Source organism: Dasypus novemcinctus, chromosome 27 (genome assembly GCF_030445035.2).
Source record: "Dasypus novemcinctus isolate mDasNov1 chromosome 27, mDasNov1.1.hap2, whole genome shotgun sequence".
NCBI lineage: Eukaryota > Metazoa > Chordata > Mammalia > Cingulata > Dasypodidae > Dasypus > Dasypus novemcinctus.
In genome coordinates this window covers 44755917-44897961 of record NC_080699.1, presented here as the reverse complement: position 1 = coordinate 44897961, position 142045 = coordinate 44755917, and the positions used below count along the sequence as shown (strand labels likewise).

The 142045-nt window shown below is 53.0% G+C and overlaps 2 protein-coding genes across 6 annotated transcripts; one reads left to right on the top strand and one right to left on the bottom strand.

Annotated features, from left to right (window-relative positions):
* The first annotated feature begins 51899 nt into the window (after positions 1–51899).
* B3GAT1 (beta-1,3-glucuronyltransferase 1) lies at positions 51900–82267 on the top strand. Of its 5 annotated transcripts, XM_071212440.1 has the most exons (8): positions 51900–52329; positions 52734–52828; positions 73159–73253; positions 73402–73548; positions 76675–77177; positions 77656–77952; positions 78783–78881; positions 79924–82267. In XM_071212440.1, the coding sequence occupies exons 3-7, from the start codon at positions 73250–73252 to the stop codon at positions 78867–78869; spliced, it is 1038 nt and encodes a 345-aa protein (XP_071068541.1). In that variant the 5' UTR covers positions 51900–52329; positions 52734–52828; positions 73159–73249; the 3' UTR covers positions 78870–78881; positions 79924–82267. The 5 variants fall into 5 exon arrangements, with proteins under 5 accessions (XP_071068541.1, XP_058145042.1, XP_071068542.1 ...); XM_058289059.2 differs by lacking the exon at positions 51900–52329 and having other exon boundaries at positions 52710–52828; XM_071212441.1 differs by lacking the exon at positions 51900–52329 and having other exon boundaries at positions 52741–52828; positions 73159–73270.
* A 1783-nt stretch (positions 82268–84050) lies between these two features.
* On the bottom strand, positions 84051–138002 carry LOC101422785 (beta-galactosidase-1-like protein 2). Its single transcript, XM_023591485.3, has 19 exons — positions 137870–138002; positions 125989–126186; positions 123958–124026; positions 122873–122968; positions 117864–117972; positions 116598–116690; positions 111423–111504; positions 95896–95966; positions 92898–92982; positions 91676–91813; positions 91124–91204; positions 90613–90719; positions 89730–89870; positions 89407–89478; positions 89070–89148; positions 86379–86466; positions 85966–86077; positions 85592–85708; positions 84051–85094 (listed from the first exon to the last, which is right to left on the bottom strand). Exons 1-19 carry the CDS (start codon positions 137953–137955, stop codon positions 85008–85010), a joined length of 1911 nt encoding a protein of 636 aa, XP_023447253.2. The 5' UTR covers positions 137956–138002; the 3' UTR covers positions 84051–85007.
* Between the last annotated feature and the right edge of the window lie 4043 nt (positions 138003–142045).

Sequence of the window (142045 nt, the reverse complement as noted above, 5' to 3'; positions counted from 1 at the left end):
AATGGGTTGGATTAAACAATGGGAATTTATTCACCATGGTTTGAGGCTGGGAAAAAGTCCAAATCAAGGCGTCATCAAGGAGATGCTTACTTCTAGTGTTCTGGGTTGGCTGCTGGCTCTCCGTCACAAGGCAAGGCACATGGCAGCGCCTCGTGGTCTCTCCCTTCTCTTCCAAGTCCCATTGATGTCCAGCCTCTTGCTCTCTGAACTTCACTCCACTTACAAAGGCCTCCAGTAGTAGGATGCAGAGCCATCCTGACTGAGGTAGGGCACACGTTCTTAACTGAAGTAGCCTCATCCAAAGGTCTGACACACAACGGGTTCACACCCACGGGAATGGATTGAATTTTAAGAACATGTTTATCTGGGGCACATAAAGCGGCAAACCACCACAGGGTTCTAATTAAGAAGGAAGCGTTCTAGAAATATATCCCCATTCCCTTGCCAAGGCACGAAGAGAAGGTGCTGTCTCTCCCAGGTTTACAGCTTCCCACAGTGTTGGGGGAAACAAGAATCAATGTAAGCAATCACAAATGTGACCTAACCCTGTGTCTTTCTGCCCCTCTACCTTCCTGTTCTCTATTTCTCTCTCCCTCCCTCCCTCCCTCTCTCCCTCACTCTTACCTCTCTCCCTCTCCCTTCCCAGCTCCCCCTCTCCCTCTTTTTCACACACACAGAACTAACATTTATTGAGTACTTACCATGTGTCAAGCATGATGCTAAATACTTTACATGACCTTATTTATCCCTTTTAGCAATCTAAGAAATCGACCCTGTTTTCATCCTCATTTTATGAAGAAGCTGAATTTCAGAGAGCTCAAGTATTTGAGCTGGTTCCATAGCTGGTAAGAGCAGGATCATCCAATCTGTGCAGGCAGGTCCAGACCTCTGAGCAGTGACCAGGCATCACCATGGGCATATCCAAAAAGGACCTGAGGCCTCATCAGTGTATAGAAAGTCACCAGAAACACAAGCTTTCAAGAACACCCCTCCAAATACACACACACACTATTCTCTTTGCATCTAAGATGTCCTCACAAGGGGACAAAAGAAGGAAAGAAGCAGAGCCACCAGGTCAGAGCCAAGTGCTTCGGGTGACCTGGCACGGTCAGCCACTGCCTTCCAGGGCCCAGCAGTGCTGGACAAACTCCCCTGCCCCGGCAGCTGGCTACCCTCCTGTGAGGACACAGATATTTCCCTGCAGCCAGAGAAGTAATCAGAGCATTTTCTTGTTCCCAGTGGAACAAGGAGCAATGGACCCTACCTCTGGTCCAGCAACCACAGACTCCCAAGGGCTTTGATCCGTGGGGAGACCGAGTGAGGAAGGGATTGATCTGGATGTCTCAGAGATCCATTCTATGTCAGACTTTGTGCCCAGATTCCTACTCCCACACCCTGTAGTTCAGGCTTCTGGGGGGGGGGGGGGGGGCCTCTGTCCATGGAACCAACACTAGCTCTGCCGCCTTAGGTAGTGTCCCTTCTCCAAGCTGTGAGCTCCACCCTCCTCCTCTTGCCTCTGCCTATGGACAGGTAGAGGCCCCATGCCTTGGTGAGCTGGGTCATTTGAAATCATTCACAGAATTATTGGCTAAAGAGGGCTAAACTGGCATGGGGAGCTGGACACTCAAGGCCTCCAGGTCACTGGGGGAGACTGCCCGATCTGTTGTATAGCACTAGATTGTAATTCTAAACACGATGTTCATTATTCCACTGGGTGGATTCTAATTAACTGTCAGAAATGCATTGTTGAGGGGATGATGGATTGTACTGGGGAACCTATTAATACAAATCATTCAGTCCTGCCCATGGGCAGCCCAAGCCCAGAGAAACTGGCTCTGGAAATGCTGAGCTGCAAGCGAGGAGGCCCTTGGTGGCCGTCCCTGGTCAGTGATTAGGAGATGATTAGTGCCACCCCTGCACCTGCAGTGGGCTTGGACATTGGTATTCCAGATCCCACAACTGCAGGACGAGGCGAACGGCTTTGGACAATGTCCACTAAGCAGTGGAAGATGCCCTGCAGCCTGAGGGAGAGGCCCCAGTGAGCAAAACAGAAATGATTCAGGGCAAACACAGAACCTACCTGTGGTTTTGAGGAAACCAGTCACACGAGTACAGGGAAGATGTGGGGTTCACAATGATGGCTGCTCTGTGGGGGTGGACCAGTCACCTGATACACTGTGCAAAAATAGTCCACATTCAGAAAAGTGAGCTATCTCTGCACGTAGCTCTGGAAGGGTGCCTGCTTTGTTTGACACCTGCAGGACTGTGTCCAACTCCAGCCAGTGATTATAAGAGGCATTGGCAAGCCAACCTGAACTCATGCAGGCAGAGACTGCAGTCATGTGACCATGTCATAGACGAATCCCTTAAAGGAACCAAAGGTACTGGGACTCACCTGAGAACGTATTGCCCCAAAGCTAAGACATTAATGATTATTTTGTATCTGTTATTTTATGTACCATTTTTTAAGAAAGAAAAATCTCTGTGAAGTCAGGATAGAGTCATTTATCTGATTTATAGTCTTTATTTTATACTTATTCAGTAAAATTTTTTACTTAATTTGACAATGCTTTCTATCAAGTAAATGTTTTACATGCTATAGAAAGAAAAATATTTGGAAAAATACAGGATTAAGTTAGTCTTCAGTCTTCTGCGCATTCTGAATCTCAGACCCCTGTCTGACTCTGGATTCCAATCTGCTGTGTTTAGGTTTTTCCACCTGACCTTGAGTTGGGGGTGGAGCATCTTTAAAAGAAACTATATTAGAACTAAGCACCCTGGGAGCTCTTAAAATGGTTTTGCCCCATGTGGAGCTGGCCCATGCGCAGTGCTGATGCGCACTCAAGGACTGCCGTGCCATGAAGGGGTGACGAAGGGGTGTCCCCCACATAGGGGAGCCCCACGCGCAAGGAGTATGCCCCACATGCAAGGAGTGCGCCCCCTAAGGAGAGCCACTCAGCGCGAAAGAAAGTGCAGCCTGCCCAGGAATGGTGCTGCACACACAGAGAGCTGACACAACAAGATGATGCAACAAAAAGAAATACAGATTCCCATGCTGCTGACAACAACAGAAGCAGACAAAGAAGATGCAGCAAATAGACACAGAGAACAGACAACTGGGGTGGGGGGGAAGGGGAGAGAAATAAATAAATCTTTTTTAAAAAATAAAATAAAATAAAATGGTTTTGCAACCACACATATCCAGCCTACTTTGGTTTTGTTTTGTTTTATTGTTGAGGTACCAGGAGCCGGGGAATGAACCCAGGACCTCACATGTAGGAAGCTGGCACTCAAACTCTAAGCCACATGGGCTCCCCCTTTTTTCACTTGCTGTTTGTTCCCATCTTCCTTAGGAGGCACCAGGAACTGAACCCGGGGCCTCCCATGTGGGAAGCAGGTGCTCAGCCGCTTGAGCCACATCCGCTCCCCAGTCTATTTTTGACTCCGGTTTTGGGCAACTTGCTAAATGCACCTTATTCTTCCCCACAACAGTATGATTCCTCTAGGATATAGAAAAGTGCTCATGCTGTCTTCTTAGCAGGTCTCTCTCTGCCGTAGACCTCACCTGCAGGTCCTGGTGCTGGTCTTTGGCTGTGTAGGCACTGAGCCCCTCTGAGAAGCTGTGACCTGATCTATTGCAGAGGCACTAAAGTTTCAGGTAGGGCTGCTTTTTAGAATCCACACAAAATAATAAGTAATTACTGAACCTAGGAGCTTGACAGGCATCACTACATTTAATCCTCATGAAAGTTGCAATGGGCTGCAACTGCAGCATTGCCAACTCACAGCTGAGAAAAGTAAGAATCAGAGAAGTTGAGCAACCAGGTCAGGTTATAGTAAGTTAAGGAATAGAGGTAGGACATAACCCCAGATTGTCTGATGGAAGGGGATCTTCACAAGCCACTCGGTGGCCTCTCATCTACAAGCACTTCACAGGCTCATGGCAGAAAAATTCCTAGATTCTGCTACAGGGTATGTTATAAGACAGGGATGCTATAAAATGGGGAGTGCTGGAAGGTATTGGATATTATAGGAGGGGGAAACTGAGAAGGGGAAGGTATGGAATGGGATGGGGACACTGAGATGTGGAATAGTATGAGACAGGGATGTTGTAAGATGGGAGACTTTATAAGATGGGGGATGCTATGAGATGGGGATGCTATGAGATGGGGATGCTATGAGATGGGGATGCTATGGGAAGGGGATGCTATGAGATGGGGATGCTATGAGATGGGGATGCTATGGGAAGGGTATCCTAGGAAATGGCAGATGCCATGTGATGAGGACACTATGAGATGGGAAATGTTATAAAATAGGGGGAAAGATTAGATGGAGGATGCAATGAAAAGGGGAAATCTATGAGATGGGGACATTATGAGATGGGAGAAGCTATGTAATGTGGGACCCTATGAGAGGGCAATGCTATGAGTTGGGAAAGCTATGAGACGGAGATGCTATGAAATGGGGGATTCTATGAAATAAGGAACTTTATGAGATAGGAATGTTATGAGATGGGGAATGCTATGAAATGTGGACACTATGAAATGGAGGACCCTTCAAAATGGGCAAGTTATAAAATGGGAGATGCTATGAGATGGGAAAGCTATGAGGTGGAGATGCTATGAAATGGTGGATGCTATGAGATGGGGAACCCTATGAGATGGGGATGTTATGAGATGGGAGATGTTATAAGATGGGGGATTTTATAAGATGGGGAATGCTATGAAATGTGGACTCTATGAAATGGAGGACCCTTCAAAATGGGCAAGTTATAAGATGGGAGATACTATGAGATGGGAAAGCTATGAGGTGGGGACACTATGAGATAGAGGATGCTCTGAGATGAGGATGCTGTGACATGGTATTTTAGTTTCCTAAATCTGCTGGGAGCAAAATACCAGAAATGGGTTGGCTTTTATAAAAGGGATTTATTAGGGTAAAAACTAATGGTTCCAAGGCTGCAAAAATGTCCAAATCAAAGCATCATCAGAGATGCTTTCTCACCAATGGCCTCCTGCTGGCAGATCCTGGACTCCTGCCATGTGGCAAAGCAAAATGGCAGCCTATCTCTGCTAAGGTCCCTGCCTTTCCCCATAGGCTCATTTTGTCCCTAGACTCAGACTCAGTTGTAGATTATCAGGCACATGATTCGTCTCTTCCTGGGTCTCCTCTCTTCAGGATCAGCTGCTCTACTGATTCTAGCCTCCAGCCTCTCCCTCAGTTTCTCAGGGTTTCTCTTTTTTATTTTTTAAGATTTATTTTATTTACTTCTCTCCCTTTCCCTTCCCCTCTCCCCCCATTGTCCATTCTCTGTGTTATTTGCTGTGTGTTCTTCTGCGTTTGCTTGCATTATCCAGCAGCACTGGGAAACTGTGTCTCTTTTTTGTTATATCATCTTGTGTGTCAGCTCTCCATGTGTGGGGCACCACTCCTGGGTGGACTGTACTTTTTTCACACAGGGCGGTGCTCCTTGCAGGGCACACTCCTTGCGCATTGGGCCCACCCACACAGGGGCACCCCTGCATGGCACAGCACTCCTTCCACGCAGCAGTACTCACATGGGCCAGTTCACCACATGGGTCAGGAGGCCCTGGGGATCAAACCCTGGACCCTCCATATGGTAGACAGACACTCTAGCAGTTAAGGCACGTCTGCTTCCCAGGGTTTCTCTTGGCCTCTCTCCTAACTATTGCATATCCTGAGTCCTCTTTCACATAGCAGCATAAAAAAATGACATCTGCCTTTCTTTCTGTGTGTTTCTGCTTTCAGTTCTCTGCTTTTATAAGCTTCCAGCAAGACAGCAGAGACCAAACATGGTTCATACCTCACTGACATAGTCCAATGAAAGACCCTAATGTGATCTAGTCAAAAGGTGATCTAATCAGAAGTCCCTTAACTGAATCTAATGCAATCAAAATGTCCCAAACACACAGGAATTAATCAATTAGTTCAAAGAACATGATCTTTTCTGGGACTTACAAAACTTCAAACTGTCACACATAGGTACACTGAGATGTGAGACCCTATAGGATTGAGACCTTATGAGATGGGAGATGCTATGAGATAGGTACACAGTGAGATGGGGACAGTATAATAAGGGAGACACTATGATATGGGAACAGTATAAGATGGGGGAGTTATGACATTGAAGATGCTAAGAGATGCAGGTGCTATGAGATGGGGACATATGAGCTGAGGATCCTATAAGATGGGGACCCTAAGAGTTGGGGCACTATAAGAATGGGGGACACTATGTTATGGGGACACTATGAAATGGAGACCTTATGAGATGGGACATGCTATAAGAAGGGGGTGCCCTGAGATGGGGGACCCGATGAGATTGAGCCACTATGAGATGGGGATGCTATGAGATGGAGAAGTTATAAGATGGGGCACATTATGAGATGGGGATGTGATGAAATAGTTTATGCTATGAGACAGGGAAGTTATAATACGGGAGATGCTGTGGCATGGGAGACCCTGAGAAGGAGGCACTATGAGAGGAGATGGGAAATATATGAGATGGAGATCCTATAAGATGGAGAGACTATGAGAAGGGGGCATTAAAGGAATATTCTATGAGATGGGGGATACTATGAAATGAGGACACTATGAAATTGGGGACCCTAAGAGATGTAGAAGTTATAAGATGGGAGACTGTGAGATGGGGCATGCTATGTGTTGGGGAACCCTATAAGATGAAGACATTATGAGATGAGGACACAGTGAGATCGGGGGCTTTATGACATGGAGGATGTTATAAGATGGGAGATGCTATGAGATGGAGACCCCGTGAGATGGGGTGTGCCATAGCCTTGACAATTGTGAACAGTGGTGCCCCTTACTGGAAGGGCTGAGTTAGGGGGAATGTGAGCCCCGTCACTACTGATGTTTGTGCCCATTTTGGCTGGGACTGATCTTAGATGGGTCCTTCACTGGGGTTGTTATAGGGCTAAACGGGGAACACGTGGGACAGAGTAAGGTTCAGCACAGCCCCTGAGACCAGCACATGGTAATAGCATCCACAGAATTCTGGGGTACTAAGTATCAGATTTTTCCCTCTCTGCACACAGGAGTCTTTTGATAAGGATATTAACTCTCCTCTCCAAATGAGGCAGCTCTTCCTGTCAGTAGCAGAGAAAGAAAATAAAAGTCTCAACTAACAAAAAGATCATTCATGTTTTATTCCCCTGGATAAACACTAGAAACCCATATCGACCTTAAATACTTTACTGGACAAATATTATATTTTTCAAAAGTCTTTCAAGTGGCCTTTAGAAGTTTGCTAAAGTGATAACGAAGTTTATCATCCTCGCCCTTTCTGAATTTCGCAAGGTTTCCATCCTCTCACCTGACTGTTGGAGCCTGTCCTCCCCTGCTGACCACAAGGTCACCCTTTGTGTGTTCTCAGAATTAACCTTTGTATGAAAGAACACCTGTGATGTCCATGTTCACCACCTGGTTGGTCCCTCAGGGGCCAATCCTGATACACCCTGACTGGAAGCCCAGCTGCCCCAGGCTCAGCCACTGGGTTCACCTGCCCCAGGCCCTCACTCCAGCTCCTTGGGGTACCAAACCCAAACAAACTGCCCCCAGGCCTTGCTGCCAGGCATGCTTTGGGGGGAAACTGTGCTGTGCAAGGACTTCAGTGCTAAAAAGTCAGCTTCAACTGCAGACACGTGCAGGCTCGAGCCAGTGGGACGGTGAGATGTCAGAGCGAGGGGGAGTAAAAGAGAGATCAGACGCCAGAGGCTCTGCACAGATCCTGGGAGAAACCCTCCTTTCGGTCACAGAGGAGGGAAGGCATTAGGCTGTGTCCTGACGATGTCAGGAAATGACCCACCAAGAGACAGAGTCAGAGCCTTGGCAGCCCGTCCATTCGCTGTGGCTTCTCTGCCTTTGTGGCTGTAGCAGGAACCCAGGCTACAAAGTTCCGGGGATTCACATTCAATCCAATTTACTGATCCAGACAAGTTTTCAAAGCATGCTTTTTCTGCCAGAGGGTGTTCGCTACCAGTAAGGGCAAGAGATAAAAGCCAAAGGGGGAAACCAAAGATGCAGAGCTAACTAAAGAGAAGCCCTCGAACCTGCAGGCACATCTCATCTGCTCAGAGCCTCAATTCTTCTTTCCTGCCACAGTCGCCTTATGCTCCCGGTGTCTCTCTTAGCAGTGACAAAAAGGACAGGACAGAGGAGGGAACCGGGACAAAGAGGGCTGTGAAAAGAGGGAGAAGAGCGGCAGGAAGGTCTGGAAGTTGACAACATTGTACAGAGAAAGCCCGGGGCCCTCCCTCGGAGCCGAAACAAAAACAAAAACATAAAACTCATGCCCTCTTAAGTTAGCTCTTTGCCTTTTGAAATTTGAACTCCCCACCAAGGCAGTTGACCTGAATAACCAATCAAACCCCTCATTCTTTACCTTTGATCCTATATAAAATACAGCCCACCTGCCCTAAACCCACCCCTGTAAGATGGACAAACCCTCCTCCAATCAGTAAGAGGCAAGCCAACTTCCTTTCTATGTCTATAAAAATCATTTGCCATCCCTAGAGACCTTAAGCTACTTCTGCTATGGCTTCCTTTGCTGCATCAAAACTGTGGTGTCCCAAATAAAATGTCGCAGCCTGCAAACTCGACTCCAATTTGTCTTTCACAGTGACCATTCACTCAGGTCCAGGAGGGTGGAGGACACCTTGGAACTCAGCACGTCGGCATGGCGGGAGCCCTTTCTGCAGAGGACAGTGCAGGATTCGGATGCTCCGAGGTGGAAGGGGGGCTGGCAGGGAGGACCAGGGGAGCACCGTCGCCCTATCTGAGATAAACAGGGTGGTACCTGAGGGGACCTCAGCCAGGTAGGAAGAGGAGCAGCTTGTCTTTCTGGGTAAGGGGGTTGGGGGTGTGTCAGAGGGTAAGGAAAAGAGGAGGAAGGTGGAAGGTGCCAAAGGGAGGGCAGATTGGGGAGAGCCCACTGTGGTCTCTCACGCCCCACCAGGGAGACCCATTCCAGGGATGTGCCTCTTCTCCCTTGTCTCCTTGCCATCCCTCCCACTACCTAACATGGTGTGCCCAAGATCTACTGGGCCGTTCCCAATTACATGCAAATGAAAACAGGAGGACCGGGAGGCGAGGAATGGAGAACTTGAGATCCAGAAGAAGGAAGGAGGGGTTCCCACTGAATCCAATCAACCTTCTCAGTAGAGCAGAAGAAAACAACCATCTGCTCAAAATGAGTCAGGCGGGGGAAGTGCTGGAGGGTTACACATCATGGGGGAGATTTGGAAAGGCCTTCCTGAGCAAGATGCTTCAACAGACATCCCTGCCCAGGCCGCAGCAGGTGGCTGAACCACGGGATCACCGCATCAGCCCCCAGGACAGCCGAGCCAGACCTGGACACCAGGGCACAAGGGCACCAGGGCCAGTCTCCACAGTCTCAAACAGCCTGAGATGGGGCTTCTCAAGGAGAGGCTCGAGCAGCTCTCAGGCCATCAGCCTGTGCCACGTGGCACCTGCTGCCCAGTGCTATAGAGCTATGCTCCAGGTGTGGCCACGCAGGCAGCCCCCACACCCATCCATTCCAAGCAGCTGCCACTCAATGTCAACAGGCCTTGGTACGTGGAGGGGTGGGGATGGTGTCCCTGGCACCCAAGGGCTCGACCTACAACCCAGGGCAGCCAATTGTTGGGGGGTGGGGTAAGGGGGGGGATGGGCTGGACAGGGGTTTCCAGGAGGTACAGGTGTAGGCAGGCACAGTTTGCCATCGCATCCAGGCCAGCTGCAGGGGGATAGCTCCAGTAGGGTATACACACTTATTATTTGGAAATACCCAACAAGGAAAAGTCCAATGAGAAATCCATTCATATTATTATAAGAAATTCCAATAACACTTTTGTCAGTGAAAGTAATGTTTGATTCCTTAAACATAATTTCAGCTGTTGTAAATATCAGAATAGTTGTAAAAAAATGGTTTTAAAATTTTTATCACCTGCTTTGTCTGAGCAAAGTTTCTAGTCAGTGGTGCCTATCAGGAATTTGAACAAATTATCACCAAGTCTGAGGCATATTTTGCATTGCACCTATTTGAAGCATCAAAACTGATATGTAGAAAAGGTTGTGTTCCTAGAAGCAGGTTCAATCTTCTCATGTAAAAAAAAAAAAAACTATATGGATTTCTAGAATTCTGAAACAAACGTAATATTTAACATCTTCCTAAGTATTGTGTATTTATCATTCCCATCAACCTTAAGAAATGTAAAAAAGTATAATGAATATGTTAACCAAGTACCAAATCTATACCCCATAATTTCCCTCCAGTTTGCTCCAGTGTTCTGTTCAAATATGATTTTCTGTGTATCAGTGTACATATGAATGAAGAAGAGACAAGGTCAAGAAGCATGATAGAAAGAATCAAAGAATGAACAAGATGATGTAGATGTAGTGGGCTGGGTCAAAACAATGCAGAACCTTCCCCAGCAAAGCTGTGTCAGAGGAGCAGAACTGTGAGCTCAGCAGCAAGCTGAGTGGAACCAGAGCAGCATTGACTGACAGGGGAGGCCAGCCTGGCTGGGTGGGTAGGGAGTGGGGGGTAGTCTACCCTAGACTTGGGGTTCACATCTAATCCAAGTGAATGCCTGCAGGGCCGACTTTATTTACTCATTTCCTCTTTCCCACTCTGGACAATCCTCCCAGGTATTTGCAAAGTCATCCTGCCTGCTTCAGTACCAAGTTTCTCAAAGACATGAAATGTTTCCATTTCAGAAGCTCTCCCTTTTATCCCAGATTTCAGTCATCTACAGTGCTGCTGCATGCCCTGTTCGCACAACATGCATGCACCTCCATTCACAGACACCAAGTCTGACTCTGGGAAATCCAGAGACACACCTTGCCATGGGGAATGCCCTGCTCAATAACAGGCCCCAAACTGTTCAGCCACCGACCTGCCGAGGGGCCTCTGGTCACATCCCTTGTCTGACATCGGAGTCCTCATTTGTAAAATGAGAGGGTTTAGATGATCTTTAAGTTTCCTTCCAGTTGACATTTTCCATTTCAGAGGTAACAAGTATCCGAAGCATTCACGAAATGCCAGTTCACACATGCGGCAGGGAGAATTCAGGCTCAAAATCACTAGAACGTAACTTCCGGTTGACCGAGATGGCAGAATAAGATGCCTCAGGGTGCAATTCCCCCTTAGAATCTTTGAAACTTCACAGAGCTACCTCCATCAGAATTCCAGAAAATAGTTAAAGAGTTGCAATAACTGGGTAAGAGCCAACTCAAGAAAAGGCAACTTTTAAAAAACGGTAAGACAAGATTGTGGTGCGTTGCTGTGCCCTCCCTGGCATGATGTGGAGTGAACCCGCACTCGCGTTATGGGGCTCTGGCCCTCTTCCAGAGGCGTCTGTGGGCACAGCATGGAAGACTGAACCAGGAAACCTCTCTCTGGCTTGACCTCCCTGAACGTGCCCTGCAGGAAGAAGCAGCTTCCAGACAGCTGAAGTATTGTAAGGAACAATTAAGTCACAGTGGCCTGGGGCAAATGATAGCCTGCTTTAAGTCACACAATAGATGACCCAGGAGAGGGATGAAGCCTATTTCATAGGAAATTGAGGGACCATTCAATTTCTGTACGTGGGGAATTCCTAAGACCATGAGAAAGCACAAGCTAAGATCAATAAACAAGCTCAGAAAAGGTGGAGACAACCTGGCACTTTGCATTTATCTCAGGCTGATCTTCTTTATAGGAGAACTGAACTCTAAAAGAGAGCACCAAGCATTGAAGATCCAATTTGCAAAGACAGTGAAAGGTGTTTTTTGAATGCTTTTGTTTTAGTTAGCTCCTGGCACTCAAGGAAATCTCTGTAAATGTCACTAGCTGGATACAAACTTAGGAACAGACAGCTCAAAGTTAATGAGTTAACACTACGTTTTAGTTTGCTGAAGACTACCAACACGATATACCAGAAATGGGTAGGTTTTTACATGGGGATTTATTAACTTATAAGCTAACAGTACTGGGGCCATGAAAATGTCCATATCAAGTCCATATTATCATGCAATGTTTTTCTCCCTGAAGACCAGCCCTGGAGAGCCTGGACTTCTCTCTCATGTAAAAGTCACAGAGCAGTGTCTCCTTTCTTCTCCAGGTCTTGTTGCTTTCAGTTTCTGGCTGTTCTATCTGTGTTCTCTCTCGGCTTCTGTGGGTTCTTCTCTGAGCTCCTGGGTCTGTTCTCTTTCTCTGTCTATCTGTATTCAGTTCATTTATTAAGGATTCCAGTAAGAGGATTAAGACCTACCCTGGGCCATGCCTTGCTGATGTAATCTAATCAAAAGCCCTTAGCTGAATTGATTTAATCAAAAGATCACACATACAATTGGTTCAGATCCACAGGAATGGATTAGCTCTAAGAACATCACCCAGCATTAAGGGTCAAAGAAGGACACTATAAACTAATAAAGGGTCAATTCAAAAGAAGACATAACAATTATGAAAATATATGCACTTAACACCAGAGCCCCAAAATACTGAAGTAAATATAGATAGATTTGAAGGTAGAAAGAGATAGTTCTATACAAATAGTAGAGACACAAATACACCACTTTCAATAATGGATAGAACATCTAGAGAGAAGGTCAATGAAGAAATAGAAGACTTCAATGATATTATAAGCCAACTACACTAAACAGACATATATAGAACAGTTCGCCAAACAACAGTAGAATACACATTCTTCTCTAGTGTGCAAGGATCATTCTCCAGTAAAAAACATATTTATACTGGAGAATGTCCCAAAAGAAGCCTCAATAAATTAAAAAAATATTGAAATTGTACAATGTATCTTCTCTGGCATTAATGAAGTGAAGCTAGAAAACAATGACAGAGGAATAACAGGAAATTCACAAATCTATGGAAATTAAAAATGCAATCAAACAATGAGACAAAGAAGAAATCACAAGGCAAATTAGGAGATATCTTCAGGCAAATAAAAATGAAAACACAGTATACCAAAACTCATAAGTGCAGCAAAGAAAGTGCTGAGAGGAAAATACATAGCCCTAAATGCTCACTTTAAAAAATAAGAAATATCTTAAATAAGAGACCTAACCTCACAACTGGAGAATCTGTAACAGGGGTTCTTAACTTTTTTGTTCCATGGATCCCTTTGCCAGTCAGGTTAAAACCACAGTCCCCTTACTGAGTCCATCCTATACTGTGTAATATTTAATAAATATATCACACCCACAAGAATAATGTGGGTTTTTTCATTTAAATTCAAGTTCATACATCCCTTGTTAAGAACCTCTAATCTAGAAAAAGAAGGGCAAATGAAACCCAAAGGGAACAGAAAGAAGGAAATAATAAAAATTAAGGCAGAGATAAATGAAATAGAGAATAAAAATATAGAGAATCAACAGAACCAAAAGTTGATTCTTTGTAAAGGTAAATAAAATTGACAAACCTTTAGCTAGATTGATAAAGACAAAAAGAAAGAGGATTCAAATAACTATAATCAGAAATGAAAGAGGGGACAATACTACTGATCCCAAAACAATTAGAAGAACAAAAAGGATACTAGGAACAACTTTATGTCAACAAATTAGGCAATATAGATTAAATGGACAAATTCCTAGAAACACACAAACTACCCACACTGACTCAAAAATAATAGAAGATTTCAACAACCAATAACAAATAAAGAGTTTGAATTGGCAATCAAAAACCTACCAACAAAGAAAAGCCCAGGACCAGACTGGTATCACATGGGAATTTTACCAAGCATTCCAAGAAGAATTAATACCAATCCCACTCAAACTCTTCCAAAAAACTGAAGAGAGGGAGCAAGCCCTAAATGGTTCTATAATACCAATTTCACCCTAATACCAAAGCCAAATAAAGATACCAAAAGAAAGGAAAATTATAGACCAATTTCCCATGTGAACTCAGATGCAAAAGTCCTCCACAAAATACTAGCAAATGAATCTAACAGCATATTTAAAGAATTATATACCACGATCAAGCGGGATTTATCCCAGGTATGCAAGGGTAGTTCAACATAGGAAAATCAATTAATATAATACAGCAGTACAATATAATGAAGGGAAAAATAATTATCTCAATTGATGCAGAAAAGGTACTTGACAAAATACAGCATCCATTCTTGATTTTTAAAAAAACACTTAGTAAACTAGGAATAGAAAGAAATCTTAACATAATACAGGGTATATATGGAAAAACCCACAACTAAAATCATACTCAGTGGTGAAACAATGAAAGCTTTCCCTCTAAGATCATGAACAAGACAAGGATGTCCACTGCCAGCACTATTATTCAGCATTATAGCCAGAGCAAGTAGGCAAGAAAAAAATAATAAAAGGCATTCAAGTTGGCTAGGAAGAAGTAAAACTTTCCCTATTGCAGATGACATGATCCTATATAGAGAAAATCCTGAAGAATCCACAACAAATTAAAACTAATTACGGAGTTCAACAAACAAACTCAGCAAAGCAACAGGGTACAAGATACACAAAATTCAATAGAGTTTCTATACATTATTAATGAATAATTTGAAAAGGAAATCAAGAAAAAATTCCATTTACAATAGCAACTGAAAGAATCAAAGTTCTAGGAAATAATTTAACCAAGGATGTAAAGGACTTATACATGAAAAACTATAAAACTTTGCTAAAAGAAATCAGTGAAGATCTAAATAAATGGAAGAACATTCCATGTTCACAGATTGGAAGACTAAACATTGTTAAAATGTCAATTCTACCAAAACTGATTTACAGATTCAACACAATCCCAATAAAAATTCCAACAACCTTCTTTGCAGAAATCATCAAATTTATATTGAAGGGTAAAGAGCCCCATAGCCAAAATCATCCTGAAAAAAAAGAATGAAATTGGAGGACTCACACTTTCCAATTTTAAATTTTCTTGCAAAGCTACATTAATCAAACAGCATGGTACTTGCATAAAGACAGACATATTAGACCAACGGAATTGAATTGAGACTTCAGAAATAAACCCACACATCTATGACCAATTGATTTTTGACAAGCCCACTTATAGTCTCTTCAAACAATGATAATGGGAAACTGGGGATCCATACACAAAAGAATGAAGATGGATACCTACCTCACATCATATGCAAAAGTTATAAAAAGGAATGAAGTTCTGATACAAATGACAAGATGAAGGAAACTTGAAGATCATGTTAAGTTAAATAAGTCAGACCCAATAGGACAAATATTGTATGATCTCACTGATATGAAATAATTAGAATGTGCAACTTGATTGAGTCACAAATGAGAATACAGGTTACCAGGGTTTGAGGAAGGGTTAGGGAATTGGGGAGTTAATGCTTAATTTGTACAGAATTTCTGTTTGGGGCAATGGAAAAGTTTTGGTAATGGGTGGTGGTGATGGCAGCACAATATTGTGAACATAACTAGCAGCACTGAATTATATATTAAGAAAAAAATCATAAGACTGTACAATACGAAAAGTGAACCCTAACATAAACTATGGACTATAGTTAATAATACATGTATAATAATATTGTTTTATCAAGTTTAGCAAAGTTACCTTACTAATGCCAAGTGTTAATAATAGGAAAAACAGTGTGTCTGAGACTGGTGTGTATGGAACTCTGTATATTCTGTATGATTTTTCTATAAACATGCAACTCCTCTAATATAAAAAATACAAAGAATGAAAACACTGGAATGCAATACTCCAAGGACATGGATTTTGCATTATTCACTGCTGTCCCCCCAGCATTGAGAAAATTTTCTGGCATACAGTATGCGGTCACCCCTCGGGCTGAAGTGTGGTTTGCTGGCCTGGCGGGGGAGCAGCCGCGGCAGGCCAAGCCGCTGCCCCCATAATAGGGTGGCTGGTCGGACTCACCGCCACCCCTGAAGGGAGCTCGGCATGGGCGCAGAGTGCCCTCGGGTCTCCCCTTCTCGGCAGCCATGCTTCCGCGGCCGCCCCTCCTCCCGGATGGCGCCACCCGATGCCTATGGGGCGGCACCCTTCTTCTTCCTTCTCCCTGCGCAGGCGCAGGGCAGAAAATTCCAGTCTGCCCTTTTCCCCTCCCCCGACAGCAGCAACAGCCAGGCGTGGGCGGAAAAATCCAGTCTGCCCTTTTCCCTCCCCCCGACAGCAGCAACAGCCAGGCGTGGGCGGGAAACTCAAGTCTGCCCTCTACCCCAGCAACAGCAGCCACCAATCACTAAACCCTGCCACTTCCCCCAGCAACAGCAACAGCCAATCCCTAATCACCACCCCTCCCCCGTCCAGTACTGCCCACTGACCTTTCTCCGGCAACCAATCAGAACAGGGCGTGGCTTCGACCAATCAGCCTTCCCCAGCCCCTATAAAACTGTTGCCTCTCCCTCAATAAAGTGGACTTGTGTGTTTACCTTGTCTCCGCGGTAGTTCTTCTGCCGTGCGCCCTCCAGTCCTGAGAGCCCCCGACAAGGGCTGGCCTCCCTTGTCCCCAGTTCGTCGCCTGCTTCTCCGGGCGACCCCTTCATCGTTGGCTTCGCCGGGCGGCCCCGTCAGCCGAACCGCGCAACCCCTGTGAGACCAACCCCTCGTCTGCTGCCGGACCGACCGCTCGTCCCAAGTGGGACCGACCCCTCGTCCCAAGTGGGACTGACCCCTCGTCCTAAGCTGGACCGACCCCTCGTCCGCAGCCAGACCCCACCTCTACCAACCGAGCAAGCCGCCGCAACAGTATTTATTGGATGAATGGATGGGTGGATGGATACGTGGATGGATGGCTGTGCCTTCTAGGAACTTGTTGAAGCTAGAGGCTCTGATAAAGATATTGCAAAGGTCAATCCTTCGGAAAAACATAAAATAAAATGCAGCAGGCCATTGGTAGTTATACCACCAAAGATCAATAGTAACTAGATACTGGTACATTCAATATCCAAACATTGGGGAGAGGCACTGGGCATGGAGGATTGTAGACACATGGTCATCAGGATTCCTCAACAGCAGGGCTAGGGGAACTTTTTTTTTTTTTTTTAGAGGAACTCTTGATTCTCCTTTGACCAATCTTAGAAGACTTCTAGGAGGGAAGATTTAGAAAACTAGAAGATTGAAACTCAGTCTCTGGATAGCAGAAAAAAGCAAATTGTACACACTAAAGAAGAAATTAGAGCTGGGTTTGGGACTGTTAGAAAAGGATTCCTGTGGAGATAAATCCAAAGCTGGTGGATGGGGTTGAGGAAGCCATGAAGAGAATCAGCTCTTCAAGCCCAGGTTTGTGAACTTGACTGGTGGCCCCAACACTTCATCCATCTTTGATTCTCCTCTGAGCTCTCATGAGGATGGCAACGCCCAGAATTCCAGTGAAAGCCTGAGGAGTAGCTCATACCATCCCAGTGTCCTCCATCTGAGACCAGCCTGAAGGCTACATGAGACGTTCATGCATTCTGCATCTCATCTCCAGCAGTTAACCTTGCCCCTGGGTCATGTTCTCTCCTATCAAGCTGGAATGATCCAGGAAATACAAGGGTCTCATGTGATTGGTGTAGGGGAAAGCCTTAAGAGAGGGTATTATCAGCAGGAGTCTCCATCAGGGCAGTTCAGCTGCCCTCCCATCTCCAGCATGGACTTCCAGTCCCAGGCCAGTCACCTGGAGGTCACCTAGTGACCTCTCATGCAATGTGGAGAGGAGGCTTCCCAATACCTCTCTGCTCTTGCAGTAGACTCACCCACCACAAGCTATGAAATGACTTCATGATGCTGTATTAGAACTGCTGCTGCTGTAACAAATTACCACAAACATAATGGCTTAAAACAGCACAGACATTATTTTACAGACCTAGAGATCAGAAGTCTAAAGTGACAGGGCTGCATTCCTTCTGGAGGCTCCAGGGAGAATCCATTCCCTTGCCTTTTCCACCTCCTAGAAGCAGCCCACATTCCTTGGCTCATGGCCCCTGCTTTCCTCTTTAAAGTCAGCCACGTAGCAACTTCCAGTCTCTCCCTCTGGCCCCCTAACCTCTTCTTCCACCCTCACGTCTCCTCTTGCTCTGACCTTACTGGCTCCCTCTTATTCAGACCCCTGTGATGACACCGAGCCCACTCAGATAATCCAGGTTCATCTCCTCATTTAAAAATCCTTAACTCAATCACATCTACAAAGTCTCTTTGCCATGTAAAGTGACATCCTCAGGAAATGGGAACTGGGGCATGGTATTATTCTGCTCAGCACCCCCAACATCCTCAGTTTTGAAGCAAACACTAAATAAAACTGACAAGTCTTGAGGTGACGTGGCCCACGGTTCTCCTCTGATCTCAGCATTGACCCCTCCTGGCGCACATCCAGCCATGGGGCCTCCACTCTGCCTGCCACCCTTGCCAGGACTAAGTCTGTCTCATGGCCTTTGCCCACTGCTCCCAGCCCTGGGAAAGCTTTCTCCACCTGTGCCCATACTCCTCCGACTCCTACCTGCGTGATACCTCCTCAGGAAAGACTCCCCTGACCTCTCCTCTTAAAGGTGCATGTCCTTCACCCCCACCCCAGCATTCTTGCCCATCTGTGGTTCTTCATCGCACTTCTCACCAGCCACGATGCTATTGATTTCCCTTTTTATTTGTTTACAGCCCACCTCCCCTCACTAAACATCAGCTTCATGAGGCAATGGATTTTTGTCCATATTGGTCTTATGGTAATCCCAGTACCAACAATGGCACCTAAAATCTAAACCTCAATAAATACCTGTGTAATTCTGTCATTCATTCAAAATCCTCTTCAAACACCCTCTCAGGGTCTCTGTATCACATGACTCTAGTTTGCTAGGCTGCCAAAAGCAATATACCAGAAATGGGTTGGTTTCTAAAATGGGAATTTATTAGCTGACAAGCTTTCGGTTCCGAGTCCATGAAAATGTCCAAATCAAGGCATCATCAAGATGATACCTTCTTCCTAAAGACTGGCAGCTAGTGATCCTGGATCCCTCTGCCACATGGCAAGGTGCATGTGGCATCTGCTCGCCTCTTCCTTCTCTTCCTGGTTTCATTGTTTCTGTCACTTTCTCTCTCTTTGTCTGAATTTCATTTTCTTATAATGGACTTCAGGAGAAGGATTAAGAGCTACCTTGAATGAGGTGGATCACATCTTAATTTAAGATCCAATTCACCAAAAGATCCTAACTATAAAGTGCCCACACCCACAGGAATGGATTAATTTGGAGAACATGCTTTTCTGGGGAACATACAGCTTCAAACCATCTCACATCGCTGTTTATGGCACCAGCCCGTTTGGTGGTAGAGATTGCCTGTCTTGTGTTGGACACCATGCCCCAGGTGGGAAGCTCAGAGGTGAAGGACAGTCTCTGCCCTGGAGGAAAAGGACATCCAGTGGGGAAGCTGATGCAAAAGCACGATGGCAGTGGACTTGGCCCAGTGGTTAGGGCGTCCGTCTACCACATGGGAGGTCCGCGGTTCAAACCCCGGGCCTCCTTGATCCGTGTGGAGCTGGCCCATGTGCATGCAAGGAGTGCCGTGCCACGCAGGGGTGTCCCCTGCGTAGGGGAGCCCCATGCGCAAGGAGTGCGCCCCATAAGGAGAGCCGCCCATTGCAAAAGAAAGTTCAGCCTGCCCAGGAATGGCGCCGCCCACACAGAAGGCTGACACAACAAGATGATGCAACAAAAAGAAACACAGATTCCTATGCCGCTGACAACAACAGAAGCAGACAAAGAAGACGCAGAAAATAGACACAGAGAACAGACAACTGGGGTGGGGGCGGAAGGGGAGATAAATAAATAAATAAATAAATATTCAAAAAAAAAAAAGCACATGACCGCAGTCTGGGTAGACAAGCATGGGCCACGCAGGCGCGGAAGGTCGCAGCAGCGTGGGGGACATCCCACCTGGCCTCATTACCTTCTGAGGCCATCGAGGGGCCCATGTGTGTCCTCAGGCTTCAGAGCCTCACACGCTGAACAGCAGGCCTCCCACAGTAAAATCCCAGAGGCAGGTGTGAGATGGCAGCACGGGTTCCCCAGCAGCCCAGCGCTGCTGCTGCCTCTGTCCCAGGCCAGGTCACCATCCGAGGCAGGTGGTCACCTGACACCACCCAGGAGCTGGACCCAGTGGATGGAGACCAAGCCTGGTCCGCCCGCTCCTGGGACTGGACGGCGATGCATCACCACGGTCCAGTGCTGAGCAGACCCGCCTGGGTCATCAGAGGCCCTCTGTCACTTTTTAGGAGAGTGCCTCTCAGCTTGGCTTCTACACCCACATTCCCTCACCCTTATCTCATCCTGGAGATGCAGGATGCAGCTGAGATGAAGGCAATTAACTGAGGCTTTCACTAAGACCCACACATGTTTTCTCTGGGTAGCACCAAATTAATCGTTCATGGCATATAAACGCAAGCTGCCACCAGAGCGAGGGCTGCAGATCCCAGCAGAACGAGCCCCTCCCAAACACTCCTCAAAGCTAAGCACACTGAGGAAGGGGGTCCCGAAGGGGTGGCATTGCTGCCTGGGTGAACGGGTCCTTATTTCCCCAATATAGAGAGTGGTCAGGGCATCTTTGTCCTTGGACCCAGGGGATCTAACCCAAGAGGGTGAGAGGCAGGTAGGCCCTGCTGGATGCTGCTTGGCCAAAGACTCCCATAATGGGTTGCTTTTGCGGGGGACGGATGGAAAGCCATCAAGTTTGTGGTCAGTGCCCAAGGCGGCACATCATCTCTGCTCTAGTGCCCCCACTGGCTGCCAGGGCACATGGACGAGACCACCCCAGTGCGCTGGCCGTGGTCAGACAGAAGAGGTTCCTGAGCACCTTCAAGTGTCCCTCACGCTGCAGGGCCAAGGAGGAACTTAAGCCAAATCCCCATACTCAAGAGCGTACAAACCAGTGACCACGCAACCAACAAAGCCACAGCGGCACCGGCAAGGGCTGAGTCTGTGTTTCAGAGAGGAAGGCGTGTGGGGAGCAGGCGAGGGGGCCGGGCTTCCTGCGCAGTCGGGGGGCTGCGTGGCCATAGGAGGGCGTTGCTGTGGGGGGGTGCGAAGCAGAGGTGCGACGTGCCACGGAGAGAAACGAGCCCAGGACAAGCGGGCCCCCTGCCGAGCCGGGCTGATCGGAGGCAAACCCGAGTAGGCGCGTCGGCATCCCAGCCCAGGCAGCGTCGCCCAGCCCCGGCAGGCCGGGCACCAGGCTCGCCGCTTCCAGACATGCAGGCCAGGGGGCACAGAACCTAAGGTGCCGGAACAGTCTCTTTGCATCGCGCCCGACTCTAAACACTGCTCCCTGACCCACTGATTCCAGCCAGCAGCCTCTGTAGTGGATGCTGTTTGCTACCCATTTTACAAAACAGAGAACGGAGGCCCAGAGACGTTAAGTGACTGGGCCAAAGGTACACAGCCAGTTAGTCTTAGAGCTGAGTTTGGAAGTCAGGGAGTTTGGTTCCGAGGGCCCACAGATTTGTTCTAGTTTCTTGGTACCTTTATTTATTTTTTTTAGAAGTGTTGCCTTTTCAACTATTACTGACATGACGACAAATCCTTATCACTGAGTTGGCCGAATTGCTCCGTAGAGCTTGGTAAAGAGCAGCTGCCCCACGCCTGACCACTCTGGTCATTCTGCACCTCCCCCACCCAGCAACTGAAATGTCAGTAACGGTCAGCCCCGTTTTTAATGCTGTGCTAGATCTTCTCTTGCAGATAAGCCTGCACGTCCAAAGGGAGCAGCTTCTTATCTGTTGAGTGGAATAAGCAGGAGGCAGCCTCGGGGACGGGAGAAAATGGACTCAGACTAAGCGTGAGCTGGCAGGCGCGGGTCGACGTGGAGCCAGGACGTGCACCTGCCGTTGCTCCGCGGCGGCTCGGAGCCCCCCCTCTCCAGGCGCCTGCGCCCGCGAGCCACGGGGCACCACCCAGCAGGCCGCGAAGGTGGGGCCCTCAGGGCTGGGGACAACTTTGATGGTCCGCACTAAAAAAATCCGTAAAGATGGTTAGGAGTTAGCATGACTGACTGTCTAAATGCTTCTTTTTATGTGTCTATAAAACGACACCATCAAAGCAGGGCCTCGGGACCGTGAGCCCGGCAGCAGCCTCCGGGGAGAGGAGGGAGGCGGGGAGGAGAGGACGCCGACCCGAAGCGAGGAAGGCCGCCCGGGGAAGGGGGGCGTCCTTGGGCTGCGCACACCCAGAAGACGGGACGGAAAGGGAGCCACGGGGGTCCCTCGGGGAGTGGGCTCAGGCCCGCCGGCCCCCACCGCGCATCAGCCGGCCATGGCAGAGCCCCCCGCCCAGCCGCAGGGCGCGCGGAAGGTGACACGTAACGAGCTGAAATAGAAGAGACCCTTAGGAGATAAAAGTGCTTAACTGACCCCACACACACACCCCGTTTCCACGCAGGGACGTGGGTGACGGGTTCAGTTCCCGGCACCTGCTCGGGACCGGGCCGCCCTCGGGGGCAGCCGTCACGCTTCCCGTATGTCTCTTTGTCTTCTAAGAAGTTTGACGGGGCTGCCCGCTGCTGCATTTAGTCTCTCCACTTCTTACGGATCCTTTCCTTCAATTCCCACTTAGAGACGGAAGGAGGGGGAAAGAGCAGGGAAGCTGGGAGCAGGCGGCGGGCCTGGCTGCGCCACGTGGGTGTGCAGGGGGGCGTGGCGCCTGGGACCTCCTTCGGGGGCGGGAGGGCTTGCACGCTGCCTCACGGGGTCCACTGAGTCAGCCCTGGGGTGCGTCCAGGTCTGTGGGACTCAGAACAGAAAGGCCCGCTGCTGGGGCACCCCCGGAACACGGAACCCCATTCTGTGTCTTTGCTCAGGATTATGAGCTGCCTCCTCTGGGCAGGCAGATTGCCAGTGCGAGGCATATGTGATCCTGCCCAGAATTTTCCAAAAGCTCCCCAGATGCGCCCTGCACCCACAGAGCCCCCAGGAGAGGTCTCCATTAGCGAGCAGACCTCCGAGGGCACTGCCCGTTGATGAAGCAGAAGCAGCGTTGGTGCCATAGCCAAAGCCTCGGGAGGAAATGCAGAGAGAATTAGATGTGAGGCCGCCTCATCTCTGAGCGACTAGAGAAGCCTGCTGGTCCCAGGGAGGCTGGCTTGCCCATAAGACTTTAACCCCCTGGGACTCAGGGTCTGGGCCTCCTGGCCCAAAGCCCCCCCCGACTGTGGGAAGCCCCTGGCCACGGAGCTGGGGTGAGAGTGTGGTGGGCGAATCTGTACCGGCTCCCAGGGCCTCTTCTCCCCACCGGGCTCCCAATCCAGGGCCATTGTCATCGGCAAGGTTGTTGCCGGGTCCTCTCTCAGAATCACGGGGGGTCTGTCACTGCGGTTGGCACCTGGCTTACCTGGGGCTGGAGGTGAGCCACGCCCACTGGCAGGCAGGGGGCCAGCCGGGGCCTCAGGCCTGGGGGAGTCGGTGCTTCTGACCCGGGGCGTCCATCAGGGCAGGATGACCCCCTGGGGAAAGAAGACGCAGGGGGTCGCCGAAGTGCTACCCAGACCCGCATGGACAAGGGAACAGAAGCTCCGAGAGGTTAAGGGAGCTGCCGGGAAAAGCCCGTGCTCTCACCCAGGCCTTGACCCAAAGCCTGTGTAGGGGGATTCGGGGCCTTGGATAAAGGAGGTGGGGGAGCTCAGGCCACAGGACCCCAGGAGCGTGGGCACTGTCCCAGAAACACGGTAAAGCGGCCAGACTCTGCCCCATCGGGGACTGTCCTTGGCAGACAGGTTCCCACTGGGGTCAAGGAAGAGGCGGCTGCCGTCCTCAGAGACCCAGCCCCAGAAAGCGCCTGCAAGCCCAAGCAGGATGAGGGTCCAAGCTGCGTTCAAGCTGCCCAGAGTCTGACCCGAACCCAAATGGATGTGATGTCGCCCATTTCACACTTGGGAGAGTGGACTGGGCATGAGAAGGGACTGTCATTCTACCCGCCCCTGCTTCCGATGGAATCGAGGCATTGGACGTTTATCTCTCTCATGCGTCTTCCCCACTCTCCCTCTATTCTCTCCTCTCTCCCTCCAGTCTAATCCCCAGGTCCAGTTCTCTGAATGGCCCTGAATCCACCCCAAGGGCTTTTGACAATTTATTTGCCCAACAAAGCTTCCTGCAAGAACAACATGATCCCAAACCCATGGGGCAAGGGCCAGGATGGGCTGGGGTCGGAGCAGTGGCCAGGGGGCTAGGAACATCCCTGGGATCTCCAGGGCCCAGGAGCACCTGCTGCCCATCTCCCCTGCCTTGTGACCAGGCACACCAGCCCGGAGGTGCAGGGGAGAGCCTGGGAGGCGCTCAGCAAAATCCATGCTCAGAAACACTTGGAGACCACATATCCGATAAGGATTTAATATTGAGACTCCATAAGAAATCCTTCAGCTCAACAAGCAAACACTCCAGTTTAAAAATGGGCAAAATACTTGAATAGACATTTGTCCAAAGAAGAGATACAAATGGCCAAAAAGCACATGAAAAGATGCTCGGCATCACTAGCCATTAGGAAAATGCAAATCAAAATCTTGAGATACTATTTCACACTCACCAGAATGACTCCTATTAAACACACACAAAAAAAACACACACACACACAGAAAATTACAAGTGTTGGAGAGTATATACCCAAAAGATTTGAAAGCAGGGACTTGATATTCACACACCAATGTTCATAGCTGCATTATTTACAATTGCCAAAAGATGGAAATAACCAAGTGTCCATCAACAGATGAGTGGATTAAAAATATATGGTATATGAATACAATACAATATTATTCATCCAAAAAAAGGAATGAAGTCCTAATGTATGCCACAACATAGATGAACCTAGACAACACCATGACACCATGATGCGTGAAATAAGCCAGACCAAGTATGATCTCACAGATATGAAATAATTAGAATAAGCAAACCCATAGATTCAGAATCTAGAATACAGTGGATGGGAATAGGGAATAAATAATAATAATCCACTCTCAGAGAGGAGAGGGGCTCACTGAAGCTCTGATGCCTCAGCAATCTTTTAAAATAATTATCTCAGTGCCATGGTTCTTTCTGATAGTTGCTGGGATCAAAATAACAGCTGTACTCAGGGGGAAAAAACAAGGGACAAAAATTGTCAGGATAAATACAGCTAGCTCGACAACATAGCTCTGCTGAGCCAGAGTTTTCTGAGTTGTTTTGGTTTTATTTTATTTTCTTTTCTCTTTGCTAAGATGTTTAGTGGAAATAGTGTGGGACACAGACAGCTCCTCTCAGAAAGATGCTCCTAGGAGAAGGGAGAAAGGGAGCTGCTGGGTTCCTACTGAAAGAGTGTCAGATGGAGGTTGCTACCAGCCCCAAACTCAGAGTCCCCTCTTAACGGACAAATGGCAGAGGTAGATAGGGATTCCCGATTTGTAACAGTTCTATGCTGTTGAGGATTGAATCCTGCAGCCCTACAAAGGATATGTTCAAATCGTCATCTGCATTCCTGTGGGTGTGAAACCATTTGTAACTAGGACCTTTGGAGATGTTCTCATTATTAGTCGAGGTGTGGCAAATGGATTTAGGGTGAGCCTTAATCCATATGATTGGAGACCTTATACAGAGAAGAAATTCAGACACAGTCAGAGGAAGTCAGAAAAGAGAATTAGACTCCAGAAACCAGGAGAAGCCAGAAGTCAATGGATACCAGAAAAGCAGACACAAGGAGAGAGAGATGGCCTTGTGGTGGAGGATTGCTGGGATGGTGCAGACTCCACAAGAAAGCAGGTGCTGCCAATACTGTGATGTTGGACTTCCAGCCTTCAGACTCATGAGGCAATGAATTCCTGTTGTTCAAGCCAGCCAGTCTGTGGTATTTGTCATAGCAGCCATGGCAAACTAAGACACATACCTCTAAAATTTTTCATATATTTTGATGGTCATTCCACTATACCGCCTTGGCAGGTGGCAGGCTTGGAGACAGTCCAGATATCTGCTCACGCAACTTGCGGCCCTTGCAGAGCGTGATGGGCTTAGATGGGAATCAGCACTTCTCAGGGATGGGGAGCTTCATGAAAGTGCGCATCTGGGGCAGTGCTGGACCCTGATCGGTCAGGCTCCCCCCACATCAGATCTCTCTGCTTTATTTACTGAACCTAGAATAGGAATCACTACAATAAGAAGGCTTCCTCTGACAGGTTTCCATCACGGATGGCAGAATTGAAAAATAATGTTAAAAAAAAAAAGAAAAATAATGTTAATAATAAAGTTGCCGTTTCATGCATCACAATTAATAAAGCAATTCATATTTCTTAAGAACTTGTCATGTGCATAGTACTCGATACAATAAGAAATTAAAAAACAAGTATAAAACAGCAAACCTATAGCACCCCAAAAGAGACCTCAAAAAGCTTTTAATTCATTGACTCATTGAGTCAACATTTAATTGAATCAGGCACAGGATCCCAGAGCTGAATGAAGCACCTCAGGAAATGCTAAGTCAGAGATATACTTTCTCTCCTTATAGGGATTACATTCCAGTGAATTAAAGGCATTACAATTCACAAAAAGCCAAAGTGGAAACCCAGAGCAGGATCAGCTTTTGAGCTGGGCCTAGGTTTTCAGCTGATGGAAAAGCATGAGGAAAACATTTTAAGTAAAGAATGGTATGATTGCATTGGGGAGAAGAGTTGCAAACACAGAAACAAATAGCTGGCAATAAAAGGCAGGATGTGGTAAATGTCAAATGAGTGTTTTTAACAGTAAATGCCAGACAAGTTAAAAGGAAAAGCCTTGTTTGACTTGGGGTTGATGGGGAAAGGCTACACAGTGGAGGTGAGCTTTTTAACAGGATCTCATAAGGCTTTCCTTATGCAGCTGTAGAAAGGGCAATGCATTCCAGAAGAATAAAGGTAAATTACAGCCAAATTCATAGGCCATCTTGCAGGACATCTTGAATCCTTAGCCACAGCGTTAGGAGTTTATTCTTGGACACAGGCAACCTTGAATGTTAGGACCCAAGGAGTGGCTTGAAGGAAGTCGTGCTTTCCCCATTTAGAAAGATTAGCTCCTAGACCCAGTAGGGTTAAATGTCTGGGGAACGTTCAGTTGGCTGGTGCCCAGAGGAGGCTTAGAAAGCTGTCCTTCCTCGCACAGTCCCTCCAAGCACCACTCAAACCATGTGTGTCGGAGGGGGCCATGCTTGCTACTCTTTACTCAGAGAGAGATTTTTCTATCAAAACCAAAATGAAAACATCAGGGGCTCCTGAACACAGCTTATCTTGAAAATACAATTTTCCACTTTCTCTCTGTGGGTGGTGAGGGCTCCCTTCTCTCATAGCTCTGGGCTCTTTCCCACCCAGTCTCGGTGGAAGTCTGTAGAGCCAGATGACACCCCCTGGGCTCTGTGCTGGTCCTGCCAGCTGCCCAGTGGCTGAGCCCAAGGGCGACCGGTGGGAGCTCTGTGAGACAAGCGAGCAGGAAGCAGTGCCCAAAAGACCCGTGGGCTGACTTCTGCAGAGTGAAATAAAGTAGAAACTAAAGATCACATTATAAACCCAACAACCACCACTAACATTTTATGTATTTCCTCCGGTATGTTTCCACAATTTTTTATACCATCGATATCTTATACAGGCAGATGTGTATCCCACCTTTTTTACCAAACATTATATCCTAAGTATTTTCCCATGCCTGTCTGAAGCACTATTCTCTTCTTTTTTTCTTTATTTTTAAAGACATTTTAGATTACATAAAAGTTATGCTGAAAATATAGGGGATTCCCATATACACCCCCCTCCTCCTCTCATGTTTTCACCTATTAATAACATCTTTCATTAGTGTGGTATTGAAGTATTACTACTAACAAAGGTCTATAGTTTACATTATGGTTTATCCTTTGCACCACACAGTTTTATAGGTTTTGACAAAATGTTAAATGGCCTGTATCTGTCATTGCAATGTTATGCAGAACAATTCCAATGTCCCCAGAATGTCCCAATGTTACGCTTATTCTTCCCTCTCCCTCCGGTCAGAACTCCTGGTGTCCACTGCCTTTATATCAGTGTTACAAGTTCTTCCCTTACTAGACTAATAATAAGTCTACGTTGGTCCATAGTTGCATTCCCCGTTTATGTTTGTTCATTCCTCAGTCTTGAGGATTTTGGAATGGTGATGCCCACTCTGCTTCTGATTGTGTGCATCCATGGGGCAGATGGATGGAACTGTCTTGCTTGCACTTGTAAATACACTCTGGTTTTTGGAGATGGACATTGACCATCATCATCCATTTGCTAATTGTCCTGGGCAAGACTGGTGAACTGGAGAGTAGCTGTTTCTGCAACTCTGCTGAGATTCAGGGCTCAACTGGCATATGAATAAGCCAAAGATTTAAGTCTCTGTGAAATATATTTAATGGATATAGTGCTAATTATAGGTTCAAATAAAGGGGCAGAAGAACCACATGTAGGAAAATTATAAATGCATCTAACTGTTACATTGGGAAGATAAGGTTATCAGATATTCCAAGGTATCTGACAGAGTGCTGATTTCCTGGGGTTGTCTGCCCTCTGCCCTGCCTATAGTAGCCAGATGTCTCTAGACATCTCAGGAGCACCTCTGTTTGAGGCACTGTTTGGCAGTCAATGAGATCCTCCTGAGACATACATAAGCACAACTCTGGAATGACCTCATGACTCACTTTGAAATCTCTTTGCCATAAAAACTCACTTGTATTTAATATTTCTCCCTTTTGGCTGAGGTCTTTTTCCAAATACATCACTAGTTGGTTCTTGGTAATAATCTCTCAGTGCCAGGGAGGCCCATTCTCAGGAGTCGTGTCCCATGCCAAGGAGAAGGCAATGAGTTTATATGACGAGTTTGACTTAGAGCAGGAGTTCTTAATCAGGTGTTAAGAATTGAAACTCAAGAAAACATTATTCTTGTGGGGACATGTTGGTGTAGGTGTGATATATGTATTAAATAATACACAGTATAGTGTGGACTGGTTTTTACCTGACTGGCAAACGGGCCCATGGAACAAAGAAGGTTAAGAACCCCTGGCTTAGAGAGCACACATTTGAGTAACAAGGAGACTTTCAGGATGTAACTCTATTAGGCAATATATATTACTAGGTTAAGTTTCAATTTCATAAGAGTAAAGCTTATAAGTACAAGCATTATTATCAAAGGTCTGGTGCATTTGTCTGTCCTCCTTCTCTAGGAACTGCCAACGTACTCTAGAGATTCTCGCCATTCTATTAGAGAATGTAGCAGGACTCCCCAGGATGGGAACTCAATATTTTTTTGGTTACTATATGGGTCTCCACTGAGATAACACCCCATGACCACATGAACACAGTCATATTCCAGTATTATTCTCTCTTGATCTCTGCATCCAGCCAACTCTTCGTCATCCTTGATGTCTCAGCTTACACAGCCTTTCTTCCAGAAAGACATTTTTTAATTTATTTAATTGTCTTTTTTTTAAGATACATAGATCACAAAAAATATTACATTAAAAAATATGAGGTTCCCCTATACCCCCCACCCAACCCCCCCACTCCTCCCACATCAACAACCTCTCTGTGGCACATTCACTGCATTTGGTGAATATATTTTGGAGCACTGCTACACTGCATGGACTATAGTTTACATTGTAGTTTACACTCTCCCCCAGTACATTCAGTGAGTTATGGCAGGATATATACTGTCCTGCATCTGTCCCTGCAATATCATTCAGGACAACTCCAAGTCCCAAAAATGCCCCCACATCACACCTCTTTTTCCCCCTCCCTGCCCTCAGCTACTCCCATGGCCACTGTCCCCACATCAATGATACAATTTCTTCCATTGCTAGGGTCACAATAGTTCTTTAGCAGAATACCATAAGTCCACTCTAATCCATATTTTATTCCCCCATCCTGTGGACACTGTGATGGTGATGTCCACTCCACCTATAAATCGAGAGGGGCCTTAGATCCCACATGACTGATGGGTGCGATTCTCCTGTTTGCAGTTGTAGGCACTCTTGGTTCTCCAGTTCATTGGATTTACCCAGGTGAGCTAACAGGGAGGTGAAGATGGTCAACCACCACAGCAGGGAACCAGGAGGACTTTTGATCACCCACATTTCAGGGATGACCTCACCGAGGGCTTCCTTTATTCTCATAGTCCTCATCAATAATATTATGACTTCTTGATTGGGTGAGGGTCATGAGGGTAGAAAGTGTTTATGTTTTGACAACTCTTCTGTATGTGTAGCATAATTTCTGGTACAAATCAGGTATTCGACAAATATTTTTGAATAGATAAATGGATAGATGGATGTCATTCTTTATAAACATCACTTTTAATGGTCACATAATATTGTATTATAAGAATACACCATAATGACACCACAATTGCTGAACAATCATCGTTTCTTGAGACTTTTCACTCATTTATCGATTGAAATCTCCACAAGAGCAGAAGCCATGTATTTTCCATTTATCAATGTATCCCCAATGTCCAATTTAACATTTGGAACAGCAATTGTTTGGAAAGATACTTATTGAATGAATGATTTAAAGAATGAGTGAACATTAGGGTTGTTTCCAATGTATGGCTATTTTGAATATCCTTGTACACGAATCTCAAAAACAATGGAGAATTATTTAATCAAATTGTTTGAACTTATACAAAGACTTCTAATGCATGTGTCCAAATTGCTTTAGTTAAAGGTAGCACATATTTATCCTTCCATCAACTATACACATTTGAGAATGATGCTAGTATGTCTCCACACATTGAACCACATGAAAAATATATCTTTTAAGTCTCTGGTAATTTCATCAGTGAAAATAGTATCTCATTTTTGTTAATTTGTATTCATTTGATTTCTATGAATTTTTTTTTTACTATGTTTCTCAGTTATTGATATATCCAATTGCCTGTTTCCGATCTTTACTCATTTTCCTCTTGGTGGTCTCATATTTTCTTACTAATAGAGGTGTAAACTCTTCAGATAATTTATTCTTTGCCTTTGATATTTCTAACTCTTTTCCTGAAACATTTCCCTTTGCATTGTCAAATGCTTTTGATGTGCAGAAGTTTTTTTAAAAATACAGCAAATCCATGATTATTTATTCCATCACTTTTATACCTGGGTCTTGGCTCTCTGTCTTATTCCTTCAGTGGGTTAGATTAGTATTGATTTATGATATGTTCTAACACAGGATTTTTAAAAACCCTTATTCAGTTTCTCTCTCATAATTCTTAGCTATTTTTACCTGTATATTTTTTCAGGTGAACTTGAAAAGTTATTTTGCCCAGTGTCCCTCATCTGCGCTGCCCCGTCCCATGAAAACCTTGGCATTTGACTGAGGAAATATTAAACCTCTCTGTTCCTATGGGAAGAATTGACATCTTCATGATATCCAGTTTTCTCATTTCCCTTGCTTAGTAAGGCTCTTTCTGCATGCATGTTGTTTTCTGGGGACAAGGCCTGAGGTGGGGGGAGGGAGGCAAGTACTGGGACTTCCTGGGGTGCGGGAAGTCCCGGAGACTTGGGGAGGGGGGGAGGAAGGGAGTAGCACCCCTACCAGCTTGGGGGTCACTGAAAGAGCTGGTACAAGGTCCATACAGCAATTATTTAGCTAGTTGACAACCCAAATAAGCATTTTGATCTGAATTAATTTTGCAAATCAGGCCAAATCGACAATAAAAAATAAGATCCTGAAAGTAGCTACATCATGGCATAATGGCCAAAAAATAACAAGAAGCACATACAAGCACCAGCCTTGATCTCAGCCACACTGCTGACCAGCCCTGTAACCGGAGACGAGGCTTCCTCTTTCTGGGTCTCAGCTTCACACCCGTGAAGTGAACAACTGCACCAGGTAATCCTGAAATCCCTTTTGTGCTCTGAATTTCAACTAGCCCATCTACAAACCATTCTGTCTACATTTCCTTACCAATTGGCTGAAATTGGATGCTCTCACTCACGCTCTCCAGTTACCTGATAAAATTTAACCTCTGCATTACTGTCAAATGTAATGCCCCCAGCTTCTGGGGGAGCAGACCCCTCCAGGGCATGGAATCAGATTCCCAGGGCTTCTTTCCCAGGCTGCATCAGAGGTGGAGGCAGAGGGAACCTGACATCCCTCCCATTGACCTGAGAACAGTGGTCTTTGCCCGCAGCCCTGGCTGGTCTCCTTTCCTCCACAGGACCAGCACGGGGACTGTGGCCAACGCCAAAGCACCAATGAGGGTCGTTGAGTGCTGCGGGACTGGCAGAGGAGACAGCTCCTCACCGACGGAGGGCAGGAGTTTGAGAGTCTTGGGGCCATGGACACCACAGGGAGGCTCACGGCCTTGGGGGTTAAGCCTCTGTTCCCCTGCAAAGACCACAGACAGATCTGGAGGGCCTTCTAGGGTTCAGGGCCCAACTCCAAACCTCCCACGGCTGCAGTGGTGTGTTCTAGTTCTGCAGCACCCACCAACCCAAAGGCTTTGCACTAAGTGTGGGTTTGACTAAATGTAAACAAATAACGCTGACTCTCCTGGAGGGTCCCGTTGTACGCGTGTAAGAGAAAGGCATAGTGCCTGGACCCACAGAGGTGCGGTTGGTAAGGGAAGCAGCCCCGTCCCAAGGTCACACGTATCTGGGGACACCGTGGAGAGAGGCACAGCGCAATGACCTGAGGCAATGCTGAAGTCACACCCCAGGTCACCACGCACAGCCGGGCACGCCGTTTCCCTTCCCTGAACCTCCACACCTTCCCTTGTGAATGGGCTTATGAATGGGGTGCACTTGCACAGCCCAAATGTCTCACACCCACCAGGAAAGCAATCAGCAAATGCTCTTCTTCCTTTTCTTTTCCCCAACCCAGAGCAGTGAAAGAGCAGAAAGAGAGATACAGTCCAAAAAACAATTTCAAATCCCCGCTCCCCTACTTATCAACCATGTCCATTTGAACTTTTCTTGAACCTTCCCTTCCTTATCAGTGAAATGGGAATAACACCCACGGCAAATAAGAGACCAGCAGGGGGGCATGTCCTCTATCGACTGCAGAAGGCCGTGCAAAACTCAGGTCAGACCCCCTGGTACAGAAAGGAGGAAAGATGGGAGCCTGGGTAAATCCCCACTTGCCTGCATCTGCTGCCTGGGGGTCGCCCAGGGGTAGTTAGCCATGCTCCCATACTTAAGGCCACCCAGGTTTGGAAGGGAGCAGGGTGCTCCTGGGGTGGCAGCTTCTGTCTGCTGGCTGGCATTGATGATGCTGTTCCCACGTTAACCTTCCCCAGAAGTGTACCTCATCTGTGGCAGTTTGGTATGATTTATGAATTCCAAATTTATGAATTCCAAACAGATTATGTTTGTAAACTGGTCTGTTCCTCTGGGCACATTAGATTGTATTAGATACAGAGGTTTCGCTTTTAGTTGATTTAATTATGATTAAGGCTTTGATTCGGCCACATCAGTAGGGTTAGGGTTAGAGTTGGGTGGAGACTCACAGAGAAAATGACATGGCAGAGGATAGAGTTTTAGGTTTTAATGCTGGATCCCTGGGAAGTAAATACACAAGAGAAGAGTACAGAGGACTAGAGATAGCTCTATAGACACAGCAGTGAAGCGAGTGAGTCTGATGGCATACAACTGCAGCTGAGCCCAGAGAGAAATGAGCCCCAGGAGAGAGATGGCCTTATGGCAGCCGACAGCTGACATCAGAAGAAGCTGGTACCACGGAGCCTTAAGAGGAAGAGGAAGGCTGAACCCTCGCAGACACAGACCGCCATCTTGCTCAACGTGTGGCAAACAAGTTCGGGTGAGAAATTACCTCTTATGGTACCTTGAGTTGGATTCTTCAGGGTCTGATAGCTGTAAGCTTCTACCCCAAATAAATACCTTTATAAAAGTCAGCAGATTTCTGGTACTTTGCACCAGCACCCCTTTGGCTGACTAATACACCATCACTGGGCAACCAGAAGTGAGCTGATTTCTGGCTTGGTGCTGCCTCTCACAGCTGGGCTGCAACCAGGAGGCTGTCCTGGGATGGTTGTCTTTCACTGCAATGTTACTCTGACAGGATGATGGGGTCAGAGGTTTCAGATGCACTCTCTGACTCACTGAGAAGGATGAGAGGTGAATAGCAATTCCGTCGGGGCCCCAGGTCTTGGAGATGCCAGTCCTTGTGCATGGAATGCCTTCTCCCCAAATCTTCTCCTCATCCTCCTCCAAGACTCACCTCCAGGGGCTGAGAGCTTCCTTCCCTCACCCTGAATTTACCACCTCAAATGTGCTGTCTCTGTTTACATGTCATCTTCCCTAGGAGATGGTAAGCTCCTTGAGGGAGAAATTACCATCCCGTTCATGTCTGAATCTTCAGCACCTCACTCATAAAAGGCACAGAGTTACAAATAAAACAGAAACAGACCTGAAGGCTGCATTAGTTTTGGGGGTGCAGAGAGCAGCTAGAGGGAGGTGAAACTGTGGGGAAAGTAGGTGCTTCCTGGGCAAAGCGAACCCACCTGGCCTGCAGTGCCTCCCACAGGTAAGCAGTGACACCCCAGTCTTGCCAGGAAAACCTTGAACTTTGAGTTCCTCTACCTACAGTGTTCAGAGTTTCTAAACCAAAAACTGGAGAATGGGCATAAAAAATAAATAACATATGGCAGTCCATTGAAGGCATCAACTTCATTGAAACAAAGACAATCATGAGAAACCAATCAAGAGTAATAGGACCTATAAGAAGAGTGAGAAAGGGCTCCTACAGGAACAAAGGGCAAAGTAGTTCAGAAGAGCTCTGTGAACTGCAGAGTGGCCTGAGGGCCCGATGGCTGGTATGAGGTCCTGGTCAACCCTCCCCAAGGAGTCCCCTTGCATGATGGCACAGCAGCAGCCATGAAAGCCTGCAGAGTCTCCTAGGATCCCTTGCCCATGCCCCAGGAGCCCTGCAGGGAGGAGTTCACTTTTGTCTTCCTCAGGTCCCGTCTCAGTGGCCAGGCAATTGCTTAGACCCCCTAAAAGATGGCGAACTGGGATCAGGAGACCTGGGTGCTGGCCAGCACTCTTGGAAAGAACACTCTGTCTTCTTGGATGAATCTCCTTTCCTCGTCTACAAAATGAGAGCATTTGGCCTGATGGTGGTTTTCCAAAGTGACCAGAGGAAGCCAGGAGTTCCCCTGAGAACTTGGGAAGCCAGGCAGAGGGTCTCCAAGACCCAAACCCACCAACCCCACAGCACCTTCACCGCCCCTCCTTCCTCTGTCTCAAATACTAAAGTGCATAACACAATTTTATTTGGGGAAAATCCAAGGGTGTAAACTCCCCAACTCACTGGTCTCTAAGGATTTTCTGGGCTCTTATGTCCCTCTCCCCAGAGGAGCCTGGGAAAGAGCAGAAGCCTGGCTGAAGTCAGGGTCCTCAGCAGCCACACACAGGAGCTGCACAAAGGAAGTCAGAGATTCTTCCTGGTGGGATGAGTCAGGATTTGAGAGAAGCTTTCCCCACTTAGCCAGACAGCTTACACCCAGGAAGACAGAGACATGTTCTGTTCTATCACTACCCAGCTGAGTGCCTGTATTAGTCAGCCAAAGGGGTGCTGATGCAAAGTACCAGAAATCTGTTGGCTTTTATAAAGGGTATTCATTTGGAGTAAAAGCTTACAGTTACAAGGCCTTGACGAGTCCAACTCGAGGCTGCTTTCTTACCAACATCAGTTGCCATCTTTGTCTGGTCTCTCCTTCCTCTTTCTTCGTAAGGCTCCATGGGCCCCACTTCTGATCTCGGCTGCAGGCTGGCATAGGGCTTGTCTCTCAGGGCTTTCTAGATCAGCTGCAAATTACCAGGCATATGGCTCTTCTCTTCCTGGGGCTGCAGGATCAAAGTCCTCTCTTCCGTGTCTATGGGGCTCTCTCTCTTCCTGTGTCTTGTTCTCTGTGTGTCTTCTTGACTGAGTGTCCATTTCTACAGCCCACCAAGGTGGGGCAGGGACTCAACCCTGAGTTACACCCTACTGACATGGTCAAATCAAAGCCCCAATCTTAACATAATTTAATCAAAGACACCTCAGCTGAATCTAACACAATCAAAGGGTAACACACCCAGAGGAACAGGCCAGTTCACAAACATAATCTCTCTTTGGAGGATTCATAAATAATTTCAAACTGCCATAGTGCCCTTGAGCCAGTGCTTTTAGCTTCTCTGGGACTCAGTTTGCTCATCTGTGAAATAAGAAGAATGAGGAAAAGGCCTCCCTGAGAAGTCCTCACTAGTGAGGAAGACTCTGCACATGAGAAGGAAGCCCACTAGAAACCAGTCTCTTCCTTTCCTACTGGAAGGAGAAGAAATTGGTTTGCTGCTTTTAAGAGATATCGTTCCTTTATACAGAGTTCTGTTTTTGGTTTTCTTCAGAACAGCTTAATTGGAAAGATAAACTACAGAATCATCATGCATTGCTATTAAAAGCCTCCGCTAACCCTGCCGGGAAGAGCTGCTTTGGGGTGGGGAGGGGTGGGGGGAGTGAACCTGCCTCCAGAACACAGTCCTCTTGATTCACAAGCACTCCAGGCTGCTGACCTCTAGCGGGTCACCTTGTGTCCCTGCTGATGTTCTGGGGCAGGGGAGGCACAGGAAGTGTGTCCACTGTCCCCTGCTAGTCCCCCAGCCCTAGCTTCCTGCGAGAACCCCAGCTCTGCCTTGCCCAGCAGAAACCCAACCAGACAAACATCCAGGAAAGGGAAGCTACCCCTTGGCCCTCGGACTCAAAGTGTTGGTCTAGGAATGTGTAAGTCCCCACAGCTAAAGATGCTTCCCCCACCTCTGGGGTTAGCCCCACATCAGGCAGTGGGGAGGTCAGAGCGAGGTAGGGGAGGCACTAGCTGCTGAGAGCCACTGTACACGGCCCACTCAGCACCAGCTCATGCCTCACCCTCTGGCGAGTCCCTGTCCCCCCATCCTGCGCTGCATTTGCTCTCCTCCAGAGCTGGTATCCACACCTGTGCAGCCCAACCCTGCCACAGACAAGGTAACTTCAGTCCACAGAACAGCACCCTTCTGCTGCCAGCCCTCCTGCAGCACCTGCCTGTCAGCCTCACCTTCTCCAGCTCTCTTCTGGTCCAAGCTCCCCCACCCGCCCTGCTTTTAGCCTAGCCCAGCTTTCCATGACTTCTGTGATCCCCCTGGATGGCTTCCCTGCTGCTAAAACTTGCCCTGGGCTGCCTAGTCTCTCCATTTCCAAGCTTACCTGATAACCACGTAAATCTCAGTCCAAGAGGCCTCAATTCTAAGAGTCCGCCTGGCCCCTTTTGAATGGCATCAAGTCCATTGACATGCCCAATTTACCTCAGATTGAGGTTTCTTGTCCTGGTGATGCTAAATTGACAGGGCCAAACTAATTCCCTGCAAAAGTTGCTACATTTAGACAGGGCCATGCCTGCAAATCACAGGCTGGAGAGTTAGCCAGAAACTTAGAGCTAGCTCATCTGGTCTAACCACCTCATTCTGGCGTTAAGGCTCAAGCCCAGAGAGGGAAGCGATTGCCACTGGCCATCTATCTAGCAAACCAATCGCTTCCAAGATGATAAAGGTCCCCAAAGAGGCCGCAGAAGGGTGGAGATGGTTCTGCTCCAAGATAGGAGTTTGGACGGCCTCAGTGGGGGGAGAGGCCAAGGCTCAGCAGTAAGGAAATGAAAGGGGAGAGCAGCCGAGAGTGGGCTTCTTAGCCACTCGAGAGCAGAACGGCTGGAGCTTTGGTCCAAAGAGATAAGGAAGGTTCTGGAGTGTCTGGCCCAGTTCACCCCTCTGCCTCTATATCCTCACTGCCTGTCTGCAAACGTGTTTGCATTTGTTTCCCATCTGCTCTTCAACTCAGCAGCATGGGCCAGCTAATGTCGCCAATGGATCCATAAAATAAAGCAAACCACATCTCGGTCCTTGAATTCCTGGACACTCAGAGAATTTGGGCATGGAGACAAGTTTAGGAGAGAGGACACTTATCTCCCAGCAATCCTGCTTCCAGGGCAGAAGAGGACCCAGATGGCTGGGCCAGGAGAACACCTGGCGCCTCGGGCCTTTTCCTTGGGGGCCTTGGGGTCCAGCCCCTGAAGTCTGGCCAGGCGGACAGAGGACTGGAAGCCCCACATGAGAGAAGGATCCCACTCATCCACAGCTTGAGCTGAAGCGCTAAATGACACGTAATTCAGTTAAAAGAAAAGGAAGCAAACCTCATCACAACAGTTGAAAACACGAAAACAACAAATAAACAGCTGCTTTGAGCTGGCAATGAGGAGGCCAATTTGATCTTTGCAGAAAGAAAAGTGGCATCTTGTGTGTGTGCGTGTATTTGTGTGTGTGTAGGGAGGGGCAGCTCTTCAAGGAGCTGCAGCTGTGAGCAGTTCAGAGCACAGCGGAGTTCCTGGAATGAGCTGCTAGATTAGAACTACACTATTCACAGAACACAGAGGGATCCCAAATCTAGATACGGATAGGCTGCACCCACACCACACACACAGATGCACACCCTCACCGATGCACACGCACACTCACCTGTTTTAACTCACAGATACACACAGACTCACAGACACTAACAGACTCACACACACACACAGACACTCATACACACACACAATCTCACACACACACACTCCAGCTGTTGAAACTGTACATACACACACTCACAGAAACACACAAAGACACACTCATACACAGGCACACACTCCTATACACAGACACACACTCTCACACATGCACACTCCACCTGTTGTAACCGGGCTGTAGACAGAACTATGAGATTCTGAAAGCTTGAAAATGCTCTCCACTCTCACCCACCAGCCACAGAAGATTGGAGACAAGTCCCCTTGCATAGCTTTCCCCATTCAGGGCAGAGGAGGTAGGCAGCCCGACACGGAACTACGGGGCATGGATCTAAAATGGAGATGCCTGGGCCCCTTCCTGGACTTACTAGACAGAACCTCCTGTGGTCCTAAGAGTCTGCAGTTTAACAAGAACCTCGGATGACTCTTTACACACAAACGTTGAAGTGCTCAAAGGTACTCAAGGACTTACTGTCTCTATGAATATCAGTGAGCTCTTGCTACACTAATTTTGCATGAAAAAAATAAACCACCAAATCTCAGTGGCTTCAACAACAGTCTTTCATTCTCACAGATCGGCAGGTCTGCAGGAGCAGCTTAGACTCCAGCTGTCAGGGATGGGTGCGGGGTGACGGGGTGCCTGCTCCACAAGTGTTTTTTTCTGGGGCTCAGTGGAGGGGCAATAGCTTCCCAGGAACCATTCTTCTCATTGTCAAGGCAGAGATGAAAGAAGAGAAAGTGGAAAACACGCCTCTTAGTGTCGAGCCTCAGAAAAGGCTCACTTCCACCCCATTTGGATGGCCAAAGCAAATTCCATAGGCCAGAAGTCAAAAGGTGAGAAACTACACACTGCCTACAAGAGACCAGGACAAGGGTATAGATTCAGAGAGGGAGAAAGAATTAAGGCCAATAATGCAATCTACCCCACCAAAACTCATAGCTTATTATTTTCTTCATCTGTAAAACAGCCTTGATCCTCAATTCTCCTATCCGTAAAATGGGTGCAAAGTAATTCCTGCCCTACCTACCTATCTCATGAATAACTGATGTCATGAGATAATGCATTTGCCATTTCTAAACTGTATGGGATCTGTACATTAGCTAACACGACTTTTATTTCTACACTGTGAGTCCAGAAATGTGGAGGGGGTAAGTAAACCAGAAGACCTCTAATTCCTGCCAGGTTCTTCAAATTTGTGCCATGAGCCAATTTTGTCCCCTGCTAAACTGTGCATTCACCCTCTCACCCTGCCTGCTGTCATGCTCTCACAGCGACAAGGAGCACAAGAGGATTCCACCCTTTGATAGAGCCAAGTCTTTCTGGTGGAGAGACCACAAGGAAGCCTCCAAGTGGCCCAGCCAATGGAGCCCTGCACTTCCAGGTCTTTCTACCTTAGCACATAACTCCAACCTTCCACACATTTGCAATTCACCTGATCCAGCTACTCGACACCCTGCTCCCTTCTTAGTCATTCTGAGCCGCAGCAATGTTTCTATCCTGACTGGTCAGCAATTATGTCACTCCCAGCTGTCTAGAGAGCTCCAGCACTTTTGGTAAAGACTTGTTCTGTTTGATGGTCCTGTTTTGGTCCTGATGTATTCTATTTTGGAGAGCTCTGTCTAGTACCTTAATCCCAGAGAAAGTACAAACTGATGCTGTGGTGGCTCTGTCCCAATACCTGGGTAAGGATAAGCCAGCAGGGGAATCAGGTCTCCACTCTTAACCACTCCTTGCCCACAGGACTGTGATCTGATACCAGCCCCTCAGTAACACAGACACCTGCCCTTTGGAACGGAGTGTGCCTTCTAGCTGAAGAGAATATACAGTGTCTGAGACATTCCCATTTGTCTCAGTTGTCCTAGCATAAGCTTGATCATGTGGCTCCTAGTCCACATTCTTCTTAAGGTGCAGGTGGGATTTGGCTCATTATGTGTTTCTGTAGAATCCATGGATATCAGGTCTGAGTCCTGCCATGCAGAGCAGGAGTGAGGCCTGAAACCACGCCTGCTTCCCCATCATCCCTTCCTCCTAACCATGGGACCTGTTGAACCCTCCCCAAGGCTCTCTCCCAGCCAGTAACAAGGTTGTAGATGAGTTTAGATAAGAGATTCTCATCTCCCTGGGAATTGATGTGCAGCTGGTGAAGATGTGATTTTAGAACATTCCCGAGTATATGCCTAGGTCAGCCTTTGTCCATCTCCCCTAGAACTCAATGAGCTTTGCAATCTTCAGACTCAAGTCAAATAATACAGAAACATTTTCTGTGTTATTTGTTTATGGTCTCTCCTCCATCTGTTCCCTTTTCTCCTTCTGGAACTCCTACTCTTTACAAGTGAAGTCTTCAGAATCTGTTCTCCAAATCTCTTATTTCTTTTCTCATAATTTCCAATTCTTTATTTTTTATCTGTGTTTGAGATGTTTCTTCCACTTGATTGTCCAAGCCACTCATTTATTTCTCAGTGCTAGCCATCGTCTCCTTTAATTGAGCTGCTGAATTTTTCTACTTAGAAAAGATAACTTTTAGTTCCAGACAGGATCATTATGCTAGAGCAAACCCTTTCAGTGTTCTCATGTTGTGGCTTTGCTATTAAACCTTTCCTCTGCATTCTCCAGTAAAGCCATCCACCCCTGGTGCTCTGGTTGTCCTCCCCCTCTCATGTGGGGAAGTCCCCTTGAAATGTGTCTTAATTTTCCACTGCTGACTCATACTTACCTGGGGTGCTCTGAGGTTCCTTACTGCTGCTGAGGTACCTCAAGCAGTGGAAAACCGTGACTCCTGCAGCTCTGATGGTAAGCTTGGGTCCTCCATTGAGGCTCTGGGAGGAAGTTCTCCCTTCTTGGTAGCTGAAGTAGCATTCGGGGGTGATGGACTTCGGGGGTGATGATGGATATAGCCCACCCTTGCAGACCCCAGAAGCTTCTCTGGACCCAGGGAGACTTAAAATCTTCCCTGAAATATCTAATATTCATGTCAAACTTACTGTCAAAACAGAACTATTGGTTTTTCCTAAGAAACCTGATTCCCCCCACTATTGCAGACTCTTTCAACCTTAGAGCTACCCTTGATTGTTCAATTTCCCTCTTCAAGCTCATCCAAAATGCTTCAAGTCTTCTTGGTAATCCCAGGTCTAATTATCACATTTCCCTATCAAGATGGTTTTCTTAGGTCTACAATGATCAGATTTTCATTATTAGACTTTAGAGTCCTGGACTTTGTCTTCCTACTTCTAATTTAGGCATTCATGCATTCTGAAAATATTTATTAAGCACCTAGTATATGCCAGGTTCTTGGCTAGATGATTGGTCAGACATGTTGAATAAGTCCTTGCCTTCAAGATGCTTATGGATACAGCTGGGGAGGCAGATAAGTCAGCAGTAAATATTACACTAAGGGTCAAATACTATACAGGGATAAGAACAGAGTGCTGTGGGAATGGGAAGGATGGGTGCCCATTTTCTCTGGTACGTTTTAAGGGATCTTCTCTCCTCCTACTCACCAGGAGTCTCTAATACCCTTACACTCTTCCAGGACCCATCCTCCAGGGGTATTTTCCCATCACTCCTGATTGCTGCCTCTTCTCTCTCACATATCTCTTCTGCTTCTTCCTCTTTCCCTGGAGGAGCTTCCAAGACCTACTATTACTAACCTTTGTGGGGAATTGCCAAGAGGACCCCCCTCTTCTCTGCTTCCTTCTCCTGCAGCAGCTGGGGAACCACATTTTATCACCTTCTCTTGTCTTTTCCTAATGTCAATATTGAAGGCAGAACAGTCTAAGAGAAAAAATCCTGACTCAGCAAACTTTAATTCTAGTTTATCTCTGCTCTGCCAACCATATGATCTTAGGCAAATCTCTGGACCTTCTTGGGCCTCCCTTCCCTCATTTGTAAAATGAAAAGATTGGACAAGATCTGTTTTGGAAGATCAGAACTCTTCTAGACTTGATATCCTATGAGTTTATAAAACTCATTCATCATGAATTTAATGGAACTTGGGACTTTGGGCTTCTAAAAAGGCAGGCATCGAAGTTGCCTGCAAACTTATATCCTGTCACGTGTCCTAGTGCCTTGACTATCCAAAAGGAGCTTAGTGGACCAGCAGTATCAGCATCACATGAATACTTTTTAGAAATGTAGCATCTGGTGTTCCACCCTAGATCTACTGAATCAGAATCTACATTTTAATAAGAGTGCCTCAGGAGATTCATATGTTCTCTAAAGTTTGCAAGGCACTGCTTAAATGATATAACCCAAGAGGATTAAAGGGAGCCAGGCTTCCGTTTCAAAGGAAAGAACTTCCTAACTGGGGAGCCAGCTGAAGTTGAAATGGGATGTCTTAGAAGGCAATGGGATCTCTGCCATTGGGTTTAAAACAGAAATAGGATAAGCACTTTTCTTGGATATTGTACAAGAGAATGGAGGGTTCTCTGGGGATTTGCATAAGATGATCTCTGGGTTCCCCTCTAACTCTAAGGTGTAAGGTCTTTTAATTCTACCTTTACTCATTGCCTTGGTTCTCTCCAGGGGCAGGGGAGCCAAAGTACAAGTCCACCAGACTACTTAACTGACTAGAGATAGCACTACCAAGTGTGAGAGTAATGATGGGCAGAGGCAGAATAGGGAGTAGGGCAGAGGAGGGTGACAGGGCCCCTCCCTGGTTATACATCATTCCCTCCTTACCCACAGCCTTTTCTGGGAAGCCACTGGGTCGTTTGCAGCCTATAAATCTCTTTCCCACTGGACTGCACAAGGACCTTCGTCTCCCTTCCTGGTCAAGGGCCTGTATTCTCAATTTAGAAGCTAATTCTCGTTCAAATTAGTTCATCTCACAGATAGAATTAGAAGCTGGGCGATGATTTGGAAAATACAATCAATTTAGTCCAATTGTTCTTGCACGTCAGCTCCATGCAATAATGAAAAATTTACTTCTCAGGCCCTAGCGCTGACAAGGAACTATTATCCATGGGAGTGAGGTTAGTCTGATAGAACACAGGATCCATGGGGTCAGGGCTGCTTCCAGCTCCGAAGAGGAGCACCTGGCCAGGGCCAGGAAGGAGGTGGGAGCAAGAGGCTAGTGATGGGCTTCTGTCCGTGAAGGGAAAGAAAAAACATCTCCGTATTGGTTCCTTTGAGGGCTAAAGAGACCCATGGGAGTTATGGTCATGGCCGATGGGGTTAACTACCAGGGCAGATGGCCCCTCTTTGGAAATGGTGTGTATGTGTGATGAATCTGGACTCAGATGGGATCTCCCTTCATAAGACTTTCATGCTAATGTGCTGGAGGTGCAGTTAATGTTGGGGTTTAAGATATATTTAGGGGATTTGAATCTCTGGACTGACAATGTGATAGCCAGATCCTGAGCCTCAACAGACTCCAGCACCTACAATCTGATTTATTGGACTTACCACACTCAGCTAAGATGGAGGTGAAGAAGGACAACCACCACACCATGGAGCCTAGAGTGATTACAACTGAAAATGGGAGGATTGTATCCAGCATCCAGGTGGAATCTGAGCCTCCTCTTGACATAAAGGTGCAATGGACACAACCAATCCAGTGTCCACATAGAAGAGGTGGCATTGGATTGGGAAAAGTGGACATAATGGACAAAGGGTATGGGGAAAGGCAGGAAGAGATGAGAGGTGGAGGCGTCTTCGGGACATGGAGCTGCCCTGGATGGTGCTTCACCGGACATTGTAAATCCTCACAGGGCCTACATGATGGAATAGAGGAGAGTATGGGCCATGATGTGAACCAATGTATATGAGGTGCAGAGGTGCCCAAAGATGTACTTACCAAATCCAATGGATGTGTCATGATGATGGGAACGAGTGTTGTTGGGGGGGGGGGAGAGGGGGGGGTGGGGGGGTGGGGTTGAATGGGACCTCACATATATATTTTTAATGTAATATTATTACAAAGTCAATAAAAAATAAAAAAATTAAAAAAAAAAAAAAAGAAAAAACATCTCCGTGAGGCCAAACCACCAGACACAGCCTAGGGCAAGAAAATGCAACTATTTGTCCTTCCATCTCCTCATGCATAATTAGGAGTGACATGTTCTGCCCATCTCCTGAGGTTACTTTTAGGAACAAACATACAAGGTAATTTCTGTGGACACTGAATTCATTCATTCATTTAGTCAATCAGTATTTATGACTGATATTCATTAGGCATCGAGAATGTGCCAAACACTGTGCTGAGTGAAAGAGCTGAATTAATGAACAAGACAGTCTTGATCCCCATGGAACTTCCATACAGACCAAATATAAAATCTAAAATAGAAATAAAGGTGATGATGGTGGTGGTGATTATGATTATGGCGGCAGTGATGATGACAGAGACGATGATGATGATAATGGTGGTGGTGGTGGTGGTGGTAGTGGGTGGTGGGTGGTGATGGACATTCACCCCAGAAGACACTGCAGACCAGAGCCTGAATTTGATGTGCAGGGAGAGATCATCCTTCCCATTGCTCATATTGGCTATGAGCTAAGAGAGATTAAACTGCTTTTGTAGGAAGCAAACAACATTCATATTTTATGAAATACATTCCTCTGCCTGTTTAATTGTGGGATCTTGAAGGGAAATCTGCCATTCTCCATTAGGATAGATGCACAGAGTTTCAGCCGTCAGCCTCAGGAGGCTCCTTGACCACTGTAAAGTCCTGAGCTGTCTTGGGCTTGCTGGAAGCCAGAGACAGCAAGACTGGTGGTATACAATATGACCCTGGGCAAGTTTTATTTCCCTAGGCTTCAGTGTGCCCAGCTGCAAAGTTAAAATTTCCATTTTCCCCTTGCTTATGGTTTCTCAAGCGTGGTTCATAACAAATGAATCTCCTGGGTTGCCACAAGGATGATAGTAGTATACCCAGAGAATAAAAAGAGAGGTCATTAGAAACTGCCTGTCCTAGAAACATCCTGGTATGTCTAGAAGTCACCCATCCTGGTTCTTAGAAGCATCTCTGGTGGTCTTCCCAAATCCTCACATTGCCATGACACTCCTAACCTTCCCCTTAATTCTTAATCTAGAATGTGGGCTATTTCAACCCCAACATGTTTAGGGCTGTAAAGGTGGCTTCAGATTGGAGATATGCTGGGATTTCTGTAACCATATCCATGTTGGGTCTATGAGAGGGCTTTGTGATCATCTTAACTACAAACAGCAGGTGAAGGTCCCTTCACAGGGTCATGCACGGGTTTGTAAGCATACTGAAAACCTAGAGTTTAGGGCCTCTTTTCTTGACCTTACAGCTAACTCTTGGAAAGCTGTTTTCACCTTCTGCCAGTTGGGCTGCCATCACGTAGGGAGGTTCATAATTTGATTTGTGGAACCTATTGGGCCAGGACTTCATTCAAACCTTCGCTGCCCCAAGAACGTAACATCGACCCCAAAGAACACAGACTTTATCCCACTATACTATATCTCTTTAGTTGTCTGTTATACTGTAAGTTCATGGAGGCTAAGTGAAATGTACTGCCCAATAACAAACACTTAGCAGGCACTTGATAAGTATTGGTTGAGTGAGTGAATAAATGAATGGATTAAAAGAAGAATGGAAGGAAGAGAATGCAAGGAACATACATTTTTAAAGACACATACTCATACAGTTGAAAACGATCTCAGAAATGGCAACATAGATAGATGCACACGTGTCATCTCTATTCCTACTGCCCACGCAAAGCAGGCATCACTAATTGGTCTTGGCCCTCTCTTCTGCTTATCACAGATGTAGCTTCACAACCCTCCATACAGCACTTTGCAAATCCACAACCGATTTACGGAATTTGGCATGCAAGATGAAATTGATTTGCCTGATCTAGCTCAGTACGCTCACTGGAACATGGTCCCTCTTCACCTTCTCCTGTCCTCACCTGAATTCTTTGCTTCCACTCATATACCTTACTTACCCGTCTGTCACTTTAAATAGCCCTGTCTTTTTTTTTTTTCCCAAAGAAACACAAGCACAAGCCCTGGAAGCAGGCTCTGTGTGGATGCCAGCCTATTCTCTGCAATGCTGCCCTGCAAGTTGGGCTTCCTGGGCCCTGACGGCGCTTACCTTGAAGTGCAAGAACGTGGCTCTCCTGAGTGGTGCTGGCCTTGGTGCTGAAACCTTATACCTATACATGAGATTGTAAAACTTACATTATTGAGGACTTAGGGTGTTTGCTTTGCTGAATGAGGGATTAGAGACCAGGAAGCCCAAAATGGCCATCCGATTCTAGAAGATGGACTGGAAAATTAAAACTGGCAGAAGTGTGCTCAAACCCAGGGGCACCCTATTAGAACTCTCCTCAATTCCCTAAATCCTGATCCATCTCTAAGCCATACAAGACAGACCATCTCCACCACAGAGATTCTGAGTGCTTTTAGCCAGGTAGCAGTCATCAAATAAAGTGCAGTTTTCTTTCCCCATCTCCATGCGTGAAGCTGGGAGCCCTCTCTAGGGTGTGGTACCTAGTGAGCAGCCCAAGAGGCCGTGGGAGTTGATTAACTGGTCTGGAGGTCCAGAGCGGCAGTCTTGGGACTCCTCAAAGGGCTTGCTGTTTCACGCTTTGCAGAGGCCACTGTCCAGGCGTTCAAGCAGCCTTGCCCCCACCGTGGCTTCTCAAAGTCTGAAGAACAACTCTGTCCCCAGCCTTCAGCACCCTTTCCATTAGTGGGTCCCTTCCGTTTCTCACCACCTCCTTCTTACTCAGAAACCCTGAAAGACTCTTGTTTTGTTTAACAAAGCCAAGTGGGACGTTGCTCTTCAGCTCCTGCAGCATCTCTGGTCAAAGTGTCTACCAAGAAATAGGGAGTTTGAGTTCCATTTTTTCTGATCTGGCATAACACATAGTTCAGGCTCCATGCAGGATTGGGCAGAGTATCAGGTCCACTGTTGACTCTGCCATCCTCTCAGCTCCAGGGAAAAGAAAGCCCATGGACCTGAGAGTGCTTGAGGGGCAGGACCAAGGTCTGCCTGGGATGAACTGGGTTAGGGCTCTCAAACCTTTTAGCAAAACCTTTTCTTTCAAAATGTGTCTGATAAAAATTCACTACTGCGAATTGAAATTTTGCCTGCAACTGCTACCATCTCCTCTTCCTCCTCTCCCACTCGAAAAGTATTACCCCCCAGCAACTGGGTGGCAACCAGAGTTGGGAGTCTGCTGCTCACTGCTTGCCTCTCCCTCTTCCCCTTCTTGCCACCTGCAGCCAGCCCTCCAGTGTCTCCATCTGTCCCCAGATGCCTCACCCTCTGCCTCCCTCCCTTGCCTTTAGAAGAATTCAGTGGCATTGCACAAGGGGAGAGGCGTGTCTTCCAAGATCCTGAGAGCAAAGGGTGGGGATGTGGCTCAGGGTACAGAGTAGAAGCTCCACTCGTGCCTGAAGGTCTAAGATATTTGCTCCCCATCAGCTGTGCTGGAGAGAGGAGACAGGAAATGAAACAACTCCATCCATCATATTTATTGAGCAGCTACTCTCTGTAAGACACTTTGTGCAGAAGGTCAGTCGTGTACACGAATCCTCAAAACCTGAAACGTGAATGTTCTCATGCCACACCATGCTCTCCTCGCTCACCACACTCAGCCTTGCCTGCCTCGCTTCGGTTCTCCAGCCGCACCAAGGCTTTTCCTCACTCCCAGCTCCGCTGTTCCCTCCCTCCGCCTGGAATAGCAGTTTCTTGCAGCCCTACCCCCCTCCCGCATACCTGAGCTCAAACGTTCCCTCTTCAACAGAAGCCCTTCCTGACCCTCCCCTGGAGAAAGCCCCCACCCAGGATTCTCTCTAGGTCTCCACTCTGTTCTCTCCTTCATGCATCTCACCCATCACCTGCATTTAGTCTGCAGCCGGTGCGTAAGCCCCTGAGGCACACTGATGGTGATGAAGAGCTCATGTTGGGAGCTGCTAGACTGCCCGCACTCAAATGCCAGCTCTGCCACATGACACACCCAGCAAGGAGCCACTGCGGGAGCATTCCAAACGTACCTGACATGTGCTGCAAGGCACGGCAGGGAACCCTGGGAGTCACCTCTGCCCCAACAGAGGCCAAGTGGCAGCTTTCCTTTCCCTGGGTGCCCCCCCCAGCCCCATCCCCACCAACACCCCAGGTGGGCAGGAGCTGGTGGATGAGAGGCTGAAAAGCCTGGAGAGGGAGGGTGGGAGGGAAGGCGGGGCCTGGGCCCATGTGTGTGTGTGTGTGTATGTGTGTGTTTGCTGTGCCTCCTTGCCTGTCAGTGATGGATGGGCCGGGCAGTGTGTGCTCACATGCATCCCATCTGCACTTGGCTGGGGGTCTGCACACTCACTTCAGCAAAAGCACTGCTGAGGGTTCCTGGGAGGGCTCTGGCTGGCCCCCTGAAAGTGAGGCTCAGACACCTAGTACACTCAGGCTGGGGCTAAAGCTCCTATAGGCAGGTGAGGCGGGGCGGGGCGGGCTGGAGCAGCTCTGTGCTGGTCTCCAGGGTGGGTTAGCTGGGAAGGAAGGACTAGCCGGAAAAGGAAGCATAATTACAAGTCAGGAGCAGTGCAAAGCTGCTGCTGAAGGAGAGGCCTGGGCAGGGGAACCCACAAGGGAAACAATTAACTGATAAGAGTAAACTAATTGTTATTCATATTGAATTAGGGCACAGGTGATTAGGAGGGGAAAACCTACAGCCCTTCCCTTCTGCTTGGCGGGTTTTGCATTGCAGATGATGGTTTTACGGGAGCCTTCTGGGATTCTGAGTATAGGAGCTGGGCCTGGACCAGAGTGGGGGGCAGGGCTCCTGTCCTGCTTAACTGCATAATGAACACATAAGGTTCGTCCCCGAGGACGGCCTGGAGCTCTGCATACTAAACGTGTTGGCGCTAGGCTTTGAAAAGAGGCGCTTGCTCCTGGCAGGGGAAGGGCAGAGAGGGAGGTCAGCGGTGGTGGGGAAGGCAGAGGCTGCTCCAGATGGTGCAGGAGGCACTGGCGCCGCATGTGGAAGGTCCTGGGTTTTTCCAGAACTACAGAGGCTGGGCTTGAAGATGGGGCAAAGGGAAAGGAAGACAGACGAAGATGGTGATGATGACACTGGTGACGGCAGGACCAGTGCGTGTGTGCAGGTGTGGGCAGGTATGTGCAGGCGTGTGAGAGCTGTGTAGTGATGGTGATCTGTTTTGTGTGTTTGCCTTCGTACACACCTCTGTGTGCATGTTTTGTGGACACATATATTTGTGTATTTGTGTGTCTGTGCACTTGGGGCTGTGGCCAAAACTTCCCACCAGAACCATGCCAGGTGCTTCCCTCTTCACTGAGCATCGTCATACTAACCATAATTCCACGGTTTTAAGTTGGCTCTAAAATTTAATAATAAAAATTCCATAAACAGACCTGGGGCTAAATTGCAAAGACAGGTCCCAAGAAGGAGGGGATTTGATGGTCACTGTGGTCTAGTCAGCATGGTGGGATAAAGCTGGCCCCCCTTCCTGCTCCATCAAAGCCCAGCATCCCTGAGAACACCCACGGAGAGGGGCTCCTGAGACCACCAAGCCCAGCCCCTGGTTTCCCTACTGAAAAGACTCTGGCCCGGCAAGAGGAGAGAGGGGTGTCCTTGGCCACCCACTCAGCTAGAGTCTCCAGAACCGCCTCCTCACTCCACCACTCATTCCTCCTCCCTGAGCTCACCACGAGGCACTGCGCCCCGTCCTGGAGTAACGGAGGAGTGGGTTTGATCCCCATCGTGGCCCCCGTACACACACCACTCACCCCGCAGGTTCCCTGGCTCACGGCACGACCCTGGGCAAACCACTTCCCCTCCCTGGGTCTCAGTCTCCCTGTTTGTAAATGAGGAGCAGGAAGTAGAATTCACCAAGGTCATTTCTGCCCTACCATGGTGACTCTGAGACTGGCCAGAGGCAGGTCCACACTCCCACGGCCCGACCTCCCCTCTGTGCTCCCTTAGGCTCCCCTATCCTGCACCTGCCCTTCTCTCTCCCTCCTGCTGGGGTGGGAGCCAGGGACTAAGCAGGATGTGGAGAGAAGGAAAAGAGCAGGAGGAAAGCACGGTCTCAGGCATGTCTCCCTTAGCAGAATCTACAGAAGCAAGTGTTATTTCAGAAGGGGAAGCCAGAGCAGGTCTTACTGTAATTCCTGCTCCATTAAGAAAATGAGGAAATGATCTCAACCTGCAGCAGGAAGTACTCGGATTAGAATTGGAAGAACTTCCTGGCTGAGGGCAGGAATGGAAGACGGAGTGAGAGGGGAGATAGCTGTCCCTAGAGGTGGCAACTGATACTTTCAAATGTCTGTGAGGCGGCGCATTTGGTGGGGTCCTTTCCCACTTCAAGGTCTCAACTGAAGTGGCTGGTGGTGCAGCCCTGCCCCTGCCCACACCACACACACTCAGTGCAAAGAGCAGGGCCTGGCTGGGGACTGCCCAGGGAAGAGAAGGGACGGGGTGGGAGCCCCAGGATTCTTAGCACCAGCCCCAAATATGTAGAAACACACAGCTGGGATGCAGCCTTGGTTTAGCAGTACCTGGAAGTGGGGCCACAGCGGCCGCTGGATTAGGGAAAAGGCATCAGCTCCTATGGGAGAATGGCACTCACTAAATAGCAGGCGTTGCTGGCCCCACAGAGGACAGCAGCCCGGCTACCAGAGCTGGCCTGGCCCTGCGGCTGGGAAGGAAGGGACACTGGTGTGGCTCTGCCTACAGCTGTCCAAGAGGAAGCATTGGGAGGCAAACCTTTAACACACGCACAAGGATATGAAAGGATTTTGGAAATACTCCCAGAGACGGCTCCAGGGCACTGCTCCATCTACTCCTGCACAGGTGTGCACACGTGTAAGTCACGGGTGCGTACACACGTGTGCACACATGTATGGCATGCACACATGCGCGTGTAGATACACGTGTATGCATGCACATACACCTGTGCGCACACTTACACACACATACCCACGGGTCCTCCCCGCTGACTCCAGCACACTCAGGTTTGGAGCACGCAGCTGCTCCTTGGCCCAATTAGCTCCTGGAAATTTCCTGGATAGCTCGCTGACCCCCTCCCTTGGCTCCTCCGTGCCCCTCCAATCCGTCAAGTTCCAGAGCCAGCTCCTTTCCAGCTCCTTCCCCACCCCACACATGGCTCAGAGGCCATCTCTTTGGAATGGCCAGGGGACTGTCCCGGGTGGTGGGTGGCAGGGAAGGCTCACCCAAGAGCTCGGCCATCAGGTGGGGCCACCCTATGTGCCCCTGCCTCCTCGGGACCTCCCTCTTCCCCCACCCAGCTACCCTTGCATGTTGGCAAGGGACCCTCGGCCCCGACCGGCCACCTCCCATTCAGTCCCAAAGGCAAGAAGGGAGCTCGCTCCCTCCCCCTCCCCAGCTCTGCCTCAGCCCCAGAGAACCGCCCCGCGACAGTCCAGCCGGGAAACAATCCCCCTTTGAGAGAAGCTGCCGAGCTGGGCGCCGGGAACAGCCGGGATGGAGGCGGGGTGGGGGCGGGGGTGCAGGGGACTGGGGCCCGGCGAGCTTCAACTCTGGAGAGGAGAGCCCCAGGGTGCGCTCGGACCCCGCCCGCGACCCCCTTTCGGGCTCCGAAAGCGGAGTGGCCGCTGCTGGGGTGACGGGGGTGCGAGGGGGGTGGGGGGACGGCGGGAGACCGCTCCCTGAGGCGGGGCCTCCCCGCCCGCCCGCCTCCTCGCCCCCCGCCTCAGCCGGCGAGGTTGGTACGGGCCGTTGGCAGTGCGGGTCCCGCCGGCAGCGCGCGCGCTCTGGGGCGGAGGAGGGGGCGGGCGGGGAGGGGAGGCGCTGTCACAGCTGCCAGCGGCCCCGCGCATCCGCCGCCGCCGAGGGCACTCCGCGCCGGCTCTGCGCGGCTCGGCTGCGCGCCCCGGCCTCCCCCCCCCCCCCGGCGCCCCCTTCTCGGGCTCCCTCCTTGCACCCCCATCTTCCTAAGCCCCGTGTCCCCCTCTCTGGCTCCCTCCCCCCACCACGCCTCCTGTCCCCCGCGTCCCCCTCTCCGGCTCTCTCCTCCCTCCTCCTGCCCCCCGCCCCCCTTTCCGGCTCCCTTCGTCTCCCCCGCCTCCTGCCCCCCGCACTTCCCAGGCTCCGGCCGCCGCCTCGCGGAGCCCAGAAGGTGTGGGAGCCGGGCCGGGGTGGCGGCGCCGGGCCGGGGGCGGTCGGGCGGGCCCCGCGGCTATGAAGGGGCGCCCGGGGGCCCGGAGCCCGAGCGCCCCCGCGGAGGGAGGCGAGCGCGCCGGGCCGCGCAGCCCAGGGCAGCAGCCTCGGGGCGCCGGGGCCGGGGAGTAGGGGCCGCCCGCGCGCCATGGACCGAGCCAGGGAGGATTCGGAGCCGCCGCAGCAGGTCAGTGCCCCGCGCCCCGCGCCGCGCCCGCGCCCGCGCCCCTCGCGGCAGCACAGAGCCCCTTTATGCGTCCCCATCAGTCCCCACGCCAGGTCCTCCCGGTGGGAAGCGGGGGCGGGGAGCTGGCAAGGGGGCCGGGAACCCGGCAGGGGGCTGCAAACCCTGCAGGGAGGGGAGAAGCCACGCCGGAGCGGCCGCGCGCGAGCCTGGGCTTAAGGGTTCTCTCCACGCGCGTCCCAGGCCCTGAGCCTGCCAGTCCCCTCCTCACCTCAGCAGGTGGTTCTGGGGGCCTAGAGGAGAAAGTCAGGAGCCCAGCACCCCACTTCCCGCCCCCCGCCCGTCACCCCCCGCAACTCTTAGCCCCTGCATGAGAACGGTTTTCAGGGGACCCGAGCTCTGCAGCCCTGCTGGGGGTGGGGAGAGGCTGAGAGGCTCAAGGGCTCCAGGGGGCCAGGAGGAGGGTCTGCCCCCCACCCCACCCCACCCCACCCCACCCCGAACCTGGGCCAAGGCTGAGCTCCTGATTCCACGAAGTCAGAGCCTACAACTTCAGAAATGAAGCTCAGAGGCGCCAGGCAGGGGGGAGGGGGCAGCCTGATGCTGGACAGCTACGGTCAAGAGAGCCCCCTTCCACGCTGGCACACAAACACCAAGCCCAGCCTTGACCCCGCTGCCCCTCTCCCCTTCCCGGGTCCAGCCAGGCCTGGTTCGTGGGGCAGGAGCTAATCCGGCTTTTAGGGAAGCTGGGGGCTGAGGCACAGGGGGTGTCTAAGATACAAGGACGGGATGGGGTGCCTTTGACCTTTGCCAGCCCAGCTGCTGGAGGCCGCGCTCCTCGCTGGGGAGCAGTCTGGGTGCCATGCCAGGGCCCTGAGCCCGGCTGCGCCGCAGGCTCTGTTCCCACGGACTGGGTGGAGGAGTCCTGCGGAGAGCACCTGAAGTTTTTGTGTTCCTTGGAAATGGGAGGCACAGTCTCGAGTTCCTGGGGCAGTGGGCGTGTGTGATCTCCCAGGATGGTTGTCGTAGGGCTCCTGAGGCTTTGTCTTCTGCTCCCTGCTTCTCCCCAGCTCTCCCAATAGAGACTGGACATTTCCTCCCAGAACTGCTTAGGGAGGACAATGTTTGGCCTTACCCAAACCAAGCATCCAGCCTTCCCCTTCCCTCCCATTGAATGAGGACACTTCCTCCATGAGGCCCTCGGTGGTTGCCCGCTCCACCCAGCCTGTGCCCGGCAGCTGCAAAGCCTCTAGCCGCGGCCTTTTCCCTCTCGGAGCAAAAATGCTTGGCTAGTGTTGATGAAACAGAACGGTGCAAAGCCTTCCCATTCAGCAGTTTGCTGTTCTCAGTTCTGCCCGACCCTTAGATGCTAGAGGCCACGGTGCGTGCAGGCACATCAGAAGCTCCTGAATAGAAGTTGAGTGTGTGTGCATAGGCTTGTGGGTGGGCTGGTCCCAGTGGCCCCACCGTAAGCTGGAAGCAGGTAAATCGCTGAGATGGGACACTCCCACAGCAGGACTGGAGCTGGTGACAACGGAGGAGCATGCCAGGGGCTGGCCCCGCCTCCTCCTCCGGCCTCTGATAGACCTAGATTTTTCCACTGTCGCCTTGGGGGCAAGGGGAACCCCCATCGGCCGTGCTCTCCCAGGCTGTGAAGCTCAGGGTGATGGAGCGTGGAGGAAGGCGAGCTACGAGGGGAGCTGGGATAGGGGAGGGCGTGCCTGGGGTGGCTCTGAGGGGCACAGCGGTGTCTGAGAGCCCCTCTGCTGAGAGCTGGAAGAGAGGACGTCCAAGATGGCACAGAAGGAGGCCGAGCGAGAGGCAAGACAAAGACGGCCAGCACACTTAGACACGAGCCAGGGTCGGGAGCAGGGCGGCGGGCTCGGCGGGTCCGGCGCCTTCCCCAGCCGTTGGCAGGGGCCTGGCGCCCCTCGCGTGCACTGTCTGCTGAAGCCGCTCTTTCCTGTGACTTTAGGAGTGCAGGGTGGTTCCAGGGAGGCCCTGGGACAGAGGGGTGTGGCTGAGGGCAGGGGTCCCAGGAGCCTGCAGGGCTTCGGGCCCCTTCCCCGTGCAGAGGGCCCTGCTCTCCATTTCTAGCCTCTCCCGCACCCCCCGGTCCCGGAATACAGCAGGTGGGCAGGCTGGCATGGGGGGAGATGCAAAAGAGAAGAGCCTTCTTCATGGAGACCCCCTCCAGGCTTCCAGGCAGGAGACCCCCACCGAAGCCCGCAGCCGGGCATGGAAGCTTTGAGGGCAGGGGCCGCCCAGGGCCCCCCCCCCCCCCCCCCGTCCCCAGAGCCCCTGGTTTCTGCAGGCCTGTCACCTGAGGAACCCCGTCTCCCAGGCTCTTTTAGGAGGGAGTGTCGTTTGAATGCTAACCCAGCGAGTTTACTTCATACGCCCCTCCCCCACGTTCTTCCAGGGTCGGGGTGGCTCTAGAATTGGGAATGGAAATTCTCCAGCCAGGCCAGCCTGGAGCCGGTCGACCCGAGGCCGCGCTGCCTCTCCCGCTCTCCCCATCAACCCCGTCTCATCTCCCACGAGTGCAGGCTCGGGGCTGGACCTGCCCATTCCGCCTCCAGCCCAAAGCCCCCAGCGAGCCTCTGCTGGCGTGGGTAACCTCTGTTTGCCTTCCAGCCTCCGAGGAATTAAGAACGACTGCGGCAATAATAATATTTTCATGTTTAATTAGTGTTAAATTTAATCACTCCAGTCTATCAGCTAGCGGCTGTCTTTAAAAACTCTTGAAATCTACACCTCAAATCTGCAGCCTTATTATCCACGCCCAGGGATGGGGAGGTGGGTCGGGGTCACTCAGCGCCTGGTTCATGTCCACAGACAAATGAGCTCCTGCTGCGGACAACAGGTGCTGGGAACAGAAAGCGTCAGATCCAAAACCTGTGTTTTCTGTTTATCTTTGGAAGGGAGATGTGGGTTGGCTTTTTTTTCCCCAGCTACAGCAAATTTACTTTTCTAATAAGGTTTAACTTCGGCCAATATTAAAATGAGTCTGCCTTCGTTGCACACACACAGGCGGGGACAGGCCTCGGAGAAAATGCCCGCAGGGATTAAGGCTTTGTTCCCAATAAGCCCGAGAGTGGGGAGTCTAAGCCTGGATCTTCAAGGGCTGCCTGGAGTCCCTGGTCACTGGGCCACAGGGCCGGGGGGCAAGGGCAGGATTTCTCTTTCCTTCTAAGTGGGGTTTGGAGCTGGACACCCCTGCTGCCCGATAGGGAGAGGGAGAAGGCGTGGGGAAAGGCAGAGCTGAAGGCCTGGCCGGGAGCAGGTCCCCGACCTCCACGGCTGGCTGGGGGGGGGGGGGGGCGAGCTCCTCGGCCGCGCTCCTCTGTCCTTCCCTCCGAGGCGGCTGGGCCCGTCCCCCAGCCCTGAGCTTTTCTTCAGGCTCCCAGCTCGGCGCTGCTCACGCAAATGCCGCTCTGGGTCCCTCCCGGCCCAACACGGAGGGCGAAGTGGGCTGCTCTCCCTCCCGAGGGGCAGCGCTGTGGCCACCCGCTGCTCAACGGCCCTGTGGGGCTGGTGGCTGCCCACTGCACAGCACAGAGAACATTCCAGCATCCCTGCACGCACCACTGGCCCTTCTTCTAGATGGCTGGTTTAACAAGACAGTGGAGAGCATGGGCCCTGCTGCCTGCCGGCTGTGCGGCCTTGGGGTAGTACTTAACCTCTCTGTGCCTCCATTTTCCCATCTGTCAAATGGAGATAATAATAGATGTTCGTGAGGAGCGAGTGAGTCATTCCAGTTAATCACGTGGAACACTCAGAGCGTGCGACAGTGAGTGCTCAGCCGTCTTTGTCGTTCGTGGATTCAACCAACCCTGACTGAGTGGCTGACTTGGGGCCAGGCACCCTCAGACCTCAGCACGTGGGCTGGTCCTGCCTGCAGCCCTCAGGGGTGATGAGAACACAGAGCTGACCACTGAGCCACCCCCACCCAGCAAGGTAGAACAGGAAGAAGGCTGTGCGCGAGTCTGTGTCGGAATCGCCCCCACCAAAGAGCACCTCCTGAGCTCACATGGGTTCCACACGAGAGGGGCCAGGGGGTCCCAGCCAGTGGCCACCAGCGGGCGGGAGGTGTCCAGCAGAGCGCCCTAACCAGCCCACCTCTCCCTGGGCCTGGGGGGCTTGGAGGCCGTGGTGCTCTGGAGGGGCCTGGCCTGGCAGGACGCAGACCAGCCCCCCGGGGTCAGTGAGCACAGTGCAGCGGAATCGTTGGGGGCCTCGGTCCCCTCTTCACACTCGAGGGGAATGGAGCACGTGAGCATCTCCCAGTCCCACACAGAGAGCGAACCTCTTCACCTCCTCTACCCCATGCCCGGCGCCGGACGCCAGGTGGGAGGAGAGCCTTCCAGACAAGCTGCGGCTGGTCAGAGGGAAAGGAAACAGGCCCGAGGGGTAAGAATCTGCTGCCCGTGGTCCCAGCCAGCCTCTGAGGCCTGTCCCACAGTTGGGGTTCTGTGGCTCCCGGCTGCGTCCTGAATTTCACCGAGAAGGAAACAGACACCCAGAGAGGCCCCCAGGCGTCTGAAGGCACACAGCAGGTCGTGCTCGGCCTGACTGCCCGTGTCTCCCCGTGCTCCCGTGCTCCGTCCCAGGCCCTCTGTTGAGCTGCTTTTCCTCCTGGGGGTGGGGACAGATCTGTTCAGGGGCAGAAGCAGCAGCAGGGTGAGGGTGAGAGCCCACAGGAGCCCCTGGAGGCCCCTGGCATGCCGGCCGGCCTTCTCCCCACTGTCCGGCAGTGGGGCCCAGGAGCTGCCCGTGGCAGGTCTGGGGAAGGTCAGGTCCTGCGGGCCCCGTGGCAGAGTCGAGGTACGCACAGAACGTTAAGGAAGTCAGTGCGAGTCGTTGGCCTGGCGTACAATACGTCCACGCACAGACCCCCAGCCCCGGCTCGTCCTGGGGGCAGTTGGCCTGCGTGAGCCGCACGGGGCGTCTATGCCTTAAACCTGGGCTGAGGCTGTCCTAGCCCAGACGTGCAGCCCCCCGGGGTGCCCTCGGGGTGTGTTCCTAGGCCTGTGGGAGTGTGGGGGTGGCTCTAGACCCACAGCCCCATCTCCACCTTCCTGACAAGCCCCCCCACAGGGGACGTCAGCATGGGCTCGCTGGGGCTCAGCGAGTTTAATGAGCGGCCGGGAGTCAGGAGGTGGGGGGTCGGGCCGTTCCTGGGGCCTATTACCAGTCCCCACGGCATGCCCTCTTCTCACCCTCTCCCCGTCAGCTCCCTCTCCCTCGCCTTCCTCGCGTCAGTGACTCCAGGGCAGGAGGGACCCCAGCACCCCCAGCCCTCCTGGTCCTGGGGAGGCTGCAGGGCCACAGCGGCTGCGGCGCTCGCGTTGCGCAGCCGGCGGGCCGGCAGGCCCTCTCCTCCCCGCCTGCGGGTTAGGGGCACCTAAGGCCTCTCTCTGGGCCTGTAATTTGCTTTTTCAGTCAGAGTTTCTGAACTTAAGGTGAAGTATTGCTCTCCTAACTCATTCTTGTCAATATCATCTCCTTCTCCCAACCGTAAATCTCTCTCCAGGAAACGAGCGTCCTGGCGCTCAGGCTCGGGCCCCCGCCCCCGGCCCGTGGCCGCTGAGGGGTGGCTCGCGCCCGGGCTGCGTCCTGCCCACGCGGGGGCGCATCTGTTTGTCCAAGGGCTGCTCCCTTAGGTGTGCCCGGCACCCGGTCACCAAGGCCACCCCCAGGGGACAGCCAGCAGGGAGGCACAGAGTGGCCCCCAGGGGCCAGAGCCCAGCCTGGCCGCGGGAAAGCCCCCGACTCAGAGATCCGGGCCCCGGGCTGCAGCCTGCGGGACCCTCTCTGACCAGAGCTGCCGGGTGGCGGGGTCTTTGGTGCACTTGGTGGCTCTCCTGCCCACCCTTCCTGGCAGGGAGCGCCCAGCGTGAGGCAGACCCACCAGACACCCCCGGCGCCAAGCCGGGGGCCAGGGGTGCAGGGGGAGTGGTGTTTGGTTCGAGCTTCCAGTTCCGTTCATTCATTCACCACCTCCCAGGAGCTGAGCCCTGGGTGGGACACCCTACACGATGAAAGCTTGACCTTGCAGGCCCAGCTGAGGTCGCGAGGTGGCGGGACAGTGAGGGGAGAGCATTTCCTGAAGACTCCGCCTCCTGCTCCCAACTCCTCCCTGCCCCCCACCCTCCCCCAGGGGTCCTGAGAGGGAAGTCTGCCCATTCCACCCGGATTCCTTCCCAGGACAGGCCCGGGAGAGCCAGGAGGGCGGGTGTGGGAGCAGTGCTCGGTCAGCCCGAGCCTGTGCCAAGCGGAGCTCGGCGGTGATCCATAGCCGCCCTGCAGCGGGCTGGATAACGTACGGCCTGAGAAACACGGAGATAGTGTCAGCATAATCTGCCATCTGCAGCTCGAGATTTAGGGGCCGCCTGGTGCATCCCATGCGCCTGGCGGGCTCCCTCTGCCCCCACCCACCCCCAGCGCCTGGCTTTAATCTCTTCTTCTCCAGCCCGTGGGTTTAGCAGACTCCCTGGGGGAGGCACCCTGGAGGCACGGGGTGAGGGACAGGGGATGGGAGGGATGAGGAGGGGTCCAGCCGTGATGGCCCACCCAAGCCCCAGGGCACAAGCACTCAGGGCTCAGGCAAGAGAAGGGCAGGCCATGGGCCTCGTGGCCTGTGAGACTGCAGGTCCTCTCTGGGCATGGGGGAGCTGGGCCCCCGGTGGGGGGCAAGCAGGGACGTTGGGGGCAGTATAGTGTGAGCTTCGGGGTCAAACCACAAGCTCACGTCCCAGCCGGGCCTCGCGGCTCTGACCCTCAGTTTCCAAATCTGTAAAAGAGGGATAACAAAACGGGTGCCCCCGAGACAGCCTTGCCAAGGCTGCAGGGAGAAGCAGACGTGAAAGACTTCGCGTCCTGGGATGTGGCCTCGAGGGGGAGCCCGGGCTGGCCTGGGGAGGGCGGCAGGGCAGGGGGAAGCAGGGCCAGAGGTCCCAGTGCCAGGGGACTGGCCTCCTCTTGGGGTCCAGGGTGCCTTCTCCAGGGGCCTGGGCCACTCCCACCCACAGCCCTTTTGCCCCTCTGCCACGGCTTTCCGTGGAGCGCAGCTTGGGGAAAGCCATGTCCTTGGGAAGGAGGAATCTGCTGGAAAAACTTCCGCAGAGGCCGGTCAGGGCTGATGCCGTAGAGAAGGAGCCGGGTGTGCCCCTTTTCTCCAGGCACTTGGGTCCAGCTGAATTTTAAAACAGGGTGGTGGGTCGGAGTTATTACCGTAATGACTGTCGCGCTTTATGCTCTCTAACACTTCCGGTGCTAATTGTGTGCCGGGCTCTGCTAGGCGTGCCCTAGGCTAGATGATGCCCACGGATTCCCCACTGAAGACCCTAGAAGCTGACGGCCGGGACACGCCACATAGGCCTCTGGAACTCTGAGTATGGTTGGGAGGCCTCCACGTGGGGAGAGGCCCAGGGGCACCCTTACGCATAAGCGGAGACACCATGGGAAACTGAGGCAGAGCAGGGCCTGTGATGACACAGTGCTGGGGGACAGGCCAGGGCAGCCGCTGCACCCTCCTTGCATTCACCCACGGCCTCGAAAGCTCCAAGGGCAGGGCCAGACTCCAGCAGCCTACCTGGTCTGCTTGGCTGGCCTTGCCGAGGCCACCCGCCCTGGTCCCCTGGACCGCCCGGGGTGCAGGGTGTTTGCTCCATGGGTGCCCCAAACATCGGCTGAGTCCTCCCTGCAGGGAAGGATGCCCCTGGAAGCTGAGGGGTCTTCGTTCCAGGCTGTGCAGGCCACCCCCGGCTCAGCCTTCGAGGCCTCTGCAAAGAGGGTAGGATCCGATGAGGGCTGAGAATCGAGGATGCTGGAATCTCTCTGAGTTCTGGACTGTTCTCTCAGCCTCGGTCCTTGCCCTTGTCTGCGTGGGGATGGGACCCCGGCAGTGTGGCCGCAACGCTGCAGCTCTGTGCACAGCTGGTGACTCGCCACCTCTCCCCGCCAGCCCGCTCGTGGCGGCACTTAGCCCCACTCTGTCCCCCTCCACGCCCAGCCGACCCAGCGTGTCCGGCTAGAGCTCTTCCCAAGGTGTCCTGAGCTGCCGGCCGGCCTCTGCGGGCTCCCTGTGGGCTGAGCGCGATGGCCTCCCTGGCTGAAGGCGCAGAGCCGCGGGAAGGCTCCTGGCATGAGAGAGCTGGGCCCCGTTGCTTCCAGAGCCCCTCCCGCAGAAGGGAGCCCTTTCTTGGTCTGCACGTTCCTAGAGGCAAGGCCCATTGGCGTGAGGGTCTCCACTGGGGGCGAGCAGGGACGGAGCTGGGTGCTTGGGGCAACTGATGCCCCAGTTTGCCCGGAACAGCCTCCGTTCGTGCCTGCGGACGGCCCATTAGTCCCGTCGATGGTGTTATCAGCCCATCTCACTTCCCAGGCGTCCCAGTTTAGATAGCAGCGCTGGCGCTTACGGGCATGCCAGGCTCTGCGGAACAGCCAGGAGGAAGCATTTTGGCTGCATGGAGGGAGAGGGATGGCGGCAGGGTGGGGAGCGCCCCTGGGCAGAGCCGGCCCTGCCACCCACTGTTCCTTCCGGGCAGCGGCCCCAGGCCAGGGAGGTGACCTTGCTGCCAGGGCCCTGCCGTGGCCATCGTCCCAGCAGAGGGCAGGAGCACTCCTGGGGCAGTAGACCTGAGTACCCACTCCACCTCCACGCGCCTCGCCTTCTCCATCTGTAAAACCAAACATGGTGTAGCAGTTTGGCACTGTTTATGAATTCCAAAAATAGATACTGGATTATGTTTATAAACTGGTCTGTTCTTCTGGGCATATTAGATTATAATGGATTCAGAAGTTTCACTTTTTACTGGATCAAATAGTGATTAAGGCTTTGATTGGGCCACGTCAGGACATTGAGTCCCCCCCTTTGTGGGCAGACACTGCAGAAGAGTTAGTTGGAGTTTTGGATACTGGAGCCCTGGGAAGTAAACACACAGGAGAAGAACACAGAGGAATAGAGACAGCTCCATGGACACAGCAGAGACCCCAGGAAGAGAGAGAGCCTGATAGTTCACAGCTGACCTTGTGGAGAGAGCAGAGCAACTGAACCCAGAGAGGAACGAGCCCTGGGAGAGACACAAGATTTATCCCAGCCTACAGCTGATACTGGAAGAAGCTGGGACCATGAGCTTTAAGAGGGAGAGGGAGCCTGAATCTTGCAGACATCAGCAGCCATCCTGCTCCAACACGGAGCCAATGACTTTGGGTGAGAAAGCACCTTTTACGGCACCTTGAGTTGGACCTGTGACTGTAAGCCTCTACCCCAAATAAATACCCTTTATAAAAGCCAACAGATTTCTGGCACTTTGCATTGGCACCCCTTTGGCTGGCTAAAATACATGGGTGTCCCAAGGATTTGATGATAAGATGAGATAACCCATGGAAATTGTTCGTTGGCCCCAGGCAGCACTCAGCTGGAGTATCAGCAGTTGCGGAGCACTGCAGAACCAGGGACCCAGACTCTCCACACCACCCCTTCAGAGTCTGGGTGCCCAGGGCACACAGGATAACCTTTCATTGGAACTGAGACCCAGTGGGATTCTCCACCAGGGCTCAGGAGCTGTCACACAACCCCACCCAGAGCGTGCCCACACGGGCACAAGGAGATGCATGCGTGCATTCTGATGGGGTGGGCACAGGAGCACACGCATGCGCGGGACTGCATGGAGCATGGCAGCTGCACCTGGGAAGGCAGGGGAAGGGGGCTCCCCTGTGCTGGGACAGCCTCGGTGAGTGCCAGGCCTGAGTCAGGTTCTAAATACCACCCCTTCCAGGCAGCGGCCCCAGGCCAGGGAGGTGACCACACTGCCAGGGCCCTGCCGTGGCCATCACCCCTGCAGAGGGCAGGAGCACTCCTGGGCAGTAGACCTGAGTACCCAGTCCACCTCCACGTGGTAAGGCCAAGGCTGGACCTCATGACGGGAAGTTGTGTCCTCTGTCGATCCCTGCCCTTCTCCTCCTCACCTGCCTCTTCTCTCTGGGGCTAAGTGGGGTCTTCAGGATCTGTAGTTTTGTCCTGCCTTCCAGCAGCCCAAAGGTCAGCCGGAGGGAAGCAAGGCTAAGCAAACCCATGGCAGGCCCTTTCCAGGCTGCCAGGATGACATTACCTTCATTTATTGGACGCCAACCCCATCCTGCTCATAACCCAGAAAGGGCTCTCTTATTACTCCCATTTTAGATATGGGAAATCCAAGACCTTGCCAAGGTTGCAGAGCAGGGAAGGAGTGGTGCTACTTTGGCATCCAGGGCTGCCTGACTGCAGGGCTCAGCTTTTCCCACTGCTCCCCCTCCACATACCTCTCTTCTGGGCAGAGCAGACCAAAGTGAAAATGCGGGAGGAAAGAGAAGGATGCAACTGTGGTCCTGCCATCATCCTCCAGAGCTCTGGGGCCAGGCAGGGCATGAGGAGCTAAGGTCAGGAGGTGACTTGGCCAGAGGCTGCCATCTGCCTTTGTGATGGACAGACTGAGGTGCCTCCTTGGTCCCTGTTGCCTAGCATTTGTGCATTGTGTGATCCTCTCCCAAGTGGGATGGCAGCTGTGCCTTGCTCTGAACACTAGGATGTGGAAAAGGAGATGGGACCTCGGCCCTTGACTGCAGATGTTATAGAAGGCTCTGGAGCTGGCTGGCTGATGGAAGTGGCCATGTTGGAAAGTCCCATGTGGCAAGGAGATGGGAGTGGCCTCTAAGAGCCAAGGGTGGTCTCTGGAGCCGAGGGCACTCCTGGAAGCCAAGGGCATCCCCCAAGGAGCTGGGGGCACTCCACTAGGAGCTGAGGGCTACACCCCCCCCCCACCAGAGCTAAGGGCACCCTGGGAGCTGAGGGTGGTCTCTAGAAACTGAAAGCATGCCCCCAGGAGTCAAGGGTGCATGCAGTAGTTTGAGACTGTATGTACCCCCAGAAAATAACATTTCCTTAGAACTAGTCCATTCCTGTGTGTGTGAATCTAATGTGTGGGACCTTTTATTAAACTACTTTGATTAGATTATTTCAGTAAGAAGTGACCCAGGATGGGTCTTAATCCTCTTATTGGAGTCCTTCATAAATGGGATGAATAAAGAGAAAGAAAACACACAGAAACAGTGACAGGGTGACACAGGAGCTCAGGGAGGAACCCGTGGAAGCTGAGAGAGGAAGCCGTGGAAACCAGGAAACTGAAAGCAACAGAGCCCAGAGGAGAAGGCAGAGGCCGGCAGATGCTGCCAAGTGCCTTATGGTAGGCAGCCAGCCAGCCTTTGGGGGAGAGCATCACCTGAGGTCTTGGTCTGGACATTTTTCTCAGCCTTGGAACTGTAAGATTTTAAGCTAATAATTCCTCATTGTAAAAGCCAACCCATTTCTGGTATAATGCATTTTCAAAGCCTGGCTAAGACGGCGCCCTTAGGAGCTGCGGGCACCCTCGGGAGCCACGGGTGCCTCTAGGAGCTGAGCATGACCTCTAGGAGCCAAGGGTATCTTCAAGAGCCAAGGGTGCCTCCAGGAACCAAGGATGGCCTCTAGGAGCGGGGATGCCCCAGGAGCTGGGGAGCCCCAGGAGCTAAGGGTAGCCTCTAGGAGCTGAGGGTGCTCCCAAGAGCCCAGCATGCCCCAGGAGCTGAGGGTGACCTCCACAGCCAGCAAGGAGCTGCAGCCTTCAGTCCTGCAGCCACAGGGCAGTGAGTTCTGCCGGCCAAGTCCAGTGGGAGCTTGGAAGCAGATTCCTCCACAGTCAAGCCATAGGATGAGGATGCTGCCCAGCCATCACTTTGACTGCAGCTTGTGATGCTGAGCAGAGAACCCAGCAGAGGTCCTCCAAAGGACCTGTGGAAACTCTGGAAGCATAAGTGTGCATTGTTTATGGCTCCTAAGCACCCCCTGCAAGGGGCTCCCCTCTCTCCTCACTCCAGGCCCGAGCTCGGTGCCAGAACCTGGATGGCAACATTCTTGCTGACATCTGGCTGCTCTCCTGTACCACCAACTCTAAAGACGGCCAGGAGCCTGCCCACCACCCCAGCTCATGTGGCCAGGACCAAACAGCCATGCACCAGCCTCACCTGCCTGGTCAGGACGCTGCACAGGGCTGTCGGCTGACTCGCACACACCCTCCAAGACTCCACAACCATCTGCAACCCATCCTCAGCATGCAGTGACACCTCCCACCCTGCACAGCAGCCCCTCGCCCTGGGCCTCCACTGCCTGGCCCACTGCACACAAGGGAACCCAAAGGCCTTGCTGACCACCCTCCAACTGCCCGCATTCTTCAAAGGTCTCTGTCCACCCAGGTCATCTGTGCTTGTGCCCTGCCCACCAATACCCCAGCAGAGAGGAGCAGCACATGAGGACCCCATGCAGTGAAGCCCCTGCCTTTTGCCCTGGAGCTTCCTGCGTGGGGTCTCCGGGCTGAGTGGGAGAACTGTCTGGAGACCACGAGCTGCATGGTCCAAGGGGCTCGGGTAGAACCCAGTGGGGCCCAGTGGTACGTGTTCCCCAGAATGCACCGGAATCAAGCTTCACTTGCAGAGTGCCACAACAGACCAAATTCTTATTTTCATTTTCAACTAAATCATAATCCAACTCTAACCAAAAAGTTACTTCTGAAACAATTGAAAGTAAAACAAAGGAATTACCTTTAAAAAAATAACAGATTACTGTTTGTGAAGCCATGCCACTGGAACAAAACCAGAAGATAAAAAATCTTCTTTACACCAAACCTCAACTGACCGACTATTCCCTTCTGCCCAAGTCACTGGCTTTGTTTCCCCAGTTCAAAGGAAACACGATGGCCTGAGGTCTGGAATCCATACCTGGCCTTCTGATCAGAAAGAACCGGAAATGAGAGTTAGTGGGGCCAGTCCGGGAGGCAGGAAGCTGGCAGCTGGGCCTTTCTGTCCTCCCCAGTAAGGCAGCCGTGAGGCCAGGGCGGGGGCAGAGAAGCTCAGGGCCAAGGCGGGGAGTCCACCTCTGAGTGAGGGGTACAGGGAGGCTGGGGGCGCGGCCCTGGGGCAGGTGGCAGCCGGGAAGGCACAGAGTCCGGTCATATCCGAGTCTCTTTCCAAAAAGGTTTGCCCCAATACGTTCTTGAGTTTTCAAGCATTAAACACCCAAGTGAGACTGGGTCGATTACTGCCCATCTTCCCACCAGCGTCCTGTCCATAAAATGAAAGCCTTGGGTTAAAACAAAAACTCAGGAAACTGGAGCCAGCCTTCCGAGAACACCTGTGCTTGCAATCGCAGCCCTTGGAGGTCAGCTGGAAGCCTGCCGCGGCCGGCCTGTGACCTGGGCCACACGGTCGCCGCTGGCAGCCCGGCCCCTTGTCTGTTCCTCACCTGCGGGTGGAGGTGGGAGGAGCCCAGGCGGTGGGTACCCCAGGAGAGCTCCTGGTCTAGGGGGAGTGAGTCGGGAGCTTGCACTCCCCACCCACAGCAGCCCCCCGGGGATCCCCGTGTCCAAGACAAAGCCGGGGCCTAGGGCAGAGCAGGCCCCTCGGACCTCCCACCCCGTGGGCGCAGAGGCTGCTGAGTCCAGCAGGAGGTCTAAGCCCAAGGGGTGCTGTGCGGGGCTGGAGGGCGGTGAAAGCCAGAACCGGGCGGGGTGGCCAGGGATGCAGGAGGACGGCGGCCCGTTAATGAAGTATGGATTGACTGCCCCGGATCTGATTAGCTCTGGCACCAGGCTTCTCCTGAGCAGCGGCAGCAGGATCAATGCTAATCCCTTGATCCCATTAGGTAGGGCCCCTGCTGCTCTCTGGGACCAGGCTGGGCTCCCTCGCTGGTAGGGCCCTGCCTGGGGCAGGGGAAAGCTGGGTGAGCAGCCCGTCAGCTGCCCTCTTGCAGAGCTCCTCTCCATGGGCCTCGCTTCTCGCGGCCACCTCTCAGTACCCACCCCAGAGGGCTGGGTGCCTGCCACAGCCACCCCGTCTCCCCGCCACCCACCCCGTCCGCACCCGCCTCCTGGCCCTGGCCGTGCGCTTACGGTTGAGGCTTGCTCCCAAATGGTGGGGCCCTCCTGGGAAGCAGAAGCTGGGCTGGAGGGACTTAGCAAAGTGCCGGCCGTTCTCCATTCAATCCAGAAGGCTCAGAACGGAGGCCCCCGGCAGGGCACGCCTGCCCGCCGCTCCCACCAGCAGCCCTGTCTGCTCCCAGCGGGCGGCCGCCCCCAGAGCTGTTTGCAACAGGCACGCAGCATCATATGCACCTGTGAGGCATGGGCCGAAAGGCCACCAGTGGGTTGTTCCTATGAAAACTAAGCTGAATGCTCTTGAAAGAATCCACCAGGTGGGTCTGGGGAAAATGTCCAAATTAGGTGAAGGCTTTGTGGGAAAGTCATAAAAATTCTGAGGACCTAGCACTCAGATTGCTACTCTGGTGCCCTACCTTGGCTGGCTTTCAAGAAGCCGAGCTGGAAATCCCGCAGAGGCTCCGGTGGCACTGTGGCAGCAGCGCTGCCCCGGTCCGAAGAGCAGAGGTGCTGAGAGGGGGGCTGTGGAAGAGTTATCACCTATTGGTCAATGGTGGGAACCTCTTCAATCCAGCAGCTGGCTCTTTTGAAAATTACTTGTTTTAAGTTGAAATGTTTCTGTGTCATTTTTGACAAATGTATATATCACTTTTAAGAGATTCTTCACTCTGAGTTTTTTATTAACTACTACTGTCCCCAATATTAGGATTTCTGAGCTCTTTGTCGCCTAAATCTGTTACCTGTATGCATGCACACGGAGGCACAGCCCTTACATGGGCAATTACACACCCTTACACACACGCCCCACCTCTCATGCACACACACACACATGCTGGCGTGCATGCACACACCCTTACACACGCCCCACCTCATGCACACACACCTCATGCACACACCCTCACTCGTGCACATGTGCACACACACGTGCCCTCACATACACATGCGGACGTGTTCTCTGCCATGCTACCTACCCTGCTGTGATGGTCTCTTCCTGCTTTAGGAAGGATTTAACCGAAGGGCCCAGTGCAGACTCAGTTAAATACTGAATGGAATGAATAAGCCCCCTCTTCAGGGGCTGGGGGCCCTTAGCAATTTTATTTGAACCCAGCAGGTGCAGAGAAGCTCCTTCCCAGGCCCGTTAGAGCCGCCGGCCTCCAGGCCAGCCCCACACCACCTGCTGCCTTGGCACAGCCGCCCCAGGCCCCCGGCCAGACGTGCCCACCTGGCCCTGGCTCACCAGAGCCTTCCCTCCTGGTCCAGACACCCTGCTTCTCCTTGAAGTTCACGACACCCAAGACCCCAAGACAGAGTCTGTGAACAGGTGTCCCCGGCGTGGCCAGCCTCCGTGGGTGCCATGGCCTTGGTGGGAGCCTGCATCCTGGGGAGTTGTCTTGTCCCCCCGCCTGACTCTTGAGCCCCCACCTTCTTCGTCATCCTCCTGGAACTTGCTGAGCCTCAAGTTGCTAAAATGGCAGAAGTGAAAGTTCATCAGAACATATCAATCCTACCTCCCTGTTTTAAGGATAAAGGTGTTGGCTAGAGAAGGAACCGCTTGTGGGGTCACCCGGGGGGGACCCAGGGGACCCAGGGGAGGATCAGGACACGGGGTGGGGGGGGTGGGAGAGACAGGATACCCAGGGGAAGGGGGCTGGACACCCAGGGGAAGGGGTCAGGGCATCCGGGGGAGGGGGCTGGACACCCAGGGGAGGGGCCAGGACACCAGAAAGGGGGGGGAGGCTAGGAACCCCAGCTTCCTGCCACATCCTGCCACCCGGTCCCACCCCTCCCTGAAACGCCTGTGCCCCCAGCCCATCTCGTGGATGGAGGCCGTGTGAGGACACGGGGGCACTTGCTGAGGGAGAGGGGCCGTGGCTGCCACACCCTCCCCACAGCGTGGCCGCCCTCCTCCAGCGTCGCCCTCCCCATCTCCCCCCGCACACCCTGCTGTCTCTGCCCCCTCCTCCTGCCCCGTGCCCCGGCCCCCTGGGCGCCCTCTGGAGAAACGGGCCGTTGTGCCTGTCTCCTCCCCCCGGGCCGGGCCGTGGGGGACAGAGCTGCAGGGCTGAGCTGTGCCCTGCACGCACCCCGCCCTCTCGTCCAGGAGAGGGGGGGACGGGGACAGCTGGGGCCTCAGGCCTGCGGGGGACCTGCCCCCTGCCCAGCCCCTCGGCCGGCTCCCTGCTGGACAGCTGGCTTCCTCCGAGGCTGGGGGCGCTCTCTATTCTGCTTAATAACCGCCTGGTAATTAGCTCTACAATTTTGCTACTATGCTTATAATAGCTTCCATTAAAGTTATGGGGTTTTCAAGCCGTTATGGCTTCCAGAGTAATTAATGCACAACTGAGTTTATTGCTAAGTTTATTTTTAGAGCTTTTCTCCCTCTTTCTCCCTCCCCTTCCTTTCAGGAGTTGTTTCTACCAAAAAGACTAGATGGGATCAGAACTCTCTCCCCACAGCCCCGCTGCATCCTGGCCACATTGTTTCCCCCCTCCGGCCCCTCCTTCCCGCTCCCGCCTCCAGGGGGCGCTGGAGTTGTGCTCCGGGACCCGACACGCATAGCCAGACTTGATGAAACTGCTTGGTTCTCAAATGGCTTACGGCTTTGGGGATGCTGTGATGGAATGGATGTATTTTGCGTATGGGAAGAGCATGTCTTTTGGGGCTCCAGGGGATACAGACTAACGGGGATTGGATCTTGTCGGGTTCCAAAAGGCACGTTCAGGTCCCAACCCCCGGTCCCGTGGGTGTCAGCCACTTGTGAAAGGACCTTTGAGGGTGTGATTAGTCGTGAAGGTGTGAGCACACTGAGTGAGGGCGGCCTTACTCATTACGTCTGTGGTCCTGAGACACAAAGGAAGGCGGTCAGGGAAAGACGCCAGAAGCCGGAGGTCAACAGAACACGGAAGAGAAGAGAGGACGCCGCCCTGTGCACTGCCACGTGGCAGCAAAGTCAAGGAAGCCCAAAGATTGCCAGCCAGAAGACGGTGACCCTGGGGGGAGCAAGCCCGCTGGCCTCCGAAACCGTGAGCCAGTGCATTCTATTGTTTGGTATTTGGTTCAGCATCAGGAAGCTGAAACACTCATTATTACTGCAAACAAGAGCCCCAGCACACCAGCCCTGCTGAGCAGGGGCCGGAGCTGGGGACTTTGGGCAAAGAGATGGCCCGGAAGTCAACAATGGAAAGGGGCAACGTGCCCACCAGCAGACATGAACGGCACGTACCAAATGGGTTCGTGGCTCACCTAACTCCTCAGCTTGCTCCATCCTGAAAAGAGAACCTTCACCAAGACTGAGGAAATCTGAAAGTGCTCCTTCGGGAGTCACCAAGAACACAGAAGCAACCCTCGTCAGGCCCAGCCTCCCGGCCTTTAGCAAACATGGCCCGAGGTCCTCCCAGCCACAGTGTGGCCTTGACCCAGAGCCCCCTCAGCCCTGTTGGTGGCCCAGGGCGGGCACAGGGGTTGGGGCTGTGGCACGAGGGCACTCCACTTCATCACACACCACACCTGAGGTGTGTGGGACACCAGGCTCGGCTGTTGCCGGGGATGTGGAAGAGGAGTGTGTGGGAGGCAGCATGTACACAACATACACACAACATATGCATGCCCCCTACACACACAACATATTCACACACCATGCACATACACAAGCATGCACACATGCTCACACACAAATATACAGAAACATACACACACATGCACCCCACACACATACACACACCACACATTTACACACCACAATACAAAAATATGCATACACACATGCACCCTACACATATACACAAACATGCACACACCTGCTGCCCTCATACATATACAAGCCACACAACACATTCACAAACCACACACACAAAAACATGCACACAAGTGCACGCACACACACCACACATATAGACAGGCACACACATACTTGCACATGCACACACCCACCAGCAGCAGTGGGAACTCACTGGTCTCTACCCCACCCAAGATGGAACAAGAAGGCAGATCAAGCCACCCTCCTGAGGACTCAGAACGGAAAGCACCCCCTTGTGCCTGCTCAGCCCTTCAAAGCATCCTCAGCTGCTTGCTGGAGACCTGCTGGCTTGCTCCAGGCGCCCCTTGGGCTCAACTGGGATCTGTGACATCCTGCATGGCTGTGTGCAGCTGTGTAAGAGACTCCGGGGTGAGCAGTTCACCAGGAAAAGGGGACTCTCAACGTCCAGCCCCACAGCAATAAAACAAGACAGACCAGCCACAACATACTATATGGGGAGGTGACTCCTGCAAGGCACAAGCCCTTCCCGAACCAGGCATGGCAGAGACTCTGATTTTCCTACCTCCTCTTTTGTCCTGTGGTAGACACATGGAATGGGCCTTCAGCACAGCCCTGCAGGGCAGATGCTTCTCTGTTCTCCACCGAGGAGACCTGGCTTCACCTCCCTGGGCACCTGCCCTGCTCCATGTTCAGGAGGACCCACCCCTTGGGAGAGCGTTCCTGCCAACAGCCATCAACACTAGCTGCCCTACACGTGCCAAGCACTTCCGTCCGACTGCCCGTGTTGCCCCAATTTACAGATGAGGAAGTTGAGGCTCAGAGAGGTGGAGTGATTTGTCCAAATTCCACCAGCAAGTGGGAAAGGTGGATTTTGCTCCCAGGGCTGACCTCAAAGCCCATCCTCTTGATCTCTGCACTAACTTTCTAGAGCTGGAAGGAAACCAGCAGCCCCCGACCCCATGCCCCGCTGCATTTTAGAGAAAGAAGTGCGAAGGAGCGCAGCGGTGTGCTCAGGCGGTGTGCTGCAGCCCCCTGGCCTCATGCCCCTCCCTGTGCAGCATGCCACACAATGCCGAGAGGTCTCCGTGCCATCCCACGTCCTGCCCCAAAAAGCCAGAGCTGTTCTGAGCGTGCTAGCTCCAACATAAACCCACAGAGCGCAGCTGGAGCTTACTCTGCTCTGACTCTAAGCAAATGGAATGAAAAGGAAGGGTGTCCCTAGGCAGTAACTGGTTTCCCGTAAGATATAAACTACCCCAAGTGACTCTCCTGACTCCACAGTGTGCACGTGTGTACAGGCATGCACACATGCTCACACCCCAGTACGCCAATGGGCATGCATGCACGGGGGGCACGTGCACACCCAAGAATGACTGCTTTGTCCTCTGTGCCCCACTTCTGGTGTTTGCCTCGGGTGTGACGTGTACTCCGGTGGCCTTGCATCTCATGAAGTGAGCCTGCCCACCATCGGCCTGCGGGGAAGCAAGGGGACAGACGGGGGCCTTCGAGGTGAGGGCGGGGGCTGGGGGCCGGCCAGTTTAGGAAACGGTGACACTCTCTCGGTAGAAGACCTTACCTGGCTCATCCACAAGGTCGGAAAAAATTAGAGAAAGGACCAGCCACGGGAAAATGCACTTGCTGAAACCATGGGGCCCAAACGCCTCCTTGTCCCTGGCTCTTGGCTCCTTGCAAAATGCTGGGGCATGAGGGAGAGTACTCAGGGGTGGGGCAGCCAGGCTGTGCCCCCAGCTACCCACTCCCTGCAGACACAGTCTGCGTGCTGCACTAGACTCGGCATGAGAGCAAAGGAAGGACAAGGAGGCTGCAGTGTGCTGAGAGGAGCAGACCCCATGTGGCATCTCTGCACCTGCTCTCCAGATCCTCATCACTCAAGAGGACAAGACCCTGGCGGAGAGGCCACCCGTGCAGCCTCTGCAGAACGGAGAGAAAATTTGACTCAGGCTCATTTGTGCAGAGAGGGGTACCTCTCCCAAGTCTTGCTGCCTTTGTGGGACCCCTCTTCTCCTTGCCAGCACCCAGCCACAGAGCCTGGAGCTCTGCAAAGGAGGCTCCGATTTCCTGTTGATGACGTCAGAGGAGGACCAGGGCCCACCCCAAAGCGTCTCTTCCTTATCCTCAAGGAAACCCCACCCCCATCTCTGACCCCTTTATCCAGGCTGTGAACAATCCAACATGGGCCCAAATATTAGGACTTAAGAGGAGCGGGTGTTTCTTGGGCACTTACTGCATACCAGGATTCGAGAGGTAATGTCCTGTGATGTAGGTATTGACATTTCCCCCATTTTATTGATGGAGAGCTTTGGCAGAGAGTTGATGTCGCTTAGCAAAGGTCACACAGCTTGGTGGCGCAGCTGGGATTTGGCCCAAGGCAGGGTGCCTCCCAGGTCTGGGACCTTAACTGCTGCACCCTGCCTATGGTCATAAACGTGCCCATGCCACCACGGACCACTGGGCTTGTCCCCGTGCCCATGGTAAGGACAGAGGCTCACTTCACCCTGGCAGGCACAAGTGAGGGCCCGGCAAGTGCCCCCGTGAGGCTTGGTGGAGGAAGTCTCGACTGGCGCATGTCCTGGATCCCGGCTATGTCCCTCTGCTCTCTCTTGCAGGTGTCCACCTCCCAGGGTTCCTGACCCCTCCCCTGGACAGCCACCCCTTCCCAGGCTCCGCCGGGCCGGACCCTCCAAGCCAGCCTCCGCAATGGGTGGGTTGTGAGTGCCGGTAAGACGTGCTGGCCAACATTTCGGCTTCTCGGCTCCCTCTGTGCCTGACCTGCCGCCCATTCCTGTTCTTTTTTCCCTGTGCTCGCCACTTCCTGCCGCCGCCCCGCTCCTGACCTTCCCACCGCTCAGGTAATGAGGAGCTGTGGGCCCAACCAGCCTTGGAGATGCCGAAAAGACGGGACATCCTGGCGATCGTCCTCATCGTGCTGCCCTGGACGCTGCTCATCACCGTCTGGCACCAGAGCACCATCGCGCCCCTGCTGGCGGTGCACAAGGGTGAGCCGCCCTGGCAGATGCCCTGGCAAGGGCACAGGTAGCCTGGAGTTTACCGGAGCTTCCCTGCGCATCGCGGAGCGCAGGGCACCCGCGGCCGGGGGCTTCCATGCGCACGTGCAGAGCGCAGGACGCCAACAGCCGGGCCTTCTCTGTGCCCTGTGGCTGGTAGCTGCTGCAGGGACGGCTGAGCCAGGGATTCCTTGTGGATGCTTTTGAGAATCTAGTGAAAGCTTACACACACACACACCAAACACACACAGGGACAACGTCCACAGAAGCATGCAAAGCCACAAACCACACACAGACATACACACAGGACACATATACAGGCACAGAACCACACTGACACACAGACACAGCACGCGGCATACAACTTGAGGATAGGTGTGCACCGGGAACCCTCAGCAGCGGGCGAGGAGGGATGGGTGGAAAGGGTTCCTGGGCTGTTTTGGGTTTTTAAAACTTTCTGGGATACTATTTTGCTTTCTCCTCCCTTTCTGGCCTAGTCCTGCTGAGTGGGAAGCAGGTGGGAGAAAGGCAAGGCCTGTCAAGCCAGCAGGGATCAGTGGAAGAACGGGCTGGAGCCCTCTCCTCCTGGCCCCAAGCCCAGGGTGCCCGCACACCCAGATCTCCTGCATCCAAAACCTCCTGTCTGGCCTGACCCCTCGGGGCTTCATCTTCAGAGTCTCCATCTCTTTGGCTCTCCCCGCCCTGCCAAGCACAGAATCAGTACTTTAGGGCAGCAGTTCTCACACTGAAATGTGCATGGAGGGTGCTTGGTAAAGCATAAATGTGCCAGACCCACCCCAGGGAGAGAGAGCAGGGCCTGGGGGCCCATTTAACCTGCAACTGCCGGGGGACTCTTGGTGTCCATGAAATGTCCCCTCCTAGTCACCTCCAGTGAGTCCTGATACCCCAGAGAGGACGGGTCAAGCTAAGAACTGCAGGCCCCACTGCGCAGTGCTGGCCATGCATGGCCTCGACTCCCGGCACTGGCCCATCCTGTCCCACCCACCCACACTTTGGCTCTCAGCCTCTCAGAACTTTTGTGAGCACACAGATTCCTCATTCTCTAGGAGTTAAAGCTCCCCCACTTCTCCACCTGTCTTATCACGTCCATCATGGAGCTCGAGGGCCGAGACCCCAGCCCGCCTGCGAAGCGCTGGTTTAACTCCTGAGCATGGCGACTTGGCATTCGCTTCTCCCAGGACACGCCAAGAGGAAGCGAACGCTGCCCTTAAGTGAGCTCAGGAGAACTGAAGGGCTGTGCCGCTCAAAGAGCGCAGACGCCAGGGGAGAAGGCAGAGAGCGGGCTCCTAACACACACCTTCGGGCCACCTGTCTGGGATGGCCTGGTGTCAGCAGCCTGGGCAGAATGTCTGAGTCCCGCTTCCCAGGCCTCGGTCTCCCAAACCCTCCTGACTGCAGGGTAAATCTGTCTTCCGCACCTGTGAGAATCCTGACAACATGCAGCTTTCTTCCTGCAGCCTGGCTGCCTCTGCCCAACTTAATCCAACACTCCTCCGGGGAGTCACATTCGATCACCTGCTCCTGGCTTGGTCCTCCCCCGGCCGGCCCGAGGCCTGGGTAATGGCTCCAGGCCACTGCCCACATGTCCCTTGGGGCCATTAGCCTGGGAAGCCCTCGGAGCCAGAGCAGTCTGCTGGGTCATCTGGCTGTCCCCCAGCCCACTTCAGTGTCCGTGCAGACACCCCCAGGCCCTGATGATGGAGCACAGAGGCTAGCAAAACGGCAGGCCTTTAAAGCCCCCATGTGAGTGGCTCCTTTTGTCCTTTCTGAAGCCGCATGAGGTCATGTGTGCATACAGCTGGTGCTGGCCTCCTGCAGATGGGGAAATGACCGTCACCATGGGCTCTGAGCCCTTCTCGCGTTACCGACTGGTCAGTGTAAGAACTCTAGGAAGCCAGTACTATTATTAGTCCATTTTACAGCAGTGGCAAGTGAGGCCCAGAAGTGCAGGGACTTGCTCAAGGTCACCCAGATAGTGAGTGACAGAGCTGGGTCTGAGCCCAGGCACCCAGATTCCACAGCCTGAGCTCGAGAGTCTCTCACGGGGGTGCTTAGTGCCTGCATCCTCCAAACAGAAGGGGTGACTGGAAGGGGTGCCCTAAAACAAGAATCCCACAGCCCTGATTTCTCTTGCTGATTGGGCTGCTAGATGCACCAGGGAGGAATCTAGTACCCACGTTACGACGTAAGAGAAAACTTTATAACCAGGAGGGCAGGCTGGCTCACGGAGGCAATGTGTTTCCCGAGCCTGAATCAAGGCTAGATTTCCACAAGTGAGCAGTGACTCTCGCAATACCCTTGGGGTGAAGATGGGTATGCATTGGCTGGATGAGAGGAGAGCAGGACTCAGTGAGTACGGTCAGGCTCCCAGTGGCCCAGGGAAGGAGCAACGCAAACCAGTAGGAAGGCTAACAGGTCCCCACCCTGTCCTGTGTGTATCAAAATGTAGGAAGGGCTAGAACCTGCAGCTATGGAGTCAGCATTCAAAACTACCCTGACAACTATGGGCAAAAATCACTGGCATAAAGCACAGTAGTTAAATCTTAAGTTCTGTACCAAGGCTCAAAGATTCAGTTAGAGAAGGTCCAGCAGGATGGGAGAGACCTCACTTGACTGGTGGGGTATGGACACATTGGCGTGAGCTGACTTCAGGCTCCTGCAGAGTCCAGGTGGGCTGCAGCCTCTTCCCCCCCAGGAGGCGGCCCCACTGCTCTCGGCCAGCCCACCCCTGTGCGGCCAGTGTCATCGGCCCCGGGCCCAGTGAGGAGGATAGCCTGGTGGCCAGGGTCTGGGAAACTGGATGCCTGTGGACCAGGTACCTTTCAGCACCTGTGGGAGCTGAGGATCCCATCTGGAACGTGGCCAGCTGCAATCCTTCTTGTAGCTCAGGGCTGTCCAATGCGACAGGAGGGGCGACCTCATTTCTAGGTCATTCTGGGAATTGGAATTAGGCCGATCCCCACCAGGGCGGTGGGTGGGCGGCAGGGGCTGCTGACCACCGTGCAGAAGGGGAGATGAGGCGGACCTGGGCGCGCCCTCCTGGGGTGGCCCCCCGGCCCAGCGCCCCTTCCCCCGCCCCTCCCGTTGTCCCCGCAGATGATGGAGGGGGGCGCAGCGGGGCGCCGGGCGCGGACCCCCGGGAGTACTGCATGTCGGACCGCGACATCGTGGAGGTGGTGCGCACCGAGTACGTGTACAGCCGCCCGCCGCCCTGGTCCGACACGCTGCCCACCATCCACGTGGTGACGCCCACCTACAGCCGCCCGGTGCAGAAGGCCGAGCTGACGCGCATGGCCAACACGCTGCTGCACGTGCCTAACCTGCACTGGCTGGTGGTGGAGGACGCGCCGCGCCGCTCGCCGCTGACCGCGCGCCTGCTGCGCGACACGGGCCTCAACTACACGCACCTGCACGTGGAGACGCCGCGCAACTACAAGCTGCGCGGCGACGCCCGCGACCCGCGCATCCCGCGCGGCACCATGCAGCGCAACCTGGCGCTGCGCTGGCTGCGGGAGACCTTCCCGCGCAACGCCAGCCAGCCCGGCGTGGTCTACTTCGCCGACGACGACAACACGTACAGCCTGGAGCTCTTCGAGGAGGTGCGGGGCGGGGACGAGGAGGAAGTACCTGGAGGGCCGGGGCTTCTGGGCGTGGCCCCCCGGGGACCCCGGGGCCGGGAGACGTGGCAGGGTGGGGAGAACCAAAGCAGCGATGGGAACCCTCACTGCGGGTTAAGGGGCAGCCAAGGCACCAATGCAAGAAAGTCGGAGTTCCAAGCTCCTAAAATCGCGTCCTGGGCCTAAAGGCTGCCAGGCGAAGCGGGACTCGTGGCAGGGCCACCCGAGACCGCTGTGGTGCGATGGTTTGGACCCCGCAGTCCAACGTGGAAGCTGAGGGTTTTGCGGGAAGGAGAGCGGCGGCTCTGCCCGGGGGCAGGTCAGCTGGTGTGAGAGGCAGGGTCCTGCCAGCAGCCGCCTCGCAGCCCACCAAGCGGGGTGGCGTCCGGAGGTGGGTTGGGGCTGGAGGCATCCATGCTCCTAGCGCCCTGGGCAGCCCGACTCTCCGCCCCGTTGGCAGATGCGCAGCACCAGGAGGGTGTCGGTGTGGCCCGTGGCCTTCGTGGGCGGTCTTCGGTACGAGGCCCCTCGGGTGAACGGGGCCGGGAAGGTGGTCGGCTGGAAGACCGTGTTCGACCCCCACCGGCCCTTTGCGATAGACATGGCCGGGTTTGCCGTCAACCTGCGGCTGATTCTGCAGCGCAGCCAGGCCTACTTCAAGCTGCGCGGCGTCAAGGGGGGCTACCAGGAGAGCAGCCTCCTCCGCGAGCTCGTCACCCTTAGCGACCTGGAGCCCAAGGCAGCCAACTGCACCAAGGTAGGAGCCTCAGCCCCGACCCCAGAGACGCACACATTTCCAAGCCCAGTGGGACTCTCCCAGCTGTGAGGGAGATGGAAACCAAGACCTCAAAACGGCGTGCACATATGAACCAGCCTGGGACAGACCTCCTTACACATCCTCCCAGCCAGGCCGTTGTCACCGCTAAGGCAGGTGGGAACTGGGGAGGAGGTGGCCATCAGACAGTCACAACAAAGGACTGCTCGCCTCCCTCAAACCAGCTGTGCTGTGACCTCCCGGCCGAGCACACACCTGCGTGCATATGCGCTGATGCACACGCACAGGTGCACGTGCCTCCTTCAGCTTCAACGTCTCAGCCTAGGGCCAGGGCTAGCACTTGACTGCGCTGAAGGGCCCCAAAGAAATTTCTCCTAGGGGGCATCACAAGCAAGAGGAAGCCTTAGGCCTTATTTGTCTGCTTTCAGTAGCCTTGGACTTAATGCTTCCGATAGACACCTTGTTGCACACGTACAAATAGCAAAAACAATCCATGGGAGCGGATGTGCTTGCAGTGGAGCGCCAGCTCCCTGCATGGGAGGTCCTGGGTTCGGTTCCCAGTGCCTCCTAAAGAAAAGAAAACAAAAAGCCAACTCGGGTAAGCTGATGTGGCTCAGCGGTTGAGCACCGGTTTCCCACATACAAGGTCCTGGGTTCAATCCCCAGCCCTGATACCTAAGGAAAAAAAAGAGAATGATCCAGAAGACCTTGATGGAGCAAGAGTGGAGAGGGCCGGGGCAGGTGTGGGAGGAGCAGGGGAGGGCCACACGCGGCCGGGGCCCCCCACTTTGCGCTGTTTCTCGCACACGCAGATCCTGGTCTGGCACACGCGGACGGAGAAGCCGGTGCTGGTGAACGAGGGGAAGAGGGGCTTCACCGACCCGAGCGTGGAGGTCTGAGCCTGGGACCAGGTATAAGGGCAGGGGGAGGACCGTGCAGCTGGACCCAGCGTGACTCTCCACGGCCTCTTCCTCCTGGTTGTGGGAGGGCAGGGCAAATGGGGGCAAGCGGGCGAAAGGGGCACAGCTCAGCTCACCCCCTGGCTGTGCTTCACAGAATTTGAGAGGTGCCATCTGGCACCCACACAGCTGGGTCCTTCTGCCACCTTCCAGAAACCTCCTCGTGCCGTCCCTGTCGGTACTGTACTGGCCACGATGCCGGTGCTGTGCCAGAAGAGCCCCATCTGGGCTCTCACTCTCCCGGGCTCCATCTTCCCCTTTCCTCTCTTCAGTCCTGTCGCTTTTCACTTTATCAGCAAGTCCAGGGGTCCTCTCAGATCCCTGTGCTCCCACGTCTCGCTGCAGTCCCCTCCTCCATAACATGGGCTGTTGGGGACCCTGAGAACAATCTCTGGCACAGAGGAAATCCTCTGGCAGTGTTGCTAGTGTTTAATGATTCTTTCAAGCCCTCTTTTGAAGTAAGCCACAGGTTTTGTCTACATTTAGAGCTAAAGAACAGCTGTTCAGGCAAGCTAAATGGCTAGTCCAAGACCACCCATTTAACGACTGGCAAAGCCAGGAGTTTTCTATCCTCTCACCCTGCCTCTCGAAAGCACCCCACTCCAAATTATTTCAGGCAGTGGTGGGAGCTTGGACAGGAGGACATACAACTGTCCTTCTGGCCCGAGTTAAACAACAGCTTCTGGATCGTGTTTGTGGTTGTCCTGCCCCCCCCCCCCCCCACGGGACCACAGAATGCCTATTTCAGTCCTCTGAATCTAAAAAAACCAACTGACAATTCCACATAGAACGTGTCAGTGTAAAGCCACTCTCCCCACCTCCCACCCTCACTGGGTCACTGAAATCCTCTCGTACCTCTGCCCACTGAACAGAGTAGCCACGGAGGACCCCAGAGGGTTGGCTCTGTGGAGCTCCTGGTAGCCTTGCTGGGGTTCGGGGTTTCGGGGCACAGCCAGGCTGCCATTCCCTCACTGGCACCCCTCTTCCTTCACAGGATGCCACCTCTGACCTGTCGTTGGTCTTCCACCCTCTCTCCACGGCTGATGGTCTCTCCAAGGCTAACTCCTAAGGAAATCACCACCACCCTGTTTTCTACTCTGGAGACTTCTGAGAGCCCAGCCCAATGCCAGGACAAGGACCGAAAATTTAAAGCACAGAAATCCCAGGCCTGTTCCCTTCCATTCGGCCTGGCCCAGGGCTGGAGAGACCCAGGGGGCTGGGCGTCCATCTGCAGCTGAGCCGGCCAGGCAGAGGCACGTCCCAGCAGCTCCTGAAGACGCTTCCGGCAGACCCAGCCCAGGAGAGCCGACGTTGCAGGCAGCACACCTGGGACGAGACCCGGCCCCATGGCCGAGGTGGGGAAGAGACCCAGGCCTTCCCCTGGCTCCTGCTTCAGGGCCCAGCTCCCCACCACAGAACAGCCAGCGGGGGCACTAGAGCACCATGACCTGCAGCCCCCTCGGCTCCCTCTTCCCGAGAGCTGCCCCCAAATCCGTGCGCCATGACCTCCGGCCCCCTCAGCTCCTCTCTTCCCGAGAGCTGCCCCCAAATACGTGCACCTTGAACTCCAGCCCCTCAATGCCCTCCTTCTGAGAGCTGTCCCCAAATTCATGCATCATGAGTTCCATCCCCTCAGCTCCCCTGAAATCCACACACCGTGAACCCAGCCCCCTCAGCTCCCCTCTTCCCGAGAGCTCCCCTCCAATCCCACATGCCCTCTGCTCTCCCGGGTTCATGTTTACAGAACATGAGGCTGTCTTCGATCCCAACAGGCAACTAGCCCTGCATGTGGGGTGCCTGGGCCTGCCGCCAGGCCCCCTGTACCTCAGGCTGTGGTGGGAGTGGCACCCATCGTCTGGGCCCACGCCCGCCCAAGCCTTCTCTTCCCACCCAAGGTAAGGGGTGGGCACTTGAGCCAGCACAGGTCCCAGAGTGGACCTGGACTAAGACACCCAGAGGCCCAGGAGCCGCACCACTGCCTCCCGCCACCCCCCTGGGCCCCAGCGCCCCTCTCCTGAGCCAGGGGGACCAGGGATGGCTGGAGAAGCCCCCTGCCCGGAGCTCCCACAGGGCAACACGCTCGGGTTCCGACTGCCGGTGGTAGGGATGGGGGCAGGGAGGCTGCACAAATGGGAAGCGGGGGGTAGTCTACCACTGTTTTGGGGGCAGGGGGGATTAGCAGAAGGACTTAGGGAAGGGGAAGAGATCCTTTGGACCCTGAGGGGAAAGGAGATCTGAGCACATGCTGCTGGGTAAATCATTCTGTTTGAAACACAAAATGGGAAAGGAAATCCCACTCTCCCTAGGTCGGGCGTGTCTGGAGCAAATGCCCCCGTGTCAGCTCCCCCTCGACCCGCCCCAGGGGAGGGACGTCCACCTGCACGGGCTTCCTGGAGGAAGGGCGTCCCACCCCGCCCACGGGCGGGCCCTCTGCTGGCCATTGCGCTCCTGTTCCTGAAAGTCAAGTTGGAAGCACAATTTTCCTGCCGGGTGAAGGAAAAGGAAAGGGCCTGCCCCTGCTGGAAGAGAATCTGCTTTTTTACCTAGAAAGACCCCCCCACTCTATTTGAGCCCCCAGGCCAGCCCCCGGGCCGTCCAGGACCTGCTCCCGGCAGGTGGGGCTGGGTCCAGCAGACCTGACGTTCAAACTGACTGCGGCTGCCGAATTTAAGATGTCATTTCCCGTGGAAATTTCCTCGTGAAACCACCTGAAGGAACAAGATCCTGAGAAGCCGGAGCTGCTGGGCGGGGGGCGGACCCCCGCCTCTTACTCTCTCCTGGTGGCTTTGGCCTTGAGTGGGGCGGCACCCGAGAGGAGGGGGCGGGCCCGGGCGTCCTCACCCTGGACACCACCTGCTCGCTGATGGAAACCAGCCCTGGATGCAGGGTCGGCTGGTGGGCAGCCTTCTTCGCCAAAACCCGGGGCTCGTTTTCAGGAAATCGATGATGAATAACAGAATGGAACTTTTTTTTTTTAAAGAACAAAAATTTTTTTTTCAGATGCTAGTTCACTTGTTTTCACCTAATATCCTCTCTTAGCTGCATGGGTATTTATTTATAATTATAACCCTGGTGGACTGCAGCCATCATCTTTGGGAATGAGTTTGTCCTCATTGGGACGCTTGGGTCCTTGAGGACAATTTGGTTTCTCTGTTCCCTGCTCCCGCACCTGGTGGGACCTGCCCTGCAAAAGGGAGGCCAGGGGCTGGGGGCCCCAAGGACCTGGCCTGGGTGGAGGGTGGAGCCCCAAGCTGCTACACCATCTGGTCTCTTTTTATTTAACTGTATTTAATTTGTTTTCAAAATTAAAAGTCAGATATGGTTTTTAACAGCCCTAATTCTCCCCAGTCCTGCCATATTTTTTTCTCATTTATTAAGGAAACCATGCAACAAATTCGTAAGAGGTGCCTACCAGAACCTCAAACCCAGTGTGGATGATTATGATACCTAGTAGTCATGAGTGGAAAGCACAGCACTTGCCTTCAGCGAGTTAACATTCCAGTGAGAAGAAACACTGTAGCAATTCAGATGTGGTCTGTTCTAAGGGGAAGAAAGAAGTGGGGGGGGGGCTGCTCAGAAAGACACCCGCATCCCCACAGCACAGTCGGGAGCTGCACGAGCCCCTGGGCGGGGGCGTTTGGAGAAGAGGACGCTCCCAGGGAGGAGAGGGGTCCTCAGGTCTGAAGCTCAGTGAAAGATGAGTGGGCAGGGCAGGGGCATGCTGGAGGGGCGCGGCCCCCAGGGGCCAGTGGAGGGCTGTGGCTTTCGCCCTGAGTGAATTGGGAAGCCATTGGGGTGTGGAGCCGAGGTCGTGGTCACCCGCTCTCCAGTGGGGACGGTACACGGGGAACCAGGTGGACGTGAACAGCCCTCAGTGGCCGGGAGGATTCGCCGAGGGACCGGACGTGGGGTCAAGGGAGGCCCGAGCGTCAGGAAGGCGGGGGTCCCACTTCCTGGCACAGGCAGAGGGCACGGGGTGGCCCAGGGCAGTGGGGACTCAGCTTCGGTTCTGGAGGTGGGTCAATGGCTGGTGGCCCCCCGGGCGCATGGAGGAGACACCCGGGAAGCCGGACGGCAGGATCCCAGGGGCGGGGGGGGGGCTGAAGGACGCCAGCTAGAGGCTGGGTGGTGAGCAAGACTCCTCGGACAAGAGACAAGGCCTGAAGGGGAAGCGGCGGCTGGAAGCGGCTGGCACACCGCGGACGTCTCTGTCTCGGCGCGCGGGAGGACCTGCGGGACGCGGGCAGGCTGGAGAAAAGCAGCATCGGCGCGGACACATCCTGCTCGGATTGCACAAAAAAAAATTTCAAGGGGATTCTCTGTTACGGGACTCCCTGCAAGAGTCCTGTAAGTGCCAGCTCCCGGCCACATTGTCCACCAGGATCCCACTCCCTCACAGCCTCGTGGACCCATGTGTTTCTGGAAGCCAGGTGAGGTCACCCTGGCCTGGCCGCAGCCTCCACTCTGGCCTCTCGCTCCCCGGCCAGCGCAGGGGCCAGTGAGTGTGGGCAGAATCCGGCTCTGCCCCTCGTGCTCCCCAGCCACGGCCCAGGCCCCTCCCTCGTCTGGTAATAAGCTCCATTTCCGCGCCTCGGGTCAGCCTCGGGACAGCTGGCCGGCCTTCCCTGTGGCTGCCCCTCCCTGACCCAGCTCCGCCCGCACACCCCGTAGCCTCCTCCAGCGCAGACCGCGTTCCTATCGGAGCTTGTGTGACCCCCACGGCCCGTGAGTCGCTTGGTGTGGGAACAGAAGCAGGTCTCTTATTTGACCACCACTGAAGATAACGTGGCTGTGGCCACAGAAACTGACCCTGCTTGGGAAGAGCAGTCCAGCCCACGGGCTAACTCGTGCGCAGGGCTCTTGGCTGCCCAGCCGGCTCTGCGCCCTGTCCACCATCCCCTGGATGAATCTGTATTTGGCCACAACTTCCAACCCACAGAGACGTCTGGGGGCCCCGGTCTGGACGGACAGTGGTGGTGAGAAGCCAGGGGCACGGGCCACCCACCAGCAGGGTCAGGTCAGCTTCTGGAAGCACGGGCGCCTGTTGGGCTACACGGGGGCTGACCCCAGACGCTTTCACGGGGGGCTGACGGCGGAAGGCCCAGGGACACCAGAGGCCGTCCCCAGAGAGGGTCGCTTAGACTGTAGTGCTTTATTGCAGTTCAGAGCAGCGAACCTGAGCCATCCCAGGATGTGAGCTGAAGCAGACCCCTCACACCTGGACCAGGGAGGCACCTGCGAAGGCAGGCATCTCCTCCTCCTGGCTGCGGGGTTACGGGAGGTAGAGGGAGGAAGCGGGGAGCCACGCCTGGGCCCCCTGATCGCCCCACTCCAGGGGGCCCTGCCCTCCGGCCCTCTCCTCCCTGCAGTTTCTTTGGGATCTATATTTCCTTCTCTATTTACATCTCGTTTATTCTCACTGAGCAAAACAGGAACTATCCTCTAAGTCAGGAAAACTATGTGGCTATATCTGTTTCTGGAAGCTTCTGTTTGTAATCCCATCAGATGGGGACAAAAGGGAACAACCAGTGTGCACCTCTCAAGCGGCGTTTCCTGGGAATCCCTGAGGATGGGCCGGGCTTGGGAAGGGCCCTCACTGCCCAGGCGTCCTGACAGCCCCCCGCATCTGCCCTCTACTGATGGCCCTAACTCACTGTCTCAGAAACAAAGGGCCTACGGGAGGTGGCAGGGCCCGTGGAGGACCTTCCCTCGGGCAGCACGTGTGAATCCAGCAGCCTTTGAGGACTCTGCTTCCCAGGCAGGGACTCACGCCTCAGTACCTGCCTCGGAGGCCCCGGTTCTCACCGCACCGTGGCCTGATTAGGCGCCGCAGCCCCAGAAGCACGGGGTGCAGCCAGAGTGCCTTGGCACGCCAGGCCCGGGGAGGCAGGTGCCCCTCCCTCCCCCCACACTGACTTCTTTAGCTCTCCAAGATCTGGGGTCCTGACGGGAGGAGGCAGGTAAGGCCACGGGGTTCCCTGAGGTTGCTACTTAAAGAAACTCTCTGGGCTCCAGAGGGTGAAGGGAGCACCCGCCAGACGCAGAGAGGCTGGCTGGCCAGCGGATGGTGCTGGCCACTCAGTCAATGTAGTGGTTCCTGCCCAGGTGGGGAGTCTCCATGGACTGTATCACTGGGCCTGCCATCTCCTCCTCAAAAACGATGACCTGGGGAGGGAGAAGGCAGGTGTGATGGCAACCATCATGTGCCAGGGAGTCAGATGAGGGGCCTCAGGGTGCTGCCCTAGGGAAGTCCAGGACTGGAAGGGAAGGGTGTGGGCACCTGAATGGAAGGGGTGGGGCGTGGGGAGGGCACTCAGCTGCCCGGAGGGAGAGCGAGGAGAGGCTGAGACGTCTGCCCTCTCATCTGCCCCAGCCAGCTTTAACAGACTGCCTCACAGCTCCCCAGAAGAAGCCTGAGTGCAGAGGGGTGCCTGATGCCAGGGAGGGAGAGGGGGAGCAGGGCTGGGCCAGGCAGACGGAGCTTCCTCTCCAGGGGTTTTCCCCAAACACCAGCCCCGAAGAACAGCCCCGTTTAGGAAGCCCTCGCCGCCTGGGGGAACGGCTGCCCCGCCCACCTGGAGGCAGAGCCTGCAGGGGTCCCCCGCTTCTGAAGGGGTGCCAGGGCCCTGGGAGCGGCGGGCCGGCGGCGGGCTCGCCCCTACCTGGTTGGCTCCTCTGTTCAGCCAGACGCCGGGGAGGTAGAGGGTCTCCTGGGGCCCGACGTCCCAGTAGCGCCCCAGGTTCTGCCCGTTGACGAGCACGGCTCCCTTCTTCCAGCCCTTCAGGCAGAGCGCGGGGTTGAAATGAGGGGCGCGAGGGCAGGGGCGAGGGCCCTCCCCGTGGCTGCCCCGGCCCTGAGGCGGCCGCGCTGCCGGGCAGCAGGGTCAGAGGGCGGTTGCTCCCACGCCCACCCGAGGGAGGCCCAGGGCCCTGCCGAGCGGCCCGTGGACAGAGGGCTACCGGCCCGCACGGCTGTGGGGCCAGAGTCCCCCAGGGGCACCCAGAAGGCGCAGGCAGGCCAGGGGGACCCACTCACCTCCAGCTTCAGAAAGGTGTCCGAGGGGGAAGGGCCGGCCGACAAGATCCCCGAGAAGAAAGCCGGGAAGCTGGGCTCCTCTGGGACAGAGCTCCAGTTGTTGGCGCCGAGCCTGCGGGCGAAATGGGGGTGCGCACACACCCTCAGATCTGGTCCCGGCCACCCGGCCTCCTCCAGTCCCTTCCGCCGCTGTACCAGGCCCGGGGACGCAGCGGGGTGGTGTGACGGAAACACACCGCGCTGGGCCCACGCGCTCCTGGGCCTGCGCTGCCCCGACCTTGGGCCGGGCTTTGGCTCTCTAGGTCCGTTCATGCACCTGGAGGAGGAAGAGGCCGGAGCACGGCACGGGCCTTCCTAGCGCGTGGTGACCACAGCTACGTGTCCACCTGCTCTGGCACAGGGCAGCCACCCACCTCTCAAAGAAGCTCCTTTTCATATCCAGACTGTAGATCCTGAAGTTTTTCAGGGGCACACCATCCAGATAGAGGTTTCCAATGAGACCTGCCAGGAGGAGGCAAGGGGGCGTGAGCCAGGCCACAGGCCGTGGGGCGCTGACCCGGCGGTGGCCAGGGGCAGGCGTGGGAAGGTTCTGGAGAGCCCGAGTGAGATTTCTCCTGGAGTGCATACTGCTTAAGGAGCTCGTCAGCTGGCATCGAACCTCCAGCAGCCCCTGAGGTGGAATGAGGCCCACTGAGCCGCCAGGCCCAGGGACCTGACGAGGAGAGGAAAGCGGCCGAGGGCAAGGACGGTGCCGAGGTGGCCAGAGCAGGCTTCTGGTCTTGTTCCCAGGAGAGGCGGCAGGAGTGCCCCTTGGGGGGCTGACAATTCCAAAACCAAAGAGAATGCGGAAAAAGAGGGGGAACAGAGGTCACAGAGATGTGGCGTTCAGGCCCAAGACTGAATAAATCGCCTGGAGATCTCCAGCAGGACCGAGGATCAAAGACATCTTCAGAAAGTGTGTAAATTGTGAGCAGATGGCAATGTTACCTGGGGATCCAACTCTGAAGAGCTGAGCACACGTGAACTTAATTGGTGCCTCTGGGCACAGGTTGGCTCTGGGTCCCAGAATAGCCCCCTGCATCATCCTGATCAAGATGACTGTCCTGGGCTACGGAGACACCCAGGTCCCACGGTCGTGGCAGGTGGCTCTGGAGCTTAGTGCCTCGTCAGTAGGTCCTACTTTGGAATTTGTGCTCCTGAGTGTGATGGAGTTGAACTCAGATGTGACCTTTCTACACAGCCTCTTCTGACACTTTTACTGAACCTGTGGTTGGCACTGGGGTTGGTGTATGCTCAGGAGACTTGAATCTCTGAACTGACCATGTGCCAGCTGGGCCCTGAGCCTCAGCAGAGCTGCAACACCTACTCTCTGGTTCATTGGACTTACCCAGGCCAGCTAACAGGGAGGTGAGGATGGTCAACCACCACACCAGGGAACTGAGAGAGTCTACAGCTGCAAACAGGAGAATCCCATCCATCAGCCATGTGGGATCTAAGCCCCCTCTCGAATTAGAGGTGGAGTGGACATCACCATCCCAGGGTCCAGAGGATGGAGGAATAAAATGTGGATTAGAGTGGACTTACTGGTATTCTACTGTAGAACTATTGTGACTCTAGCAATGGAATAAATTGTATCACTGATGTGGAGACAGTGGCCACAGGAGTTGCTGAGGGCAGAGAGAGGATAAAAGAGATATGATGTGGGCCACTTTAGGGACTTGGAGTTGTCCTGAATGATATTGCAGAGACAGATGCAGGACATTATATATCCTGCCATAACCCACGGATTCTACTAGGGGAGAGTGTAAACTACTATGGAAACCATTATCCATGTGGTGCAGCAGTGCTCCAAAATGTATTCATCAAATGCAATGAATGAGCCACAATGATGAAAGAGGTTGTTGATGTGGGAGAAGTGGTGATGGGGGAATGAGGAGTGGGGTATATGGGAACCTCTTATTTTTTTAATGTAACATTTTGTGTGTTCTATGTATCTTTAAAAAAAAAAAAGACAATTTAAAAAATTTGCTAAAAAAAAAAAAAAAGATGACTGTCTTGCTCAGGCAGGTGCTGACATGCCAGGGCAAAAATGTAGGCAGGCTTCACAGGGCCTGAAGACTCTTTAATTGTAGGTGAAGTGTGGGATGTCTGCATTGCTGGACAAGAGGTCCATGACCTATAAGACAGTGAACGGTGGTCCAGAAGGTGAGAACTCCATAGTCAAGACCACAGCACACCTCGACCAAGGACCGGGGAACCAAACCTTGGTGGGGCTCCTTCCACCACCAGGAGAGCAGAGGAACTGGAGCAGGGCCTAGAGAGGGAGTTCCCTGGGGGAGGAGCTGGTGACTCAGAGTAAGACTAGGAAACTGCTCGGGAGGAGGGAAGGTGAGCATGGCTAGTGCTGGAAGGAGCGAGGAGGGCCTCAGGGCAAGTCAAGGTCCCCAGGATGCAAGAGCCACCAATCGCGGCATTGTACTGCCTCCCTAGCAGATGGCCAAATGATGCTGTCAAGTCTCCTCTTGGACTTTGCTGGAAATTTTACAAAGAAATAAATACATTTTCCTTCAAAAAGGGCAATTCCAAGAAGCAATTGGGAGGCCACTTGGTCTTCCTTTACCACGGGCCTCCATCACCTTCCTCCATGGGCCTCCATCACCTTCCTCAATCCACAGGCCTCCATCACCTTCTTCACTCCATGGGCTTCCATCACCTTCCTCACTTCATGGGCCTCCATCACCTTCCTCACTCCATCGGCCTCCATCACCTTCCTCACTCCATGGACCTCTATAACCTTCCTCACTCCATGGGCCTCCATCACCTTCCTCACTCCATGGGCCTCCATCACCTTCCTCACTCCATGGCCCTCCAAGATCCTCTCCCTCCATGGATTCCATGACTCCCTCACTCCATGGGCCACCATGACCCTCTTACTCAATGGGCCACTGTGACCCTCCAACTCCATGGGCCTCTGTGTGCTCCTCCCTCCATGAGCCTCCATGACCCCCCTTCTCCATGGGCTTCCATGTCCTGCTGCTCATGCTGACGTAGAGAAAGGAAAGCTGAGCCCTGGCTGGCTTCTCTTGGCATGTGCTTTGACCCACCTTTGCGCTGGCCATCGATATTTTTCCCGTAGTTAACTCGCCCACGATTCTCCACCAAGATCCTCAGTATGGTGTAACCCTGCCAGAAACACAGCAGCTCATGGTGACAACCTGATTAGCTGCCCTAAGGTCACAAGTGCACTCAGGGCTTCTCTGTAGATCCCTCATTCCTCCTTGAGCTCTAAAAACAGGAGTGGACATGTCCCTGTTGCGCAGAGAGCTACCATCTGCCCCTCTCCTCACTCTGCAGTGCCTGTCTGGGTCGTCCTCCTTGATTCCCACCACCTGGCTCAGAAGGCAGCAGCTGCTGGCCATCCCCAGCTCCCAGGCAACCAACCTGGATCAAGGGGATAGCAATCTTGTCGCTGTCATAGTCCAAGAATCCTACAGAAACTGTGTTCACAAACACCTGCCAAAAAGCACAGGAAGCACCCGTGAGTCAGTAGGAGGGGAGGGAAAAGCACAGGGGTTTCTACTAAGCCAAGGAAGAGGTAACCCCTGCATGTGCATGCTCTGAGCAGGGCTGAATGCCATGATGATGGCTCAGTCGCTACAAGCCATGTTGTACAATGGTTAACAGTGGGGTGTGCAGGCTCCCCCCACTGGGATTCGCAGGGAGAGTTGGGGGACTTCGGCTGAATTAAGCACAGGCACTCCTACCTGTCCCCGGTCGCACACCCGACCACTGAGGATGCCAGAGACAGTGATGGTGGTCTCATAGAGGGTGTACCCGAAGGCCTGTCCATTCCCGTTGTTCACTGGCAGGTTCTCCATGTTGACTGGACTTGCAGACGTGATTGGCTAGATGTGAACAGGCAAGGGGAAAGGTAGGGGGCATGCAGAGACGCAAGCCAGGACGCAGATGTGAGCCCCTAGTGAGAGAGGGCTGGAGGCAGGTCCCCACCGGTCGGGGCCACAGGTGGGGGATAAGGGTGGTGCGGGGTGGTGGGTGGGGTTCGGGGATACTAACATTTTTCTTCGTTTTGACTCAGTCCATATTTCATAAACCTATGGGCTTCGTGGGAGTGGCCAATCCAGCCAACTGACCATCTAAGTTCCAGAATTCTGATTTTGACTTCTCATTACACTCAATCTACAGATCAACAGATCACAGGGATAAGTGGACACTAAAAGGGGACAGAAATAATAAATAGAGCAGAATAAATCTCTGCAACCTGGTGGAGTTTTAACTTTTCTCAGCCGCTGTCTCTTCTGCATCCCAGCAGCCCTCTGAGCGAGCATTCTGCCTCCAGCTGCAGGTGCGTTCTGCCCCTCACCCTCCTCATCCGCCCTGGACCAGGGAGGCCCAGCCGCTGAGGCTGGAGAAGGGGAATGCCTGCTCTGTCACTCAGCTTTCCTCCAACTTTTAAATTTTCCCTCCCACTTCATACTCTTGCATGAGTTTGTTCTTCCCTGAGCGCTAAAGCTGGAGAATGGATTTCACAGCTACCACGAGCGGGGTCCAGTACAGCAATCCTGCCTGGGGAGTTTCTTGCTCCCCGCCAGTGACCTCCCCCCACCCCCCACGCCCTGCAGTCCTCACCTCGCCCATATACTTCAGGGCATCCCACAGGGACAGGTAGAAACTGGGCATCACAGGCTCGTATGTGGTCTTCGGAAGAAGGCCAGGTGGGGGAGGCAGGGGGACACCTGTGATACAAAGAGACCAAAAGACCAAAAGCGATCACCTCTCCTCTGGCCTGCCCAGTCCCGGCTCCTCTCCGCGGGCTCAACGTGCTCTTGTATACAAGGGCAAGAGGGGGAAGCAGGTCCGTTCTCGGGACACGTCTAGGCCACCCCAGGGGAGTGGGGGAGTAAGAGGGAGGCTTGCTCATAGCCCCGGAGTCCCAACACCTGTGGCATGCAGAGGCGATGCTGGCAGGACATGATCTCTGATGGACACGCGTGGTCCTTCAAGAGTGCATGTCCTTGTCTAGAACCTCTAGGTGAGCTGCACGCGGACGAACGAGGGCTGAGATGAGGACATGTCTCTTCGGGGGTCCCACAGGACCGAGGGCCCATGCGGGTGCTTGCGCCTGCTGCTGGCTGGGTACCTGAGAGGGAGCTGAAGAACTCTCGGAGTTTGAAGTACTTGGCTGTGTAATCCCCGGCCTCTGTCAGCACAGCATCATAGTCTGCAAGACACCCGGGACCTGTCACTCATGGTGACAGGGAAGCAGAAAGGACAGGCACAGACAGGTGGGGCAGCAGCAGGGGCTTCGTCCCAGCAGTTCTGGAGACAAAACACTTTTGGTCTGAGCAATGCTGTTGGTACGGAGGAAAGGCTGCCTCTGCCCATGACCCCGGCATGCCTCCATTTCCAGCTGAGGGGGCATAAAATGGGGCACCCTTCCTGCCTTCTGGGGACTCCCACTCTAACGCGGGCAGGGGCCACACTCTCACCATCACCGGGGCCGGGAGCGCGGAAAGGCCACCCCTGGTGGTCTGCCAGACACCTCGACTGCCGTGAGGCTCTGGCTGCTCTGGAGTTACGACCAAACTCCACCCTTCAAACCAACCCTCCCTGGCGGCCGTCCACGCGACCCCGAGGAGACCCTCTGAAAGTTGGGGCGAGCCAGGGGGGGCCCACCTCGGGGAGTACTTGCCATAGCTGGTGACGTCAGACATATACCCATCGAAATCCATGGCTCCGTTGATGAAGCCGAAGTTAGTGCCTCCGTGGAACATGTAGAGGTTGATGGAGGAGCCACCACGGACGATGGCTGACACGGTTTTCAAAACCTCTGCAGAAGGAGGGACGGGGCAGTTTGGGACGAGCCGGAAGGCCGCTTGCCTCTCTTGGCCTGCCCTTCTCCACCCGTCCAGCACCCTTCTCAGCTGCCACTCTCACTTAGTGCAAGACAAAAAACAGGACTCACCATTTGAGCTATTAACTAACCACCTCCCAACCCTACCTTTATCAGAAAATGAGCTTATTTCATGAAAAGATATCAGAAGGAGAAACATAAATGGCTAATAAATATACACAACCTAAAACCTCAAATCAAAAACATGCAAACTAAACCATGATCTCTTAGACCCGCAAATACTGAAAATAATTCTAGTATTTAAAGTTGAAGTGTTGATGAATCTCGTTCAATGTGGGTGAGTGAAAACTGCTACAGTTTAGGAAACCTATTGAAATTGTATTGGTCAAGCAATTCTATTTCTGGGAACTTATTATAGAGAAATAATGAAATAATATGATATGCAAAAATGGATGTTCAAGGGTGAGCACTGAAAGGGTGTGGTTAACAACTACAAAAATAAACACGCTGCAAAGACCCATGTGTTCATCAATAAGAGACTAAAGGAGCTCAGTCATCAGGTCGACAGAGGTCTGTGCATTCTTTAAAACGATGATGCAAATCTTTATTTACTGGTAGTACACTACATTTAATAGTATATTACTAGCTATCTGTAATATGGCCTTAGCTGATACCAGCAGGTTTAGACCCCATTTGTATACAAATCAGCCCTCTCTCTCGATAAGTGAGGTGCTGGAGATGTTCTCTCTGGCTTTTGGATTCTTTTCTTTACTTCTTTATACTTCCTCTGTATTTTATGAATGTTTGCAATAGGTATGTATTACTTTTCCTAATCAGAAAGAAAAAAAAAAAAAACATAATAAAGCAATATTGAAAGTCCTGCCATTTGCTTCAGGTGTCAATACAAGTGGCTTTCAAATGTCAAGAGCTGCCTCTTGCACACCAGTAACTACAGAAGCCTTGTGCTCTGTCCCTAATTTCCACCAATTAGCTGGGTATTTGAAACATTCCTACTCTGCAGGGCAATCTGCACCCTGATGTAAGGAGCCACAACACTCACCAGAAGAATCCAAGATATGGTGCGGGCCTCCCCAGGAGTCAAACCACCCCGTCCAGTACTCCATCACCATCTTGGGCTGAACGCCCTGGGCACAGCAAAACAAGAGGTTAATGGACAGGCTGACCACAGGAAAAGATGGGAGCCCTTCCTGGGCGGGCGGCAGGGGAGGGGAGAATCCCAGGACCCCATCCTCCCAACTCTGCCCTGACTATAGACCCCTGCCTTCGAGGCCATCCAAGGTGGAACACAGGTGAGGGCCAGATGCCTTCACACCCACAGGCCATGAGGTATGGCCTCCAAGCCTGCAGGTGTGAAGGTGGAGGAAGCCCCCAGCGTGGAGGAGTGGACCCTGATGGGTTAATGTGGTTTAAATGTGCATGCGGAGCCAGCAGGGAAACACTGGTGTCTGTTCAATTTACATCTTCCTTAGACTCCATCTTCAGCTGTAGAAGCCTCCTCCAAGCTTTCCCTGTCCTCTTGTTGGATGCAGGGTGACTCCGTATCTGAGGGATATGCTGTGGCCATGGGTCCCTCAGCTGCTGCTTCCCTTTAGCTGGGAAAGCCAGAAGGCTGGGAATTCAGTGCATCCCTCTTCAAGGTCTAGCTTTGTTTAAACAAGTTGTGCAAACCTGGGGCAGGAGAGAGCGCCTTACATTACAGCCACTTGGAGTGCAGGCTTTGCAGCCAGTGTGTCTGGATTTGCACCGGGCTGGGGCACTTAACGTATCTTAAAATATTTCCGAATACGACTGACTTTGGGACATGACTGCACCGAGTAGGCAAGACTCCATCGCCCAGAGCACATTCCACTCGGCCCTGATTCCATGAAGCTCCTGGTGGGAGGTGCGAGGACCAGTGCTCCAGGAAGGACTTCAGGTACTCAGTGACGATGGGCTGGACCTTCTGTCTGTGATGCCCTTATACTCAGAGGGCCATGCAGATGGAACAAAACCCAGGCAAGTGGGCCCAGGTGGCAGGGCAGGTGATGATCCAGTTAGCAGGTGGTACCAGTCACCCACATAAAGGCCAGAGTAGTTACAGGAATTTTTAGGAAAACAGGTTGTTTGATGTCCTTCTCAAGCTGTCTCCACCCCAGGAAGGGGACAAGCTGTACACTTAAAAGTGGCTGAAAGGGATCATTAGGTTCTCAGCCCCACATCTCAGTAGACTCCAGGCCAGGACAGGGTTCCACGGCTTGAGGCACAAGGGCCAAGGGCAGGGGGTGCCCCCAGGGCCCAGGTGACCGCACTCCATGGTCGAGGGGCAGCTCCGAGATCAGCCAACCACGCCAGCCTCCCCTGTCCACTACTCCCCGGGCGTGCTCTCGGGCAAGGTGCTTCACCGGCTCTAAGTGTGAAATGGCAATATCTGCATGCAGCTCCTGTGGTCACTGGCGGGGTTAGACGAGGTAATGTACTTCAAGCACTCCGCACGCAGATCCCGGCACGCAGGAAGTGTTCAAACCCAGCAACACCCGAATCATACCACGTCGTTACCGACGAGCACCGCGTACTGGATATTCCAAAGCTAAGCAGAGCTGGCATCCGTGCGTTCGAGGGAGCCCGTGAATAACAAGGAGGCATCCACGTCTCCTTTGGAAAACTGTCATGCCTGAGAAAGCTTTGAGATGAGGGCATGAGGTGTTTCAGCAGAGTCACTCTGTCAACAGGACGGCGTGGCCTGGAACGGCTCAGGAGCGGCTGCTTCTCCAAGGAGAAAGGGGAACTTGTCAGCAACAAGCCCCGTCTCATCTCAGCTACCGGCCTAAGTGCTTTCCAAATACCACCTCGTTACGTCCTCGCAGGAAGCGATGCCTGTGTACCACCATGCCCATTACTGAGGAGGAAAGAGGCTCAGTTAAGCCAGCTGCCCAAGGTCTGGCCAGGGCGAGGCAGAGCGGGCGGGAGGCTCGCAGCAGCCTCCGCACCTCTTGGACGGCATCGTTCACAATTCTGCTTAGTTATTTGTGCAAGTACTTGTTTCGCATTTCTCTTTCCAAGTAGGTGATCAGGCCATCGTCTTATTCACCCCAGTGTAACAGGACCAAGTCCGTTCCGGCATCGAGCAGGCCCCGGTGAACGTTGGAGGGGAAGGAAAGCACAGGGAGGGTGGAAGGAAGCTACTCATCCTGGGTGAAGCCAGGCAGGCATGGAGCGCCCTGCTTCCACCTCCTCCCTAAAGCCTTCCCTGCCCATTCTGGCTGTCCATCCGGATTCCAGCAGCAGCTGCAGCCTGTGCTCCTGCGTCCCTCGCCCTCCACTGGGTGGCACTGGAATGGGCCACAACCTCTGCCCTAAAATGGCAGTCTGGAATGGAGCCGAGAGCGTGTGGCTGACACAGACGTCCCAGTGGTGCCACCTGGGGCTGGGTGGTGGTGGTCTGGGTGTTTACCCCTCAAGGAGGTGGCATGAAGACGGGCTGTGGATGGACTCAGGGGGGACTGCAGGTGCCTTGGCCCAGGCCACACCTGTCTCCTCAGGAGGAAAGAAACAATCCAAAGAAGCTTCAACCGCAAGTCCCATCAATCCAATGGATGCTGACATACAGCCAGAAGATACGTCCTCTCCTTCCGTCTTCCTGATGACAGTGATCTTTCTTGCTCCTGAATGAGCCGTCTGGATTAGTTGAGTCCACAAGCCCATTTGGAGCCCTTTGGAGTATGCCATCCTTGGGCTTTCAAAAAGGTGCCCCCTTTTCAGGAGGCAGGTACCGCCTGCACAGCCGCCCCTCGAAGCTCTTCTGAGCTGCTGCCCTTGCCGGGGTCCGGCACATGGGCACAGGGCACAGGACAGGAGCTGAGTACCAGAGGCTGGCTGTGAGCCGATGGCTGCGGGACCCAGAAATCCCTCCCACCATCCTTGGGACCCCTGACACGGCTAAGGGTGTTCCCAAGCACAGCGGCCTTCCTGACCAACAGGCTCAGTTTCACTTGTTAAGAACTCTTGCTCTTGTGTTGAGCAAGGCGGGCAGTTTCCAGTTTCCTCTGGGTTCAACTCACCTGGGCTCCCAGGAGAACATCAGTCAGGAACAGTATCTCCTTTTGCGACTGTAAGTTGATCGTGGCCAGCACTGGGAAGGGGAAGGAGAAACAAAATACTATCTCAAAGCCAGGACGAGCCTGTTCTCTATCCACCAGCATAATGAATCAAGTAGCCTCCCATCTCCAACTGCACGTGACACCTCAAGGTCAGCAGATTTATCACATGCTCGTGGAGATCCCACCACGCAGCTCGGACCCCACAGTGCAGTCGTTCGCTGAGACCTCGAAGCACTGCCGTTTTTATAACATGCGTGCATTTCTGTTTGTGGACTGAACACGTGCACGGAACTTGAAGGGCTTGGCTGTCTTGGTCTACCCAGCTTGAGAACCTGACCACTAAGCTCCTCGCCTGCTTGCTCTTTGTGCTGACAGTTGACGCACAGCCCACCAGCCTTGGCCTGAGCTCCAGGGGGCCCAGGGGTATCGGCGGCAGATGGAGCCAGCTCAGCCACCCTGACACTCCCATAGCGTCATGTGATGAGCAGTGACAGGATACAAACAATAGCCGAGGCTACTGAGGTGAAAAAGCTCACCTCCGGCCACATACCCAGTGAAGAGCACAGCAGCGGTGCCAACCCAGCGCACGTGACCCAAGCCCACTGTCCTGCGGTGGTACAGTCCCCTGGCCACCAGCCGATGGTGGTGCCCCTGCGCCCAGACATCGACACACCTGCAGTCCTATCGGAAACTAGTCGGGCAGAATCCTCGCACGTCAACAGGGTTCCTACGCCCGGCTGAAAAGTGCCTCCTGTCCCACCTGGCACCCCACTAAGAGAAAAGTAAAGAGCACAAAGGTACAAAGCCCTGGGGGCCGAGAACTGGAGTTGGGACACGAGCGGAGAGGAGATTTCAAGATAATCTTGGCAGACTGAGCAAGGGCGAAGGGTGGAAAACGACTCAGGAGAACGGAAGAAGTTGCAGCCAACCCCCCATTTTCACCCAAACCTTGCCCCCACCTGCGACTCCCACTAAGGAGGACACTGGGTGTCCAGGTGGCCAGGCTCAGCCTCACACACACCCCAGGCCTCTGCCTCATGCACCCCCTGTTCTCTGGGGAACCCAGGCACAGCAGAGTGTGGGAAGGAGCCGTGGGAGGAAGAACTAGAGGGGAGCCTGGGTGTTCTGAAGAGTGGGACCATGTCTCTGCTGCCTGCCCCAGAGCACCTGCAGCCAGACCAAGGCCCTTCTCTGGAGAAGCTCGCACTGTGAAGGACGAGATCTCCAAACACCTCCGTGAGGAGCCCGCACTGAAGCAGCCCCCACCAATATGTGGCTCCCGCACTGAAGCAGCCCCCCACCACGTGGCTCCCTCACTGAAGCAGCCCCCCACCAATATGTGGCTCCCTCACTGAAGCAGCCCCCCACCACATGGCTCCCTCACTGAAGCAGCCCCCCCACCACGTGGCGCCCTCAATGAAGCAGCCCACCCTACCACGTGGCGCCCTCAATGAAGCAGCCCACCCTACCACGTGGCTCCCACACTGAAGCAGCCCCCCATCACGTGGCTCCCTCACTGAAGCAGCCCCCCACCAATATGTGGCTCCCGCACTGAAGCAGCCCCCCACCAATATGTGGCTCCCTCACTGAAGCAGCCCACCCCACCACGTGGCTCCCGCACTGAAGCAGCCCCCCACCATGTGGCGCCCTCACTGAAGCAGCCCACCCCACCACGTGGCGCCCTCACTGAAGCAGCCCACCCCACTACGTGGCGCCCTCACAGAAGCAGCCCCCCACCACGTGGCGCCCTCACGGAAGCAGCCCCCACCACGTGGCTCCCTCACTGAAGCAGTCCCTACCACGTGGCTCCCTCACTGAAGCAGCCCCCACCACGTGGCGCCCTCACTGAAGCAGCCCACCCCACCACGTGGCTCCCTCACTGAAGCAGCCCACCCCACCAAGTGGCGCCCTCACTGAAGCAGCCCACCGCGGCCAGTCACTGCCCTGAGAAGCACAACATACCTTCTCCTCATGCACAAAGCGCCCAAATAGCTCTTTTGCCCCTTTCTTAAACATGGCTGCTCAGTCAAGAGTCAGATAATTGAGAAAACTCTCCTCACACTGAAGACTGAACACACAAGGCAAAGAGAGCAAAAAGAACCAATGGAAGAAGCAAAATGTTAAAAAAAAAAAAAAAAAGTGAAATATACTGAGAGAGATGTGAGCAGATCATATCCATTAAAGCATGCTATGAGAAAAGAAATATATTCAAGATTTACTAGTATGCTCTATGATCCGAGAAATAACAGAAGGATTGGAAGATAAAGTTGAGGCAACCGTCCAGAAAGAAGAACTAAAGGGCAAAGAGAAAGTAGAGAAGATAAATCCATATGAAAGTCCAGGAGATAGCAGGAATGACCCAAGGGCCGGAGAAGAGGAGGGGACACGCGACTAGAGACAGCGACAGAATCGCCTGCTGAGGGTGGAAACAGCGCTTCCAATTCAAAGGGAAGAGGCCTCACATCAGAAAATCAAGGATGAAAAGGAAATTCCCAAAGCTTCTAGAAACAGGAGAGAGGGAGGAAAATAAAAGCAGTGTTCTAAAAGGACCAGGAATCAGAATGTCATTGTACTTCAGCACCAAGAGTGGACCGCAGAAATAGACCCATGCCTTGGAAATTCCAGGAAATAGGGATTCACCCAGTCGCGGAGGCCGCCCGGGGAGGGCGCTGAGGACCCATGCAGGTCAGAGACAAGGGAATTAAGACAGCCCACCTGACGCGCAGGCAGTGGAGAGCACCAGCAGTAGGCGTCTGGCAGATCCCTAATAAAGTGTTCATTTTTAAGAGAAAAGAAAGATAGAAAGCGGAGGGACAGCAGGAGAAAAGAGAAAAATTGAAAAGAAAACCAAATGGGATCCTCCACTGACAGCTAAGCACCCTGAAAAGGAGTCGATCAGGAACTCCAGGATTCACACATACCGTGCGGCGCAACCCTGATACAGTCCTTGGCCCAGCAGTGAACAATACTTACAAATCAATAATTCAAGCACTGCCTACGATTTCAATCAAAACCGAAACAGAGGGAGGGAGCGGTGGGGGCGGCAAAGGAAAGCGAGGGCCTCAGCTGGGGTAATGAGAAAGCAGCAGAGAATTTTAAATGAATAAATACAGAGCACTGTGAGCTTATCATTCAGAAACGTGAAGGAAAATGCCAGAAGAAAAACGTGAACAAGCACACCAGGGTAGTTTCTGGGGTGTGGGGCCAGGGGACGGGGCAACGCTCTACTTCCTTACAAGGTTTTTCTATTATTTTTTTATTTTATTCTTTTTTTAAAGATACATAGATCGCACAAAATATTACATTAAAAAGCATAAGCGGTTCCCGATGCCCCCTCCCCACACGCCCACCCCTCCCACATGGACTTGTTGCATGGGTGGGGCACAGTCACGCGTTTGCTGGGTGCGCTCGGAGCACTGCCGCACAGCGCGGATTAGAGCTCATGTTGTAGGTCACACTCTGGTATTTCCAGATCCCAGCACTGGAATGTATTTCTCTCCAGGGTGCTGGGGCTGGGGGCCGCAGGAGGGAAGGAGGGAGACTGCACCTGCGCGGCCTGGAGGCGCCGCCTGGACGCAGCCGGGTCCGGGTCCGCTGAGTGGCCGGGGGAGCGCAGGCGGGAGGCCGCGCCCCGTGTGCACGCGGTGGCCCCGCCGTCTCCCGCGCGGGCCTGGGGGCGGGTCTCTCGCCAGCTCTCTCCGTGGTACCACCAGCCGCCCCCCCCCCCCCCACCGCAGCGCTCCGGGAGGTCGCGGCACCAGGCCCCATCTCCCCCGCTCCGTCTCGGGCGGCCCAAGCAGGCGAGACCCGCGCCCCTGGCGCAGCAGCTCAGCCAGGCAGGGAACAAACCCCCCCCCACCGGCAAAGCCACGCCCGCAGGGCACACAGCCGCACAGGACGCGGCCAAAGGCACCAGATGCTCTGAAGGAAACTGGAGCAGAGAAGGGCTGCGTGGGTGGGGAGGAGTCCATTCTAAAGAAGCCTCACGCAGGTGACCTTAGAGAAAGGACGGGGAGGACAGGAGGGGACAACCCAGGCGGCACCCGGCAGAAGCGCTCTCCTGACGCCGGTGAGAGGCGCAGGGTGTCTGTGTGCCCCAGGAGCGGCAGGAGGCGGGGCTGAGGGCAGAGTGGGCTAGGGAGGCAGAGGGCACTGGTGGGCTCGCCACCCTCAGAACTGGGGCTCGCAATGGGAGCCAGGGGACCCCAGTTACACTTCAAAAGGGACACACGCTGCACTACCCAGAAGAAGCTGTAGGGAAGGAACCGTGAGGACAAGGGAGGGCAGTTAAAAAGCTACTGCAATAACACAAGTGAGAAATGATGGGAAGAGCTGAAGTGGTAAAACACTCAAGTTCAGATATATTTTGAGGATGAAGCCCACAGGATCTGCCAAGGGACAGTGTGTCAGGTGTCGAAGAAAGAGGCATAAAGAGTGATGGTGAGTCGTGTCCCACACTAGGGGAGCAAACTTGTAACTCCTACCCTCTGGTTTACTGGACTTACCCTGGCCAGCTGACAGGGAAGTGAAGAGGGTCAACCACCACACCAGGGAGCCAATAGTGCCTATAACTGCAAGCAGGAGAACTGCATCCATCATCCATGTGGGATCTAAGCCCCCTCTCGATATAGAGGGGGAGTGGACATCACCATCCCAGGGTGCACAGGATGCAGGAATAGAGTGTGGATTAGAGTGAACTTACTGATACACTATGCTGGAACTATTGTGATTAGTAATGAAAGAAATTATAGCATGGATGTGGAGAAAGTGGCCACGGTGCCTGCTGAGGGTAGGGAGAGGGAAGAAGAGATGTGATGTGGGGGCATTTTCAGGACTTGGAGTTGTCCTGGGTGGTACTACAGGTACAGATGCTGGACATTGTATGTCCTGCCATGGCCCACTGGATGGACTGGAGGAGAGTGTAAACTACAATGTAAACTATTATCCATGTGGTGCAGCAGTGCTCCAAAATGTATTCACCAAATGCAGTGAATGTGCCACGATGATGAAAGAGGTTGTTGATGTGGGAGGAGTGGGGTGAGGGGGGTGGGGGGCATATGGGGACCTCATGTTTTTTTAATGTAATATTAAAAAAAAAATAGAGAAAAAAAAAGAGTGAAGGTGAGAGCAGGGCTCCGAGGACTCTGGAGACACCCGGACGCTATAGGCAGGGCTGACAGCTCAGGATTTGGACCCTGCCAGTGGGCCCTACTTCAGAATTTATGCTCCCCATGGTGACAGGGTTGGACTCAGCTGTGGTTTCCCTATATGTGGCTCTTCTGTCCTTCTATTTGAACCTGTAATTAGTACTAGAGTTGGTAGGTGTACCTCCAAGAACAAATCCTTGGGCTGTCTGTGTGCCAGCTGGGCCCCAAATCTCATCAGAGTTGCAACACCTACTCTCCAGGTCATTGATCTCACCCAGGACAATTAACAAGGAGGTAATGATGGACAACCACCATACCAAGGAACTAAGAGAGCCTACAACTGCAAGCAAAAGAGTCCGATCCACCAACCTTATGGGATCACAGCCACCTCTCAATTAGAGATGGAATGGACATCACCATCCCAGGATCCTCAGAATCGGGGAATGAACTATGTACTAAAGTAGACTTCCCGGTGTTCTACTGTAGACTTATTGTGATTCTAGCAATGGAAGGAATTTTATCATTGATATGGAGGCAGTGGCCCCTGGAAGTTCTGAGGGAAGGGAGAGGGAAAACAGGTGTAATACAGGAGCATTTTGGGGACTTGGGAATTGTCCTGAATGACATTGCAATGACAGATATATATATATCTGCCATAACCTACAGAATTGGGTGGAAGAGAGTGTAAACTACAATGTAAACTATAATCCATGCTTAGTGGCAATGCTCCAAAATGTGTTCATCAAGTGCAATGAATGTACCACATTAAGGAGGAATGTTGTTGTTCATGTGGAAAAATGTGGGAGGTATGGAGAGTGGGGCATATGGGAATCCCCCTATATATTATATAACATTTATGTAAGCTAAGGATCTTAAAAAAAATAAAATAGGTGTAATATGGTGGCATTTTGGGGACACTGGAATTGCCCTGACTGATGGTGCACTGATGCATACAGGCCATTATATATCTTGTCATAACTTACAAAAATGTGTGGGACAGAGTTTAAACTATAAACTATAATCCACACTTTGTGGCAGTGCTCCAATAGGTGCTCATTAAGTATAACAAATGTACCACACTAATGAAGGATGTTGTTAATGGGGGAAAGTATGGGAGGGGTAGAGAGTGGGGTACATGGGAATCCCCAACATTTTTCACATAACGTTTAGGTAATCTAAGTATCTTTTAAAAAGTAAAAAATTTTTAAAAAAGAGTGCTGGTGAGGGTGACGTCATCAACATGATGTCCCCTGGAAAAGCCTCACCCCAGAACAACTGATTAAAGGACCAATTCCACGTGCTTGGAAGCCTGGATGGTGACAGAGAACGGAGAAGGTCTCCACAAATGCTGAGTCAAACAAAAAGAAAGAAAGAAACAGGTAGGAGATTTCTGTCCGGTTCTCGCCAGCCCAGGGCCCTCTCCTCGCTCAGCTCCATGCAGTTTAGGAGTCCCCAGACGCAGCATGGCCTGGGGCGTCGCGGGCACAGATGGCTGACCCACGCACGGCAGCGAGCGAGAACCCCACGTGTACCCAGGCCCGCAGAGACCCAGGGTGGGACACAAGCAGCCGGAGGACCTCCTACAAAAGTGCCCCCAGGGAAAGAGCCCACTGCAAACGTGTTGGCAAGAGATGCACACACTCAGCCAATCTCTGGAAGCTGGGTCCCTAAACGAAAAACTGACATTTCTGGATCGATCCCATCTGGCTCCCTGGGGTGGGACACCCTAATGAGGAAGGAACGGGGGCAGAAAAGCCTGCTAGAAAAAAAAATTGGCGGTTGAACTTCTGCAAGGCAGGATAGACCCCAGAACTGAAGGGTATAATGAAAAGGGGGCACTGAGTGAAGGAGAGAATTGTATTTCCACATCCAAAAGAATGAAAGAAGACCCCTATCTCACACCTTATACAAGAATTAGCTCAAAATGGATCAAAGACCTACATGGAAGAGCTAGGACCATAAAACTCCTAGGATTCGTAGACTTTATACACAAACCTTGAGCAACAAAAGAAAAAACATATAAATGGGAGCTCCTTAACTTAAAAACTGTGCTTCAAAGGACTTTGTCAAGAAGGTGAAAAGGCAGCCTATTCAATGGGAAAAAAATATATGGAAACCACATATAAGAAATGGTTTAATATCCAGAATATATAAAGAAACCCTAAAACCCAATAATAAGACAACCCCATTAAGAAATGGGCAGAAGACTTGAATAGACATTTTTTCAAAGAGGAAGTACAAATGGCTAAAAAGCACGTGAAAAGATGCTCAACATCACTGTTTGGGAAATATAAATCAAAACCACAATGAGATTATTTCTACCTACTGGACTAGCCACTATTAAAAAATGGAAAACTGCAAGTGCTGAGAGGTTGTGGAGAAAGAGGAGCACATATTCATGGTTGGTGGGAATGTAAAATGACACAGCCACTGTGGAAGAAAGTTTGGTGGTTCCTTAAGAAGCTAAGTCTAGAACTGCCATATGTTCTGGCAGTCCCGATTCTAGGTAGATACTCAGAAGAAATGAAAGGAGGGACATGAACGGATGCACTCCATTGTTCATAGTGGCGTTATTCACAATTGCCAAATGATGGAAACAACCCAAGTACCCATCATCTGAAGAATGGGCTATCAAAATGTGGTGTATGCGTAGGACGGACTATTATTCAGCTGTCAGGAGAAATGAAGTCCTGACGCAAGTGACAACACGGATGAATCCTGAGAACGTTATGTTGAGTGAAATAAGCCAGACACAAAAGGACAAACACTGTATGATCTCACAAGTATGAACTAACTGTAAGGAGCAAACACAGGGACTTAATATCTAGAATACAGGCTACCAGGAAGGAGCATGAGGGTGAGAAGGGCCGATGCTTAATTTGTGTAGAGTTTATAAAAAGTTTAACAGTAAATATTTGAAAATGGACAGAGGTGATGGGAAAACATTATTGTTAGGGAAACTGACAACACTGAATTGTGCATGTGATTGCTTCTGGAAAGGGAAATTTAGGGTCGTGAATGTCCCTAGAAGGGAAGAGAGAGGATGAATCGTGGAACAGTATAACACAGTGAACCCTGTTGTGGATGATGCCTGCAAATATTAGTGCGAATATAAGAATGTTCTTCCATGAACTGCAACAAATGGACTTCTATAAGGTGTTAATAATGGGGGGTGTATGGGAAAAAGACAACTAATGCAAATTACTGACTACAGTTAAGAAAAATATTGTAATACTTTTTCATTGATTGTAACAAAAGTACGATACCAAAGCTAAGAGTCAACTGAAAGAGGCCATAATGTGTTGGGTTTTTTTTTCCTTTTTTCTTTTGTATTGGGTTTTTTTTTTAAATATTTGAAGCAATAAAAATGTTCTAAAATTGATTGTGATGATGAATGCACAAGTCTGTGATTTTACTGACAGCCACTGATGGTAATAGGTTGGATATACTGTGTGGTGTGCGAATCTTTAATTAAAAAAATACACTAGAGGCATACGACAGCAGATTTAAGCAGGGAGAAGAAATAATCAGTGACCTGTAAGACAGGACAGTCAAAATCATAGTCAGACTAACAGAGAGAGAAAAGAATAGAAAAATTAGCAGTATCTAAAGGATCTGAGTGCCAGCACAAAGTATGCAAACATATACCTCATGGGTGTTCCTGAAGGAGAAGAGAAGGGGAAAGAGATGGAAAGAATATTTGAGGAAATAATGGCTGAAAATTTCCCAACTCTTAAGAAAGACACAAATATACATGTCCAAGAAGTACAACATACTCCAAACAGAATAAATCCTAATAAACCCACTGCTAGCCACATACCAATCAGAATGTCAAATGCCAAAGATGAAGACACAATTCTGAAAGCAGCAAGAGAAAAGTGATTCATCAATACAAGGGATCTTCAATAAGATTAAGTGCCAATTTCTCATCAGATCCTTGGAGGTGAGAAGGGAGTGGTACCATATATTTAAAGTACTTAAAGAGAAAAATCTTCCAGCTCCAAATTCTTTATCCAGAAAAACTATCCTTCAAAAATGAGGGAGAGTTTAAAATACTCACAGATAAACAGAAACTGAGAGGGTTTGTCACCAAAAGACCTCCCCAAAAAGAATTACTGAAGAGAATTTTTCAGGGTGAAAGTAAAAGACAGGAGAGAGTGGCTTGGAGTAATGTGAAAAAATGAAGATTATCCATAAGGATAAATAAAAGGGCAAATGCAAAATCCAATAAATAGTACTGTATCCTCAACATATAACTCTACTCTTTAATTCCTGTAAAAGCCAGAATACAACTGAACAAGAAAAATACATATTTCCTGGTAATGGACATACAAAATTTAAAGAGGTAATGTGAGACAAAAACAACATAAAGAAGGAAAACAGAGGGATATGGGAATATTGAATGTAAGCTGGTCTCTTTTCAAACAGTATGTTAGAGATGTAGGTTGCATAATATAAACTGCAGGGTAACCAAAAAGAAAGTATTTTAAAAATATGCAGAAGTGTGAACTACAATGTAAACTATGGTTTATGCGGTATGCAGTGTTCCAAGGTGTATTCACCAAATGCAATGAATGTGCCTCACAGATGAAAGGGGATGTTGATGTAGGAGGAGTGGGGGGTATGGGGTGTGGAGTATATGGGAACCTATTATATTTTTTAATATAACATTTTGTGTGATCTATGTATCTTTTTTAAAAAGACAATAATAAAAAATATGCAGAAAGAAAACTAAGAAAGGGATTAGTCAATTATATCACAAAAAAATCAACTATACAGAAAAGGAGGCTGTGATAAAGGGGAAAAAAAGACAAAAAGATATGGCATATAAGAACCAAAGCATCAGATGGCTGAAGGAAGTACTGCCTGAACAGTAACAGCACTGAACGTGAATGGATTAACCTCCTAGGTCAAAAGAGAAAGACTGGCAGCATGGATTTTAAAAAGCACGACACAACTGTATGTTATTTATAAGAGACTCACCTTAGAGTCAAAGACATAAATAGGTTGACAGTAAAAAGATGAAAAAGATAATCCGTGCAAATAGTAACTAAAAGAGAGCTGGGGTAGTGATACTGTACCATCATACTTAGTGGGAAAAGATCGAAAGCTTTGTACGGGAAGTTCTAGCCAGAGGGATTAGGCAATAAAAAATATTAAAAGTGGTGAGCAGATGAGCTCAAATCATTGAGTGCCTGCTTCCCACATACGAGGTCCCAGGTTCAATCTCCAGTACCTCCTAAAAACAAACAAGCAAGCAAAACCCAGCTCTCTTTGGGGAGCAGATGTAGCTCAGTAGTTGAGTGCCTGCTTCCCAAGTATGAGATCCTGGGTTCAATCCCTGATACTTCCCAAAAAAAAAAAGAAAGAAAAGGCACCCAAACTGGAAAGGAAGAAGTAAAACTTTCCCTATTTACAGATGACATAATCCTTATATACAGAAAGTCCTGGCAAATCTACAACAAAGCTCCTAGAGCTAATAAACAAATTGGGCAAAGCGGTGGGGTACAAAATCAACATGCAAAAACCAACAGTTTTTCTATGCATTCATAATAAGCAATCTGAGAAAGAAATAAAGAAAAAAAATTCTGTTTACAATAGCAAGTAAAATAATCAAATATCCAGAAATAAATTTAACTTGGAATACAAAGGACAAGGAAAACTACAAAACTTCACTAAATAAGTGAAGAACATTCCATGCTCATGGACTGAAAGACCAAAGATTGTTAAAACATCAATTCATCCCATAATAACTTACAGATTCAACACAAGCTCAATCAAATTTCCAATAGCTTACTTTGTAGAAATGGAAAAGTCAGTCATCAAATTTATCTGGAAAGGGGAAGCGGATATGGCTCGTGATAAGGCCTCTGCCGACCATATAGGAGGTGAAAAGAAGAGAAAGCGTGCCTACATGGCAAGCCAGCGCCCACGTGGCGAGCTGAGTGCCTGCGCAGTGAGCCAAGTGCCCACGTGGCGAGCCGAGAGCCCATGACGAGCCAAGTACCCATAGGGTTTCCGTGCAGCGAGCCGAGTGCCCGTGTGGTGAGCTCAGTGCCCACGTAATGAGCCGAGCACCTGTGCAAGTGCCTGCATGGCGAGCAGAGTGCCCGCGCAGTGAGCTGAGCACCGCACTAGTGCCCATGAAGTATGCCGACTGCCTGCGTGGTGAGCTGAGTGCCCGCATGTTCAGCTGGTGCCCCAGTGGCGAGCCAAGTGCCCATGAGGGCTCCTGTGGTGAGCTGAGTGCCCAGGTGGGTGCCCACAGAGTGAGTCGAGTGCCCACACAGCGAGCCGAGTGCCCGCATGTTAAACCAATGCCCCTGTGGTGAGCCAAGTGCCCGCACAGCAAGCTGAGTGCCCACATGGTGAGCCAGTGCCAGCACAAGTGAGTCACGCAGCAAGATTATGACGCAACGAAAGACAAGGGGGGAGTCAAGGTGAAGCACAGCAGAGACCAGGAGCTGAGGCAGCGCAATTGACAGGGAAACTCTCTCCACATCAGAGGTCCCAGGATAAAATACCAATGAATCCTAGAGGAAAAAGACGAGAAGAGAAGACAAAAAGAGAAATAGATATAAAAAGATCACACAGCAGATGGACACAGACAGCAAAAACAGCAGGGCGGGGAGGGAAGAAAAGAAGAAAAGAATTCTGAATTCCTAAAATAAATACCTTAATGTACTTTAAATTTCTTTTTATTTGGAAGGGTAAGGGGCCCCAAACAGCCAAAACCATCTTGGAAAAGAATGAAGTTGGGGGAACTCACATGTCCTTATTACAAAGATAGAGTGGTTGAAACAGCATGGTACTAGCCCAAGGACAGACACATACACCAATGGAGTTGTATTGAGAGTTCAGAAATAGACTCTCCATCTATCACCAGCTGATTTTTGACAAGGCTGAAGAGAATAGTTTCTTCAATAAATGGTGCTTAGAGAACTGGATCTCCATATGCAAAGGAATGAAAGAAGACCTCTATCTCACACCATATACAAAAATTAATTCAAGATGCATCAAAGGCCTCAACAGAAGAAACAGGACTATAAAAGTCCTATAAGAAAATGCAGGGAAGCATCTTCAGAATCCTGTGTTAGGCAATGATTTTTTAGACTTTACAACCAAAGCTCAGGTAATGAGTGGGAAACCAGGTAAATGGGACCTCCTCAAAATTAAAAACTTTTGCACATCAAAAGGACTTTATCATGAAAGTGAAAAGACAACCTACTCAATAGAAGGAAATATTTGGAGACTGCATATTTGATAATTTAATACCCAAAATATAAAGAGAACTACAACTCAACAATTAAAAGACAGCCCAATTTTAATATGGTCAAAAGACTTGAATAGACATTTCTCCAAAACAGATATACAAATGGCCAAAAAGTACATGAAATGATGCTCAGTCTCATTTACTATTAGGGAAAAGCAACCCAAAACCACAATGAGATACCAATTCACACCCAATAGAATGGCTACTCTTAAAAAAAAAAAAGAAAATTTCAAGTATTAGAGAGGATGTGGCAAAATAGGAGCACTCATTTACTGCTGGTGGAAATGAAAAAGCTGGGCAAGATGGTTTGGCAGTTCCTCAGAAAGCTATGTATAGAATTACCATATGATCCAGCAATCTCACTTCTAGGTATATATCCAAAAAAACTGAAAGCAGGGACTCAAACAGATATTTGCACTCTGATGTTCATAGTGGCATTATTAACAATTGCTAAAAGATGGAAGCATCCATCAAAGAATGGATAAACAAAATCTGATATATTCATGCAATGGAATATTATTCAGCATTAAAAAGGAATTAAGTTCTGATACATGTGACAACATGGATGAACTTTGAAGACATCGTGTTGAGTAAAACAAGCCAGACACAAAAGGACACATATTGTATAATCTCACTGATATGAAACAGTTAGAATAAGCAAACTCAGAGAGTCAGAATCTAGAATATAGGTTACTAGAACTGGGCTGGGGAAGGCAATGGGAAATTAATGCTTAAATTGTACTGTTTCTATTGGGTCGACTGTAAAGTTTTGGTATTGGATGGTAGTGACGTTAGCACAACATTGTGAAAGCAATTAACGGCACTGAATTATATATGAGAATGTGTTTTAAAAGAAATTTTAGGTCATATTTATGCTACTAGGGAAAAAAGCAATAAAACTAAAAAAAGAAACTGATTTTCAAGAACTCACAGCCACATAAACAAGCAGAATGATAAAGTGCAATAAATTCTATGGCGGCGGACTTGGCCCAGTGGTTGGGGCGTCCGTCTACCACATGGGAGGTCTGCGGTTCAAACCCCGGGCCTCCTTGACCCGTGTGGAGCTGGCCCACGTGCAGTGCTGATGCGCACAAGGAGTGCCCTGCCACGCAGGGGTGTCCCTGCATAGGGGAGCCCCACGCGCAAGGAGTGCTCCCGGTAAGGAGAGCCGCCCATAGCGAAAGAAAGTGCAGCCTGCCCAGGAATGGCACCACACACACGGAGAGCTGACACAGCAAGATGACACAACAAAAAGAAACACAGATTCCCAGTGCCGCTGACAACAACAGAAGCGGACAAAGAAGACACAGCAAATAGACACAGAGAACAGATGGGGGGAAGAGAAATAAATAAATAAATAAAATAAATTCTATAATGGTTATAGTAGAAATCACGATAATGAAATAAAACATACAGAAAAAAGAGAGAGAGAGAATGACAACGAGGTTTGGGCACGACGGTTGGGAAATCGGAGATGCGGGTCACAGGTCAGAGGAAGGCGGCAGGTGGCGCAGGTTTGGGGAAGGAATGCCGGGATTTCAAACTGAAGCACGTGACACCTGGGAGGCCAAGCACCCCCCAGGGCAGAGGCCCAGCAGGCAGATGGATCTGTGGGTCTGAAGCTCATGAAAAGGCCCCTGCGGAGACAAGGGTTTCAGATCTGCCTGTCTGCACACAGCTGACCTGAGGACGCCGAGCACCTGCGGAAGGCCACCAGGTCAAGGATAGGGAGACAAGTGAAGAACCACCGCGCCAAGGCTCAGGAGACGCTACGAAGGACTGTCCCTGAGCTCAAAAAAGAGCCACAAACCCCGCGACCCGAGGGTTTGCAGCGTAGCCAAGGAGAGGGCTGAGTCTCAAGAAAAAGCACTGGGGTTCCTGCCAGGTGAAGCCGGACAGGTCACAGGTGAACTGAGAAGCACACCTGGAGGCCACTGGCGACCTGGAAAAGAGGGGCTTGAGTGGGGTGGTGAGGGCGACGCCTTGAGAGGGAGAGAGGAAGGGAACTGGAGCCATTACGTGTGGACGACGACGTGGGGATGTGCCAGAAAGGGAACACGATCGGAGCAGTCTCTGCGCAGGGAGAGGAGTCAAGCACGCTTTTCAGAAGGGTTTGGAAGGGGAGCATGTTCACATGCAGAGGGGCATGGCCCAGAAAGAGGAAGGAGGCACGAGCAGAGGCCGCGCAACGCCCGAGCAGAGCAGGGAGGCCCTCGGGAACGGCAGGGCGGCGGGTGCCGGGAGGGGCGTGCTGCTGGGCTGGGGCCGCCGCGGCCACCTGCTCTTGCCCAGCCAAGTGTCCATCGCCGCGGCAGGCACGCAGACCCTGGGGAGTGGGCAGTCAGGCCGACTGGCAGGACTGGAGGAAGCTGCCCCCCACACACATCCAAGGCTTCCTCGGTCAGCACTCCGTGTGGACAGGCAGACCTTCTCAGACCCCGTGGCGGCTTAGAGCTGTGTACCCCAGAAAAACACGCTCCTACACTGATTCCTCACCTGTGGGTGTGGACCCTTGTAACCTGGACCTTTTGATGAGGTTATTTCACATAAGGCGCGACTCACCTCCACCGAGTTGGGTCTTAACCCTAATACTGGGATTCTTCATGAGCAGAACGATATTTAGACTGGTGAAAGACACAGAGGCGCAGCCAGAAGCTCAAATCAATGGAACCCAGAGGAAAAGAGGGAGGCCAGGAGAGGCCGCCTGGTGCCATGCCCTGTGGCAAAGGAGCAAGGGCCCAGGCGCCGGGCCTCAGGGGGAAAGTACCACCCTGACGACACCGTGGATAAATTCCACTGGTTAAGGTGGCCCATTGCACGGTATTGTTTCAACAACAAGGAAACTAAAATCGATCCCAACCCCACCAGCCCTGAGGCTGCAGCGTGCTTTCAGCGTCCTGCACCTAAAACAGGAGGCCAGTCACAGACCTGGCCCTGCCCGTCCATCTCCACTGGGGACCCTCCAGCCCTTCCCAGACTAAAGCTTTGGGGCCAGAAGAAACTCCTGCTGTGCCTCAGGCCAGCCCAGGGGAGCGGCCACCTCCCCACCACGGCCTGCGGGCACGAACCTCCGTGCACGACCCCCTTGCTCAGGCCTTCGTTGTTGTCCGACGTCAAGAGCAGCTCCACGATGCCGCGATCCTCCAAGGCCTGCAGAGCAAAACGAGACGCATCAGAGTCCACCCTCACCCTCGAGCCCCAGCAGATGGAGGCAAGTGCAGAGACTGGGAGGCTCAAAGCAAAACAGAGAGCAGCCACTTCCCTGTGCCCACGCCTCCAGCACCCCTGGATTCCAGCCTCGGCTGGGGGCAAGAGCAGGCGGGCACTGGGCTGGCCTTGGTGCCTCCCGCCCATGGCAAGGTGCCCCGAATGGCCAGTGGTCGGTCTGAGTGGGCCCAGACCTCAGGGAGAGCCTGCCACTCCCTCCACCTGCCACAGCACAGGCCCACTTGGGCTCTGGTCAACAGCAAGGGCAGACCCGGCTCGGCCACGCCTGTCCCATGCCCACGGAACGCTGCCTGGCCTAATACAGCAGGAAATGTGTCACAGAAGGGACCGGTCAAAAGGCAGGGAGGAGTGGACGGACGCGCGCTGTGCCCAAGGGGCAGGAGTGGCCACGGTCTGCATATGTGGGGCATGTGCCAGGTGGGTCTCATCAGTCCGTACCTCTAATATCTTAATCTTACAGACAAGCGCCTCGGGGAGGTTCAAAGATGTGCAAGGGCCACAGAGCTGGCGAGAGCGTGGGCCTGACCCGAGTCCGTCCCCCTCCAAAGACTGGGGCTCTGCGGCTCTTGGTGGGATCAGAAACCCCAGCAAGGGACCGCTGTCCTACAGTCCTCCCCGCAGAACTGTGACGAGACTGGTCATCTCAGCTGAATTCTTTTGGAAATCACAGAGGCAGAGAGATAATCTAGTAAGTGAACTAAGCTCACGCGTGATCCTAGGTGCTGGCAAGGAGAGAGCAGAAGGAAGGGAATTCTTCGGGCTGACTGAAGCCGCGGGAGTTTGATCCATGAGAACGGTGAGACCATGAACAGTCCTGGTCTACAGCCTCGCAGCTCTCCCGTCCCTCGTCGGCCTCACATTTATATTCAACAAAAGCTGCGCCAAGCTCCTGCCATATTCATAGTGCCCTGTGAAGCTTCCGCCAAGCGAGCACACTTGGTTTTATTGTTTTTCTGTTTTTTAAAGATTTATTTATTTATTTCTCTCCCCTTCCCACCCCCCACCCCAGTTGTCTCTTTGTGTCTATTTGCTGCGTCTTCTTTGTCTGCTTCTGTTGTTGTCAGTGGCATGGGAATCTGTGTCTCTTTCTGTTGCGTCATCTTGTTGTGTCAGCTCTCTGTGTGTGCGGCACCATTCCTGGGCAGGCTGCACTTTCTTTCGCGCTGGGCAGCTCTCCTTACGGGGCACACTCCTTGAGCTTGGGGCTCCCCTATGCAGGGGACACCCCTGCGTGGCACGGCACTTCTTGCGCGCATCAGCACTGCACATGGGCCAGCTCCACACGGGTCAAGGAGGCCCGGGGTTTGAACCACAGACCTCCCATGTGGTAGACGGATGCCCTAACCACTGGGCCAAGTCCGCTTCCCCACACTTGGTTTTATTGCACTTCACAGATGACTGTGCTTTTTACAGAGTGAAGGCCTGTGACAACCCTGTGGCAAGCAAGTCAGTGGACACCATTTTTCCAACAGCATGGGCTCACTTCGCCTCTGTGTCACATTTTGATTAAGGTATGGACACTGTCTTTTAGACATAATGCTATCACACACTTAATATGCTACAGTATAGTGTAAGCATAGCATTTACATGCACTGGGAAACCAAAAAGTTCCCACGACTCTCTTTCCTGAGCTATGTCTTCATCGTGGTAGTCTAGAACGGAGCCCGTGCTCTCTCCAAGGTCTGCAACAGTGTCAGGAGGGTATGAGTGTAGCTTGGCTCTTTCCACTTGGCTCTTTTTTTTTTCCTTTATTTCTCTCCCCTTCCCACCTCCCCACCCCCCAGTTTTCTGCTCTCTGTGCCCATTCACTGTGTGTTCTTCTGTGACCGCTTCTATCCTTATCAGTGGTACGGGAATCTGTGTTTCTTTTTGTTGCGTCATCTTGCTGTGACAGCTCTCTGTGTGTGAGGCGCCATTACTGGGCAGGCTGCACTTTCTTTCGCACTGGGCGGCTCTCCTGACGGGGCACACTCCTTGAGCATGGGGCTCCCCTATGCAGGGGACACTCCTGCATGGCACAGCACTCCTTGTGCACATCAGCACTGTGCATGGGCCAGCTGCACACAGGTCAAGGAGGCCCGGGGTATGAACCATGGACCTCCCATGTGGTAGGCAGACGCCCTATCCATTGGGCCAAGTCCGCTTCCCTCCACTTGGCTCTGCACAGGCACTGATTCATTTACTCCGCAGAGCAGGGAGTAACTGCTACTTCCTGGGCTGGCAATGGGCCAAGCAGTGGCAGAGCAGGTCTTTTTGCCTCCGTTTTGCACACAGTGGAACTCAGGCTCGGCGAGGCGAGGTGACTTTCCGAGCTCGCCCTACGCTGATGGTGTCCCTCCCTGCAGTCCCCAAGAGCTCAGGACCACGGAGGCTGGGTGTTGCTGTCATCGCCTCACACGCAGACCCCCAGGGAAGCGTGACGTGCAGGAGCAGTCCCTGGAGGAGCGGCATGCTCATCCCTTCCTACCCGGGCTTCTATGCAAGTAAACAGCGCTGGAAGCCTGGAGCCCAGGGGAGCAGTGAGGCCTGAGGTGCAGGGAGCGCAGAGGTCCTAGGCCTGAGCTGGGCTCCCTGTAGCTGGGCGTGTCCCGCCCTGGGGACAGAGCGCTTTCTGGAGGTGAGAGGAGGTGGGGAGAGTGGAGGAGAACCGACAGGCTGCAGTGCTTTCAGGTGGAAAATGAATCTGCATCTTTATTTTCTCCCTTAACGAGGAGGCCTTGTTCATGCCATTTAACCCATCTGTGCTCATCCGTGTACCTCTCTGAACACTGGAGGAACAACGGAGTTTGTTTTAAGATTAGATGAGATAAATGTGCCTGGACAGAATGTTTTGGAGTAATGCTTCTATAACTTGTTAAGCTGCCTTTTGTCTGTTATTTTATTTTTTGAATTTAAAATTGTTTACTTGGGAAAAAAAGAGACAGCGAATCTGCAAAGTGTCAGCAAAATTCAGCCCAGAGCACAAGGGCCTTGTCAGAGCAGTCTCAGAGCAGGTGGGTCCACTGAGGCCACCCAGGCTTTCCTCCATCTCACCAGCCCCCAATCTGAGACCCCTCCCTGTGTGCCAGCTGCAGTACCGAGCGCACTCGCATGTAACACTCACAATTCAGAGAGTTTGAGTGTTCTGTGAGAGAGTTCTTTAAACCTCCACTCTCTCTTTCAGAGAATAGAACAGAGGTTTTAAAAAAAAAGCCATTTGTTACAGAGGTCACAGCAGCTACTAAGTGGCTGAAGCCAGACAGGAAGACAACGCCCCTTTTCTTTGTTACTCCATCCCTGCCCCTCCCTGGTCTGCCTCATAGTAAGTCCCTGCTTTTCAACCTCAGCTACACCTTGGAATCACCTTGGAGTTTTAAAAAATGCAAATGTCTGAGTACCACCCGGAGGTTCGGATGGATTTAAGTGGACATAGGATTTTCCACCGCACGCCCCTCTAAGCGCCGCCCCCACCCCAGCCCGTGCAGCCGGCGGAGGGAGGGCTCTAGAGGCTCCAACGAGGGCAGACCCCACAGGAACGTCTCCAGTGGCCGCCCCTGAGCGACTGGCGCCGTCGTGGCTGGGACATCCTTTATTCTCACCTGTGTGCATTCACACAGCACAAGTGCAAAATACAGCACAAGCGCACGAGCACCACACCCCCAAATTAAACTCCATCAATAGAGGTGAAACAAGTGACATTCTTGTTGAAATAAAACAATGGAGAAAAGATCCCCTAATTAGTAAGTGGTGCTGAGAAATGTGGTCGCAGTCCTAGAAAAAAGGAACTGAGCACCACCTCATACCATAGCCTAATACATCCCCCATAGGCTAAAGTCACTCTAAAATATGAAATAATTGCATTGCTTCCTATTTTGAACATGAAGGGTAGCAATTGTTGACATTTGAAGCAAGAGAAAAATCACTAGAAACAAGGAGGATCCATTTTAAAGGTAAAAGTTAAAAAAAAAGTTGTGGTGTTTTTAAAATATAGACCATTGGCACATAGTAGGTGTTCAAAAATATGTGTTGAAAGAGTAAGTGAAGGAACAAATAGACAAAAAAGTATAAGTATCTATAAAGAAAAACGAATGAAGTAGAAAAAAAATGCTGGAAAATCACAATCTGGAAATTATTTTATATCCGAAATGTTTAGCATCTATAAACCTGAGAGTTAAACAATATGTACAATTGAGTAAGGTCCAGAAAGCAATCATCAAAGAATATGATTGGGCATCACAGAGCAAACAAAAAGTAAGAAGAGTAACCAACTCTGGACTTACAAGCTACAACAACTTAATGTAGATCCTATTATCCATTATTTACATATATGACAAAAATGTTGACAGACTACGAAGAAACAGAAACACTTATAATTCTGGTAACTATAAATTTGAGTAATTTTTTCAGACCAATTAGGCAAATTATGGTGAGAGTAGAAAAAAAAAAAAGGATCATAATCTTTAACTTGGTAATACCACTTTGAGGATTAAAGCCCAAGAAAGTAATTTTCTTAAAAACATACCTGTTCAGTGATATTAATAACCTTAATATATTTCATGGCTAAGAATACATTTATACGTCTCTTCTCAACTTCTCTTATTAAATTGATTAAATGTACAATAGCACTACAATGTGAAAGCACTGTGCAAAATATAAAATGCTAAATAAATGTGCCTTTTTATTATTGTTATTGTGGCTATTTAGAGTTCTTCCATCACTTTCTGTCTGCCTTTGTCTACCTCCAAGACTAAGTTTTTGTCTTCTACCCATTTACCATAGTCTCATACTATGTGCACTGGTGTTGGCTGAATAGTAACAACTGAGTGATTTCCCTGATTTGACCAAAATAACTGATGTAAAGTCAAGCAGGGCAAACTGGGGACAAAGCTAGGACCTGAGCAGAGCGCTCCTCCACCAGTTCACAGCCCCCTCTCTCCTACGAGGGCGCCTAGGAGGGGCCAAATGCTGGCCTGGTCTGTGCTGTGAGCAGAAGCAAGGGGAGGTGGACGAGGCAGGCGTGGCCCGGCCGCGCTTACCTTCTTGACGTAAGGCATGTAGGCGGGGTCTTTGTGATAGGAGCCATACTCATTCTCCACCTGCACAGCAATAATGGGTCCCCCGTGCTTGTACTGGGGAGAAGAAACAGAAGCTGAGTGTGAACTGGGACCGGGATCATCTCAAATCGCACCGACCACTAGCAAAGCGTCCCTTTGGAAACCAAAGTCTCAAAAGGGCTGGCCGGCTGTTTCCAGGCCTAGGGGTGCTGCTCGGCCAAATTCCTGGCGTGACTTTCCCTGTCCCCCACTCCTCTGCCTCCACCCCCAAACCTACTATGGCAACCTGCTATCACCTCGGTTTAAACAGCTCCAGTCATCTCACCTTGCCTGAAAAAATCTAGGGTGTAACTTTCTAGCACTTCCTTCCCACATGACTAGGATTGCCAGATTTAGCCAAAAAAAAAAAGAACTCCAGACATCCAGGTAAATCTGAATTTCAGATAAGCAACAAAGTCATTATTTTACATAGGTATGTCCCCAATATTGTAAGGGCGACCTGTGATTCATGTGCCAACCTGACACTTCAGGTGCTTCCCTGTGATCTCTGTGTGATGTCAACATTCCAAACCAGTGACTCAATAGCAATTTTTTATTGATGTACTAATTTTTTACTAATGTAGAAATTTCTCAGTGTCAATGCTCTTAGCTTTATATAAGCAACTGGGTTAGTTATTCCCAATCTTGCTTTTTTATTGTGTCCAATGCGTCCATGAGATGTTCAGATCATTTCTCCCCCCAAAATTTCATTGTAACACGTTTCGGGTAATAAGCGCACACCACGCAGCAGGTCGCTGGCAGCAGCGGCAAGCACCTTGAAAAGCCATTGACCGTGCTTTATAATTACAGAATTACTCTCGTCTGAAAGGCAAGGGCCCATCCAGACACGCCCCTCTCTGCGCGGAGAGGGCCCCTGTGCCGCTGGCACCAACGAGCGGCTTCGGGTGAGCGCCAAGGCCTTGGCAAGCTGACCGTCGCGGGTGCGGCTGCTCGGGGACCCACGAAACTGGGGGAGCCCTGATGCCTGCCTGCCCTCTCGCGCTGAACTGAGCCGATACGGCAGGTCTTCTTAAAAGCCAGCCTAGAAGCCCCTTCACTGCTGAATCGCCAAGCCAATACCCGAATACTGGATCTCTTAATGGGCAGTGGGGAAGGGTGTGCTTCTGGGCTGCAAAGACCTGTGAGCCCCCGGCCGGAGGGCTGCGAAAGGGTCGGGTGAAGGCGCGAGAGGCGCGAGTTGGCCTTTACCTGGAGTGGGACCACCCTGGACATCAGGTGATCAAAATAAAGATCCACCGCCTCGGCGAAGCCCTTGTAAGTGGTTCTCAGCTTCATGTCAGGGTCTTGGAGTAACCAGCTTGGAGTAAAGAGAGGAAGGGTTCTTTTCACTGTTTGTGGGTCTGGTTTGCGCAGGGGGCTGGGGGCGCAGAAGGGAAAAGCAGCTTCCACGCAATCAGGAAGAGGCTGGAGACCACCCTGACCCCTCCCCTCAGCCAGCAGGCCGCGATTCCTCACACCGACCGACGGCCTGCCGAGCAGGGGCACAGAGCGGCCGCCGCCCACCGGGGACTCCGGCGCCAGCAGGGAGTTTACTTCATGCTACAGGTCATGGCTGCAGGTCAAGAGTGAGAGGGGCTCTCCAAAGGATCCAAACCCACTTTCCAAGCATCTATACCACAACCTTCTGACAAAGAGCCGGGACTCTCTGGGGGTGGAGAAGAGCAGACTCAGCCCATGCCTTTCCCTATCACCCAGAAAACGCGGCACGAAGCTGAGCCTGAGAGAGGCCAGCTCCGCAGGTGCCCTCCTCAGCCTCTAGCTCTGGAGTCCTCGACGCTGGCATGGCTGGGTGCAAGAAGATCGGTTGTTGTTTTTTTCCTTTCCACAACCTCTACACTGCGATCACAAAGTTCTGCAGGTGAACTGCGAGCACCCTGGATTAGTTCCAAAGCTGGAGTCAGGGTACTTTCCCACTCCACTTGAAATTCTGAGAAAATGCTTGACTTTTCTAACAAAAGGCCTAGATGCTCCTCTCACCCTGGTTTGCAAGTCCTCAACGGGGTCAGAAAATTATCAGCTTATGTTGGGGACAGAATGGATGAGCACAGACATGGACGCCTCCACGTGGCCTCTGCAGTGCCTGAACTTCACCTCCGAACCCGGCCAGCTTTCCCGAGCTTCCAGCTCGGCCTCTGTGCGCCACAGTGGGGGGAGGGGGGCCGGAGGGGAGGGGCTGGAGGAACGGGGTGCAGGGCCAGGGCTGGGTGTCCTTGCGGCTGCTTCTAAACCGAGATGGTCAGATACCTTGCTGCTGCGCTGCGGCCCCGCCAGCAGGAAGGAGTCGCTGACAGGGCAAACGCGTCTCTAACGCCTGACCGGTGCTTTCGTGAGGCCACTCGGCCAGGCCAGCCGGCAGAGCACCTGCGCCTGGAGGGAGGGCACCTATGCCTGGAGGGAGGGCACCTGCGCCTGGAGGGAGGGCACCTGCACCTGGAGGGAGGGCACCTGGCCTGGAGGGAGGGCACCTGGCCTGGAGGGAGGGCACCTGCTCCTGGAGGGAGGGCACCTGGCCTGGAAGGAGGGCACCTGGCCTGGAGGGATGGCACCTGGCCTGGAGGGAGGCCACCTGGCATGGAGGGAGGGCACCTGCATCCTGGAGGGAGGGCACCTGCATCCTGGAGGGAGGGCACCTGGCCTGGAGAGAGGGCACCTGCTCCTGGAGGGAGAGCACCTGGCCTGGAGGGAGGGCACCTGGCCTGGAGGGAGGGCACCTGGCCTGGAGGGAGGGCACCTGGCCTGGAGGGAGGGCACCTGCGCCTGGAGGGAGGGCACCTGGCCTGGAGGGAGGGCACCTGCTCCTGGAGGGAGGGCACCTGGTCTGGAGGGAGGGCACCTGGCCTGGAGGGAGAGCACCTGGCCTGGAGAGAGGGCACCTGGCCTGGAGGGAGGGCACCTGGCCTGGAGGGAGAGCACCTGGCCTGGAGGGAGGGCATCTGCGCCTGGAGGGAGGGTACCTGGCCTGGAGGGAGGGCACCTGCTCCTGGAGGGAGGGCATCTGCGCCTGGAGGGAGGGTACCTGGCCTGGAGGGAGGGCACCTGCTCCTGGAGGGAGGGAACCTGGCCTGGAGGGAGGGCACCTGCTCCTGGAGGGAGGGCACCTGGCCTGGAGGGTGGGCACCTGGCCTGGAGGGAGGGCACCTGGCCTGGAGGGAGGGCACCTGTGCCTGGATGGAGGGCACCTGGCCTGGATGGAGGGCACCTGGCCTGGATGGAGGGCACCTGCTCCTGGAGGGAGGGCACCTGGCCTGGAGGGAGGGCACCTGCTCCTGTAGGGAGGGCACCTGTGCCTGGAGGGAGGGCACCTGCTCCTGGAGGGAGGGCACCTGGCCAGGAGGGAGGGAACCTAGCCAGGAGGGAGAGCACCTGCGCCTGGAGGGAGGGAACCTGGCCTGGAAGGAGGGCACCTGCGCCTGGAGGGAGGGCACCTGGCCTGGAGGGAGGGCACCTGCTCCTGGAGGGAGGGCACCTGGCCTGGAGGGTGGGCACCTGGCCTGGAGGGAGGGCACCTGGCCTGGAGAGAGGGCACCTGCTCCTGGATGGAGGGCACCTGGCCTGGATGGAGGGCACCTGGCCTGGATGGAGGGCACCTGCTCCTGGAGGGAGGGCACCTGGCCTGGAGGGAGGGCACCTGCTCCTGGAGGGAGGGCATCTGCGCCTGGAGGGAGGGTACCTGGCCTGGAGGGAGGGCACCTGCTCCTGGAGGGAGGGAACCTGGCCTGGAGGGAGGGCACCTGCTCCTGGAGGGAGGGCACCTGGCCTGGAGGGTGGGCACCTGGCCTGGAGGGAGGGCACCTGGCCTGGAGGGAGGGCACCTGTGCCTGGATGGAGGGCACCTGGCCTGGATGGAGGGCACCTGGCCTGGATGGAGGGCACCTGCTCCTGGAGGGAGGGCACCTGGCCTGGAGGGAGGGCACCTGCTCCTGTAGGGAGGGCACCTGTGCCTGGAGGGAGGGCACCTGCTCCTGGAGGGAGGGCACCTGGCCAGGAGGGAGGGAACCTAGCCAGGAGGGAGAGCACCTGCGCCTGGAGGGAGGGAACCTGGCCTGGAAGGAGGGCACCTGCGCCTGGAGGGAGGGCACCTGGCCTGGAGGGAGGGCACCTGCTCCTGGAGGGAGGGCACCTGGCCTGGAGGGTGGGCACCTGGCCTGGAGGGAGGGCACCTGGCCTGGAGAGAGGGCACCTGCTCCTGGATGGAGGGCACCTGGCCTGGATGGAGGGCACCTGGCCTGGATGGAGGGCACCTGCTCCTGGAGGGAGGGCACCTGGCCTGGAGGGAGGGCACCTGCTCCTGTAGGGAGGGCACCTGTGCCTGGAGGGAGGGCACCTGCTCCTGGAGGGAGGGCACCTGGCCAGGAGGGAGGGAACCTAGCCAGGAGGGAGAGCACCTGCGCCTGGAGGGAGGGAACCTGGCCTGGAGGGAGGGCACCTGCGCCTAGAGGGAGGGAACCTGCGCCTGGAGGGAGGGCACCTGCTCCTGGAGGGAGGGAACCTGGCCTGGAGGGAGGGCACCTGCTCCTGGAGGGAGGGCACCTGGCCTGGAGGGTGGGCACCTGGCCTGGAGGGAGGGCACCTGGCCTGGAGAGAGGGCACCTGCTCCTGGATGGAGGGCACCTGGCCTGGATGGAGGGCACCTGGCCTGGATGGAGGGCACCTGCTCCTGGAGGGAGGGCACCTGGCCTGGAGGGAGGGCACCTGCTCCTGTAGGGAGGGCACCTGGCCTGGAAGGAGGGCACCTGGCCTGGAGGGATGGCACCTGGCCTGGAGGGAGGCCACCTGGCATGGAGGGAGGGCACCTGCTCCTGGAGGGAGGGCACCTGGCCTGGAGGGAGGGCACCTGCTCCTGTAGGGAGGGCACCTGTGCCTGGAGGGAGGGCACCTGCTCCTGGAGGGAGGGCACCTGGCCAGGAGGGAGGGAACCTAGCCAGGAGGGAGAACACCTGCGCCTGGAGGGAGGGAACCTGGCCTGGAGGGAGGGCACCTGCTCCTGGAGGGAGGGCACCTGGCCTGGAGGGAGGGCACCTGGCCTGGAGGGAGGGCACCTGGCCTGGAGGGAGGGCACCTGGCCAGGAGGGAGGGCACCTGCTCCTGGAGGGAGGGCACCTGGCCTGGAGGGAGGGAACCTGGCCTGGAGGGAGGGCACCTGGCCTGGAGGGTGGGCACCTGCTCCTGGAGGGAGGGCACCTGCTCCTGGAGGGAGGGCACCTGCGCCTGGAGGGAGGGCACCTGGCCTGGAGGGAGGGAACCTGGCCAGGAGGGAGGGTACCTGGCCTGGAGGGATGTCACCTGGCCTGGAGGGAGGGCACCTGCGCCTGGAGGGAGGGCACCTGGCCTGGAGGGAGAGCACCTGCGCCTGGAGGGAGGGCACCTGCGCCTGGAGGGAGGGCACCTGCTCCTGGAGGGAGAGCACCTGGCCTGGAGAGAGGGCTGAATCCTCTGGAAACAGGAATGAGAAACAAGCACGTGGGGACAGCCCCAGGAGGCCTCAGGCCAGCAGGAGCGCCGCGCTTCCCTCCTGGGGCGGCGATACGTGGAAGTGGGTCTAACCAAACAGGGTGAGGGTGGGAGAGGGTGACACCTGGCAACCAGGAAGCCTTTGTTCCAGAGAGTAACACTAATCGTTCTGCCGGCAAGGAGTGCACAGGGAAGCCTGAGTCTGTCCAGGTTTCCATTTCAACAACAAATTATTTTACCAACCTCAGCTCATACTGCCCACAATAAGACGATACATTAATGTCTGAGATTTGAAGATAAAACCTTAATAAGAATGCGTTCTTCTTATACTTACCAAAACACTGGACATTAAAAAAAAATTCTTGGTAATTTCCCTAAGAAATAGGGCAGGTTGGATTTTTCCAATTTTATAGCCAGGAAAAGTGCAGTCCAGAGAAGTTAAGTGATTTGCCTGAGATCCACCTAACTAGTAAGACCCTGGTGAAGTGAAATGTCTTGGGAATGGCCAATGCTTTCTTCTGCACTTGCCACATTAAAAAAAAAATCACAGCTTTTCACCAGGGCAATAACTGTGATATCGATTTACATGGTCCTTTTTGGGTGCCACTTATTCTGAAAAGGAAATCCAGTACAGAAAGGAAAAACAGACTTTAAAAGCAAATTTAAACCTACTGGTGTGATTTGCAGGGCACCTAAGCAGAGGGGACGGCGCCAGGCGCAGCAAGAGCCCTTTGCCGCCTGCTTACCTGGGCAGGCCCCCCAGGTCGATCTCGGCGCAGATGTAGGGGCCTGGACGCAGGATCACCCACAGCCCGAGCTCGGCCGCCAGCAGGATGAAGGCCCTAGGGGCGAGCAAGGGCCTTGAAGGCTCAGGACAGCCCAGGGCCGAGGCCAGGGGGGCTGAGCCAGGGTGGGGTGGGGGCCAGCACCCACAGTGGAGGGGGCTGAGCCAGGGGAGGGTGGGGGAGCCAGTACCCAGGACAGGCCAGGGGGCTGAGCCAGGGGAGGGTGGGGGCCAGCACCCAGCACAGGCCAGGGGGGCTGAGCCACAGGCCAGGAGGGCTGAGCCAGGGGAGGGTGGGGGGGCCAGCACCCAGCACAGGCCAGGGGGGCTGAGCCAGGGGAGGGTGGGGGAGCCAGGACCCAGCACAGGCCAGGGGGCTGAGCCAGGGGAGGGTGGGGACCAGCACCCACAGTGGATGGGGCTGAGCCAGAGGAGGGTGGGGGAGCCAGGACCTATGACAGGCCAGGGGGGCTGAGCCAGGGGAGGGTGGGGGAGCCAGGACCCAGCACAGGCCAGGGGGCTGAGCCGGGGGAAGGTGGGGGAGCCAGCACCCACAGCAGAGGGGGCACCTGGCTCCTCCCTCCACCCTCCCCACTCGACCAGGAGACTAGAGTGGGGGCAGTGAGGCTGCAGCCCCTCCTTCCCGCGGGCAGGGAACCCAGAGGCCAGAGAGGCCTGCGAGCCGGGTTTCCACGGGCTCCCAGCTCAGGACAGTCCAAGCAGACTCCCAGGGAGAGCACACGAGGCACCGCAGCAGGAGCCTGACCCCGAATATCTGCCAACCGAGAGCGAGCTGGACCCCGCTCCACGCGGGCTGGCCCCCTGGGCCTTCGCGCCTCTTGGGCTGCCCTGGAGAAGCCTGGGCGCAGAGGCCGCAGGCCCAGGCCCCTGGAGGACAGGCTCGCGGCTGGGGGGCACCCGGGGCTGTGAGGAGAGCCCTCCAGAGGGTCCTGGGAGCAACGCGTTAGGACGTCTGTGGTTCCTGACCAGCCCCAGGAGCCACCCTTTGCTTCCCACCTCGGGCACAGAAACAACATCAGCACCTACTCCAGGTCCAGGTTCCCAGAGAAGTCGAATTTGTCTCTTTCTGGCTCGTGGAGGTTCCAGGGAACATAGCTGGGAAAGAAAAGACCATTAAGGCAAGAGCCTTTCGTTCCTTCCCCACCTTATCTCCCATCTTCCCAATTTCCTTCTGCACCTCTAAAACCCTCAATGATGGCTCAAGATGTGCTCTTAGGGTCAGGACTGAAACCAAGAAGTAATGGAGGGAAACGGACTTGGCCCAGTGGTTAGGGCATCCGTCTACCATATGGGAGGTCCGCGGTTCAAACCCCGGGCCTCCTTGACCCGTGTGCAGCTGGCCATGCGCAGCGCTGATGCGCGCAAGGAGTGCCGTTCCACGCAAGGGTGTCCCCCGCGTGGGGGAGCCCCACGCACAAGGAGTGCGCCCGTGAGGAAAGCCGCCCAGCGTGAAAAGAAAGTGCAGCCTGCCCAGGAATGGCGCCGCCCACACTTCCCGTGCTGCTGATGACAACAGAAGCAGACAAAGAAACAAGACGCAGCAAATAGACACCAAGATCAGACAACCAGGGGAGGGGGGGAAATTAAAATAAATAAATAAATCTTTAAAAAAAAAAAAAAAAAAAGAAGTAATGGAAGAGACCGAGGGTTCCTGGAAAACCCAGCACAAGTCCCCAGGGAACGGACATCTCGTCTCCTTAGAAGGAGGAGGAATGGTCCACAGCTTTGGGGCAAGTAAAAGGTCACATCAGGACCACGTGTCAGCCCTTCTCTCTCTCGAGGAGTGACCTCCCCGGAATAAAAAGTTGAAAGCAGGGTAAGAGGAAAGCCCCTACAGCAGTCCTGCTTCCACTGATGCAAGAGGGAGGTTTTCACTAAAGAGAAGGGAAGGAAATGAAGCAACGTCTTGAAGGGGCCTGACTCGGGAGGCAAACGCATGAGCTCAGGTACCATGACAGTTAACAGCAACGGTCCTCCTCGCCCGACCCCACCCCAGCCCTCAGGCCCCCGGGCATCCCCTCCAGGGGCAGAGTCACACAGGAGCAGGGAGGGCTTTCTGGCTTCCAACTCAGACTCCAGAGCTTCGTGTCTAAGCAAACGCAGATTGTCCTGCTTTTGTAAGGCCGAAAGCTCACGCTACAGGATTCTGCCAACCCTCAGGAGTCTTACCAGGTGTGGGTGGATCAGAACTCAGTATGCAAACAAGTGGTTCCTTTTAAGTAGTCTTTCTGGGAGATCATAGACATTTATTTCAACAATGCTCTCATAACTCAGAACATTCCTGAAACTCTTTTCGGGAGTTGTCTTCAAAGCCAGTTGATAAATCACCCAAGAAAATCTATCTCCTTGATTTACAACCACATATTTTTGCCTGAAAATGGAATAGCCCAGCCTGAAAATGCACTTTATTTCAGAGACTTGGAGCCAAATACCTAATGGCAATTTTGAAAAAAATAAAACAATCCACGAAAAGACTGGGATTTTCCACCAACAGAGCATCTATTTCAAAACAGTCCCACTCAGTAGTTTGCGTGCCTAGCCTGCGCCATGCACGCACCAGGTGCTAGAATGACAGGCCACAGCATCTGAAGGTAATTCCAGAAGAGGGACGCTGAGCGCTGCTGGGACAGAGCTTCTCCAGGGGGGCAGACCACACTCCTTTGCAGCGTAAATCTGTGCAGGCTGGGAGGCCTGTTCGCCTCTGAAAGTTGATTGTGGTCATTTAATTGCCTCCTAAATCCAGGCTCGCCTCTGCCACTACATTCTTTTGCACACACTGGTCGGCCTGCTCCTCTGGAAGTTACCCCGTGCCACTTCTCACCCCCACAAGCTGGACCTACCTGCCAGACCAAGCGGGGGGCTCGGGCCAGCTCCTGCCTCGTTCTGCTCCCAGAGCTTAGCCCAGGCTTGGCGACAGGCCTTCCTCAGGGCCGGGGCCTGGGAAAGCTCACCCTCCTAAACACACAGGAGAAGGGCCAGGCCGGGCTGGCCGCGAGGCCCAGGACGCGGCCCCCGTTCCGTGGCAAGGCTGGGGCTGGCGGGCGGGGCTGCACTCACGTGGTGACAGTGTTCAAGCCGCAGGCCTTCAGCTTCAGCAGGCGGTCCCGCCAGTACTCCCGCGGCACCCGGAAATAGTGGATGGAGCCCCCGAAGATGGAGAAGGTGGAGTCCTCCAGCAGGAAGGTTGGGCCTCTGGCCTGCAGCCCTAGCTGACGCCGTCGTAGCCATGGAGGGACTAGGTGATACCAGTCCAACCTGGGGAGAGAAAAGACGGTCACGGGAGCCCGGGGCCTCACCCTTGGCCGTGAAGAGGTGGGCGCCCTCTCCGCCTTCCCAGGCCCTACGAGGGGATTCAGAGCTCCCGCCCTCCAGCCCGGCCAAGCCTGGGCAGCAGCCTCTTCCCAGCACCACTGACGCCGCCGGGCCCAGCTGCGAGGCTAGAGCAAGCTGCTGCTGCATCGGCCAGGAGCAAGACAGACACAAGCGTCAACACGGAGGCACGCATGCTAAAAGGAAAAAGGATGCATGGGAGGGGTGTCCTCAGCAAGCTGAGAAGCTGTCCTCGGTCACTGGGGACACAGGCAGGTGGGCACACAGGTGCCGCCAACAGCCAGCTCTCCTGGGCCATCGGGCTGAATGCTAAAAGCAGCAGGTACTTCGAATAGAACCGCTGAGCCGGCTCGTGGTCACAGCTGCCCACTCGAGGTATGGACACCTGCAAAGAGGCATCTGGCTGGAAACAGCCTCTGTTCATTGACCACACTTCCAGGTCTTAGGGATTTTCTGAAGTTCAAGTAGCAGCCAAGAGACACTCCAGCAGGACAGACAGCTCCACCCCAGGAGGCTGTTGGAAAGTTTCAGCTCCTTTGCAAAGGTACCACTTGGTTGCGTCAGAGGATCCTGCCCCCTCCAAAATTGATCCCAGCGACTCACTCACTCCTAGGATCCCTCCCTCACTTTTTCGCGAGGAGCCCAAGCCAGTCATGGGAGAGTCTGAGCCCTCTCCTGAAGGCACAGAAAGTCAGAGAGAAGCCACGTGCTGCCAAGCGCCCCAAGGTTGCCAGCTGGGAAATTCGGGGGCGCTGGGGACAGAGAACAAGAGCGGGAGGGAGTCTGGGGCAAAGGACTTGCGGGCCGGTGCTCGCGTCCTCACCCAGTCTCGGGGCAGCTGTGGACGCTCAGGCAGGGCCTGGCAGGGACCCCTGCATGCACCAGCTCCCCTGGCGCTGGGACCTTTCGACTCTCGTTGTCAAGTGGGCTGCGACTGCGCCCTCAGGGGCTCATTTCGTTAAGGGTTGATCCTCACACTTGCAGTCAATAGGGACGTGCCCTGTGCAGGGCTCCTCTCAGGAGGAGCCGAGCAGGGGTGGGGAGCAGTCCAGGTGAGCTGGGACCCAGCAGCTCTGCACCCGCCCAAGGGCAGCCCTCCCCTAAGCGCCTGCCGGCGGGAGCAGGAGTCGCAGGGGAGTGGGCACAGATCCATACCGCACACCCACCACCCCTTTCCTGCTCTCCCTCCACCTCCGCCCCCAGCCTCCTCCCCGTGGCTCTTGTCCTGCACGGTCAGCTCCTTCCCCAGCTCCAGCCGGCATCTCAGCTCTGGACCTGAACTTGCACACCCGCCTCCATAAAGCAGCTAGAGCCCTGTCATTCAAGCCATCCCATCTTTAAATGGCATTTAGTGGCAATCCGGTGGCAATTTGCTCATGCTTCTCGGGAACCTCACGCCCATCCTGCCCAAGTATACCCTCAGACCATGGATGTTAGGGGTCCCTGTGAGAAGCCTGAGACACACGGCTGTCTTCATCCCAGTGCACATGACCGGAACTGCAATTCCGTGTCCTCAGAGCCAACAAAGAAGCAGAAACGTGGCCAGGACTGGCTGCCCAGCCGTGCAGCCTGCCCCGTCCAAGGGGCCCATGCTCGGAAGGGACCTCACACTGGGCTTCAGACTCCGCTCTTGCCATCTTGAAATCCTTCATAATTTTTCAAAAAGGTCCCTGTATTTTTATTTTGTAATGAGCCCTGCAAATGATGTTGCCACTGTTAGAGAAGGCAGATGATAGATAATAGATAGACAAATAGACAGGTGACAGATAGTAAATACAGAGGTAGACAGATTGATAGATACAAAGAGATCTAGAGGTAGATAAAGACAGATGTAGAGATAAGTGGATAGATTCAGAGATAGACTGGTAGGTAGGTAGATAGATAGATAGATAGATAGATAGATAGATAGATAGATAGATAGATAGATAGATAGATAGATAGAGATAGCTGAATGAAGAAATGACCTAAACCATCCAGGCAGTGTTTGTTAGAGGAGGCTTCACACACACTGTGGCTTTTTCACCAGGTCTTGAAGGCACGGAATACAAGGAGAACTCAGGCAGAGGAAACCTGGGCCAAAGCCTGAGAATATGAAAGCTCAGTCCAGCTGGGGAATGGTGATCAGCTCAACACTGAGCAGGGAGACTGCGAAAAAATGAGGTTGAGAAGAAGCGGGAAGGTCTGGATGGGAAAAGAGGAGTGGAGGTGAGCAGACTGGTTACAGATTGTGTGATCATCCTACTCTGGCCAGAGCTACTCAAAGTACGGGCCAGCTCCTGGAGCTCACGGCAAAGCCATTCCCCCCAGATCCAAACAGAACTCCAGCGTAGACACCTAGATATTGCTATAGCAATGAGAGTGATTTTACGTCTGATGAATTTAGTAATAAAAAGCTAGGGCGTGTGCTTTGTTTATCTTTCCTCTTCAGTTCATTTTTCTAGGAATTTAATTTTGTTGTGTTTTATAAAGTATTGGAAATTTTTTATAAAGGAGAAGAAAGATCCTTCACCCCAAAGAGATGGAGAAGCTAGGCTTCTGGAGCAAAGATGATAGTCTGGCCTTGGGGAGTGGTGGCGAACGGCAATGGGAAGACAAAGACACTGGGCGCAGGAGAGGAGAGCGGGCTCACCGAACAGCAGGCTGCCCAGCACTGCACTGAGGCCAGCGCTGCCCAGCAACAGAGGGGTGGGCTTGCCACGGCGCTTCTCCAGGCTGGGGGCACGTCTGACTCACCTGGGGGACGGCCGCCAGTTGCCAGCGCCCCGGCCCACCCTGGCCAGCTCGCTATGTCCGGAGGCGGGCGCAGCTCCCCGGCGGATTCTAACGTGCACGTTGACAGCCTCTAGCCCAGAAAGGGTTCCCGGAGGGCGCTGGGCAGTCCGAGGGCCTGGGGGAGGGGCAGGATGCCTGCCAAGGGGCACAGGCGTCAGTGGCGTCCCTGATGACAAGGAAATTTGTCCAGGGCCACCCACGAGCAAAGAAAATGATTTTTGCCTACTCCTTCAGACGTCTCACAGCCCCTGAGACCCAAGGCTCAGGCAGAAGCTGCAGGACTACAGTTCTGCTGCGTTATACACGAGAGAGTCATCATGGGCAAGCTGGGACCTAATCACCACTTCGCCTCTTTTCCTAAGAGGCATTCCCACACTCCAACCACTGGCTTGCAAGCGACATTTTAGAACACAGGTCTTTCCAAGGACGCGGGTGCATGCAGGGCAGGGGCGGGTGGGGGTGAAGACAAAAGCAGTGTCTACGAGGGGGAAATGTGGACAGGATCCTGGCCACGCCCCTTGGCTAAGAGAGGCAGGAGTTTCTTCACCTGTGAAATGGGGCTACTGGTTGCCCTGCTGTAAGAAAGGTGGCGGCGAGGGCCAGCTGCGTGCCAGCGGCGCCTTCGGGTGCCCTGAAGAGCCTCATCGCTACTGCTAAAATAACTTTTATATGTCCTCGATATGGGGTAACCCCTACTTTTCCATTCTTTTTCCTCCTAGGATTTAGTGTCTAATTCTACTTTATGTGCTAGACTTTATGCCAAGCCATCTTGTTACAATTTCTAAGATTTTACAATAAATTTTCTGTCCTCTGGGATCCTGAAGGACCAGCCCGCCCCTGGGCTAGGGATCGGCTATCTATGGCTGCCTCCAATCCGAATATTTCCTGCCAGCAAAGCATGCTTTTCACATTTTCAAATGGTTGCAAAAAAAAGAAAACTATGGAATTCAAATGTCTGCCCATAAATAGTTGCACGGGCACTTGGCCACGTCTGTTCGCTGGCTCGTCCACGCTGCTTTAAGCTACAGTGGCACAGTGGAGCAGCTGCAGCAGAGCCGTCCGGCCTGCTCGACTGAAGTGTCCACACTTGAGACGCAGGAGGGCCTGTGTATCTTGGTCACACCTCACTGACCCTAGCTTTTCTCTGTATGTTTCTCTGCACGCTGTGAGAGCCTCTTCTCCCACACCTGAGTGCAGAGGCTGGAGGGGGACTCTCTGACCCCCGACTCTAACATAATCCCCTTGTCGACTCCTCATTAGGCTACCGCCCTCTAGGTTGGCTTCGCTGGGAACATCTGCAGACGGCAGAGTATCTCTGTGTGGAGCGTGTTAGGGACAAAGACACCCAGGCCTTACCTGAGCTGGAAGGAATCAAAATCTTCCTCTCACCCAGATGGCGTGACTACAGCTGAAAAGCACTGATCTGCAGCTTCTCCTCTGATAAAGAGAGAGAGTCTCTTCTTGACAGAGCTTATCTTTGCCAGTCCCTTATACCCTCTACCATTTTCTAGATTTCTTTTTTGAAAAATTTTCTTCCCAGTGCTTATCGAGAGGTATGAAATGAATTCTGCAAACAAACGCAAAAGCTATTAGCCAATTCCAACTTCTGAAGAATTCAACTGCTTCCTTCTCTCCTTGGGATGTTTCCAGAGAAGCATGTTTCCAAACATTAATAAAAGGTTTGAAGAATTCACTGAGAAAATGAGGATGATAAATGTTGGGTTTCTCAAAGGAATTCACAGTGAGAAAATGAGATGATACACATTAGTGCTTCATAAAAAGCAAAGCACCATGCAAATGGTTATTAATATTGATAATGATCATTAATATTAATGAGCAAATATATTAATAATAACCCATATAATTTCCTGACTAATAAACTCAGTAATAATAACATAAGAAAGTAGAACTGGTGTGGTTATACCTGGCTGATTTAAAGGTCAGAGAGCCTTCCTTCTAAATTATGCTTGTAACTACGGCGCCAACCAAATCCCGAGGAAGCCCTGCCTATTTCAATGGCTTTGCCCAGTGAGCAATTCATTCATGATGAAACTTTCTTTGTGAAATGAAACCAGGGATACCTGCCTTCTTTCTAGCTGCTTATATTAAAACTTTCTTCTGGAATTCTTGTTGCCTTTGTAGCTCTACTTTATTTTAGGGTAAGTGACCCTTTGGTCACTGACCTGCGCTTGGACCCTGGGTTGCTAAGTCTCCCTCTCCTTCCCCTCCTGGAAAAGCAGGGTAGCAGGGCCCTCAGACTACGCTGAGGTTCCTCATTGATGCACACATTTCAGGCTTCCCAACAGGGACCCCCAAAATGTAACAGCCCTCTAAGCCTTCAAACCTGGCCCGCACAACTTCTCTTTGACATATGGGAATGGGGCATGCCTTGTTTGTGTTATAGGCTGGGCAATCTATAGACACAAAAAGAGGCTGTAAAAACTGAATGGAGAAGAAAAAATAATAGGTGCATTGGAAACATAAACAGAGGACGTAAGCCCTGGGTTCTGCTGCATCCCAGGTGAGACATTCTTCTTGGGCTTAGACCAGCTGAGACTAGTGAAGGAAGAGGGGGAAAGGATGGAGCCTTCTCGCATTTTATTCTAGATATTGTAGTGGACTGTGAGGAAAAAGGGCATGAGGCAGGCTCCAGCAGGCTGGAAGCGACTGTGTGGTAAAAATGCCAGGTGGATGAGCCTGGATGGAGAAGAGAGGAGAGAGGGTGTTACAGGAACAACCTCTTTCACTTGGAATGGACCCACAAATTGATTCCCAAGATTCAGAGGGTCTTACAGTACGGCTGGGGTGGGAGAAGAGACAGCTCCAGCCACCTCCTTGGAGGATCTCCTAAAGGTTCTGAAATGCTCCTGGTCATGCAGAGCCGCCTGTGACTCCTGTAAATGCTGGTCGAGGGCTGTGGCTGGGTGGGCCCGGGAGCCTCCCTGGGGTATCAGAGTCATTGTTGATGATGCAGTATGAACCAGACAGAGGAATGCCTGGGTCCATGCCCTGGCCACAGCAGAGTCAGTGTCTTGAACTTCTAACGTACAGTGGTCTGCAGCAGAGACAAGGTGGGACTCAAACACATCAAGGCTGGTCAAGCAAGGGTATGGGCTGCTGGGCACACAAGGTAGGAACGTGCGCTGGGAGTCCTTCAACTCTAAGAACATAAGACCCCGATGGCCGCGAGGACCCGTTATTGCAGCAGCATCTGCACATCACGGGTACGTGCTAATTGAGATGAAGGCTTATGGTGCCAGTCTCCAGGTACACTGCAGCTCTCCCAGGCAGAGACTCCTCTGAATCCAGGTCCAGGGTGCCATATTAAGATGCTGACCAAGGAAACACTCATCTCTTCATTCAAGTGGTCACACCAGAGTCCATTATTTAGATGGTAGGTAGGTTGAACCGTCCAAAAGACAGCGTCGCACATAAAAAACTTCCTCCCTTGGGTCTAAAATGCAAATTTCTATTCACTACTCTCAAAATTCTGATGTGGTTATAGGCTCCCTTGAGGTCCGATTTCACTAGCTATCTTGTTCCTTTAAACTGGTCCACTAAGGGACTTTCCAATCTACCAATCTTCATCTCTCTTCTCTCCTCCCTCCACAGGGGAGCGTGAGGGCCTGGAGAAGTACCCTCATTTTTTGGCCCAGGTCAGTGCCCTTAATGCCTCTATGCCCAAATACTGCCTCTTGGATCAATCCTTGGGCCCCAAGAACTTTAGCTCCAGGGATATGGAGCTCCGTCTCTGTGTCTGGCCCAGCTCCCTAAGTTCTCCTTGGCCTGAACCCAATGCTTTGGGTTCCTGCTTTACTGGAGGAGGCACTAAATACTCCCAAAGGGCTTGGGCCTTCCATCCCCAAAGCAAGGACACTCCTTTTGCTCGAGCTCAATGGCACTATTGTAAACCTGGCATCTCCATCTTTGAAAGTCTTCTGAAACGGCTTCTAGGTCAGCAAGGCACTGGCCGAGCACCCAGGCCCCAGCGACTCAGGCCTGGTGGCTCCCACGTGACCCAAGGACAAGGCTGGTGCTTCAGAGGACATCTTCTAACTACCTAGGAAGTCTGTACATGAACAAGCGTTTACTGGACCAAGAGCTCGAGGTCCAATAGTGAAATAACAAAACCTATTCATTAGTGACCCACCTCATGACAAAGAAACCCAACCATCCTAATGTCAAGTGACACTGTTCTTTTTCCTCAGGGAAAAACTTCCACTGATGGTACCATAAATCAAAAAAGTAATAACTTAGAAGTGAGAACTGTTAGAGATCTCAAAATGGCTCTATTGTGTGATAAAAAATTCTGACCTAGGAGATGCTTGTAAAGTTTGAATGAAATTATTTCCAAGAAACAGAGAACAAATGTTAAATATTTTTAAAAACCCACTATATGGAGCTTATCTATAGAGACACATAAAAGACGGACTAGTTCTTACAAGACATCAACTATATTGCTCCCTCCAACAGACTAAACTGAATTCTCCTTCCTCAGACTACAGAGTTGAGCTCAGAATCTCCTTTACAGATCCAACCAAAATAGAATGTGCTATTTTGGAAATGTCTATCAAGATTTTAAATGAATATACCTAATGATCAGCAATTCTACTTAGAGAAATGTATCTTCCAGATAGTCACGGCAACTTTGTTTGCCATAGATAGAAAATTGCAGACAATCAATTCCCATCAATAGGAGACTGTTTAAATAAATTATGTGTCTAATGGGCAGATGGGGAATATGTATACCCATATTCTTGTATATGCATAGACTATCTCGGGAAGAAATCATCATCACCGTCTGGTGGTGTGGGAGGGGTAACTAGAGGTCAGGAGTGGTAGTCTAAGCGTACATTCCCTTTATGCTGTATGAATATTTCTTTATGTTCATCTATTACCTACTCACACACACAAAAACTTTTAAGATAAACACAATTTGTTCTTGAAGGGAAAAATCCAGCTAGCTCAGTCTTGCTGAGTTCAAAACAGAGAAGCAATGAGTATCAACTAAGAGACTCTGGTGGGCAGATGCCCCTCAAGAAAAGTTTACTTTGTTACATGAGCCCCTAGAACCAGCCCCTGCCCTTTTATCCCAGGAGAAGACACACAGGCTGACTCTTTTCCAATATAGCCTTTAATATCCAGGGCAAGCACCACTTTAAAGTGGAGACCAAACAAGAAATCTCCCCACACCAACACAACTCAGCTGGATGATGGAGACAGCGAGGTGGAGGTGGGGGCACCTGGACTTGAGTCCTTCTCAAGAACTAAATGTTCTGAAAACTTCTCTCCAAGTCTCCAAGCTATAGCATCTCCAGAAGTCTTCCTCTTCAGAAGAGAGGGCAAGGTGACCTCATGGAACTCTGAGTCATTCCATCAGAATCTAAGTGCTTTTATTTTGCTTGCTAATTCCTTGGCCCAAGGGGGAGAGAACTCTTTGGCCAACTTTCTGATATTTCTGCTGCCAACCCGATGTGGCTCTTTGCCCCCAGTCCTGCGGGTATCCTGGCTGCTTTCGTCACAAATGCACCAATGATGGCGCGGCTCTTGTTCCCAGGCAGCTCAGGTCTCCTGTGGCTGCTGGCTGGTGTGGCAGTGTAAGAACCCCAGTGCCAACTCGATCTTCCCAGCCCAGGGTGCAGGGGCTCAGGCCGCCCACCTCTTCCTGACTATGCACCCCTGTCCAGGAAGCCTTGCTCGTCCACTTGCCTCAGAGGGGTGATGAACCGTGGAAAGGGATACTGACCAGATGCTGAGACCTTCACTACTAGAAGATCAAAGGCACAGAGTTCAAAGAGCTTGATCCAGAGATTATGAGTCATGCCTCAAGCAGAAGAGTCCTAGGACAGGCAAAGCTCATAAAACCATTACCTCCCAGAAGGATACGCAGAGAGGAACAATCTGCCTACACACCCTTGGGAGACAGGACTGGCTGTGATTTGGATCAAAGAAAGTGACCAGAATTGCTACGTTAAGTCCTTTTCTTTCCCACAGGCAGTGCTTGGGATCTGGAACCCAGATGGGGCCAGTGCAGGAGCGGAGAGAAAACGTGACCTCATCTTTGATGGGGCATGCTCTCTGGCTGCCCACCTAGAGGCTATTCTCTCTCCTGACTGTTGTCAGCAAAATTTCAGGTAGGAGGGATGCAGCATTGATTAGACTATTGCTCAGTGATGCATTTATATTCAGGGACAAATCATCCATCAAGCAGGCATTCTTGAGTTCAGGGAGTGGGAGGAAAAGAGGACGAGAGGCAAGTAGCTCAAAGACTTCTGGTCCACACTGACATACCCAACATGGATCTCAGAATAACATGCTGAGTGAAAGAAGTCAGATAAAAAAAGAGTACACACCTCGGGATTGCATTTATATAAAACTCTAGAAAACACAACTTAATCTAGAGTGGCAGAAAGCACCAGATCAGTGGTACAGGTGTGGTGCAGAGAGGGGCGGGGCGGGGCAGGGGCAGGGGCAGACGGACACAAGGAATCTTTGGGTAATGAATACCTTCGCAATCTTAATTGTGGTTGTATCACAGGAAGAAATGTATTTCAAAACTTCTCAAATTCTACACTTTAAATATATTCAGTTTATTATATGACAATTCTACTTTAAAGAAAAAAAAAGGATTTTAAGAAAGACCTTTGGTTCAAGCCAACAAAACCTAAGGTTGAGATCTTCCCACAAAGGTCCTATTTCTTGGATACGATGTGATCAAATAGACATGACTGACCATGAATCAGCCAAGGACCAGTTCATGGAGAAAAAGAAAGACTGCCACCGAGCAGCCTCCCACTCCCAGGTGCCATCCATTGGTACAGGAAGAAAGCTGGTCCTGACAGTTCAGCTCACAAAGTTCCACCCTGAGTAGCCGGTTTCTGTGTGACCTACATGCCACTGGCCTCATGACCATTCCCAACAACAGCAGGGAGAGGCCCCCACCTCCAGTCAGTGACCCAGCCCAGGCTTGAGTGAGGAAGGAAGAGGAAGAGACAAAGAGAATATTCTGCTCCTGGCCTCCAGAGGTAACAGCCAACTCTGCATCCTGTGTCCAGTCTGAGCTGAACAGAAGAACTGGGCGGAAAGTGTCCACGAGCGTGATACCATCAAAAAGATGCCCAAAATACATGACACTAAAGGATACTATGAGATGACACTAAACCTGGTCCCAAGCTTCTCAGTCCTGCCTGACCTGCTGGGAAAGTAGGGGTAGCAGCAAAATAGTGACCTTCATAAGCACTGCCAACTATTTCCACAGGCTTGAGTCACAGCTAGCATTCCCAGCTGCCATTCCCAGGGTGCCCACAGCCCTGACCGGTCGCCTCCTGAGGCCACCTGTATTCTTGGCTAGGGAAAGGTGAATCCATTTGGAAGGTTTCCCAACAGCCCCATCAGCTCTGCCTGGCACTTCATCTTCTGTTGTATCAACACCAACAAACCTGCAGCCTCCTTCCCAAATCCTTTTCCTCTGGACAAATTAAGAGAGTACAGCAAATACAGATGTGCTAAAGCCTCCATCTCCAGCCCCTCCAAGATGCCCCCTTGATAATGACTTCTGGTGGGGGCGCTAGCATGGACTACTACATTCTTGACCTCGAAGGATGGGCAAAGAGCAAGCTGCCTGCACCATCTGTCTGCTAGGGCTAATGAACACGCTGTTTCTTGTGGGAGGCTCCTGCCCTCTGCTTGGAGTAACTCTCCTGGGGTTTGCATCAGACCCTGGGCCCAGAGGAGGCTGAGCATCCTAGCAGAGCCAGGACCAGTCCTCCAACAAGGAACGAGCTAGCAACCACAGACCGGAGAACTGAAATGCCTCTTAGGTCTCTGGGCCCCAGAATGATTCGAGCACCAGTTCCTTCTTCAAAACTATATCATGACATCCTCGCTATCTAAGAAACAAAGAAAAGGTGTGAATGGAAAGAGTTTCTGAATGTGTTCTTGAGGCAGCAAAAAAGATTCATATCAAGAGCTCCCCTGTCTCCTAGGGGAAGTTCCACAAAACTAAGCAGGGGGTTAGGGAAGAAGCAAAAGGTGAAGCCAAGAATTGGTGTTCCCAACTCCAGTTCCAAAGGCTCCCACTTCAGCTTCTTCAATATTGACTCTTCCAGCGGCACCCTTTAGATGCCGCTGGTATGCGGCCCCAGCAAGAGAGGTTTTGAATATGCAAAGTACCAGGCACTGACCCGTCCTGAAAACTATGGTCAGGCCGAGAATACTATAAACAGACACAGCTGACCTGGGCTGGGGAGTATATCATTTTATCGCCACTTGCCACCAAACGCGTTTTGTCAGAGGAGATGGGGAGGTAGAGGGGGGCTAGTGATTGGGGAACGGAGGGAAAGTCCAGGGAGCAGATACTTTTACCCCAGAACGGCACAATACACGCAGGGTCTAGGGTCGTGGAAGACCACTCTGCTACAGGGGCACCGGAGCATGTGCTTCCGGTCCCCAAACCTCAGCTTCGCCTCTGAGGGACAGAGAACTGTCCCAGCAGGCTAGGGCCGCGGAAGGGAGGAATGGAGTTCTCCAGGAAAAGCGGGGGGTGCGCAGTTATAGGGAGTCCTGGGGGGCCCGGGAACATGCCCCAGGAAAGCGGAGGAGGAGTGGGGAAGCTGTGGGCACGAGGAGCGCAGGCCCGGTGGTCGAGCGCCTGGGGGACCAGGGGACTCCGAGGAGCGTCCCGGCGCAGCCAGGGGTGCTGGGAGCCCCGAAAAGCAAGAGGCCGAAGGGCTGCGCGCGCGAAAGCGGGCGTTCCCGGGGTGCAGAACCCCGGGGGAGGAAGCCGCGAGTGAGAGGCAGCCAGGCGGAACCCCAGGGGCGCTCGCGGTCGGCTCACCTGCGGAGCACCAAGAAGCTTAGGACCACGAGCGCCAGGAGTCCGAGCCGGAGGCCGGGCCTGCGCCGGACGCCGCACGCGTTCATCCCGGCTCAGCGCGCAGCACCCAGCTCTGACCCCCGCCCGGGCGCCGCCGCCGGGCGCCCCGGCAACCCGCCGGCCCCGCCCCCCTGGCGCCGCTCGCCCCGCCCGCCGCGCTGCCGGCCCCGCCCATCCACGCCCGCCGCGCTGCCGGCCCCGCCCACCCAGCTCTGACCCCCGCCGGGGCGCCGCCCCCAGGCACCCCGGCAACCCGCCGGCCCCGCCCCCCTGGCGCCGCTCGCCCCGCCCGCCGCGCTGCCGGCCCCGCCCATCCACGCCCGCCGCTCTGCCGGCCCGTCCATCCCCGCCGGCCCCGCCCCCCTGGCGCCGCTCGCCCCGCCCGCCGCGCTGCCGGCCCCGCCCATCCACGCCCGCCGCGCTGCCGGCCCGTCCATCCCCGCCGGCCCCGCCCCCCTGGCGCCGCTCGCCCCGCCCGCCGCGCTGCCGGCCCCGCCCATCCACGCCCGCCGCGCTGCCGGCCCGTCCATCCCCGCCGGCCCCGCCCCCTGGCGCCGCTCGCCCCGCCCGCCGCGCTGCCGGCCCTTCCATCCCCGCCGGCCCCGCCCCCTGGCGCCGCTCGCCCCGCCCGCCGCGCTGCCTGCCCGTCCATCCCCGCCGGCCCCGCCCCCCTGGCGCCGCTCGCCCCGCCCGCCGCGCTGCCGGCCCCGCCCACTCACGCCCGCCGCGCTGCCGGCCCGTCCGGCCCCGCCGGCCCCGCCCACCTGGCGCCGCTCGCCCCGCCCGCCGCGCTGCCGGCCCCGCCCACTCACGCCCGCCGCGCTGCCGGCCCGTCCGGCCCCGCCGGCCCCGCCCACCTGGCGCCGCTCGCCCCGCCCGCCGCGTTGCCGGCCCCGCCCACCTGGCGCCGCTCGCCCCGCCGTCCCCGTCCACGCCTGCCGTCCCCGCCCACGCCCACCTGCCCCGCCCACGCCCACCTGCCCCGCCCACCTGGAGCCCCTCGCCCCGCCCTCCGCGCTGCCCGCCTCGCTCGCCCGCCGGGCTGCCTGGGGCGTCTCCCCTCACTGGCGTCGGCGTCCTGGTCGCTCCCTGGGTCGCAGGTTGGCGGCCTGTGTCTCTGAAGCCCCTTTTCCCACACCAAGGCGCAGGCAGGTGCAGAAACAGACGTTCCCCGCCGCGCACACTCAGCACAGGGTCGCTGAGGCCCGGGAAGGCGGCCCGTCGGCGCCGCGCAGGGAAGCGGGCGTGTCAGCGCCCCCCGGGCGCGGACCACAGGGAAGCGGGCGTGTCAGGGCCCCCCGGGCGCGGACCACAGGGAAGCGGGCGTGTCAGCGCCCCCCGGGCGCGGACCACAGGGAAGCGGGCGTGTCAGCGCCCCCCGGGCGCGGACCACAGGGAAGCGGGCGTGTCAGCGCCCCCCGGGCGCGGACCACAGGGAAGCGGGCGTGTCAGCGCCCCACGGGCGCGGACCACAGGGAAGCGGGCGTGTCAGGGCCCCACGGGCGCGGACCACAGGGAAGCGGGCGTGTCAGCGCCCCCCGGGCGCGGACCACAGGGAAGCGGGCGTGTCAGCGCCCCCCGGGCGCGGACCACAGGGAAGCGGGCGTGCCAGGGCCCCACGGGCGCGGACCACAGGGAAGCGGGCGTGTCAGCGCCCCCCGGGCGCGGACCACAGGGAAGCGGGCGTGTCAGCGCCCCCCGGGCGCGGACCACAGGGAAGCGGGCGTGTCAGGGCCCCCCGGGCGCGGACCACAGGGAAGCGGGCGTGTCAGCGCCCCCCGGGCGCGGACCACAGACCCGGCCTCTGAAGTAACCGGCTGCGGGGGCGGCGGGGGCGTGGGTACCGACTCACGGGGAAAGCCAGGCTCCCTTCGTCGTACCTGATGGCTCCGTTTAGTTCCTGTTTGAACTGCAGGGGCTGGCGAGGCTGTGACAGACAGCAGAGATACCTTCTGTCCTCAGTGTCAGCAGGTGTGACTCACCCAGCACGGGGCGGCTTCCCTTCCCGCGCAGAATTATGTCGCGACGGGCGCTGTTACACTTCAGCGAAACTTACACTTCTAACACTCGCAAATCCAACTCTTCCCAGGGACAAAATTCAGTTTTTAAAGAAGGAAACTCTTTAGGGAGGCAAATGTTTGCCAGAGTATCGAGGTTCCTAGAAAATCTCCCCCTTGCAGGCTCTAAATCTATTTTCCTACACTTATACCTATACTTGCAAAACTGAAAAAAACAAAATAAGATTTTATTGCTCAGAATAAAGGCTTGCAGAGTTTGGCTTGAAGGGTTCTCTTTCTAACATTAAGCAAATATTTATGCAAATAGCAAAGGTTGAACCAAGGAGAGGCCAAAAAAAAAAAAAAGTGGGGAAAATAAAAAACGTAGAATCAGGGCGGGGAGGTTGGGTCATAGCTTGGTAAACTCTGAGAGCAGCAGCAGAAACACGCCTGGGGGGTGAGGAACTTTAGCAAGAGCAGTAGCTCCCCTGAACATACATTCCAAAATCCACGCCTTTTCTACATTTAAAAAAGCTTGGTTGCCTCATGGTTAAGATTCCGATGAAAATAATTTTGGTGTAATTGGGATAAAAGCTAGCCCAGGAGACCATATGGAGAAGGTGCCAAAGGTTAGCAACCTTTCTACCTGAAAGGGCCAGTCCCCAGAAAACACACCCACAGTCACACCCTCCCTGCTGACCTGTTTGCTGAGCAGCAGCAGATTCTATTAAACATCAAGGCATTCTCAAGTTATACAAGCCAGTCCAGCATCTCCATATTTTTTTTTAAATACTAGCAAAGGCTTGTTAGCATGGGCTAAAGAAACTTTGATATCTTAGCCCACCCCTGTGTCCCCCATTTTTATTCAATGAGAAAATGTAAATATTTAATACCTTAGAGCTAAAAAAACGCCTTACCCCTTCACCTCCTGGAAACCCAGAACATGCACATCCCCACCCACAGTTTTGGAACAAGATTAATCTGACTTCACCTGGACTTAATGGCTAGCACAAGTACTGCAAGGAAAGCGCTGCACCTGAGACATGTTTTGCCGAGGGCCAAGCTATTCATTTTTTAAAATAGGAGCAAGAGACTCCTTCGGTTTCGCCTTTGCACCATGTTTAATGATCCTCAACCAGGCGGACTTGAAAGCACCCAGTTCCCGGGAGACAGGAGCCACCGTGCCGTGAACTGGCATGGTAGGGAGTCACACCAGGCAGGCCTGGAAGAGACTGGGGCTGGCGACCCACAGGAACCTAGGCGACCGGTTTAGAAAATCCCGGAAATGCTTCTAAAGCGTGAGGTCCTGTTGATACCCTCAGGCTGCCGCTCCAGGTCAGAACTCCCGCAGGCCTGGAGAGCTGTTCCCCTCCTTGAGGATGCTTGCATTAAGTCAGAGCCAAGAGGAAACAGGAAAAGGGACACGAAGATGCACACAGGGAGGCTGCAGTCATTTCAGATCAGCATAGTGACTTCACTAAAGAAAACGAATCGTGTCAAACTAGCCTCACTTGCTATTTTTATTGGTAATGCTAACGGGCCTATTGATCCGCTGTTCATTCATTCATGCAACTTATTTTGGACGGCACCATGCTAATTCCTTACCTACAGCGTGTGTGATTTTAGGAAAGCATTTGAGGCAAATCTCTCCTAAAGTCATGAGGATAAAATGCAACATGTGGCTCCTATGATAATCCAGTCACTTGGGCCCCTGGACCAAGACCCAGTGCCGTCCCCCTCACTGTCCCCTGTCCCCTGACATCTCTGACCAATCATCCTCATTGACCCTCACCTGCTCCTTTGTTCAGGGATACAGGAGAAAGCTCAGGTATGATTGACAAGTTGCCAGGCATCTTGATTGAAGAAATTAAGAACATGGGGGGAATTTCTGGGAATAAATGGGGGTAATCTGAACTCTTAGAAGGGGAAAGTAGCAAAGAAGGAGACTTTGGACCTGGAAAAAGGAAAGGGAAAACAGATTTAAGTCGAGATAGGTAGACATGGCTTCTCGTCCCAAAAGATGCCTTAGTGGCCATGTGCCTCAGGTATTCTTGGCCTTAGTGGTACAAAAACATCACTTTTCAGCTGCAACCTCTGCCTTTGGAATAGCCCAAGGTCTAATCTGACAATATTTTACTTG

Excerpts from the sequence above, each read along its gene's own strand:
- B3GAT1 (XM_058289057.2), top strand. Across the intron at positions 77,178-77,655 it reads GCCTGGAGCTCTTCGAGGAG|ATGCGCAGCACCAGGAGGGT; the intron begins GTGCGGGGCGGG and ends CCCCGTTGGCAG. Across the intron at positions 78,864-79,923 it reads TCACCGACCCGAGCGTGGAG|GATGCCACCTCTGACCTGTC; the intron begins GTCTGAGCCTGG and ends CTTCCTTCACAG.
- LOC101422785 (XM_023591485.3), bottom strand. The coding sequence starts at position 137,955 with ATGAACGCGTGCGGCGTCCGGCGCAGGCCCGGCCTCCGGCTCGGACTC. Across the intron at positions 92,983-95,895 it reads ATGTTCTCCTGGGAGCCCAG|GGCGTTCAGCCCAAGATGGT; the intron begins GTGAGTTGAACC and ends TGCTGTGCCCAG. Across the intron at positions 89,149-89,406 it reads TTGCTATCCCCTTGATCCAG|GGTTACACCATACTGAGGAT; the intron begins GTTGGTTGCCTG and ends TGTTTCTGGCAG.